The sequence below is a fragment of the Physcomitrium patens genome, chromosome 9, assembly GCF_059467195.1.
Source record: "Physcomitrium patens ecotype Gransden chromosome 9, ASM5946719v1, whole genome shotgun sequence".
NCBI lineage: Eukaryota > Viridiplantae > Streptophyta > Bryopsida > Funariales > Funariaceae > Physcomitrium > Physcomitrium patens.
In genome coordinates, this window is record NC_143418.1 from 10,053,984 (window position 1) to 10,184,493 (window position 130,510).

General features: G+C 36.2%; 9 protein-coding genes and 2 long non-coding RNA genes across 32 annotated transcripts; 4 read left to right on the forward strand and 7 right to left on the reverse strand.

Annotated features, from left to right (window-relative positions):
* The first annotated feature begins 637 nt into the window (after window positions 1-637).
* On the forward strand, window positions 638-7,658 carry LOC112286725 (uncharacterized). The gene is made up of 10 exons (XM_024528900.3): window positions 638-1,671; window positions 2,716-3,417; window positions 3,722-3,883; window positions 3,982-4,515; window positions 4,926-5,039; window positions 5,600-5,680; window positions 6,032-6,096; window positions 6,567-6,707; window positions 6,951-7,087; window positions 7,349-7,658. Exons 1-7 carry the CDS (start codon window positions 951-953, stop codon window positions 6,064-6,066), a joined length of 2,349 nt encoding a protein of 782 aa, XP_024384668.1. The 5' UTR covers window positions 638-950; the 3' UTR covers window positions 6,067-6,096; window positions 6,567-6,707; window positions 6,951-7,087; window positions 7,349-7,658.
* Window positions 7,659-14,411: 6,753 nt separating this feature from the next.
* On the forward strand, window positions 14,412-17,549 carry LOC112286845 (nuclear transcription factor Y subunit B-3). 9 transcript variants are annotated; one of them, XM_090253132.1, is made up of 5 exons: window positions 14,519-14,780; window positions 14,982-15,076; window positions 15,271-15,319; window positions 15,661-16,088; window positions 16,490-17,549. In XM_090253132.1, the coding sequence occupies exons 4-5, from the start codon at window positions 15,851-15,853 to the stop codon at window positions 16,906-16,908; spliced, it is 657 nt and encodes a 218-aa protein (XP_090109258.1). In that variant the 5' UTR covers window positions 14,519-14,780; window positions 14,982-15,076; window positions 15,271-15,319; window positions 15,661-15,850; the 3' UTR covers window positions 16,909-17,549. The 9 variants fall into 9 exon arrangements, with proteins under 9 accessions (XP_090109260.1, XP_024384932.1, XP_090109259.1 ...); XM_090253134.1 differs by lacking the exon at window positions 15,271-15,319 and having other exon boundaries at window positions 14,412-14,780; XM_024529164.3 differs by lacking the exons at window positions 14,519-14,780; window positions 14,982-15,076 and adding an exon at window positions 14,412-14,489.
* Window positions 17,550-35,071: 17,522 nt separating this feature from the next.
* LOC149988366 (uncharacterized) lies at window positions 35,072-37,150 on the reverse strand. Of its 5 annotated transcripts, XR_016504745.1 has the most exons (3): window positions 36,969-37,150; window positions 36,715-36,775; window positions 35,072-35,951 (listed from the first exon to the last, which is right to left on the reverse strand). It is a non-coding gene; the product is annotated as an uncharacterized LOC149988366 (long non-coding RNA). The 5 variants fall into 5 exon arrangements; XR_016504748.1 differs by lacking the exon at window positions 36,715-36,775 and having other exon boundaries at window positions 37,001-37,150; XR_016504747.1 differs by having other exon boundaries at window positions 36,636-37,150.
* An 11,293-nt stretch (window positions 37,151-48,443) lies between these two features.
* LOC112287080 (NADPH:adrenodoxin oxidoreductase, mitochondrial) lies at window positions 48,444-53,823 on the forward strand. Its single transcript, XM_024529723.3, has 14 exons — window positions 48,444-48,742; window positions 49,040-49,178; window positions 49,293-49,397; window positions 49,614-49,727; window positions 50,148-50,201; window positions 50,643-50,759; window positions 50,997-51,106; window positions 51,297-51,370; window positions 51,615-51,676; window positions 51,864-52,062; window positions 52,275-52,335; window positions 52,494-52,561; window positions 52,817-52,959; window positions 53,382-53,823. Exons 1-14 carry the CDS (start codon window positions 48,651-48,653, stop codon window positions 53,631-53,633), a joined length of 1,590 nt encoding a protein of 529 aa, XP_024385491.1. The 5' UTR covers window positions 48,444-48,650; the 3' UTR covers window positions 53,634-53,823.
* A 137-nt stretch (window positions 53,824-53,960) lies between these two features.
* LOC112287081 (thaumatin-like protein 1) lies at window positions 53,961-55,602 on the reverse strand. Its single transcript, XM_024529724.3, has 3 exons — window positions 55,451-55,602; window positions 54,894-55,159; window positions 53,961-54,608 (listed from the first exon to the last, which is right to left on the reverse strand). The coding sequence occupies exons 1-3, from the start codon at window positions 55,521-55,523 to the stop codon at window positions 54,297-54,299; spliced, it is 651 nt and encodes a 216-aa protein (XP_024385492.3). The 5' UTR covers window positions 55,524-55,602; the 3' UTR covers window positions 53,961-54,296.
* Window positions 55,603-57,126: 1,524 nt separating this feature from the next.
* LOC112287142 (uncharacterized) lies at window positions 57,127-64,301 on the reverse strand. Its single transcript, XM_024529890.2, has 17 exons — window positions 63,972-64,301; window positions 63,525-63,605; window positions 63,093-63,180; window positions 62,662-62,731; window positions 62,333-62,375; window positions 61,968-62,081; window positions 61,503-61,561; window positions 61,190-61,297; window positions 60,938-61,009; window positions 60,614-60,756; window positions 60,220-60,313; window positions 59,813-59,862; window positions 59,482-59,586; window positions 59,071-59,146; window positions 58,188-58,300; window positions 58,029-58,088; window positions 57,127-57,798 (listed from the first exon to the last, which is right to left on the reverse strand). Exons 1-17 carry the CDS (start codon window positions 64,057-64,059, stop codon window positions 57,693-57,695), a joined length of 1,470 nt encoding a protein of 489 aa, XP_024385658.1. The 5' UTR covers window positions 64,060-64,301; the 3' UTR covers window positions 57,127-57,692.
* A 9,449-nt stretch (window positions 64,302-73,750) lies between these two features.
* Window positions 73,751-77,362, forward strand: LOC112286522 (uncharacterized). 5 transcript variants are annotated; one of them, XM_024528471.3, is made up of 5 exons: window positions 73,754-74,286; window positions 74,519-74,646; window positions 75,128-75,627; window positions 76,355-76,410; window positions 76,877-77,040. In XM_024528471.3, exons 1-5 carry the CDS (start codon window positions 74,253-74,255, stop codon window positions 76,894-76,896), a joined length of 738 nt encoding a protein of 245 aa, XP_024384239.1. In that variant the 5' UTR covers window positions 73,754-74,252; the 3' UTR covers window positions 76,897-77,040. The 5 variants fall into 5 exon arrangements, with proteins under 5 accessions (XP_090109263.1, XP_024384239.1, XP_024384235.1 ...); XM_024528467.3 differs by having other exon boundaries at window positions 73,755-74,286; window positions 76,355-76,414; window positions 76,877-77,362; XM_024528468.3 differs by having other exon boundaries at window positions 73,756-74,286; window positions 76,282-76,414; window positions 76,877-77,101.
* LOC149988367 (uncharacterized) lies at window positions 75,226-75,994 on the reverse strand. The gene is made up of 2 exons (XR_016504749.1): window positions 75,920-75,994; window positions 75,226-75,699 (listed from the first exon to the last, which is right to left on the reverse strand). It is a non-coding gene; the product is annotated as an uncharacterized LOC149988367 (long non-coding RNA).
* Window positions 77,363-80,813: 3,451 nt separating the features above from the next.
* On the reverse strand, window positions 80,814-83,003 carry LOC112286460 (uncharacterized). 4 transcript variants are annotated; one of them, XR_002971033.2, is made up of 3 exons: window positions 82,326-83,003; window positions 81,453-82,228; window positions 80,814-81,285 (listed from the first exon to the last, which is right to left on the reverse strand). XR_002971033.2 is itself a non-coding variant. In XM_024528365.2 (2 exons), exons 1-2 carry the CDS (start codon window positions 82,380-82,382, stop codon window positions 81,515-81,517), a joined length of 720 nt encoding a protein of 239 aa, XP_024384133.1. In that variant the 5' UTR covers window positions 82,383-83,003; the 3' UTR covers window positions 80,814-81,514. The 4 variants fall into 4 exon arrangements, 2 of the variants coding, with proteins under 2 accessions (XP_024384133.1, XP_024384132.1); XR_002971032.2 differs by having other exon boundaries at window positions 81,413-82,228; XM_024528365.2 differs by having other exon boundaries at window positions 80,814-82,228; window positions 82,377-83,003.
* A 5,031-nt stretch (window positions 83,004-88,034) lies between these two features.
* LOC112286373 (putative starch synthase 4, chloroplastic/amyloplastic) lies at window positions 88,035-93,119 on the reverse strand. Its single transcript, XM_024528220.3, has 14 exons — window positions 92,379-93,119; window positions 91,876-91,946; window positions 91,563-91,726; window positions 91,348-91,399; window positions 90,903-91,025; window positions 90,492-90,752; window positions 90,184-90,375; window positions 89,985-90,056; window positions 89,676-89,891; window positions 89,395-89,520; window positions 89,089-89,238; window positions 88,889-88,950; window positions 88,639-88,714; window positions 88,035-88,513 (listed from the first exon to the last, which is right to left on the reverse strand). The coding sequence occupies exons 1-14, from the start codon at window positions 92,431-92,433 to the stop codon at window positions 88,331-88,333; spliced, it is 1,803 nt and encodes a 600-aa protein (XP_024383988.1). The 5' UTR covers window positions 92,434-93,119; the 3' UTR covers window positions 88,035-88,330.
* A 4,834-nt stretch (window positions 93,120-97,953) lies between these two features.
* On the reverse strand, window positions 97,954-100,861 carry LOC112286252 (uncharacterized). Of its 3 annotated transcripts, XM_024527970.3 has the most exons (8): window positions 100,270-100,861; window positions 100,091-100,155; window positions 99,810-99,845; window positions 99,557-99,694; window positions 99,135-99,221; window positions 98,965-99,012; window positions 98,620-98,696; window positions 97,954-98,475 (listed from the first exon to the last, which is right to left on the reverse strand). In XM_024527970.3, the coding sequence occupies exons 1-8, from the start codon at window positions 100,445-100,447 to the stop codon at window positions 98,325-98,327; spliced, it is 780 nt and encodes a 259-aa protein (XP_024383738.1). In that variant the 5' UTR covers window positions 100,448-100,861; the 3' UTR covers window positions 97,954-98,324. The 3 variants fall into 3 exon arrangements, with proteins under 3 accessions (XP_024383738.1, XP_090109265.1, XP_090109266.1); XM_090253139.1 differs by lacking the exon at window positions 98,965-99,012 and having other exon boundaries at window positions 100,270-100,859; XM_090253140.1 differs by lacking the exon at window positions 100,091-100,155 and having other exon boundaries at window positions 100,270-100,778.
* Window positions 100,862-130,510: the final 29,649 nt, after the last annotated feature.

Here is a 130,510-nt window from a genome sequence, read left to right on the forward strand (position 1 = left end):
CAATATAAATTATATATATATATATATATATATATATAATTTTTATTCGATGGTTCAGAAAAGTGTGTGTGTGAGTGTTTTTTGTGTTCAAGGTAATAATTTAATTGCAACACATAAAGAAGTACACAATTATAAAAACACAACCTAAGTAGTCACATTATCATTATTCTTTTGAATAAAAAATCTGTGAGATACCTCACTTTTGAAGTATTTACAATAATATTATAAATAAAAAAACAAGAATGCACGAGGAACTCACGCCTGGTACAACAAAATGTAGTTGTGGTCCTCGGTCTTAGGCAAGCGTCCAGTGCCCTAGAACCGCGAGCGGGGGCCGTGGTCGTAGGACCCGAGCACATTAGACCGGTTCGAGGCACCACCCAAGACAGAGATGCGGGGGGGGGGGGGAGGTGCTCGGCGCCTCCGAAGTTCAAAAAGAGGGTGGGATATGGCAACGAAGCCACGCACAGTCGGAGGACGAGGGGGGGGGGGCTCACCATTCATTCATCGGTGCGTCAGTCCACGCACTCCGATGATGCCCCAGCAGCACCCTCCTCCTCCTGCTCCTCCTCTTCGTCGCGCACTTCCCAGTACCTTCGGGGCTCGGGTTGCCCTTCTTCTGCCTTTTTCCAGCCGCATATCCGCCTCGGCAATCCGTTGCCGTCTTCTGTCGATGAATTGCGTAGTCCGCTATCTGTCTGTGTACCAGCAGTGGGGCAGGGTGGGGCGGGGCGGAGCGACACACAGACGACCCGGAGATTGATTGGTGGGGATGCTGTGTAATTTGTGCGCAGATTTGCTTTGCATGTTTGTGCTTAGAGTAAGGAGGGAGGGAGAGAGGGAGCAAGGGTGGGGGAGAACGAGAAGGAGAGAGGGAGAGAGAGAGAGTAGTGAGCGTTTGAGCAAGTGCGGGGAGGAGGGAAGCGGATGAGGGACCGGCAGGGGATGTGATGCAGGCGCACAGAGGAGAAGCAGCGGAGGTGCAGCAGAAGTCGAGGCAGAGAGCGGGGCATTATGTTGTAGTGAAGGCAGTGGTGGATCAGGTGTCTCAGAGAGCGGCGCTCTTGTTGGCCGACTCGTCCTGTTTGCTTGTGTCGCTTGCAGGCTCTCAGAGCAAAGTGGTGCCGATTGCGGTGCCGGCGCCTTGTACTGATGCTTGCTTTTTGCGCCTGCAAGCCTACGGGCCTGCAGGCGCTGCACCGTCGGCTTCCGGCCTGGGTAACAAGTTCGGGAACGGTCTGTCTCCTTCTTCCTCCAGAACAGACTTGGGCGACAGCGGGGAGTCAGGAGCGCTGAAGATCGTGCCGGGAGAGTCTCCTACTTTCAGAGCGCAGGAGCTGCGAGAGAGAGAAGCTACTGGCAAGCTTAGTGGCGGGAATGTCAAAGCCAAGGGGCAAGGGTTAGCAGGAGTCAGAAGGGAGTTGTTTGTTGTCACGTCCCGGCCCGCCAAGGGAGGTTCCTGCACTGATCTCAGAGCTTGGTCCTGTGCTGAGTCTGCCTTCGTTGGTGCGGACATCGAGTTGGAGCCAGGGAACAGGAGATTTAGGGCTAGGGAAGGGCCGCATGATTTACTGATTAGCAAAGCATTTGCTCGACTTGATGCTCCCCATGGATTCGCAGTGAAGATGGCAGCATCCATCAACGTGATTATCTTGTATTCAAGCTCTGCAGGTATTCGGCTGCTTTAAACATGCTTTCCCGTGTATGTTACATGCAGAGGAAAACACATTGGAATGCCAAGAATGGAGGCATTCACTAGTCTCATTTCATGTGCATTCTTGGTCGATAGATGAATTTCCTCCCACGCAGCTCAATATTGATTAGGAACGAGGGTGTAAGTTGTTGAAAGTGTGCACAAACACGATAAAGAGATGCAAAGTAGGCTTATTTATTTATTTATTTCGTCGATGAAGCACTAGTCAGCCATTTTTGTTTCTCTTTCCCACTTTCGTGCACCTTAACTGTTCCTTTTCATTCGGGGGGGGGGGGTGGGGTTTGGCGGAAGTTGTGAGGTTTATATTGAATTAGTCGAGTTTAGACATCTTGTTATGCGTTACCCGCTCTAGAATTTACGAGGTGACATTTTTTACAGTGCTTGACTATGGAGAGTGCATTTGCTTTTAGATGTGAAATTCTTGTTTCCTTTACGTTCTTCCTTCTCTGAAGGTTCTAGGTCTAGTGTTGTAGAATAAAAGAGAGGAGATTGTCGCATTTAGGGCTGACGTGTTTGAAGCAACTACCACATTATGTAGAAAGCTGAAAAGCTCTAGAATGAGAGTGTCAGTTCTTCAAGTACAATTAGAAGCTGCTGTGGGATCGATTCAGAGTTTGTTTCTTCGAGGAATACCTGGAACTGTATGTCACGAGTTCTGCGTTTTAGCGATGTTAACTTCTCCATTCCAGTTTACCCTCATTATTTGAATTTTCAGTGTGCTTGCTCTTTACATTTATACTGAAATTAGTTATGTGTTTCCAATTAGTGGGTCGTGTTTAGTAAGACCATCAGGTTTGACTTCATGCCTCAGCCATTTTAAGACTTAGTCTTATATAGTTTAGAGGCACTCATTACGTCTTTCGCACCTGTCTCTTCGTCATTGCTTCGTTTATTATGCAGTAATTTGCAAATGGCTAGTATTGAACGATCCATATTTTGGTGTTCTGATTTGTATTATGGGAAATCAGCTTAGTTATGTGTTACAAATATGTTTTTTGCAGGGAAATTTTGGGTTATGGCAGGCAAATGGTTCGACCAAGCTGGAGGACCTTCCCATATTGCGAGAGCTGAGGATGTCTTTGCAGCAGAGACATATGAAAAGAAGCGTTTGGTTTTAATGAAGTGTGCTGTCGTCCATTGTCACGAACCTGTTTACTCCATTCATGTTTCTCCATTGCATCTGTTTTTGGGCGAGAACAAGGGTGTACGCGTGTGGTCATTGCGGCCCTTGATAAAACCTGGGTCTCACGGAAGGAGCTGTGGTAAATTTAAGTCCATGCCTCAAGGAACTTCTGAACAGGATTCTTATCAGTCCAGTAAAAAGCTTGATTGCGAGACATGCGTGCGTATTGAACGTTGTCAACATGTTACGGAGTCTGGCAATGCGCTAGGAAAAATTGATGTGAAGAAGGGTGCTGGATGTGGGGCTCTGTTGGAGGAGAACATGGACGCGAGGGACAACATGGAGGATATAGCAATGGAGAAACTATTGAGGGGCTTGTATGGTACTCGGGAACTTAATGTTGGTACCAGTGTTTCTGGATTTCGAACTCAACGCAAGTCAAACGTTAGCTCCAGATCATATTTACAAGTTAACAATTTCAGAAGCTTGTCCGAGCTTCAATCAGCTCTCAAAATCGACATAGGTTTGGACAATTCATCTGCTGAGGACGACATTGCTGCGAAAACGACGATGGAGAATGGTGAGTTTTCTTTCAATTTTCTATGAGGATTTTCTTGTAGTCTGCCATACGTTCAATCTGTAGGTTTTCAGATGTTTGCGCATGACTCCTTAAGAACCATGGTTTTCTGACGAAAGTTTCAATTGCTTGTACATATAAGATTCCATTCGTTCCTTTCTCATACTTCTCGAAGTTTTAGTTCCTTAGAGATGTGTACTTACTCTTATGTATCCCAAGTAGTTTTTTTGGGTATTCTTTTTACGTGTTAGGTAGGTGTATCAAGTTGCTTCTTGTTGATGTTAAGAAATAAGTTGACGAGTTTCAGGGGGAGGAGGTTTGATTAAGAATGAGGCTCAAAATGGTGTATTATTAAGCTACCCAGTTGAGCATGGCGATATTTCATTCAAGGAGAAAATAAATGTCAGAAAGTTACATGGAACTCAGGGGAATGTAATTACCTCAAGTGCCGAAGCGGTTCGCTCTGACTGTAAGTTTCTCTTAATTCAGATCCATTTCCATTGTTTTGCTGAGGTAAAGTCGTTAAGAATTGTGGGTGTACTCACTTCTTCCAACATTTATGGACAGATTGTAATGGTGACCATCCCTTAAAGATTGCTCCACGACCAAGGAACGGATTTATATCAGTTTCAGAATCACCGCTAGAGGCTCAGCCTGTGGCCTCTCTTTCGGCGAAGAAAATGATTGTACAGCAGTCTGGTGCAACAGTACATGGGACGGACACCAGAGTGCAAAGTAGGATGAATTTAAAGGAACCGGATTCCGCTGGCGTTTGGTTTGTTGATTTCAGTGGTACAGAGGGAATTGCTACTGCACAAGGCACCTCACATGCTGGCCCTAAATTATCTCCTAAACTCCAAGTAGTTGATATTCAAGCATTTAGTCCGAAGGAGTACATTGCCTTGGATTCAAAAGGGGCACTACACTTGCTTACTTTGAATGAAGTGACAGAAGCACAGAAAACTGAAGATCCGGGGAGATCGTTTGTGACTGTTACGCATCTCCACAGCACAATGCGTGTGTCCTCCTTCGCAGTGCTTCCCTTGCCTCCGACCCTGCCTCAGGTTCATCGAGATTTCTTCTCTCCAGCTGCAGCCACAGGTAGCTTTTATTTTATTTTTGGTTTTTGTATCCTGAGTAGATCCTACACGTGGAGTAATATGCTACGGTTAGTGACAGTCCAATACTGAGCATTTGCATCTTGTTCGATTTGCAATGGTCTGTTCTACTTCTTCATGTTTTAGCTCATTGTTTCTCATGAACCTGATATATTCTTTACTTTTGTATTCCTGTTCTATTTTTTTATGTTTTTTCCCTCCTTCGCTGAACCGAATGCTGAAGAAATGTAGTACTGTTAGCAGATCAATTTCAGCTTTAGGCAATTTCAGGACGGTTTTTCTGTTTTTGAGAATTCATAAGTTTCATGTTCGTTTCTGCTTGTTTAAACGGTTGAACTTGTCGATAGTACAAGCTTCAATGACTTGTTGATATTTTTTCGTGATTCCTGGCAGTAAGAAGGAAGCTGTGGATCTGTGATGGAATGTACTCCGTACATGTTGTCATCTTTCCTGAAGAAAAATCTAAAGCCAGTATTGATTTTGCTGCAACAGAGGCCACTCTTGCAGGTAGGCAAAGTAGATGAGGTAGCATTCTAGAGGTTTGTTTTAGAGTAAAGTAGTTCTGTGTTTTTTTTCACATGGTTCTGGAAATTTTCATAAGGTTAGTTAGCCTTCATAATCAACAAACCCTCTCATAGCTGTGCTGTCTAGGTCCATGAAAATTGCGGTACTCAAATGCCTCAGCCATCTTAAATGTGTATAGTTTTACGTCATGAGGTTACTTTTTTTCTGCACAACCGTATTAGCAACTTCAGGTGAAGACTCTAGTACCTACGTGCGAACATTTTGGAGACAAGATCAGTACCTTCTGAATTTTCATACTTTTGTTAGGATTCCTCCCATCGTCATTAGGCATTGATGTTTACTGGCTTTACGTTCTGTCAATCTACGTGTAGGCTAGGTTTAAGAGGTGACGAAATTGGGGTGGATGTCGCATTTAGTTACCTTTACCTTATGTTAAGTATTCTCTTCGTCATTCGAGTTGTTAAGCATTGCAACCTGAAGTCCATCTGAATGCTATGAAAATTTGGATGAAGTTTTCTTGATGCTCGAGTGTTTCTGTGCAGTGTCACAAGCAGTCTTCATGAGAGATCGGGTTGATGACCTTGTTGTTGGATCTCTAGATACTGTTTTGGTCCTGATGAAAGGTACCCTGTCATTATCAGAGGTTGTGGGTCTATGTTTGTTGCTTCAACTATTCGAACGTAACTGCTTGATATCACCTTTTATGTTGATCCTCTTCATCGTGCGCAATCAAAGAGATGTGATAGACCACACTAAATAGCATGTAGTAGTGTATATTAGGGATACGATTTTGGAAGTATGTGTTCATGCATGGACCTTAATTAAGAAAATACTGAACCAGTCACTAAATTGTTCAAGAACTATCCTGTTACTAGGTGATGCATGCCGTATTATACTGTTCCCTTTTGTTTTAAACTTTTTCCACTATGAGTGTTGGTAATCTCACTATGCTTTTTATCCTGGATGTGATGCAGGAAAGCTCTTCTCATATGTGATGCCAGCAAGTTAACAGATCATGATAGTATTCAAAATCTATCAGGTGAGTAGTGACTTCACAATTATTTGGCTCTTTTCCTCTGTTGGATTCCAAATTGACATGCGACTTTCCTTAGGGATTAAAAAATGTCAGTGTAATGATACAACAGTATGATAATGTTATATCCCAGACAGGGACTTGTACGTAGTTAAATTGAATGTTCGTCGTTCCTTAATCAACTGCGATGTTATCTCTACTTTTGGTAGTATTTTCAAAATTTGGAAAGAGGGATCAGGTTTGTTTCATTAAGTGTTGAATCCATAATGATAGCCGTGACCAAGTGTACGTCTTTCCAGTGAATGTAGGTGTACATAATTGGTTATTTCTTTCAGTTTTTTTCTTGCAACCAGTTTTAGTATGTTTAGTTGACACAAGTGAAAAAGTAAGCAGAAGAGTGTGTCTAGTCCTTGAGTCCTGATTGTTTCATTGACATTGAGACTAAGGCCGGAATGTATTTTTTGACTTTTGTGCAGAGAAACCTGTATCAAAGATGGATGATAACAAGGCGCATTCTATTCCGAGAAGGGCTCAGAGATTGATAAGGCCTTTTGTTGTCCAGTTGTGGATTGCTGAGAGACGTGTTTCTCCACTAGCTGTGGCTTTTTTGGCTTTGGGTGAGTAATGGTGATGGATTGGAATGTTACATTGCTAGGCTATTCTCTACACAGAAGGCCGTAAGCAACAAGATGTACGAGCTACCTCCCATAACATCTCGGAACCTTACTAAGATGACATAAACTTGCTAGGAATGGGAGTAGACGTTTGTGCGAATGTGAACATTTTAGTGGAGATGTACTCATCCCCGAGTCTATCCTTGGAGAGAAGCATGATGGCAGTTGCGGAATTTGTGCATGCAGGTTGACGAGTCCCTGAGTTCACGCAGACATCTTGCCAGGGGACTGTGAAGCTGAGGAGCATGACATTTCCTCTTGTACCTCTTCATCGTTAATCAAATACTTGCTCACCACTTTTCCACGTGTTTGCAAGCTACATGGTAAGAACTGCATCTATTCTCCAGAGTAAATATGGTAGTGTCATGTTTGATCTTTTTGGCTGTGGAATAGCTAAAGGCTGTGCACTAGTTATTTCCAGACACTATGTGCCAGCAATGTTGTTAAATGTTGCGATTCTGAACAGTGACTTGATGACTTCGAACCAGCCCATGTGTTTTAGTATGGATGTCTGATTTCATCTGATTGCATAATATAGTTCATAATGGCTTGCAAGTGATGCAATGGTTGTTGTGCATGAACAGAGGAAAGCCAAGAGGAGATGCATGCCATTCAGGAGCTATAACAATGGAGCTACAACTCGAGTTCAAAAATCTTGAGTGCAACTCTTGACGGATGTTCATTCTGGCTCGAAAAAACATCACAGAACAAATAAAAGTATAGTTGTCAAGTAGGCGTTAGTATAAGGTGTTGTAGTTGTTAGATCGATGACGAGCTATTTTGTCACACCCTGTTCTTTTCGGTAGTAGAGCAGGGTCATGCTGTTAGAACTACCAGGTTGTCATCTCCTTGGCGCTTATTAGTTAAATCTTTGAAAATTGTCTTGGCCTTGCACAGATTGTTATTTTTTTTTGCCGAATGGACTTTTTCGAGTTGTTTGCTTGGTTTGTTCGAGTTTGCAACACTTGAACACACATGCATGGCAGAATGGGCGTGCGGAGGAGTACTGAGTGTTTTCTTGCTTGGAGTCTTGGTTACATTAAGAAAGAGATAGCTTATATTTCTTTTCGGACTCTTTTGTTAGTACCTAAAGACTTCTGTTCGTTGATTTCTGAGATGTGATAAATGTGTACTCAAGGCCGTAGGCACATTCGCCCGTGGAACTCATTCCGACAGGAATTTACCGCAGAATCTGCTGCTCACCCATGCTAGTGCACATGAAATGGTCACTATGTTTAAATTGTTATTGTTGTGGTGACTCGTTAGTTTCGGGTTCTGTAATCCTAATAATCAACCATATTTTTTCTTACAGTTTTTCGTGTAACATTAAATTCATTTCTAGACTTCAACCTCCGTAATCCCGCATCCTCAACATCCATGTATTGGAAATGTAATCATTGCCTCCATTCTTCACAAGTTGCAATCCCCATCCTTGCCACTTGCATCGCGTTTTTTAGGAGTGCATTGTAACCCATGACATGGTGTGCATTTCGCACTTTGAGGATTATGTATTTCATGTAATCTTTTTTCGAAAACCACATTCAGTATTAATTTAAGAATAAAATACATCGAAATCATTTAAAGGTGAACAGCAACAATGTAAGTTATTTACTTATTTCGTATACTAAATGCTTTTTATGATTCAAGATCATCCATTGAGGAATTAATTAACTAAAAAATCAACAGCAACAAAACAAACACAAAATCGATTATTTCAGTACCAAAAAAGTTATTTTATTCTTTGAGGCTAATGTTGATATAGTAAAACTGAAAAATGATGACTGTCCATCATGTATTTACCATCCGTGTGACACGAAGCCAATGCCCCTTCAGGCCATGTCCAAACGAAGTCCCCTTGACTGACTGCTAACCTCTTGCTAACTTCAAATTGGCTCAGCTGTTCACAACTATGAATGTCTCTGCAATGAACAAATGAATATATATATATATATATATATATATATTTAAAAATTTTAATTGACAGAGCCTTCTAAAAAGATACTCCACTAGCTCAATCTGTCTCTTTATACAGGGAAACTGACTGACCCAGTACATTGCCTTTGGACTTTTTCGAATATTCTCCACACACACACACACATATATTCACACACACACACACACACACACATATGTATATGTAAATATATATATATATATATATATATATATAATTCTTATCAGTGCAGTTTCAATAGAACCCACAACAGGACCCAGAGAGCCCTGTGATCATTGGATTCTGCCCCTTTCGACCAAGTGGGGCGGGGTCCAACGCTGAAGGCCGGCCTCCCAGGTCCAGGAGAACGATTCTGCACGGAATCCAGGGCTTCCCGACGAGAGAGGGAGAGATGGAGAGAGAGTGAAGCCCTGGTGGATTCTAGCATTGGTCCAAAGTGGATGAGGCTCCCCTCCTTCACAGGTGTCAGTCACCAGCCGGCCCCATGCATGTCCACCTCCACATACATCCATACATCCTCCATCATTCCTTCAACAACTGCCCCGTTCTGCCCGTTCTGCCCGTTCTGCCCGTTTCGACTCTGGCACGGAAGAAAAAAGGCATCTAAGAAGAGGGCATGGCCTTTGTACTACTATACTATCAATATCTGCTAAAACTGGCTCGCTCCCCGAGGCAACTTGTATTAAAATTATGGGGCAGCCTTTGTGGATGGATGAAAACAACGTTCCCGAGTGGAGTACGACTACGAGGGGCTCCGTGAGGAACAGCCCCGTTCCCAACTGCTCCCGTGGCATCCTCATCCGAAGCCCAGTCAACAGCCAGCTCGTTGGCCATTGGCCGGCGCGGGTATAAGACCCGAATAGATCGTGGGGGAAGTACCGCAACCAATCGCGCGTGAGTCGGTCATAGGAGGTCTAGGCTATAGTGGCTGCTTACGTGTACTCTGCACGGTGGTGGGTCCCGAAGTTTCCTGCCTATAGGCGGGCAAAAGCACTTGCCCAATTGGATTCTATTCATGCAATATATTATATTTATATCTATTTTTGTTTGTATCGTAATTTCTTGCCATAATCAAGTGATGTGAATGGTCTGAAATACTGGAGGATGACGAAAAAAGCCCCACGAAAAGTAGCTCCGGGACTTTCTGTGTGGTTTCAATTTTATTTTTTGAACGTTTTTTTGACTGAAATGAAAACAACATAAATATATATATATATATATATATATATATGTTCGTATTTTATCGACCTTTTGATGGTCAAATAATTGTGCTATTTCTATCTCGGGAATAGGTTATGATTAACGTTTTTATTCATCGCCTTAAGACAGTTTGTAAGTGTTGCAGAAACATTTATGGGTTTTACATTTAAACAGCAAAATGTATGTTTTGGCTTCTAACATCCAATCTTTACATGTCATGAAGAATAGAAAGTTTAAAACATAGAAGTGGATCAATCAAGATTATTTTGTTTGAAACAATTGTATCTTTCTTTTTCTTTTTCTTTTTTTTAAGGTATTATAAACTTATCTTGATTTTACTATTGATTTAAAAATGTATGGATATTGGGTATCTAACGGTTGCTATTTTCTTACGAATTCTTACATTCATTTATTTTTTCTAAAATTATAATGTGTTATAACATTGCAAGATATTCCATAGATTAGATTTAGTCCTGATTTTTTTTTTTTTTTTTTTTTTTTTTTTTCATGGATACTTTTTACTGATATTGAAATTTGAATATTATCCTTTACAATACAGTTTTCAAATATAATTATTAAGTATAATTGATATTTTTAAATACAATTGTTGTAAATACCAAAAAAACAAAGAAGTTAAATTTTATCCTTTATTGATTTCTTTTATTTTTGCATTTGTTCCAGAAGCAATTCATACAAATTTACAACAACAAAATTTAAAATGTACATAGTGCATAAACCTGATCTTTCAAATTTCACAATTGCTACTGTAAATAGATTTAAAGAGATTATTTTAGGATACCGCTAGGCAGACACCCCCATTTTCCTGCATAAACACTCCCCGTGCTACACCAACAATACATTATTGTTACAATTTTTTTAACAAGATAGAAACTAATGAAGTAGAAAGGTACGAAAGCATTAACGAAAATATATTTATATATATATATATATATATATATAAAACAACAACAACAACAACAACCCACAACACACAAACATCAGCAGCATAGAAATTAAACAAAGTGAAAAAAAAATAAAACGAGGTGTCTACCTAAAAAACACCCCTTTTTTTAGGGTTAGGTAGACACCTTCCTTTTTAAAATTTACCTTGTTTAGCTCACATGTTGCTGTTATTTCTATTTTGTAGATTGTTGCTGTTTTTTGTTACTATTTTTATTCTTTTATGCCTCATTACTGCCCAACTTGTTGAAAAACTTGTAGCGTTGGTGTGATACAAGAGATGTCCACGTGCTAAAAGGGGGATGTTCACCTCGTGGTTTCCTTATTGTATTTTGATATTAGTTTCCATTGCCATTATGTATCATATTGTATGAAAATTCTACTTATTTGATACTGGTTTATAGACTTTTATTTCTATGTCATGATGTTTTTTCAAAACAATATTTTTATGCTGCTAAATATTAAAATAATAATAATTAGTGAATTCCTTATTTACTTTTGTCTTCTTTTGTTGTTGTTTACTGCTGTTCATTTTTTTGTGTTGCTTAAGTTTTTTTGGATTTAAGTAATAATAATATTCAAGTTAAATATAATATGAAAATCATATCCTAAAATAATGAATGTTAGTTCTGAATAGTTTTAAAGAGCAAACCAAAAAAAATAAAAATAAAATAAAATAAATGAAAACGAATTTTGTCCATGCTCTATTATTGTTTTTGTTTCAAATGTTTCTTCAACATAATGAATCAGAAAATATGAAAATTTTATACTATTACAGTGTTATGCCTTTCTAGATAATCCTAAGTAGAAAAGCACAGGAAACGATAAAAAAGAAAAATGCAGAATTAAAGTGAAGATAATTGACCGCATTTTAAGCAACCATATAATATAGCTTAAACTACCAAACGTGAATACTAAATTAAAAAGTTAGCAAATCTTACTCTAATTTAGAGGACTATGGCCAAATTTTTTTAAGTGGAAGCTTTTGATGCAGAATATATTTATTTTAAAATTACTGTAATAAAATTTTCATCATTGTGATTCAAAAACTGTAGAAAATATACTATACATCTGTTCTTATGTATAAATATATCATTAAAAACAATTGTAGTGATAGAACATAAACAATGACTTTCCTACAATTTCTACATGTAATAGCCATTGTGTTGAAGGTGATTACTTTAATAATGTGTTCCATTGAAACATAAAGAAAATGTACCTTGGTTCTTGTGAACATACATACATACATACATGTATGAAAGAACTATTGAAAGAATTATTTACATACAATACCATAGATTTGAATGACCTATAATAAAATAAAAGTATTAAAAAAATAAAAAAAGGTTTGGAGTAAATATATACATAGCTATATCCATGTTTCTATAAAAATAGCAAAAAAAAAAATGATCTTGTACAGAAACATCTCAACTAGATAAACAAATCCTATTGGTTCAAGTACATGGCTACACCTCAATAACTAAGACATTTCTTATTGATAAAGCTGTTGAAATAGTAGTGAGTAAATACTGAGTTTAATCCCAGATTATAAGACATTTGTTGTTCATTCTCCCAAAACATCAAATATATGTTAAGTAAATGGAATTTAACAATATTTAAAATCAAGTTCATATTGATCTTTTACATTGACAAAGCTTCTAAGCATACACATGGGCAGAAAGGAAAACCATCACCAAGGTTGACATATGTGTACATAAATAATAATAATAATAATATAAAATTATTATCATTGTTACTCAATTTTTCAGATTTCAAAAACGGAAATGAATCCAAATTAAATTAAATTAAATTAAACTTGGATATAAAATTACTTGTGAGTAATGTTGTATTTGTTTATATATATTGTTAGTTAGTTAGTCAAAAATATCTACAACAAAATCATGGAACATTAATAAATGTAAACCCTTTATATTGAAATTCCACAAAAACACAAATTTGAATTCGGACTCTTTGCTTTCATTGATGAATTTTGTTGTATTATGGACATACATGTATTTTATACACATATTTTATATCATCTGGTAATGCAGTATGTAGTACCAAAATACTTCAATATTGTTAAATTTTTTTAATTTGACAGACAAATGACTTTTTACTTAGGAAATATTATGCAGTAAGTAGCCACTTGAATTCTAACTGATCGATTGAAGATAGATAAGTTTTATTTTATTTTATTTTTATTTAATTTTTCAAACCAAATTCAATACTTATTTTAGAAATATTAATCAACTACAAAAAATGCTTACTAATCCTGATTCATATTTGTTAATGATAAATCACTTCATGTGACAAAATTATTGTAGATTATTTCATATGTATATATGCATAAATACATGTACACACATTTAAAAGTAAATATATAAAATACAAGTATATGTCTCACAGCTGTTTGAATAAAAAGAGACATGCATAGAACCAAAATAACATTCTATTTTCATAACGTGCATTGAAGGTTTAAAAATATATATGGGTTAAACATTAATTTACACATTACTATATATATATACCATTATTAGTCTGTTTTAGCAGATTTTATTAACAACCTAGTCCAAGTTGTTTTTATTGCTCTGATATATTTCGTAAAAGAAATCAACAATTTTTTTACCTTTAAACTAACAAGTACAAATAGTTTCTAGTGAAGTAACATTTATTTCATTCTAATTATCACTGAAGAGAACGTTAATTGTGTTTTCGAGTTAGTGCAAACTAGTAGAAACATGTGTGGGTGAGACTGAAAATAGTTCTAAAAAACCTCAAGTTAATCTCCCAATGTGAAGGCTTCTCCCATGAATGATAATCAGTAATCAATGTCCATGAAATGGAATTTAATAATTTAGTCAAGTGAATAATTGCTTTGTACCCTTTGATATCTTTATCTTTTTCAATGGATGTTTCTCAACATGTAATTTTTCCTCCTTTCTTTCTTCCTTCCCTCCTTAAGGAGGGATTTGCCACAAATAAACGATGGGAACCCATCACCGGGAACAGAAGCTCTCATCAATGGGAACAGAAGTTCCCAAAATAGAGAAAGGGCGAAGAAAAAAGGGGTAGCAGTCCATCTTCCAACGAAAGCTGACTTGATGCGAAGTCATCAATTGGATGAGTATGAAGAAGGAAGGCCCAGCGGGCCGGGTGGAAGAACCCTGCCCGTCCACTTCTGCACACACACACCCAGGCAGGCAGTCAGTCTGCACGCCCTCCTCCTCATCCATCTCGTTCTCCGGGAACACAAGAGCAACTTGGGAACGATGGGGGAACGATGGGGGAGCGATGGGGGAACGATGGGGGAACGATGGGGGAGCGATGGGGGAACGATGGGGGAACGATGGGGGAACGATGGGGGAACGATGACGACCTTTTCGGGAGGGAGAATGATGACTGACACAAGTAAAGAGTCCGTCCCACGACTTGGTGACCGGCTTTAGGTGGTCATTCCCCGGTCACCCTATCCTGTTCCTTCTCTTTCTATTTTTCTCTTCCGTCCCTCGCTTCGCCTTGTTGGCGAATCCGTCTTCGACTTTGCTTCAGCACGCGCGCGTTGTGGTCGATCTCTCGCTGGAGCAACAGGTTGTCTTGTCGCTGCCATTGCTGTACGTCCTATTGGCTATCATGCGCCACTTCTGCTGTTCTTTTTAAGCTTATGTTGAGGTTTTTTAAGCATGTTTTGAGGAAGATAGCATAAGTCGATTAAGTGCGGTGCTCGCCTCGGTTGTTTTTTTCTTTTTTCTGTCGATCTGGTAGCAATTCTTGTGATTAAAGTGGATGGCGTCTTAGGGCTGGGCGTTCGTGAGCTTCAGTTGAGGTTTGATCGCGCATTGTTGGGGAGGTTCGCTAGTCTGCAGCCGTGTGCAGAGTCAGTATCTTGTGCGGAGCAAGTGTAGGTTGTATTTCGCTCTGTTGGTTATATTCATATTTATTTGTTTATTTATTTTTCTTTTTAAAATTTATGTTCTTCGTGTGTGCGTGTGCGTGGTTCCGTCTTCTTCTTCCCCCTCTCTCTTTTTTTTTTTTTTTTTTTTTTTTTTTTTGATTTTCTTTGGTTCTTTGCTCTTCTTGGTTTGATCTTTGGAGAGGTGCTACAGCTATGGAAACAAAATTTTAGGAACGAAAAGAGCGGACAGCAGAGACTGATGTGATGTTGGTATCACTAAGTCTCTTCGCATCCTTAAAGCAAGAGGTGAAAGACCATGTCGCTGCAGTGACTTTATCCTTGGACTTTGGAACGAGACTCTCAGATTTTAGTGCATCATTTACTGTTGGTGAAGAATATTGATTTTCTCAAGAAGAGGGAGGTTCTCAGTGAGGTTGTGCCCGCAGAAAGTTTGCTCACTGTTAGTTTCTTGCTTTGCATATTTTCCTTTACTACCACAGGGATGCGTACAGATCTTATGTTTGCGATCGAAAGGCTCCTATAATCGACGTAACTACACACCTATGACTTATTTTATTCGTCCATCTTCATATCTGCACCGCAGACATGCAGATTGAAGCCATGCTTTGTCCTACAGCATATGATTAGTCGTCCGACTTCATTCAATACATGGACGTTCATAAATTCTCTCTCTCTCTCTCTCTCTCTCTCTCTCTCTATATATATATATATATATATATATACATACATATATGTGGATGCACGCATTCACACCTCATGTACTGTGCTTGTTTCTACGCGAATCTTAGTGAGTTTTCCAACTGCCTGTCATGCTATCTTATGAAGAGTACCTCTGACATGTGCGTTTCTCTTCTGCGTGTGGAAAGCAGAAAGCCATTCTTACTTCTAGCACTTCTCGGAGGTTATTGATTTCTCGCAAATTGCTCTTCCACCTGCCCTCTTTCGTGAGGGAGTTCGAAGCTGAAAAGTAATGAGCTGAAGATTAAGGTCTTTTACGAGTGAACAGCGAGCACACAGCTAGCAACTCTTTCGGAGAATACTCCAGGCGAAATTGGTCGGATGGCCGATAGCTACGGTCACAACGCAGGTTCACCAGAGAGCAGCCCGCATTCTGATAACGAGTCCGGGGGTCATTACCGAGACCAGGATGCTTCTGTACGGGAACAGGATCGGTTCCTGCCCATCGCGAACGTGAGCCGAATCATGAAGAAGGCGTTGCCGTCTAATGCAAAAATTTCGAAGGACGCGAAAGAGACTGTGCAGGAGTGTGTGTCCGAGTTCATCAGCTTCATCACTGGTACATGAGTGAATCGCACTTGACTTTTTTGGAATGTGGAAAATGAATTTAAGAACGAGGTGTCCAATGTCCTACATTACTGACATTGAAGACGATGAGGAACGCCTGCCGTTTCGCGTGCAGGTTAAGATAATGAGATATTTGCTGGGACATTTTCTGCCAGCAGCGTGAGCGATTTTTAGCATGCAATGTTCTCTTAAACATTGAATTTCTTTCAGACTGAAATCGGAAGTGTCCCTCAAGACTAGCCTGTGCGTGCAGAACAGAGCTTAAATTCATTTACACCCGACTAGTAATCCATGCAGCTTTTGCTGGCCTTTCGAATACTGGACGTGCTTAATTTGTTTCGTTTGTATCGGTGGTTTGGTTGAAGTGGAATCTGACTGTTGCTAGCACTACAGGTGAGGCGTCAGATAAGTGCCAGAGGGAGAAGAGAAAGACGATCAACGGTGACGACTTGCTGTGGGCCATGAGTACACTTGGTTTCGAAGATTACGTGGAGCCTCTGAAGGTTTACCTACACAAATACCGGGAGCTAGAGGGAGAGAAGGCTTCCACGGCCAAGGGTGGTGACCAGCAAGGAGGGAAAGAAGGGAGTCAAGGTGTTATGGGGTCCATGGGTATGTCGGGCGGAATGAACGGTATGAACGGTACGATGAACGGGAATATGCATGGACATGGAATCCCGGTGTCGATGCAGATGCTGCAGCAGTCGTACGGACAGCAGGCACCTCCAGGGATGATGTATTCCCCTCATCAGATGATGCCGCAATACCAGATGCCAATGCAGTCTGGTGGAAACCAGCCTCGTGGAGTGTAGGAGGTTCCACGGCGAGGAGAATTTGAAATTGGGGAGATTGTCAACCGCGTGAGGGAGTGTTGTGGAGCATGACGGGCACCTTAATTATGGTGCTGTTGGAAGAGTGACGAGTGGGTCATGTGAAGTGTTGGCGACTGTAGGATGATGGAAGAAAAGAAGAAATGCCGTTGAAGCTCGTGGGGTTTGAGTTGTGAGGAGGAGCACTATTCGTTTGGCAAGGAGCGTACAGGTTTTGGTGGTGTTTGTTCTGATTGATAGTTATTTGCGCTGATTTTTGCTTGGCCTCGGCATCAAGAGGGAAGCGAAAATTTTGCTTTGAATTCGTTGACACTTCAACCTTTTCCGTGTGAAAAGGCTCTGTAGGATGGAAAAAAAGGAAAGACATGTAGAATGAAGGGGATTGATTTGTACCATGTATGTGGAAGTGTGGGCTTTCAAAAAATATATTTAGGTTTTAAACTTGTGGGGAGGGAGTATATGAGACGGCAGGAATAGAGACTGTCCTTTGTTGTTGATGGAGAGGATAGATCTCGCTGGTGGGGATCTTTCGTATTCAGAGGTCAGCACCAAATGTGATTATAATTGAGCTCTGTACAAGACATTGAACAGCTTCCAGTGCAGTTGACATGAATCATCCTTAACTATTTGTCAATTTATGAAGGACCTGAATTTGATCTGTGTCTTGTATTGGTGTCGTGATGGGGTAGTCGCATCTTGTCTTCAAATTGATATTTCACCTCAATGAAAGGCTTAGGTGGTTGTCTAATTTAGTTTTGTAATAAGTTGCTATGCGTTTGATCATTGTCTTTGATCATCAGAATACGGTAGCCTTGAATTGTGTAGCTGTGTGTGCAATGACCTTCAGGTATACGGATCTTTCAGTGTAGAGTGCGTGTATGTACATACAGATAACAGTTTAAACATGGTATAAACTATTTTCATTCTATGTGTATTAAATAGAAAATGTTGAAATAAATAAAGTATTTTGTAAATGATATGGTACTGATAATGGACAATTTTAAAGGTCAAGATCAATTGGATAGAAGTAATGGTGCATCTTATTCTAAATTCTAGTTCTAAGTTTCATTATGTCTATAAAATGCATATTGTTTTATAATTTAAGTTGAAAATGGCTAACAAAGATTTCTGCAATTTATACATCACTGTTTTAAGTTTTATATGCATTTGTAGTGATGTTATAAAAATGTTTTAATAATTCTAGCAGCTCATTTGGTAAAATTTTAGTAATCTAATAACCTATATTAAATTCAAGTTTGGTAATTCAAAGTTCATTTGCAAATGAAAAAGGTTGCAATATAAATAATTAAAATATTCTTAATCTAATATTGTCATTGAGAACACAAAGGGGATGTTTTCAAAATTTTAATTAAAAAATAAATATCTTTTAATTAGTATAAAATGAATAGTTATTTATTATTTCACATAAAGTGAGTGTATATATATATATATATATATATACTCATCTATACATACACAAATATATCTTAATTATTTAATAACTCTTGCCTAATATTCCTTGTTTACTTAATAATATTTGTTGGAACAGAGGTTGTTCTCAAGCCATAAACTTATAACCTTATTATTTGCATAAGTTATTTAAAAAATAAAATTTTACAATTGACGTGAAAATTATATAGCCTTTAATGCTAATGATGCTTGCTATATTTTGCAAAAGTATTGGTTGATAGTCGAGTTCTTTAGTGACTTGTACATTGCACAAATCTAAAGTATTATATGGCAGATTTAGGAGAAACTCCAGAGACATCTTCTTGAAGTTCTCTATGATGTTATTGAATTCTCTACTCTTATTTTACTTAGTTGCAACATTGAGCAGCCCCATATGATTCCAATGATCCAAAGATATTTCATCCCATGTCTAACACATTAATCTTGTACGGAATGTTAGTTCCATTCTTGGATTCATCAAGAAAAAAATACTTTGAATTCACTAATAACATTGTTCAAATGCAACAATAATTTCCATATATCCATATATTTAAAATTATAAATATTCATCGAATCAATTAAAAAATCATATTTACTTTAGATAGTCTATATTTTAAATGTTTATTATTATTTATTATTTATATTTCAAAAAGTATACACAAGAAAAAGACATGCAGCAACTATCCACGCAAGACTAGATATTTAGTCTTATGTGGCTTACAACTCTCTAACTTGATTTAATCTTTAATATAAGAACTTATCCCTATTCCTGTTTGATGTTGCACAAGGCTGCTAATTGCTACATCTTCACCCTCAGGTTCACACAACCCTAACTTCTTACTCACTAGGCTTCCGTGGTTGAGTTGTATTGTTGCTTTTAATGAGCAAGAACATGACCTTCGAATCTATTTGATTACTATGAACTTGAAAGCATGACTTGGAAGGCATATGCACTGCCGCTAAAACAAGTATACCTACTTGGTTCAAATTTTATCATTCACAATTATTGAAGAAAAGAAGTCTAAAAGCTACAAACACTTAGCATCAGCAAGGATTATAGTCTAAGAGAAGTGTGGAGAAAGATAATTCTTACTTCCAACACTCTTTACTTATAGGTGGTGGTTTCTTCACCAACGAGGCAACTTCCATCCTTTTGACATTACATCCATTTCTACCTCATCTAACTAAATCCTTGATGCCACCACAATAACTTACTTTAATTCTTTGCTACTTTTTTACTATTAGCAATATACTATGCTTAACTTCTATGTGGTTGTAACTAAGCAAGTACTTGCTGATCTTCAATACTCCCACTTTGCTAATAATCAAAAGGCTTTTAATCCTAATCTCTTAATCAAGTCATGATGTCTATCCTTCACTAATGCCTTTGTAAGCACATCAACAAGCATGTCATTTGTGGCACAATACTTCAAACCTATTAACCATCTTCAATCTTCTCTCGTATGAAATAATGTTGAACATCAATGTACTTGGTCGTTGAGTGATGTTTTGGATTCTTGGCAATTCCCATATACCATTGTCTATAAGAGATTGATACTCTTCTTCTATAGCCTTCTCCCACTTAAATACATCTTCATACTTCATACCATTACACAAAGATAATGGATCAGCAAGAAGAGCAATATTTGCATGTTCTTTACTTTGATGAAGGATGTGATCCTTCCACCATTCGCCACGTTGCTTTCTTTCTCTCAAAGGATATCTCCTTTCACATGTAGAAGAACATTTGCCTTCTTGCACTCCTTTTTCTTTTCCAACTCTTAAACCTTGTCGTCTTTCACTCAATGGTTGGTATTCTTCATCATTATCATTATCCCAATCTTCAACATCTTCATTTCTTTCATTTCTAGTCTTAGCAATTGTAAGAGCCTTCATCTTTTCAACCTTCTTTGGCTTTTCATCTTCATTGTCTTCATCTTCTTGTTTCTTTGCTGAATTCAAAGATGTGTCCACAAACACACCATTACTTCCACTTGGACACATCTCCAAGTGCTCATAAGCACTCTTGTGCTCCAAAAACTCAACATCACGACTTTTGATGATCTTCTTGGTTTCCAAGCACATTAGCCTATATGCCTTAGTACCTTCATAATAACCAAGAAACATACACTTTGTACCTTTTGTATCAAGTTTGGACCTCATACAATCTGGTGTTTTTGCATATGCAATGTAATCAAAGGTCTTCATATAGGAAATACAAGGTTGTCTCCTACTCCAAGTTTCTTGTGGTGTCATTGATGCAAGTGTACTTGTTCGATACCTATTTCTTGTATACACTACATTCACCACAGCTTCCGCCCAAAATTCATAACTAAGGTTTTGAGCATGAAACATGCTCCTTGCCATCTCTACAATGGTTTGATTTGCCCTTTCAGCAACACCATTTTGTTGTGGAGTGTATGGAATTGTGGTTTGTCTAGCAATTCCTTCATTCTTCAAATAAACATCAAATTGCTTAGACATATACTCACCTCTATTGTCCGTATGTAGCACCTTGAACTTGCATTCACTTTGGTTCTTAACAAATGCTTTAAACTCCTAAAACCTCCAAAACCATTCACTCTTGGCTTTAAGAATGTAGATCCAAATCTTTCTTGAATAATCATCAATGAAAGTAAGAAAATACCTTGATCCTCTAATACTTATATTCTTCATAGGTCCACATACATCAGAATGGACAATCTCCAGCAACTTGGTAGCACATGTTGCTACATTCTTTGGAAATGAGGCCTTTTGTTGTTTGGCTTGTATGCATCCTTCACATGCAAGTTGTTTTGTATTATGGCTTGTATTGCCAAGATCTAAGCTAGTTACCATGGTCTTGAGCTCTCTCACGCTCTTCACATTCAAATGGCCAAGGCGACAATGCCATATATTCAACTTGTCTTGGTTTGATGTAAATTTATTAAATGCGACTACTTCCACTCCATTCACCTTCTTACAAATGAGGTAGTACAAATTTCCTTCTTTTAAGCCTTTGAAGACCTTGTCTCCATTCAATGTTCTTACAAAACATCCATTCTTGTCAAATTAAACTTTAAAATCTTTTATTATAAGTTTACTCACCGAAAATAGATTTTGCTTCATCTTAGGCACATGAAAGTCGTTTTTGAATCTGATCCTATTGGTTTGTCCATTCACAACCACCTTTACTATAATAGAGCTAATTCCAATGGCTTCACATATACCAATATTTGCCAATACCACGTTTGATGCTGGAATAGCCTCATAAGTGTCAAATGAACACTTATAAGGTGTCATATGCTTGGAACAACTTGAATCCACAATCCATCTTGACATGGCAGCCATAGAGGTCCCATTTGTTGTCGTGAATGCATAATCTTATCCTCCTAACTCATCTTGCACATTATTTGCATTCTTCTTCTTCATCTTTTTGCTTTTGTAGCAATTTCGAACAAAATGGCCTACTTTGCCACAAATGAAGTAAGATTTGATATTACCTCATTGATTTGAATAGTTGTCCTTGCCTTAACGTGAGTAGAATGCTGAATCTTAACTTTGAGGCTCTTTTTCTTTCTTCTTGGTTACTTCATGGGCAAGTCTTGCCGTCACATAATCTATTGTAAGCTCTTTTAGCTTGATGGACTCCAATGCCACATTAAGATAGTTGTAGGATTTAGGAAGGCTCATTAGCAAGGTCATCATAATATCACTTTCTTCTAAAGGCTTGTCAACAATTGCTAGTTGGTTTGCAAGAGACTTTACCTTATTGACATGAGTGATGAGGTCTTGTCATGGACACAGAAATATAGACTCGAGATCTAATAAGACGTTCAAGAAGAACTGGCAAGAACTAGATTAATCAGATGAATACAAGAACAAGACTAGAGAGATGAGCTAGAGCTCCAAGAGATGTGTTGTCGAGACTGAAGAACTCTTCAGCCTCGATTCTAATATATACTCCTATTTAGGAAGCTTTTCAAGCAACTTCTACCAACTAGGAAGCTTTTCAAGTGACTTCCACCAACTAGGAAGTTTCTCAAGCAACTTCCACCAACTAGGAAGCTTCTCCAGCAACTTCCACTAACTAAAAAGCTTCTCAAGCAACTTCTACCAATTAGGAAGCTTTTCAAGCAACTTCCACCAAATAAGAAGCTTCTCAAGAACCTTCCACCAATTAGAAAGCTTCTAGAAGGTTCCAGAGACTTGCTTCTAGAAGGTTCTAAGGACTATGTCCCTAACATCACCCCCTCCTTTAGCTTCGAGGTCTCTGAGAAGCAATATTATTGTTAATCAATACCAACATAAGAAAATGAAGATCTGTCGCATAACGTCTGCTATGAATTCCAACTATTGTTCACGAGGCAAGTGGTTCATCGGTCCTTGAAGCCAACGGTAGTGGCCCATGCCTTCGACTTTTGACCAAGCATGAACTTCTGTGTCCTCATTGTAAAATTATCCTGTAAACACGCCTTTTGGTTGACCATCGTAAGTAGGCTCAAACTCGAATACAATCACCAGTGATCGGTTACTCGGTATCCTCCGTCGTCTTCGTGGTATAGGCGATTCTTCATCTCGGGGTTGCCTTCATGAGCTAGTCGGTTGAGATAATCTGACTGGCATAGTATCTATCTCTTGGCTATCCATATCAGAAGGCTATTGAAAAAATTCTACTTTATCAATTACGAGTTTTGGTGGTGCTCTCCTCCTTTCTTATATTCTTGAGTGAGCAAGCTTCAGAAGGAAGCTATCATCGAACCGGCTTAGGTTTATGAGGATGTTGTTGATGAAACTCCTGTACCTTTTATGGCACATTGGCAAGATTTTCAGCTGGTTCCCATGTTCGCTCATTATTGTCATAGCCACACCAATGAACAAGATACTCCAACTTGTCCCACCTTTGCCATGAATCCAACACCTTTTCAACCTCGTATTCCTCGTGGTTCTCGATCTCAATACTAGATAGCGGACATTGCACTCTTCCAAGAAAAGACGACTCTCGATAAGGCTCCAACAGAGAAACATAAAAGACTGGATGTACCTTCATAGAAGCCGATAATTCTAGATAATACGCCACTGGATTGATTTACTTCTGGATGATAAATGGTCCCAATCTTCAATAGTCCAACTTATCACATGGTCGCTTGGTCTTGATATTCTGTCAAAAAAGCCATGCTTTATCTCTAATTTTGAAAGTAGGTACTTGATTCCGAAATCTATCTGTAGACGCCTTGTAGGATTCTTAAGCAGATTATAATTGAAGCTTCAACGTAGTTTGAAGCTCTGATAGTTGCTTCGCAAATCCTTCAACTACTAGATTGTTATTTGTTGACGGACTCAATAAATCAAGCTTTGGATGATACCCATAGTTGGAAAAGAATGGTGTGTATTGAGTCGACGTATGGAGGGTGTTGTTATATGTAAACTCGACTAGCGACAGATATGCGGTCCAATTATCTTGCTCATAGTTGATGCTGCATCGTAAGTATTGTTCGAAGACTTAGTTCATCCGTTCCGTTTGGCCGTCGATTTGAGGATGAAAAGCCAAAGAAAGCTTGATATCCATCTTCAATATCTCAAAAAGAGATCTCCAAAACTTTGATATAAACAGGGTTCTTCGATCTGATACGATATCATCTGGTAGTCCATGATATCGATACGCATTATTGAGAAAGAGCCTTGCTGTGACTTCACTGGACTATGTCTTCTTGTAAGGAACAAAGTGCGTTATCTTTGTAAGCCGATCTACCACGACAAAGATGCTGTCAAATGAGTTCGATGATGGCAGATCCGTGATGAAGTCCATGGAAACTGAAGACCATGGTCGACGTGGAATTAGCAATGGTTGTAGGAGTCCATTAGGACGATGTCGAGGATTCTTGGATCTTGAACAAATATCACAGGAGAGGACAAAATCTTTCACATCCTTCCACATTTGAGGTCACCAAAAATCTCGAGAAATAAGCTCCAAGGTCTTGTTGAATCCAAAATATCCCGTAGTTGGAAAATCGTGGCGAGATTGAAGAACTCAGAGTCGTGCTAGTCCTTTTGGAATATACAACCGCTCCTCAAAGTATAAAAGATCTCCCTCCACCTTGAACTTGTCGTCATTGGTACGCTGCTTGATATCAATGGCTACTGGATCTTCAATGGTTACATCATGTACTTGGTTCAAGAAGTCAGCATCAATTGGCACAATAGTAGCGCAAAGCCAAAATTGCTCTGGCTTCAACAACGCCGTACATTGTTGATCAAATGTTGCTTCTCTCGCCTTTGGTATAAGATATGATCTCCTCGATAAGGCATCGAATAGTCCTTGCTGCTTTCCAGGTCGATAAGTGATAACAAAATCGAATCTAGATAGCAACATACTCCATCGAGCTTGACGTCGATTTAAAACTTGAGCCGACATAAAATACTCCAAATTCTTATGATTACTGTACATGGTCACTGGGTGTGCAGCTCCTTCAAGAAAGTGACGCCATTCTTGGAAAGAATCCACTATAGCAAGAAGTTCCTTATCGTGGATCTCATAATTGATTTCAATAGTAGAGAACTTTCGAGAATAGAATGCAACCGGATGGAGCTTCTTCTCTTCTCCCATTTGTGAAAGTACAACTCCCAAAGCAAAATCCGAAGCATCAGTTTCTAAATAGAAGGTCTTTGTAAAGTCTGGATGTACCAAGATTGGAGCCGTAGTAAATGCGATTTTTAGGTCTTGAAATGCCTTCTCCGCTAGAGGTCTCCATTCCAGCTTATCCTTGCATATCAATCAAGTGAGAGGAGCAGCAACTTGAGAGTAATTCTTGATGAAGATCCGATAGAAGTTGGCAAAGCCAAGAAAGCATTGTACGTCTCTCACCATCTAAAGGAACCTCCCAGGACACGATTGCTTCCACCTTCTTGGAATCCATCTTCAAGCCTTCCGTAGTCGCAACGAACCCCAAAAACTCCATCTCTATTTGGTGAAATAAACACTTCTCCAACTTGGCATATAGTCCTCGCTTGCGTAGTTTCTCCAAGACCAAACGAACGTACTTTTCATGCTCTTCCTCGTTTTTGGAGAATATCAAAATATCATCCAAGTAGATGATAACAAAATCGTCAAGGTGCTCCCGAAAAATATCATTCATCATATGTTGGAAGACTGCTGGAGCATTGGTAAGACCAAAGGGCATGACATTATACTCAAAATGGCCATACCTTGTACGGAATGCTGTCTTCCACTCATCTCCTTCCTTGATTTGTACGAGGTTGTAAGCTCTCCTTAGATCAATTTTTGTAAAGATCCTTGCACGTCCAAGTTGTTCTAAGAGACCAAAAATCAAGGGTAACGGATAACGATTCTTCTTTGTTACCTTGTTGAGGCTTCGATAGTCCATGCACATCCGCTATGAGCCATCTTTCTTCTTCACAAATAAGATGGATGCTCCAGTTGACGATTTTGAATGACGGATGAAGTTCTTGGCTAGATTCTCATCGATATACTTTCGCAACTCCGCCAACTACGTCTGCGATAGATCGTAGATTGGGCCAAAAGGTAGTTGTGCTTCTTCTTGCAAGTCTATGGCGCAATCATATGGTTGGTGTTTCGGTAGCATGTCGGCATTCTTCTTTTGAAACACGTCTTTAAAATCCTTATATTGCTCTAGTATACTTGCTATCGAGTTCTTCTCTCCGATAGTTGGAGTCGCATAAATGACAAATGGTGTGCCTTCCTTAGATGATCTTACAAACGCTCTTGCTCTAATGAATAAGGATTTCCCTATTCGGGGCTTTCTACTAGGCTTGCTCTTGGATGATTTTGTGGGAAAGGTCATCTTTCGCAACCTCCAATCTATGGATGAGTTATGCTTTTTCAACTAGGAAAGACCAAGAATAATAGGATTTGATGGGATTCTAATAATATTGAAACTAATATGACTACTATGGCCCTTAAACATCACTTCTATAGGTTTTGATTCATGGGTGACACTACCAGACAATAAAGGTCGCCCATCTATGACTTCAACGTGAATAGGTTTGGATTTTTGTACTAAAGGGATCTCATGACGCTTTACAAATTCTTCGTCTAAGAAACAAGCAGATGCTCCTGAATCTAATAATGCTAAGGTTCTTAGTTGTTGAGGGCCAGTAAACAAAGGGCAGGTTGAGCGGAAAGAAATGAACTTGATTGTTGTTGCGATATTTCACTGTCCAGCCACACGGTTCCTATTGTGGCTAGGCATCCTCGTTTTCTTGAACAAATGCACCCCTGGTCCTGACAATGCATCGATTTTGCTTCTTGGGATAGTTTCCAACTTTGTGGTCTTCTTCACCACAATATAAGCATAGATCTTCTTCCATACATCACTTTTTTTCTTCTAGAGTAAGAGATTTGACACGTGCCGCATCAATTTGCATGTCTTCTACCTCTGAATGGGAATTCACGCTGCTTGTCGACATAATTGGGACGTGACGAACCATATGTTGTCTTGAGCATTGGTCTTGGCGACGTTGGAATAGGCAGTTATCGCACTTCACAGCTTGGCTAATAGCTTTATTGAGCGTTCGTGGATCAGGAAGAGTTAGCAGCAAATCCTTCACATCGTCCCTTAAACCCCAATAGAATTGACTCATCAATGCTTCTTCGTCCCAATTGATGTCGCATGCTAATTACCTGAAATCTGATGTATAAATTGATGTAGAGCGCATCGCTTGTCGTAGTGACCGAATCTTTGTTGTAGCCCATCGAACCTTGTCATGTTCACCAAATGCTTCCACAAACGCTTCCAAAAAGGTTTCAAAGTTGTTTAGTATGGATGATCATTCCTCAAACAAAGGAACAAACCATGATAGAGCTTGCCCTATAAGTAAGGTTCTAACAAGCCCAACATGTGACTCCTCCGTTGGATAGTATTCAGGCTGTAAAACTATTATCAACCTGATTTGATTGACAAATCCTCGAAACTTGGAACGCGTACCATCAAACTTGTCCGGAAGGCTAACTCGTGGCTCCTTATGTTGTAAAAGTAGCGGTGCTTGTTGAACCTGAGGCAAAGTTGCTTCTCCAAGTGCAGAAGTTTGAGGCTGGTGCAACCTAGATTGTGCCATCCCAGATGCTCTATCATTATGAAGCCTTGCCACGACTCCTTCAATCTCTGCAATTCTTTGCAATAATGTAGCGAGGGCATTCATGATAGCATCCAACTTGGACTCCGAACTTTTCGTCATACTAATGTCTTGGCCTCCAGCCATTCTAAGAGAAGGACAGAAATGACTCTACAAGAAGACAATATTGGTTTAGAAGAGGGTACTCCGCAACCTCTAAAATGCCTTAAGAGCTTCAAAAAAAGGGATAATCCACTCTCTCCAAGAAGAATAAGACTCCAATATTGTAACAAAAAAAGTATCAGTTTAGAGGAGGGTAATCCGCAACCTCGAAAACGCTAGTACACCTTCAAGCAGAGGGGTAATCCACATTCTAACGAGGAAGGAACTAGCTCTGATATCTGAGGTGAGTTCAGTCTCGACAAACTGTCACGGACACAGAAATACAGACTCGAGATCTAACAAGAAGTTCAAGAAGAACTGGCAAGAATTAGATTAATCAAATGAATATAAGAACAACACCAGAGAGATGAGCTAGAGCTCCAAGAGATGTGTTGTCGAGACTGAAGAACTCTTCAGCCTCGATTCCAATATATACTCCTATTTAGGAAGCTTTTCAAGCAACTTCTACCAACTAGGAAGCTTTTCAAGCGACTTCCACCAATTAGGAAGTTTTTCAAGCAACTTCCACCAACTAGGAAGCTGTCACGGACACAAAATACAGACTTGAAATCTAACAAGAAGTTCAAGAAGAAGTGGCAAAACTAGATTAAACAGATGAGTACAAGAACAACACCAGAAAGGTGAGCTAAAACTCCAAGAGATGTGTTGTCGAGACTGAAGAACTCTTCAGCCTCGACTCCTATATATACTACTGGCCTATGGTTCTAAGGAAGCGCATCAAGAAGCTTCCCAAGAACTATGAAGCTTCTCGAGCAACTACCCAAGAGCTAGGAAGCTTCTCAAGTAACTTCTTAGAATCTACTAGAATATTCTAAGAATCTTCTAAAGCCTTCTAAGGGAATCTTTAGGAAATCTTTAAAGAATCTTTAGAGAATCTTTGAAGAATATTCTAAGAGAATATTCAAGGAATCTTTTGGAAGTTTCTAGAGACTTCTTTCTAGAAGGTTCTAGAAACTTGTCTCTAGAAAGGTCTAAGGACTATGTTCCTAACATCACCTCCTCCTTTAGCTTCGAGGTCTCCGAGAAGCAATGTTATCATCAGTCAATACCAACGCAAGAAAATGAAGATCTGTCGCATAACCTCTGCTATGAACTCCAATTGTTGTTCACGAGGCAAGTGATTCAATGGTCCTTGAAGCCAATGGTAGTGGCCCACGCCTTCAACTTCTGACCAAGCATGAACCTCCGTGTCTTCATTGTGAAATTGTCCTGCAAGTACTCCTTCTGGCTGACCATTGTAGGCAGGCTCGACCTCAAATACAATCACCAGCGATCTGTTGCTCGGAATCCTTCGACGTCATCGTGGTGCAGGCGGTTCTTCATCTCGCGGTCGTCTTTGTGAGCTAGTTGCTTGAGATGACATGACAAGTATAGTATCTTGGCTATCCATATTCAAAGGCTAAAACAATAAGAACAAACTTGGGCTACTAACAAAGTTCTACGCTATCTTGGAGAGAATGACTACATCAACTATGGATTTTGGTGGTGCTCTCTCATCTTTTCTGTTTTCTGGATGAGCAAGCTTCAGTAAGAAGCTATCGTCGAACCGGCTTGGGTTTCTCAGGATATCGTCGATGAAACTCCTGTACCTTTTGCGGCGCATTCGCGAGATTTTCGGCCGGCTCCCATGTTCGTTCATTAATATTGTAACCGCTCCTATGCACAAAGTATTCTAATTTACCCCGTCTTTGCCGTAAATCCAGGACCTTTTCCACCTCGTATTCTTCGTGGTTCTCTATTTCTATGCTAGGTGGTGGACATTGTACTCTTCCAGGAAAAGACGATTCTCGATAAGGCTCCAACAAAGAAACATGAAAGACAGGATGTACCTTCATAGTAGCTAGTAACTCCAGACGATACGCTACAGGATTGATCTGCTTCTGGATAACAAATGGTCCCAATCTCCGATAGTCCAATTTGTCACATGGCCGCTTGGTCTTAATATTTCGTCGAAGCAGCCAAACTTTGTCTCCAATCGTGAATTTAGGTGCCTGATTCTGAAATTTGTCCGTGGACGCCTTGTAAGATTCTTGGGCAGTTTGCAATTGAAGCTTCAATGTAGTTTGAAGCTGCGAAAGCTCCTTCACCAATCCTTCAGCTGCCGGATTGTTAATCGTTGACGAACTCCATAAGTCAAGCTTCAGATGGTATCCATAATTGGAAAAGAATGGCGTTTGTTGAGTTGACGCATGAAGGGTGTTGTTATATGTGAACTTGGCTAGCGGTAGATATGCGGCCCAATCATCTTGTTGATAGTTGATGGTGCAACGTAAATATTGCTCTAAAACTTGATTCACCCGTTCTGTTTGGCCGTCCGTTTGAGGATGAAATGCCGAAGAAAGCTTGATATCCACCTTCAATATCTCAAAAAGAGATTTCCAAAACTTTGACACAAACTGGGTTCCTCGATCCGATACGATATCATCTAGTAGACCATGATATCGATACACATTATCAAGAAAGAGTCTTGCTGTGTCTTCGCTTGACGATGTCTTCTTGCAAGGGACAAAATGCGCCATCTTTGTAAGCCGATCTACGACAACAAAAATGCTGTCAAATGAATTCGATGGTGGTAGATCCGTAATAAAGTCCATGGAAACCGAAGACCATGGTCGGCGCAGAATAGGCAATGGCTGTAGAAGTCCATAAGGCCGATGTGGAGGGTTTTTGGATCTTGAACAAATGTCACAAGATACAACAAAATCTTTCACATCCTTCCACATTTGAGGCCACCAAAAATCGCGGGAAATAAGTTCTAAGGTCTTATTGAATCCAAAATGTCCCGCAGCTGGAAAGTCATGACGAGATTGAAGAACTCAGAGTCGTGTTGGCCCTTTTGGGATATACAACTGCTCTTCGAAATATACTAGGTCTCTTTCCATCTTGAATTTATCATTACTAGCATGTTGCTTGATATCAAGGGCTAGAGAATCTTCAATGGTTGCGGCCCGTACCTGGTCGAGGAAGTCAGCATCAATTGGTACAATAGCTGCGTTGAGCCGAAATTTCTCTGGCTTCAACAATGTCGTGCACTATTGATCAAATGCTGCATCTCCAGCCTTTGGCGCGAGATATGATCTCCTTGATAATGCATCAGACAACCCTTGTTGCTTCCCAGGCCGATAAGTAATAACAAAGTCGAACCTGGATAGCGACATACTCCATCGAGCTTGACGCTGATTCAAAACCCGAGCCGACATAAAATACTCCAAATTCTTGTGATCCGTATATACGGTCACTGGATGTGCAGTTCTTTCGAGAAAGTGGCGCCACTCTTGGAAAGAATCTACTATAGCAAGGAGTTCCTTATCGTGGATCTCATAGTTGATCTCAGCAACAGAGAATTTTCGAGAATAGAACGCAACTGGATGGAGCTTCTCATCTACGCCCATCTGTGAAAGTACAGCTCCCAAAGCAAAACCCGAAGCATCTGTCTCCAAATAAAAGGCCTTTGTAAAGTCCGGATGTACCAAGATTGGAGCTGTAGTAAATACCATCTTCAAATCTTGGAATGCTTTTTCTGCGATAGGTCCCCATTCGAGCTTGTCCTTGCACGTTAACCGAGTGAGGGGGGCAGTAACTTGAGAATAATTCTTGATGAAGATCCGATAGTAGTTAGCAAATCCAAGAAAACATTGTACGTCCCTAACCGTCTTCGGAACTTCTCAAGTCATGATTGCTTCTACCTTCTTTGGATCCATCTTCAATCCTTCCGTAGTCGCGATGAATCCCAAAAACTCCATCTCAGTTTGGTGAAATAAGCACTTCTCCAATTTGGCATAGAATCCTCGCTCCCGTAGTTTTTTGAGTACCAGACGAACGTGCTTCTGATGTTCTTCCTCGTTCTTAGAAAATATCAAAATATCATCTAGATAGATGACAAGAAAATCGTCTAGATGCTCTCGAAAGATGTCATTCATCATGTGTTGAAAGACCGCTGGAGCATTAGTAAGACCAAATGGCATGACATTGTATTCAAAATGGCCATACCTTGTTCGAAAAGCTGTCTTCCATTCATCTCCTTCCTTGATTCGCACAAGGTTGTAAGCTCCCCTTAGGTCAATCTTTGTAAAGATCCTTGCACGCCCAAGTTGTTCTAGAAGACCAGAGATCAAAGGCAGTGGATAGTGATTCTTTTTTGTCACCTTGTTGAGACCTCGATATTCCACGCACATCCGTAGTGAGCCATCTTTCTTCTTCACAAATAAGATTGGTGCTCCAGCTGGCAACTTCGAATGACGGATGAAGTTCTTGGCTAGATTCTCGTCAATGTACTTCCGCAACTCAGTCAACTCCGTCTGCGACAAATTGTAGATTGGTCCAAAAGGTGGTTGTGCTCCTTCTTGCAATTCAATGGCACAATCATAGGGTCGATGCTCTGGCAGCATATCAGCATTCTTCTTTTCAAAGACATCTTTGAATTCTTCATACTGCTTTGGAATAACCAAAGTCGAAGTTGCATCTTCTTGAGTCGGAGTTGCGAAGATGACAAGAGGTGTATTTTGCTTGGCTTCCTTCATGAAAGCCCTTGCACCTATAAACAAGGATTTGTTTCTAGACATTGTCTTGGCAGATTCCACCTTCAAGGAGTTTGTTGGAAATGTCACTTTCCGCAACTTCCAATCTATCAATGGATTATATCTATCAAGCCAAGATAGTCCCAAAATGATAGGACATGAAGGGGTCTTGATAACATTAAACACAATATTGCTCTCATGGTTTTCAAGACGTACCTTCAATGGTTTAGTTTCATGGATAACATTTCCCGAAGACAATGGTCGTCCGTCTATGACTTCTACATGGATAGGCTTAAGTTTCTTTACCAGAGAAATATTGTGAAGCTTGACAAACTCTTCATCTATAAAGCAAGCGGATGCACCCTAGTCTAATAAAGCATCGACTTGTAGTTCTTGAATACCCAGATGTAAAGGTACCATAAAACAATCTGAAGGTTGAGCTGAGAGAAAGGGACCTTGATTAATTTTGGATGTTGAGATGTCCAGCCGCACGGTCCCTATTGTGGCTGGGCGTCCTTGTTTACCTGCATGCTTATACTCCTGAGTCTTGTTGTTTGAGGCTTCTGTTTCTTCCGACAATCTACAACTTTATGGCCCGCTTCTCCGCAATATAAACACAAGTTTTGTTCAAACCGTCGCTTCCTTTCCTCAGCTGTGAGGGGTTTGAAACGTACCGCATCAATTTGCATGGGTTCAGGATCTGTGGAGTGATTCTCTAGACCTTTTGAAAATGTAGCAAATGCTCCATCATTTCTCAAGCCTAATCGTCTTTCTTGTCGTAATTCAAAGAGGCGGTTGTCACAAATAATTGCCTGAGATATAAGTTCTTCTAAAGTATCCGCCTTAGGCATGGTGATCAATAAGTTCTTGACATCATCTCTCAGTCCATATCGAAATCGTGTCATGAACGCCTTATCATTCCAATCAAAATCACATGTAAGCTGTTGAAATTCTGGAGCATAGATTGCAGCAGAACGTGATCCTTGTCGCAGATTTTGTATCTTTCTTTCAGCCACTCTTTCTCGATCGCTATCTCCAAACGCAGCAGTAAGTCTCTCTATGAAAGCCTCTAGGTCGTACAATATTGGAGAATCCTTCTCCAATAGTGGAGCAAACCAAGAGCGAGCATTTCCTGATAGAAGAGTACCTATGAAAGCAACCTGAGTAAATCCATTCGGATAACGAGAAGGGTATAGGCGTAGGTAAAGCCGTACTTGTTGCACAAAACCTCGGAAGTTGGCTCTTGTTCCGTCAAACTTGTCTGGCATACTCGCTTTTGGTTCTTTCGTACTAATCCTTGAAGTATCTATAGGGGTCGTATGTGACACATGTCTTGCTTCTCTCAATCGAACAATGTCTTGTTGTAGGCTATGAATTTCGCGTCTAGCTTCTTCGGTCACTAGATCAATTTGAGGTTCTTTACTTGGATTGCGAAGAAATACAATCTCCTTTCGTACACTATTCATAAGAGCTTGAAGATCTGCAAGAGTTGCCACTCTATTGTCTACTTGTGGAGATGCACTGTTTATGACCTAGTCTACTTCCATATTTAGAGAATAGATGGATTAAAATTTTGAGAGAAGAAGAAATTGCTAAGTCTCTTGGAGAAAATTGTAGCACTACCTGTCACTAAAACCTACTCGGAGAAAAGGAAAAAAAACACTAAACGATTTCAGTTTTAGAGGAGGATAATCCGCAACCTCTACAAATGCCTCAATGCTTTCGAAAAGAGGCGTAATCCGCACTCTATCAAGAAGGCAAAGCTCTGAAATCGATGTTAACAGTCTTTTCTACTAGCTATGCTAAACAAAAAGAAGGAATTAATATCAGTCCAAGAAAGGGTAATCCGCAACCCTTAGAACCCTCAAGTATCTCAAAGGAAAAGGGTAGTCCACTCTCTGCCTCAAAGAACTAAGCTCTGATATTGTGATTGAAAAAATATCAACTTAGAGGAAGGTAATCCGCAACCCCTAAAGCGCTAGAATACCTTCAAGAAGAGGGGTAATCCGCTCTCAAACAAGAAGGATTCAGCTCTCATATTAATATAAAGGGAGTCTCGACAAACTGTCACGGACACAAAATACAGACTTGAAATCTAACAAGAAGTTCAAGAAGAAGTGGCAAAACTAGATTAAATAGATGAGTACAAGAACAACACCAGAAAGGTGAGCTAAAACTCCAAGAGATGTGTTGTCGAGACTGAAGAACTCTTCAGCCTCGACTCCTATATATACTACTGGCCTATAGTTCTAAGGAAGCGCATCAAGAAGCTTCCCAAGAACTATGAAGCTTCTCGAGCAACTACCCAAGAGCTAGGAAGCTTCTCAAGTAACTTCCTAGAATCTATTAGAATATTCTAAGAATCTTCTAGAGCCTTCTAATGAAATCTTTAGGGAATCTTTAAAGAATCTTTAGAGAATCTTTGAAGAATATTTTAAGAGAATATTCAAAGAATCTTTTGGAAGTTTCTAGAGACTTCTTTTTAGAAGGTTCTAGAAACTTGTCTCTAGAAAGGTCTAAGGACTATGTTCCTAACAGAAGCTTTATATGCCATAAGAGGCCTTTTAAGCACAATCAACAACTTTGGGACATGAAATCATAAAGTTAGATTACCAAGGATCTATCTCAGCAAAAACACAATGCAAACTTTGTCTATAAGTGAAAAAATGAGACACTAATACCAAAATGCTCTTAACCACAAGTAAGAGCAAACCATGATCTAGATTTAGATCTGAATCTGAAAGTTAGGTTTTTCCAAAGCTTAACATCAACAACAACAACTTGATTTACTCTACACTTACCAAACAACTTCAAAGAACTTCAAAAATTACTCAAGCAAATGTGAGTTGGTCCGTAACCTATTAAAGAAAAGAAGTCTAAAAGCTACAAACACTTAACATCAACAAGGATTATAGTCTAAGAGAAAGATAATTCTTACTTCCAACACTCTTTACTTATAAATAGTGGTTTCTTCACCAACTAGGCAACTTCCATCCTTTTGATATTACATCCATTTCTACCTCATCCAACTAAACCCTTGGTGCCATCACAATAACTTACTTTAATTCTTTGCTGCCTTTCTACTATTAACCACATACTATGTGGTTGTAACTAAGCAAGTACTTGCTGATTTTCAATAACAATTAGGTATCATGGCACAAAATCAACAGGCACAACTACAGAAGAAGTAAGCAATCTAAATCGCCTATTGTGAATCTGTGAAGACTTTCAAAGAGAGGGTGCTGCAAACCTTGAATCTGCTGCATCTTTGATGCTCGACACACGACATCCTCTTCTTGCTGGATCAATCTCCCCTTACCAACATACCTTGCTTAAAAAGGTCATTAAGGCAACGACACATTCTTCACCAGTCCACCAGTAGTCCACCAGTAATGCAATAGTTTTTTCTAAAACTTTCTTTCTCAGTGAAACCAATAGTGAATGATATCATGACCCACAGATTCAATCACTGCAGAGATCAATAACAGAGGAATTGCTGAGGACTCGTGTTCAAAATCATAACGTTGAGATGTGGCAAACCCCACGTATGGTTCATAAGGCACAATGGGTTCTCTGAAACCATAAATAGTCCAACTAAAATTCGTAACAAAGTTAAAATGGAATCGAGACAATCATATAGATCTTGTTGCAGGAACAAATCAGGAACTTGTAGCTTCTGTAACACTTGGTAGTATAGATGCTAACCCAACGCCCTCACTAGACTCTACAGGTTTAACTAGACTAACAGTCTGAGAGGGTTGGGTATTGAAAGACTTTGGGGTCCGCCTCAAGAAATCGAGTGGCCTGCATTTGTCCGCATACGGATTACATGAGAAATTAAGTATGAAACACCACTATATCAGATCTCAGCCAGCATTGTGAGAGTGAGGTTTGAGCCGGGTGCGAAAATTTACCAGTACATCGCATATTGTAAAAGAATTTATGATTCGCGAAGCGCAGTGCAAACTACGGACTTGGTACATCTAGAAGCATCATCAATTAAAATAAGAACGCAATACACGCACCTCGCGAGCACTCACAATTAACACCCCACTAAGGTGTCTCATAAAATCTGACTATGTTAGCTCGAAACAGAAGCAGAAGAATCAAAGAAAGCCTTTGGTAGTGTTCTGAGCCTCATATAGACTGATAACCAATAACACAATCTTGTAACTGAATGGACGTGTGCAATCTCTACAAAGTGCAAACAGAAGCCCAAAACCCTTCTGCAAGGACGAGACACGCAAGGGAGCGTTCCGGATTTTTCAAACAACATTCCAGGAAAATCGAGAAGCAAATGTCAGCTAAAGTTAATGTCATGCTCCACTAGCCTTCTAACAAGAGGAAAAACTCAGAAAGTCAATCGCTACGCTTGCGCGGATTGAAAAAAAGAAAAAAAAGAAAAAAAAAGAAAAAAGGATAAATGGCCTCAATTGAAGGAAGCATGGTAAATAGGTTACACGGAAGGAATCTCGGCATCGAACGCACAATCACAGAACCCTTGACGTTGCTAATGCTTTGGGTTCACGGTACACAATACGAAAACTCTGTTCCGACGCTTGACCACCTTGCAGTACTCGCACAATCGGCGAACCGCCGCCCGCACCTTCATTGCTGCTCTCCTATTCCTGTCACTCCAATCCTGCACCACTGTAGCTCGAATCTACCGCACAATCGGACTACATCGTCGGCTACCTCAAACTACAAACCCCTCTTAAACCGTCCATTTAAAAGCACCACAAGAACTCAAACTGACAATGCCGAAGAGCGGATCCATAAACAATGGTTTGCAACGAGATAGCTAAACATTGGTCCACAAACCTCAACAGATCACGAAGCCCTTTGTTGGGTACCTGAGGAATCCTTCGCACTGGAATTCGCTGCATGAAATGTGTATTAGGGCTACGGAGTCTCCGAGGGATTGCGGAGACGAATTTCCCACTGCGGATTCTCGTAGTTCCAGCCGATGGCGTCCTCGTCTCCGTCGCTCACGACGGAGACGCTGCACATGGACAACAAAAGACCACCGTTTATTACTTTTACTTTTAGCTACAATAGTGGGTGGTAACGCTTGATGGGGATTGATGTGAAAGATTTTTTGTAGAGAATTCATTAATTATAATAAATATTCTTGCAATATTTGGAAAAAATATTAAAAAAAATATTTTTTTCTATGCATGTTGTATTTTTAATAAAGTCTTTAATTAGATTTTTAAATCTTTTAAAGTTTTTTCTCTATATACTTTTTACTTTTCTCTTCTAATATTATCATAGATGTTGATTTTTTTAAATTTCTATTTTTTCATTTATAATTCTTTACAGTTTATAATTAGGATCTAAAATTTTAAAAATAAATGAACAATGATTTTAATTTATGATAAATTTGTAATAGAATTAAATTATATAATATATAAAAATTAGAAATATAAATGTTACATGTTATATTTTTATAGTTTACTGAAACACATTTTTATATGTTTTAAATAATCTTATGTAGAATATATTAACTTTACATTTTATTTATTAAAATTTATTATATGTTTTATTAATATAAACTGAGAGTCAAATTACACTTTCTAATTTTATGTAAAAGTAGATTTCAGTAATAAAATTTAATTTAATAAAATTTAAATAAATATTAAAAAGTTTTAAAATAGTATTAATTACAATAAGATAATTTTCTAGTGGTGAAACACAAAAATATTCAAAAAAATGTAAATAATAATATCTATAAATTTTAAAAATGCCAAATTTTATTCTAACTATTATATTAATTTTTTTTGTAATATTCTTTGTATTGTATATAAAAAGATTATTTTAGGTCTATGAAATGTATAATTGACATATTAATGATATAAAACATTTTATTAAATCAAGAGAAAAAACATTTGATTTTTTCTATAATATCAATAAATAATAAGTTTATAAGATCCTTATTTTGTGAGCAAAATAATAAAATTTATTTGTGCTAAATTAATTTATGTTTTTTTTATCAAAATCTAAAATAATACATTCCTTCATATTGCAACAAGGACTTGTTACATTATGTTTTGAAAATAAAATATACTATTTATTATCAATTGATTATTTTCTTCATTTACTTATTTTTTGCAAGTATGAAACTTGGTGATTGCACTTTAATATATGGCACATCTAAGCCATAATTTGTGCATACTATTTTTTTTTTTGCTAAACCATCACTAACTTTGTATATTCTTGCTTACAATATATATATATATATATATTACAAAAAATATATATATATATATATATATATATACATATATTACAAAATATATTTAATTTTTTATGTTATGATTTAAAGATGTTAACCTAAAGAGTATTAAATTATGGCTAGAATACAAGAAAGGTATTGACAAGAGTAAAGATGGCTTCAATTTTGCCTCCATATATATTAGCTACCAAAAGATCTTATAGAAACTTCTTAATGATTGCAAGGCTTGTGGCCCAATCATCAAGTTATAGGTTACTTCTAATGTAATTTCATAAAACTATCAAAGTTTAAAGACAAGTTTGTCTGGATTGCTGGTGATAGTATCTGAGCGGCATGAAGGGGATTAAGCAGGACAATGACAATGTTCACTTCACATAATTAACTTCACAGTTTCTCATTGTTGTTCTTTGTTCACGGGTTCACTGTTGTCATTATTATTGTTTTGCACATTTTGTTACTAAGTGATTGCACAGGAACAGCTGAAAGCAATTAAAACAGGTTCAGAGTGCTTAGTTGCTGTTTACTCGAGAGAACGTAGGGAGAGGGAGTGCACACTTTTGACCATATCGACAAATACCTTCAAGATCCCTTGAGAGGTTTTTTTTGTATCTACCCCGACGGTAGCTGCTCTTCTCCCCTTCGCTGTACATTCTGAATTGTTGAAAATATATGGATGTTTACTTTTCTTAAGATGGGTGAATTAACGTGCGTTTGTTGTCATTTCTGGAGGGTGCAGTAGAGAATGTTTTATATGTTTGATATGTTTGATATGTTTGATGTTGATGTTTTACGATGTAGACTTTTTTCTGTTAACTGCCGATAGTCATCTTGATGTTTTCATTTTGTTTGTTGCACTTTGTGTGCGCTGTTGTTGATCAGCTTTAAGAACTGCTTTGTGATTGTTGCACAAATTCCTAGAGAGTGGAGTAGAGTATGTTTCGTATGTTTGATATATTTGAAACACAGGGCTCTTGCAGGTGGATCTTCTCTTATTTTAAACGAGGTGAATTTTACAAGTGAACTCCGTCAATGATCTTAGATTTATCATTGTGTTACATTAGTTTGTTTTATCGGTACTGATTTTGTTCGTGCCCTCCATTGTAAATTCTGTCAGTTGATGAGAAGAGGCCATTGTATGATCAGTATGGAGTATGATCAATAGGGATCAACAACTTAATTGTTTGTAAAATGGTTGCAAGAGATACAGATTTTTAGTTTCCTACTCCACGAGGATCCGATCCAGATTGATTCAAAGTCAAAAAGAGGGAGAATCTGCTTCTTCTTAAGCACTCCTGAAATTGACAAATCATCACTAAAACATGCAGTCTTCAAGAAATTGTTAGGATTCAATTGCATGATCGTTCTGGAGCTAATATACATCAAAGAATTTTTCTCCAAGAGTTGAACATTCTCAGAATAGAAGCACTACATCGTCGACAAATCTAGTCTGCAACTGCCAGCGTCGGACATTGTCAAAATATTGTGCAGCCGCTTCACACTAGGAATCGAAAAGGGTCTGAGATTGAGTGGAATTCAAAAATCCACTTTCCCTTTGTTGTAGGAGCTGGAACTGGCCCACTTTCCTGTACACCAACAGTGAAATACAAACAGATCAAAATAACATTTTGATGTACCAATTTGTATATTCTATGCACAAAAGATGAAGTTTTACACAACCTAAAGTTGAGAAGTACATTATTTATATTTTAAAAACCAGCTATTAATCTAAACTAGCCATCAAGCTCCACTGTTTCATGTCTCATGGTTCAAGTTATGCTTCCGATCCCACTCCCGTCCAGTGTGAAGCGGAGCATGTGTAGAAAAGCACGATATTGGAATCAATACCGTCAATCGCAGTCGCAAGTTTCAAGCATCGATACGGAGCATGTGTAGCTGATGTAAGTTTATTGTGTGGGTGTGATAAACTTTGTAGCTGATCCTGTAAATTAATCTTTCAAGGCAAATATTAACATAGATTAACACCAGCATTATCCTCTTAAACGCCGAGCAACTAGACATCCCACCGATGGTACAAGTCGAGACACATTCCACACAAAGAAAATGTCTTCAAATAAAATGTTTTCGTGACAACTACACTGGTTCAGTTAGTATATATAAAGCTACATCTTAATTATGTATTAATAAGACACAAATATAAGTATGAGTTACAAAATTCTTAAGAAGATTGTAAAATATAATTGTTTGTTGAAAAATAATATTTTATAAAAAAATTATAAGTAAATAATTAAAAATATTATATAAAGTGCATGAAATTTGTCCAAATTTATTACTTTTTTTTTTAGAATGTTTAATAAGAAGACTTAATTGATTCTAACATTAGATGTCAATTTTTTTGAGCATAATCTTTGAATATATACATGCATATATATATATATATATATATATATATATATAATTTGAAATCTATAAGTCGTCTCTTAAATTTTGATAATTATTTTTAAATGTCAAGAAAGAATAGGAACTTAAAATTATTTTAATATATTTTTGTATTATTATTTGATAGGTCAAATGATAAGCTCTATCTTATTTGAGTATAAAAGCGTAAACACAGTTGCTGTTTTAGATTGTTTGTGTTGTTAAGGAATAATTTGAATTGTATTACAAATATTTTTGTTTTCTTTTGAAAAAATATGAATTACTGTTGTGCTTTTTTAGTATTTTGATGTAAAATTAATTTATTAATTTAAAATAAAAGTATTGATCCTTTTAACCAATAATAAAATTATAAGACAACTCAATACCAAATATCAAAAGAAAAAAAAATTGGATTGCACAAAAGCTAATATGGTTCAAAATATTTACTTTAGATATGAATTATTTGATAAAAAAAAAATTGTAAGAATTTAAGAAATCATTAATCTATTTTTCATTAATTCTTTTTACACATTAATTACAATGAAGTCTTTAGAATAAAAAATACAAAGCGTGTTATTAAATTGTCAAGGACAAAAACATGATAAAGACAAATAAACAAGTGAGACTTTTCTCAAAGAAAGATGAAAAAATAGAAATAACTTGATATATATATATATATATATATATATATATATATAAAGAAAAGAAATTGGAATGGCTATTGCCAAAAGCTAAGAAAACTAGAGACCCTTGAAACTAGACTAGAAGCAAGAAAAGACTTGACAAGAGTGAAGAAGGCTTCATTCTTGTCTCTATATATATTATCTTACTAGGGGCTATATGGCAACGTTCTATAGGACCTCCAATATGTGTTGACTTTGTAGGACACATGCCTTGACTTATAAAGCAAGTTTTTCTACGTGTGGGCCACATAGTTAGTTTGGTCTTCAAGCTAACAACATGTGTGGCACACGGTTAACTTGTTGACCACGTTTTTAATCCCAAAAACTCAATTAAAGACACCTATAAAGTCAAAGTAGCATCTATAAAGCTTATAAGAAGCTTCTATACCAAATACTATAGAATTAACTTACTTTCACATACTTTTACTTACTTCTACCTATTTCTCTATGTAATTATTGTCTTACATGCATATGTCCGTGACATTACCCCACCTTCTAGGAATGAGTTCCACGAGGAGCGGTAATCATATGTTGAGGAAATCTATGATGCAACAAATTATATTCGCTACATACTCTGATCTTTGTTCTCTTCGAAGATGATTGATAGGGCCTCTCAACCATTGATAGTGTCCCATACTTGGGCGGGAAGATCACCCACTTATTTGATTATTGTTGAGGCCTTCATAACTTCCTTCGAATAAAACATTTGGAACACCATCAGGAGTTGTTCCTACCTCTAGTAAAATCACCAAATATCGGGAGTCTCCTCCAAGGTCGTGATACCAAACGCGTTGTATCTTGCCATCTATTCGAGGAAGAACATGTCGTTCTTGAAGATCTTTATCTCGATTACATCGTCTGGAAGGTTGTGACAATGGTAATGTTTCGTTCGGCAGGTCAACAAACAAAGGCTCTTCAGTCGAATTCGTTGGTTGTTGGTTCTCCATCTCTTGAGCATCACGACTATATAGAAGCTACAAAGAAAGATTGAAAGTAGAATGTTATCTTGTCCAAATCTTGTTTCTTTTATAAAGAAGGTTTTCATCTTGATTTTGATGGATGTTGTTGATGAAAAGCCTCTACCGTCTTTGTTATATTTGGAAGATTCTTTACTGGCTTTGATGTGCGTTCACTAATATCATATCTGCACCAATGGACAAGATATTTCAATTTATTTTGGTGCCGCCTTGAATCTAAGACTTCTTCTACTTCAAACTCTTCATTATTCTCCACTTCTATGGCAGAAGGTGGAGCTTGTCTTCTTCTTGGTATGTCCATTGTCTTGTATGGTTCAAGAAGAGACATATAGAATACAAGACGGATTTTTATTGAATCCTATAGGTGTAAACGATATTCAACTGAATTGATTTGAATAGAAATAGAAAATGGTCCAAGCCTTCGATAGTCCAACTTATTACAAGGATGAGTGGTCTTGATATTATGACAAAGTAATCATACCTTATCAACCATATGGAATGGTGGTTGTTCCTTTCGATAGACATCTGCATTGACCTTTTGTTGTTCTTGAGCTTCTTTTAACTACACTTTCATCATTGCATGTAGCTTTGAGAAATGAATTGCCAAAACTTTCGCAATAGGATTATCAACTTTTGAAAAGTCAAAAGTATCAAGTTGTGGAAGATAACCATAATTGGCAAAGAAAGATGTTTGTTTTGTAGAAGAATATATCGTGTTATTGTAAGAAAACTCTACCAATGGCAAAAGAGTTGTCCAATCATCTTGTTGGTAGTTAATGGTACATCTTAAATACTGCTCCAAAACTTGATTAACATGCTCCATTTGTCCATCAGTTTGAAGATGGAATGCTGAAGATAGTTTTAAATCTACTTTTATAATCTTGAAAAGAGTCCGCAAAAAACTTGATATAAATTGAGTTTCCCTATCTGATATAATATCCTTGGATAATCCATGATAGCGATAGATATTATCAAGAAAGAACTTAGTTATTTCTTCACTTATGATAGATTTTGTACATGGTACAAAATGTTCCATCTTCGTAAAATGATCTACTATTACAAATATAAAGTCATAAGAATCTGAGATTGGAAGATCCGTGATGAAATCCATAGAAATAGAAGACCATGGTTGTTTTAGAATGGGTAATGGCTGAAGAAGTCCTTAAGGTCGATGACAAGGAGTTTTTGATCTCGAATAAACATCACAAGATTGTACAAAATCTTTGATTGCTTTCCACATTTGTGGCCACCAAAAGTCCCTGGATATTAGTTCCAAAGTTTTATTGTACCCAAAATGTCTTGTTGCTGGAAAGTCATTACGAGCTTGAAGAATACATAATCGAGCTTCACCTTCTGAAACATATAGGCGTTCCTCAAAATATAGTAGATTCTTCTTGAATTCATGAGACTTTGAAATATCATGAGACTTTGAAGGATTTTCCTTAATATCAGGAATAAGAAGATCAAAAGACATACTTGACTGAACTTGCTTAATGAAAGTTGAATCAACAGTCAGTGTTGATTTCATTGCTTGAAGATGAAGATGCTCTGGCTTCAAGAGAATTATTCATTGTTGATCAAAAGCAACATCTCCTTCCTTTGGTACAAGGTAAGATCATTTAGAGAGTACATTTGATAAAACTTTGTTGTTTTTCTGGTCGATAAGTGATCTTAAATCCAAATCTTGACAAAGACATACTCCAACGGGCTTGGCGACGATTCAAAATACGTACTGACATAAAATATTCAAGATTCTTGTGATCCGTATATATTGTGATTGGGCTAGAAGCACCTTCTAGATAATGGCGCTATTCTTGAAACAAATCCACGATTGTAAGAAGTTCTTTGTTGTCGATCTCGTAATTGATCTCGGTTGTTGAAATTTTTTTGGAATGAAAAGTTATTTGGTGAAGTTTATTATCTATTCTCATTTGTCATAATACAACATCCAAAGCAAAGTTTGATGCGTCTATTTCCATAAGAAATGGTTTAGAAAAATTGACGTGATACAAGATTGGTACAGAATCTAAGGCTATCTTCAAAGCTTCAAATGCTACTTCTGCTTCTTGATTCCATTGAAGTTTGTCTTTGCAAGTCAAACGTGTAAGTGGAGCTGTAACTTGAGAGAATTCTTTGATGAAGATCCGATAGTAATTGGTAAATCCCAAAAAGCATTGGACATCTCTTACCATTTTTGGGATCTTCTAATCCATAATAGTTTGAACTTTCTTAGGATCCATCAATAGTCTATCATTTCAAATGATATATCCTAAGAAGTTGACTTGAATAGTGTGAAATATACACTTTTCTATCTTGGCATTGAGTCTCGCATCTCTTAGTTTTTGTAATACATGGCGAATATGAAGTTCATATTCTTCTGAGTTCTTAGAATAGATTAAGATGTCGTCTAGGTAACAGACAACAAAATCATCTAAAAACTCTCAAAAAACATCATTCATTAGATGATGGAATACTACTAGTGCATTTGTAAGTCCAAAAGGCATGATGTTGTATTCGAAATGTCCATACCTTGTTCGAAACGCAGTCTTCTATTCATCTCCTTCTTTGATGCATACTAGATTGTATGCTCTTTGTAGATCTATTTTTGTATAGATCTTAGCTTGATTCAACTGATCAAGGAGTCTAGATATCAAAAATAGTGGATACCTATTTTTTATAGTGTTTTTATTGAGTCCTCGATAATCGACACATATCCGCAATGATCCATCTTTTTTCTTCACAAATAAAATTGGAGCTCCTGCTAGAGATTAGGAATGGCGTATGAAGTTCTTGGCCAAATTCTCTTTAATATACTCCTTGAGTTTAGCCAACTCATTTTGAGATAAATTGTAGATTGGTCCAAATGGCAGTTGTGCTCCTTCTTGAAGGTCAATTGAGCAGTCATAGGAAGGATGTTCTGGAAGAGTATCCACATTCTTTTTCTCAAATATATCTTGAAAATCTTGATATCGGCTTGGAATGCCACTTGAAGTCTTTCCATCAATAGAAACAGGTGTGGCATAAATGACACAAGGTGATCTTTCTTTTGCAGCATTCAAGAAAGAACTTGCATCTACAAATATAGGTTTAATTATACTAGACTTATGACTTTCTACTTGATTAACTATATTCTTACTTATACTTATAGAAAAGTGAAGACTATGAGAAGTACAATCTATTTTAGGGTTATATTTTTCTAGCTATGATAAATCTAAAATGACTGGATTAGAAGGAGATCTAATGGTATTAAATATTACAAAGCTACTATGACCATTAGTTGCTATTTCTATAAGAAGGATTTCATGAATAACATCTCCTAAAGACAACGGATGACCATCTATGACTTCTACATGAACTGGTTTAGTTTTCTTTACTAAAAATATGCTATGTCTTTTAGCAAATTTTTCATCTAAGAAACATGTTGAGGCTCTTGAATCTAGCCAGGCAGAGGCTTTGAGATGTTTAGGTCCTAAAATAACATTTATCGTAAAACATGGAGAGGGTTTTAAGGAGAGGATAGGACCTTCACTAGGCGTTGTACAAGGTTCTAACCACACAGTCCCTATTATAGCTGAACAAATTTGTTTTCTGACATACTATCTTCTTTGATCGCCGTACTACTCATTTTATGGTTGCATCACTTCTTTGGGTAATGTTAAGCAATGTGCTTAGATTCTCCACAATATAAGCACAATCCTTTCTAACGAGAATGAGTCTTTTCTTGCTCAATGAGAGGTTTGAAACGTACTACATCAATTTACATATCCTCCACTTTCAAATGTATGTGTTGAAGAGATGTTGGTGTTGCTATTGAATTATAGTAACGTTCAGGTCTACTTGTACAATTCTCAGATCAAAATTTAAAAAGACGATTGTCGCACTTCATAGCAAAGTGAATTGTTTGACTTAAAGTTTGAGGATTAGGTAAGTTGAAAATTAATTTTTTTACCTCATATTATAATCCGTAGAGAAATTAGCTAATAAGTGCAACATCATCTTATTTGATATTAATTGCAAGTTGTCAAAATTGAGAAGTATACAACGTTATTGATCGGTTGCTTTATCATAAAATATGGATCTTATTGGTTGTAACATGAATTGCATCATGTTCTCCATACATGGATCAAAACTCTGCCAAAAAAGCCTCTAATTTATCCAATATTGGATCTCGTCATTCAAGAAAAGATGAAAACCATGATAATGCTAAATGTGAAAGAAGCGTATCAATGAATCTAACTTGCGATCTTGGAATTGGATAGTTTTGGGATTGAAGTTCAATCACAAGTTGTTCTTTATTGATAAATCCTCTAAACTTTGATCTAGTGCCATCAAACTTCTCGAGTAAAATAATTCTTGGTTCTCTAACATTGGAAGGGCATTCTTCCAAAGGAAAAGGGACATGATTTGGTACAGATATTGAAGCAGCTCCAATCATTTCTATATCTTTACTTCTTGCAAATCTTGTTGCTCTTTGTAGTGATAAATTGAATTGATGCATCGCAAGCATTAACTCTCTCAATTGCTCTTGCATTTGTGCCATTGCATTCTTCATTTCAGCAAGTTCTGCCATGATAATACTTAGAAAAGAGAAGATGTATAACATCGCTCAAGACAAATAGAAGAGAAGACTTGAAAATAAAGAAAATACTAAAGAAAATATCAATTTAGAAGAGGGTAATCCGTAACTTTTAATATGCTTATGTCTTATTAAGAAAAAGGGGTAATCCATTCTTAATCAAGATTAGACAAACTTTGATATTATAAGTGTACTCTTGTCAATCTATCAAGGTGAAGAACATGATAAAGAAAAATAAACAAGTGAAACTTCTCTCAAAGAAAGATGACAAAATAGAAATAACTTGATATGTATATTAAGAAAGAAATTGGAATAGCTATTGCCAAAAGCTAAGAAAACTAGAGACCCTTGAAACTAGACCGGAAGCAAGAAAAGACATGACAAGAGTGAAGAAGGCTTCACTCTTGTCTCTATATATACTATCTTACTAGGAGCTATGTGGTTACATTCTATAGGATCTCCAATATGTATTGACTTTGTAGGATACATGCCTTGACTTATAAGGCAATTTTTTCTATGTGTGGGCCACATAGTTAGCTTGGTCTTCAAGCTAACAACATGTGTGGCACATGGCCAACTTGTTGACTATCTTTCTAATCCCAAAAAGTCAATTAAAGACACCTATAAAGTCAAAGCAATGTCTATAAAGCTTCTAGGAAGCTTCCATACCAAATACTATAGAATTAACTTACTTTCACCTATTTTTACTTACTTCTTTCTATTTATATATGTCATTACTGGCTTACATGCATATATCCATGACATAAATTTATTTCAATTTTTTTAAACTATTGAATGAAAAGTTGAAAAAAGTAAAAAAATAATCTAGAATCAGTATTTCATTTTATCATCCACATTTAAAAAGCGATTACATTCTTTTCTTTTTCAACCAATTAAATATAATTATTAACATATTTATAAATTTTATTTAGTGAGTGTTTATTTGTTTCTCAATATTTATAATAATAGTAGTTAAATATATATATATATATATTTTTTTGTCAAAATTTGATTTAAAAAAATTGTCATTGACCACTTGAATATAATTGAATATAATTAAAATACAGCTCCTTTTGTTAAAAAATTATTTAAATATACTTAATTTTTTTCCATGATAAATAGTTATTAATTTTAATTTCCATCATCACAAACATTTACAATGAATCACTACAATCACATTTTTATGTATTATTTAATACAACTTACTAAAAAAATAAGAGCTAACAATAACTCAATGGATATCACAAAATCATAAGGGCAACATTATAATGTGGGTGCAAGGACACATCCTACGTGTCATGTTTGCACCCCACTGAATTTGGAGTCTTTTATGTATCAATACATATTCACGGTCTTAGATACGATACGGTCTTACGTATGTGCGGTCTTAGGTGAGTTGGTCTTAAGGTCGTCTTCTTCAGATTGGCTTGCGACCGATAGAGAGCTTGTTGCCTCGAGGTAGCCCGGCATCGTGCTCACATTTCGCACTAGAATGCGTGATTGCATGGATTCCGGTGACAATGTTGTGAGGCAGGCTTTTGCTGCAATTGTAAGTAGGAAGGAAGGAGTGTGTGTGTGTGTGTGTGCAGAGTTCCGATTTGTCCACTGGATTAGGGTTTCGAACCTTGAGTTGGAGCAGGAGCTGGAGTTGGTGAAATGGCGAGGACATGGCGAGCGCGGGCGATGCAGGTGCAGATGGCCAGGGCGCTCACTACTTGCCTCTTTGGAGCTCGCGTATTCGCGCCTCGGTACGGTCATCTCTCATTGGATCGAAACTTGAAACGTTATTTTTTTCGTGTAATTAATTTTCGTCGTGATTGGTACTTGTCATCGATTCGGATCAAAGTTGAATGCGGGTGTTACAGTGGTCGATTTTACTCGAATTGGGATGTAGAAGCTGGTATTTGGAATCCGGTTTCGTGCCATGTTGATGTGAATTATGTGATGGGGATTTTGACGTGTCGTATTTTTACAGGCGTACCCGTTGCCAAGGATGAGGGGTTCAGGGTTTATTTCTGACTTTGGTCTTTGTTTTGAACATTCAGAAATTCCTTCACTGCAACAGGCGGTGAAGTTCTGAGCTGGAATTGGAGAAGCTTAAGTACATCTGCATTGCAGCATACAGGTGGTCTCCAGGTCTGCGTTGTTGGGAGTGGCCCTGCCGGGTTTTACACTGCTGAGAAGGTATGTGAATTGTGCCTTTGTTCCCCTTTACTGACTAATACGGTGTTGGAAGATATCTCCCTGTTCTTCTATTAATATTGGATTGCATTGATTTTGAGAATGATACTGGTGCAGGTGCTGAAACGTTTTGAAAGAGCGAAGGTGGACATTTTGGATAGGTTGCCCACTCCCTTTGGGTTGGTTCGCTCTGGAGTGGCTCCCGATCATCCAGAGACCAAGGTTTAATTTAATTTGTGTTTTAGAACCTGAAAAAGCTACAATACCCTTGTGTTTTCACCATCGGTCAGTCACTTACGTCGCTATTTGTTAGGATTTCCACTGCTCTTCATTGGTTGTCAAAGAAGATGCATTACCCCTTTCGGATGGTTCATAAATGTAGATTATTTTAAAGATGTAAAACTTTGTGAGGGTAGGTTCTCACGATGCCGCTGACAGGTCGTCACCAACCAATTTTCTCGAGTGGCAGTGAGCGATCGGTGTTCCTATTTCGGGAATGTCACACTTGGTACCGATGTTTCTCTTGAGGAGCTGCGTATGTTGTATGACGTGGTTCGTTTTCTTCAACCTGGGGTCTATCCCTCTTACAAATTCTAGTTGGGTCCGTGGCAACTCGAGTTCTTTTATGTCTGACTCTATCGTGTAGTTTGTCAGTATCTCATGTTTTCGTGCTTACCTGACCATAAATTGAGCAGCGAGAATGTGCGCATGTACCCAGTTAAATTCATTCTGGCCATTTATGCTCTCGGACGAGCTAGTCTCAATTTTGGCGAAGTGAAGGAGCAAGTGCTGGTCCTCATTTATCGTCCAATATGTGGTCTCTAAGAATAATTATAGAGTAAAACAAATGCGACATTTCAAACTAGACTTCACTATTAGTGATAATTTGTCTTTTATTATAAATGTTGTTGGACGTTTGTTTGTGATGGGGGCGTGTGCTTTAAACCCAGATTTCCTCCTTGTACATATCAGGTCGTTCTTGCGTATGGAGCAGAGAGTGACCGTAAATTAGGAGTCCCTGGAGAGGTTCGTATTCTTTGCCACTCCTTTAATTACTGTTTGGTTGTGGGGATAATCAGCAGGATACAACATACACGCATCGTTTAGGACCGTGCACACCCATTTATCAAGCTGGAATATTGTTAGGAATATTATGATTGTGTTAAAACATAGGAGGAGCTACTCTAAGGATTTTGAAAATTGTGCGTTCATTTTATTAATTTTGAATTTTTGAGTGAGTGCTGCCTGCGGGTATTACAGAAAGTTTTTATAGAGATAGTTTTAGATCCTCAAGAATCGTTTTAGCCAGAGCAGTTCATGTTTCCCAAATCAGTTTTTCGATTTGTTTTTAAGGAATTGAGTGCGTGATACTTTATCCTTGTGAGCATTTGTTTAGCTCTTGGAATATTCGCATCATTAGTGCCTGTAGCACAACTTGTGCTGATATTTTCCGCGTTGAGTCTGCAGGAGCTGGTAGGCGTACATGCAGCAAGAGAGTTTGTCTGGTGGTATAATGGTCATCCTGATCAAGTCAACTTGCAACCAGATCTTCAATCTTCAGATACTGCGGTTGTACTCGGTCAGGTGAACTTTTTGTGTCTTGTTTACATATTGAGAGCCGAGTGGGGACAAAATCGGCCTCAAGCACTGGAGATTGTCAATACGGGGAGCTGCATGAGCTTATATATACTCACTAAGCAATGGAGTTATTTGAAAATGTTCGTCTTTGACAACTAAGTTCTCAATGGGTTGTGCACCGAAGATATATCCACAATATTAAAAGCTTGTTGTTGGTTCTAAGTCTTTCTTCTGTGGTGGCAGGGAAATGTAGCTCTGGATTGTGCCCGAATACTGCTGCGCTCCACAGAAGAGCTGGCTACCACAGATATTGCCGAACATGCTCTTGTCCAACTACGGGAGAGTCGGATCAGGTACTGTTTGCTACTTGTAATTCCTTGGAGCTTCTACTAAAAGTGAATGTTTACCAATATTTACCCATGTTTATCAATGATTTTCAATGATTATCAAAAAGCACGTTGGCTTCTTATATCTTTGATACGATAGCGATTTATTTGGGCTTTTGATTGCTCTAGCAGTGGTTTCGGGTTGGTTTGAATGCAGGCGTGTCGTGTTAGTGGGTCGTCGTGGACCTGTACAGGCTGCTTGCACTGCGAAGGAGTTGCGCGAGATTATGGGTAAGTTGTATTAGGGGGTTGTTTATATGTGGATTGTTGATCTTTTTGTTGTGTGTTCTATTTTCTGTCTCTACCTTTATTAATGATTCTATTTTATTTTTCTTGTAAGAAATATTAGGAGTTCTCCATTATTATTTAGCTATGGACATTGATCTCTGTTTTCCCATGGACTCTTTGTATTGTTCCTTAATGACGGCGATTTGAAGGTCATCCAGAATATGATAGTTTGGTGGGTCAAGTGCAGGTATTAAAGGGCTGTCTGTGAAAGTGCGTGCTTGTGATCTTGCCCTTTCACCTGCTGACCTGGTGGGTTTTCACGTCGACGCTTGTTTTAGTATGATCACTGCATTGCGACATTTATGTGCGACTCTTCCTGCATATAATTTCATTTAAAATTGTGGATTCAAACTTTTGGTTAGTTCTGGTAACCGCATTCTCTCTGTGGAGGTAACAATACTTGGCTGCATGCTGCAGCCATTATGGAATCTTCCAGGAGGAGATGAAGGCCAGTCGGAGTCACAAACGTGTCTATGAGCTCCTAGTAAAAGCCGCTGGATCGAAGTTGCCTGTCCACAATGGCAGCGGAGGCCGGGAGCTTCTCTTTGTGTTTTACAGAAATCCTGCGGAAATACTATCATCGGATGATGGCGCTCGAGTTGCAGGCGTCAAATTGGAGAAGACCGTACTGCAAGGTGACTCTCGTGCATATCCCTGCATTTGGCATTTTGGATGTACACAGAGACATGGATTGAAGCTCCTTACATATTTGGGAACAATGATTGGTATGCTTCGAGCATTGGTAGATTTTTCTGCTCAATATTGTAACCCGAGTTCCCGAATTGCTGAAGAGATTGTGAGTATGGCTGGCTTTTACTGATGGGGTAAAATGATATTCAATTTTTAGGGGAGAAGGATAAACCTCAACGAGCAGTTGGTACTGGGGAATTTGAGGAAGTATCGTGCGGGTGATTTACTTTATCCTAAGCATTGCTACAGTATGGTTACCTTCTCTGTATATAACTGATAATGTCTTGGAGACGAAGATGATGATTTATATTCTATGCAGTAATCTGTTTTGATTCTGGAGCCCATACCTGAACAATTATCCTAAACCTTTTCCCAGATTGGTTTTGAAGAGCATTGGTTACAAGTCAATTCCTATTCCTGGTCTGACTTTTGATCACCGTCAAGGTATGGTTTACACAATCTAAGTAACGTTGGGTGCAAGGACCTCCCCCTACTTTCCTAAAAATGCCATAATTCATATTCACTTGTAGGAAAGTGCATCTCAAGTTAGCTGTTAGTTTTTGGATGCTGTTTTTACAGTAATTGAAGGAAAGTAAAGAAGAGTACTGCCAACTTTCCTGGTTATTGCACTAGTTGCGTAGATTAGTTTGTAGATTTGTACGCGTGTAATTGGAATATGATGATCGTTGGGCTTTGCAGGTTTAGTTCCCAACTCAAAAGGTCGTGTGCTGAGAAGCGTAGAGGAAGGGTCTAGCTTTGTGGCAGGGCTGTTTGTTGTGGGTTGGCTGAAAAGGGGGCCCACTGGGATCATTGGGACCAATCTCATTGACGCTGATGAAACGGTACTGCCATCTTTCCTGGCAGATTTTGCGTCTTCACGTATTCAATTACTGAGTGCTTTTAAAGCGTCCATGAACATGACTTACATTGTTTAAATTTTTTTGTCACCTCAGAATTTTGTTCCATCCGTAACATCTTTTTCAACATCATCGTATATATACCCATTATCGTCGCAATGGAACATCAAGTGAATTTTTTGAATGTAATGCCCAACGTCCTTTGCTAGGTTTCTAGTTAATGAAGATCATCTACAGCTGTCCTTGCGGGCTTGCTTGACGAACGCTCTTTAAGTCTCCTCTCTTTTTGATCCTTTGAATGGCTGATAATGTTAGTTCCCCGTAAGCTCTGTTCTTTCATGATAAGCTTCATTATAAGTGAGTTCATTATTTTTGACGTTACTCACTAGGATATTTTCCACGATCAGGTTGAAAGCATAGTCGAAGATTGGACGTCTGGAGGCTTAGGTTCTCAGTCCAGCTCGTGCCCTCCAGGAAGCCGAGGGCTTCAGGAGTTGTTGGAGGAAAGATGCATTTCTATCGTTACGTTTGATGATTGGTTGAAGATTCATTCAGCTGAGGTAGCGCTTGGTTCAGAAAAGGGAAAACCCCAAGAGAAAATAATTTGTAGAGAAGAAATGCTTAGCATTGCTAAACAGGTCTCTTCTCAAACCCCGTGATAATATTTTCATGATATAATTCCCGACCATCTGATACAGTTTGTCATTCAGGCACGAATAAATTCTGAAGCTTTAGTATACTACCTGAAGTTGGTAACCTTGGTATGATCTGTGTTAGTGGACAATAACATGTTTAACTTGTTCATACCGCCGTTTGTGGCACAATCAGAAACTTACTTTCACTTTAAAACTTGTGTTGACCCGCTCGATGGCCTTTCAAAGCTACAAATGTGCTCGCTCTTCTGGTTTCGAGGCATTTGTCTGTGCCAAGCTGGACACCTTGAGATATAAAAACAGGACTATTTTAGCTGTATCTCAGTTGTAAGGACAGTTGAAATTGGATACAGAAATTGAATTTATAATCTGGCACATTTTTTATTATGCCTGGCAACACTAGATTCAAGCATCCTTGCAATCCAGGTTGTGTGACGAGTACCGAAGACCATCTCCAAGTTATTCTGGGTACAGGAGTTGAGTCAGTTCAGTGATATCAGAGACTGTCGCGTCTCAAGATACCAAAAAGAGCTCTATGTACAATCACCATATTAATGCCATATTACTTGCTTAGAACAGTATCTGGTCAAACAGGATCCGCTCGAAGACCTTGAACTAGAAACCCAAATCCATGGCAACTACCTGCTTAATCACATCTGCACTGGATGTTTAGGGACAGTAGGTAACTTGGTAGTTGCTGCTAGTTCCGCAAGTCCATGTGGAAGAGGAGTCGTCTGTAGAGTACGAATAAGCATCAGAGCAGGCAGTTTTAAATTCTTGAGTTCCGGCGGTTGATGCCGTTCCCGGACCGTCAGTGTTGTAGCAACCATCACCTGGGTCTCCTGTGAGCGTGTTTGGCGATTGGCAAAAGGAGTTCAGGTCGGCGATGGAGCAAGTGACATCTGTGCAATGTTGAGTGCCCGCTGAATCCCCACTAACAATAGATGTCATACTGATAGTTTGTGCAAGGTTGTAAGCGTTCTGCATGTGTCAAGCTGTTAGTACTGTTTGTGCAAGATGGATCTATAGATTCGACGAAGCTGATTTCGGAATAAATGGTGGGATTTTCACATGTCTCATTATGCTCTATCACTTGAACGTCGATGATCAGAACGATGTGATACGAGATTAGAAACACCGCAGCGTCCAGGAATGCAATGTAAGGCAAGTGCTAACGACCGGGAGGTCGTGACTGATTGAAGTATGGATACCTTCACAGATTGCAGGATAGAGATGATTGAGAGGGGGCTGACGTTCAAGACTTACCACGTTGCTTAAGTCATAGTAGTCCTTTCCACCAGAACCTCCAATAGTGAATTCAGCTAGATTCGCCTGGGGCTTTGCTGTGTTCGCGACGGAAGTATCTGTTCCAGGGTATGCCCAGATGACTCCGGCCTGCCAGCTGCTGGCAACGTCCAAAGTCTGTGACCCTCCGCCGGCGGCAAGCGGATAACAGTTTATGGTCCCCGATCCAGCTTGTGCACATGATACGATGGCTTCGGTGCACTGGTTGACGAGATTGATTGTGGCGCCTGCACGCATTGAACCACTGTGTCAAGCACCTGTTGCAACTTTCACATCACGTCCTCGAAATCATCTTTCCTTCTATATCATGCCTCGTTCAATCCATCACCAGTAGGACGACCAGATAGTTTCGGCATCTGGGGCACTGGCAACTTGGTACATAACCCTGAAGAAAGATCTACTGCACTCGTTGTCAATCAAAATGATGCATCAATTGCAGAATTCATGCAACACCAAAGTTGAATGGATATCTTAGGAAGGTCTAGATGAAACAGAAGAACTTGAGTGTTCTTTCAGACCATCTGAGATCTTCGCCAGAAGGCTGACACCGATCAGCATCAGCAGCAACGAGGCCGTCCACCCAGTTGCCATGATCGCAGGCTATACACGTAAGGGAAACGTTCAAAAACTCGAGTAGCTTCAGGCACTTCTCCACAGCAGTTGGAGTGCAGCAGGATGATTTGAACAGATAGAAAGCTCATGGTTATTTACAGTAGCCCGAGTGAAAGTTTCCTAAACATACCCGTCGCTGCACAAAAAGCACCACGTGCCGCCCATTTTACGATCGAGCTATTTCTATTCTGGTTTTCACACAAGAGTTCCGTCTTTTCTCTCATAATGAGAGGCGATGTTGCATCAATCCAGGTGAGTTTTTCACATAAGAAAAACTTCATGTCCTGCGCCCGATGCAGTCCATAAGAAAAATATTGATTTACTTTCTATATATCAATCTATAGATAATAGAACATTCTCTGTCTGTGACGGCAAAGCTAATTTATATACGTGATAGATTATATCATAACGTGTCATCTTAGATACTGAAACAGTATCTAAGATAACAAAAAAAAAGAAAGAAAAAAAAAGAAAAAGCAAATATAATCAAACGATCATTTTTACCATAAAATTAGAACAAAGTAACATGTCTGTTTCCCTTACACCGTATATTGAACAAAAGATCAGTTTGATAGATTCAAAACTACCAACATAATGTAAATTTTTGTTGATTTTAAATAGAACCAAAAAAACAGAATTTTCTGTGAGGAAAGCTGGGTGTACCGGTTGTACACGGGCCATACTAATATTAATATATATAGAGAAAAACATTGAGTTATTTTCTATTTATATATATATTCACACATATACATTTACATTTTTCCTTCTAAAAAAGCTAGCTGTGTATTCAGGTCATTGATAAGACGTAAGAATTAAAAGGCAGTAAATTTCTCAAGGGCTGGTGATGAGTGGCCAAAAGTCACAGTGCTCGATGCTACGGCGGGACTGAGACTGATGATCTTGTTGGGACCACAACAAGGTTGTGGTGTATTCGACAACGAGACTATCGCACTCTTGAAACCCATTTTATCCACTCCATTTACTTATCTTTTTAAAATATATTAAAATAAAATTTCAATAAAAAGACAAGCTAATAAAATTGACAGTTCAATCATTATCATTATCTTATCTTCCTTGGAAAATCACATTTCAGGAAAAATTGAGTGAAAAAATTGAGTTTTGATTTTAAATTCTCCATCAAGATTTTGATTCTGTACAATGAAACTGACTGATGAAGTTCGTGAATCTGAGCATACGAAATGAAATCTATACCTCAATGTGTACAAATTTTGGTTAAGCATCAATGTTTAGTTACTGTGGTACCATGTATTTAAGGCTGCATCTTCAATAGTACACATTTACAAAATTTCATTTTGTTTAGTATATTTAAGTCACGAAGGGGTTATGTGAATTCCTCATTTATTGCTTCCTTTAGAAGTTGAAAATTTGGTGCAGTACTAAAAGCTACACGGTCATGACATTTGGCACTGGATATCTTTGGAGCAAGTTTCAGGTCAATGCACATTAGAAAAATATAATAGAAAAAGGTGATTTGAAGTGATTTGATCCGGTTACCAGCATCGTATATATACGTGGGGCAAGAAATTCAAAAACTCAAAAAATGCATGATATAAGAGAAAAATGGAAAGAAATCAATGCTCGGTTTCTCTGGTTTGTATTCATCATTTCAAGAATGTTGGAAACGTCTGGAAACTCCTCTTACTCGTCTAAAAACTCTAGTCTGGAAAGTATCACATCCTGTGAGTCATTTGGGACCACTTTCACTCAGGAGTCAAGTCACAACTGATTCTAAAGTCCAATGTAGTAGAAGCGTTCTAAGACCTCAATTGAAACAGTCTAACGATAGTGCCACATTTATAGAGTTGGTAGCTGATATAACAGTCCAAGGAAAAAAGCAGACAAAGCAATCCTCTAAGGATTGGATGGAAATTTAAGGCCAACTTAAACAAAGATGGTTACAACTACTGTTCTATCTCAGAGGAGCTTAAAGTAGCACTTAATGGATTTACTTGTCGATTGACACGTTAGCTGGAGAGGATATCCACCCACATAGAGAACAGGCCTGTCCACAGCATCTAGAGGACGCTCTTCTCTGGCATACTGTCATGTGCTTGAGTCTACTTTAGACCTATGGGTCATCCTAGATCGAGATACCGAAATGTTAAAATGGCTGAATCTTCCTCCATCTCAGAAGAGAAATTCATTAAACTGGCTTCCGTGCAAATCGGATCCGTCTTTTCTAAGAAGAGACGCACTATCTTCTACATCTACATTTCCACAATTCATCCGATGCCTGCATGCAAGGTGTACATAGAAAATGTCATGGGATACAAAGAACATCACCGAGCCGTCTTTCTGGAAACAGAAAAATAGTGCAGTCCAATGCAAGTTTGTAATCAAGCATAAGATATAAACTCAACATTTACGAGACTCGTATACATTACGCCGTTCAACAAATCACAAGAGTCTAACAAAGACACAGGTTACAGGAACGTTCAGTCACGACTGGTCCCGGAAATTTACCAGTTAAAATGAGCATCACAACAAATAGCATTCACGATCAGCTTCAAGCCAGCTCCTTTCCTGTAAAGAAGTCATAGAACATTGAGCCAGGAACAATAAACTTTATGGGTGAAACAATTTGCAAAGAAGTTAATGGTCAATCCGTAAAAATACCCTCACCAAGTGGCATTATACATGCTGTAGTACTTGTCAAATGCCTCGGACAGACATGAGTTGCACGCAAGTAATTCTCGCATGTCAACCACTGGACATGGACCCTTACAGCATTTAACCTGTTTCCAAAGTAACACAGCGAAATTTTTTTTAGTCAGATGACAATCTGCAGGGTTCGATCTTGTTCCAGTTAAATTCTGGAGAACTGAGTATGCTCAGAATTCAATTTTAATTTTAATTCTATTTATTTTTCTTTCCTGGTTTTTAGTTTTTGATATTCAAAGACAAAAGAAGTCATGGGCTAACCAGAAAAATGTCAAAATACAATAAATATACTAAAAGCTAAACGGACTGCAGAAAAGTGGCTGCGGAAATCAATGCTTTCACATGGCTCAGCGTAATTTACTACTATATTGAGAATGAAAATCCTTTAAAAGTATCCTCTAAGAGCTGAAACGAGTGATAGTTCATGCTCTATGAATCAACTCACAGGGAGAACCGTCAGCTAGTTACATGCTATCTAGTTCAAATTGCTATTTAATCAATTTCAAATTGTAACTCCAAGAAAAAAAGCCAAGATAAAATTCAGAAAATTTTGCATCCTATTAAAAAAATGAAGGCAGGAACCAAGACAAAGCAGAAGGCGATCGATATCTAATGGAAGAGAAGGGATCTAGCCTGCTTGTCCCCAAATTTTCTTCGCGAATGCTGCGCTACCTTCCTAATTAGGCTTCATAATTTAGAGGGGTTAAGATTAACAATCTGGATGCTTTTCTATACATTAATAACACAAGTCACCAACTTGACGTTCCTGATAAAATTTAGGACCGTGCGAAGAGATTGTTAAAAACTCTCTGATAGAACAAAGCTAGAGTTGTTATTAGAGTACCAAACGATGAAGCTTGCGTGAATACATTCGGCGGTGAGATGGATTTTCCTGCATATGAGAACTCAAGTGGCCCTGACTGCAATATAATAAAGGCATTAGCACCAAGTGTAGAGAGGATAAAGTTTGACCAATGACTTATGAATGATTTCAATCATTTTCATCTCGTTTCAAGATATTTGAATATATCTCCGCTCCATCATGAGACGTGCACATTCTACCAAGTGTAAATCATACATTATGATAATGTCTGTTTAAAATTACTTGAACAGAAAACATATCTTGAAGACTACACTGCAGCATTTTATGTATGTTATTACTTTCGACAATTTAAACTGTGTGTTAAGAGCAGCCTGAACTCTTGACATTAAATACACGCATAAATTTAATATCCTCGATAAGGTGGCAGCAAACCTGTCACAAAATGTCTTGCCACAGTCAAGACAGTAGGCTAGGTTGAAGTTAATGCCGCACTTGTCACACTTTGATGCTTTGGCTTGGCCTTCGATTTCTTTGCACCTGTAAAGATACGGAACTCTCAAATTTCCACCCTGACTTTCAAACTGCTAAAACTTCCTAAAATAATAAAGGCCACCCACAAAAAGGTGAAACACAAGGTCATTGTGCTTTCATTTCAGTTGGTCATTTGAAGAATCAAGAAAGTCTTCTGTAAAGCACACATGAATGTGACAGTAACTCTATTTGCGACTGATCAAGAGAATGAAATACATCGTCAAGAACAAACCTTCGGTAAAGGTCCTGCAGCATTGGTCCAGCACTAAATGTTGGCGGAACCTGTGATGGGACAAATGATATCCAATATTCAATTATTGCATGCTAAACTGACCCAGTGTAAATTGACGCTAACATAGAATATTTAGGCATACTGTTAGCGACATTGGAATTATTTAAAGAATTTTAGCTTCTCAAGATTCAGAATGCAGCCCCAAGATTTTCAAACTGAATGGTTGCATTTCCTGGCATTTAGTCCGATGGTGTACAGACACTACCATAATAACCTTGAGAATTTGGATTCTGAGGGCACACATTTTAACCCGAAAAGATCACGGCTAAAGGAGGACGGTCGAAATTCCAGGAATCGAAATGTTACTTTTAATTCATTACTCTTATAGAAAACAAAAGCATTCTTACGTTATATTGTCTGGAATCAGAAGATGACTGAGCAGGAATGCCCATACTAACAACACAGTCTTCAGGAAGGTGACCAGGCCTCTTGCACTTCCAACTGTAAAAACAATAGTGAAGCAAGACGAGCAATGATTAACAAATGCGGCAATTAGGCTTCAAAAATCACATTCAATAGTTGATTTCTTAGCACGATTTCTTAACTACTGCAATACACAACGCACAGACTTCACCCTGAAACTCGTCTCACAAGATTCAGATATGGTCACTACAATTTTATTAGCCCAATACGTTTTCAGCCCTACAGCGTAAACAAAAAGCATTTCAAACTTTGAATGAAAACTTAAACCAATGATCGATAACTTGAGAGAAATTCATCGATGGTGGAAAATTTGCAAACCAGCGGAAGGTAGACAGGCTAGTATGTCGATAATTATAACGATTTTTCTTGTAATCCCACTTGTCAGGTTCTTCCTCAGGTAGTTGTAATGCACCTTGAGGAGTTGAAGGCGCCCTAAATGAGACATCTGACTCAGATGTCAACTGCCAAGAACTCAAAATGCTCAGATGCACGCACATATTGCCCTACGTTATAAACAGAATGAAAAAACTTCGTAGGTTCCACATTTTACGAGTTTCAATAAGAAATAAGAAGACGAAACAAAGATGTGATCATCAAACAATTGTGCGTGCAGACGTGCAAGCAGTAGCTCCTGGCACTTACCTTGACACGATTGGCAGTTCGCAGTTGCAACACCTCCTGCTTGCACTCAAGGCTACACACATCGTCTTCTGTCTTTAAGGCACATGTCATGTACTTTCATGAGCTAAAAAGACTAAAAACAGATGCAACGCTGGTGTGTCTTAGCAACATCCTTATGAAAGGTTAACAATTATCATACACTGAATGAATGATCTAGGAACAAAAACTGATAATTAAGAAGAACACAAAAACAAGGACAGAGAATGTGGACACCTCATCACAGATGTAAGCTCCAAACCGTCCACAAACCACGCATTCAGGTTCACCAGGTGCTGCGAACTTCTGGTCTACTCGTTTTGCAATAATTTGGTCACTGCAATTCTACATTAAATAAAATAAGCATTAATTCTTGTGCGATGGTTTATGCCAATGAATCACAATATAAGCAACACTTTTCATAGTTGATGCACCATTAAATGGCTACTTGAACTGTAATAATTAATAGAAGAACGCTTACACAACACAAAGAGCAGTCTAAAAGCACTTCCAGAAGCAGCGAGATACAAAATGGAAGTCCTGTACAAACCTGTTGCTCTAATACTGTGCTGCTTCCATTTACAGTTGAGCTTACACCTACATCTGTATCTGCACAAGACGAACACGGAAGGAAACGAGACTAATGGTTAATCTTGTTATTCCAACAAATGTTGGCAATGAGAAGAACGAAATGATCCTACAAGTGTAGCGAGTCCGGAGAAGGTTGAAGGATGCAGGAACTCTACAACCATATTATTCAAATGAGGGATCAACACTGCCATGTTTTGTTATGAAGCAGCACAGTAAAAAGTTGAATAAAAATATGAAAGTGTCAACAAACTACTAATGACGAAGTGAGTTTTGTTAAAGTCTGGTTTCTAAATTTTAGGAAACCAGATTACATTGTATCGTATATAAAAGGTTCATCAGTCAAACGAACTGTAGCTTGCTACCGAACACACAAATTGAAATTTGAAATGATAGAATAAATAGGCAGATGTAAGGCCTGATGTACCAGTGTCCTCATCGTCAGATGAATTGTCTCCTATGGAATTAAATCCAAGTAGAGAAGACAGTGCATTTCTGTCAGGAGCATTAACCCGGCCAGCTTGAGACCCTCTCTTGGAATCTGGGAAGAGACATCACAATGCTTTTGACCACGTTGTGCTAAAGCATGAAGCTCCAAATAGTAACTTCTAGAAACTAAAACACACCATTAAATCTTTAGAAGCACAAGGCCAAAATTTTGACAAATCTTCAAAAGGCTATAACGGGGTGCAATTGACAAGTAAATTGCTACACAAACCACAGACTTGCAGTCGGTATAAACCTACACGTATAATGATCAAGGTAGAGCAATCATCTGTCCATAATACATACCAGAGCTCCTTTCATACGCATCAAATCCTAGAACAGAGGAGGCCTGTCATGCACCAAAATGAATTGTTTAGGGACATTTCTCCTATAATGAAATGACCCACTGGCTGCGTGATTTACAATGCCTCGAGAGGATATAAGCATTTAGTGTTAAGTCATCACATGCTATCGGATAATATGTCATGCCATCCAAACCAGAACTTTGTGTACACTGCGAGCATTACGTTTTGATAATACACACAAAACCTAATTATCTAGTTCTAATGCAAGAAGACGAATTTGCAGACTTTGCAATAAGAGGATCGGGTGGTATAAAGCAGATAAAAGCATACGTTTCCGCGTGGTCCTGCGTCAGCAAAAGGATTGTAACCTAAACTTTCGAGATTAAATTTCGCCACATCACTGCAAGCAACAAGAAAATTTGCATGAGAGGAAACAAAGTTCATTAAGAAGTATTGAAACATAGCACCAAAACCCTACATGTGTGAATTAGCGTTGACGATACGAGCACAAGTACAAAACATTAATACGTTACACAAGTATGAAGTGCTCATTTCACACAGTAGCTGCTGCAAACTTAAATGTCTTTAAGTTGAAACTGATCACAAATCAAATTACCAGATCTTTTCCCACCAGCCTAACAAAAGTTTCAAACTAAAGGACTTCAAAAAGTGTTTCGGACAAGGCAACAGGGACTACAATAAATTACACGGTCCTATCAAGAGCATACGCCACGGTATAAAAACTCGTGCGTGCCATTTACCTAGCTTGAATAATGCTTGACCTCTTCTCTTCCGTCTTCTTAGATTTAACTCTTGAATAAGGGTGGTGTTTTTCCTTGTCTCGCCTCCCTGATGCAAACATAACTCACACATTGCATGTGCGTCTGATCCTTCAGACGAGTACCAACTATAGAACAGGACATAGATACATGTCTTAATATTTCTCAGCGATCCAAACTTTCAGCAATTCAGAGGTGGCAATGACATCCATCATGAATTGAGAGATTGCTCTCCTAATACCTCACAGCAATCATACGAACCTACCGCGAATCCCAAGATTTACAACAAAATTGTTAACGATGCCATGCACATCAACATAAGATACAACGACGATCTAAGAGGCTAGTGAGTCAGAGGAATAGAACACATGCCCGGTTTAAAGGGAGGAGACACTCAGTGCATAGGACACTGACCCTCTGTTTTCCCATGCTGCAATTCTTGTCCAGGGTTTGTATCCAAAGGTCCTGGATCGCTGCCCGTTGCGACTCTATAAGCTGTATCAGCAGAGCATTTGAAAGCTTAGTGAGAGCTGACTCCTTTATCTACTAAATTGTAAAGTTACATACAAGCAAAAGCGAGTTAATTCTTATATTCATCACTGCTTTGAAGATACATTTCTATTTCTCTTCTGTTTCTGAGAACATATTACGATAATCTAATTCGTTACCCCAAGGACCTGTAGATGACTACGAGTGTTCAAGGATCAGATGAAACCTGGACAATGAATCTTCCAATCTTTAACTCTTTTCCTTCCCCTCAAGATTTTTTCAAACCTAAAAGAATCAAGACAGAGAGCCAAAAGACAGCCCTCAGCACATTTCAGCGACACAAGTATATAAAACGAAGCCGCAGATACGTACCACGCAAATTGTCCAGGACAGATGAAAGGTCGAAATCTCGAGCATATTTGTACGCCGAGTTCTTGTAGAAATTGGAAGGCGTAGACATGATGCTGCTCCAAAAACAATACGAATAAAAGAAGGAGGGCAAAACACTCCAATCGTTGCTTCGCTCTGCACACTCATCAGTTCAGCTTGCGCAGACAACAGAGTATCTCCTCGGAAACATCACACCACCACAATTCATGGAAACCGGATGCAAATCCTCATGCATGTTAAGTCCCGCATACAGGAGACCATACAATTGAGTCCTCTTGCAATTCCGAACCCGCCGCAGCAATTCTTCCCAATCGAGCATCGTTGCTTCGTCGAGGAGGCAAATCATCGTCACTGCTCACTCCCACTCACGGTGAAAGGTCTAATAAGTGGGTATATGACCATGGGGGTTCTGTGACCGTGCTTGAACTCAGAGGTTTGGTTTGCCTTCGAAGCTTATAAGTCCGTGTCAACATCTCCCCATGTTTTTGAAAAGTGTACCATTTGGTTTCCCATTGAGTTTTTACGCCGTTTTTAGAAATTTAATGAATTTTTAGATTTGAGCTCAAGCCTCATGGTGATTTCTTTATTTATTTTTTGTTATGATAAGAATCTAATTTTAGCATTTAAAATGTTTGATTTTTTTATTTATACATTTTACTAAAGAACTATTTTGGAGATTGAGATTGTATTTTAATGCTATCCAAAAAATTTCATCATACAAAATATAAAACAAACATGAGATTTTAAATACATAATTTAACGTATTCAAATCGAAAATATTAATTTTATGTTATGTTTGAAATACCTACTAATATTTTTTTAGTGTTTTAGATTCCTTTAAATTTTTATCTGTAAAATTTATTTGCTATATGTTATTTAAAAATCATGTATGTACTTTATACAAAAAAAATCATGTTAATCTTTGTAATTCTCTAATTGGTTGAATTCCAATTCTTCAAAGAATGACTATTAAGTTTAATCAATTTTGACTAACATGTGATTAGTTGAATTTTTAAAAATACTCTTATTTATAATTTTTTGAAATTTTTTTAATCCAGTTTTGAAAGTTTTAAAAAATTAGGCAATATCATTTTACAATATCTACAATGATATTGTGATAAAACTTTCTTAACAAAATTCTCCTACACATCAATAATCATTTATCTTACTGAAGAAGTATCACAAAATTCTTTTAGGTATGAATAGAGATTTAGCTTATTATATGAATCACTTTTTAAGTGTTTATATTATATTATATATATATATATATATATATATATATATATACACATACACACATACACACACACACACACACACACATATATATATATATATATATATATATACATGTTATAACATTAACTTTTATTATCCATTGTTACAAAATCATTTCTACATAATTTTTCATTAAATATATGTTTTTTAATTAAAATTATTTTTTTAAATACATACAATATAATACATATAATTAAAAAAACTATAATAAAAAAATATTTTTTTATTATTTGATTTTAAATTTTAAATTTTAATATATATATATATATATATATATATATATACACATATAAAATGTTAAAGTAACCCATCTATTTACTAAATAGATACACTCTATTATAACTATCATTAGAAAAATGAATCATGTTACAATCATGACCTTCATTCCAACCTTCCATTCTCCTTTCTTAACCACTCCAAGCTACAAATGTGAGTTGTTGGAGGATTATGGAACTGAGTCACATCTTGGTGCTTCAAGAGGCTATGTTGAGAGTCTAATTTAGGTTGCATTGGGGTAGTTTTCAACTTTGGAGAAGCAGAGAATCAAATCACTTGAACCATAGATGTTGAATTTGGCACAATAAGGCATTGTCTCAATAGATTCATTAGCTTAAAGGTTGGTCCAATCAATCACATGTTTGCAAGATTGAGTCAAAGATGTAGGATGTTGCGGAGATGATGATAGTCTTTGGATAATCCAATAAGCAATCTTCATACATTACCTCAAGTTTTGTGACAATTTTAACAAAAGGCAGTTGCCTTAGAGGTATACAGTGACCTGCAATCCTATTAGAGACATAGTCCTTAGAACCTTCTAAAGACAACTTTCTAGAACCTTCTAGAGACAAGTTTCTAGAACCTTCTAGAAGCAAGTCTCTGGAACCTTCTAGAAGCTTCTTAGTTGGTAGAAGATGTTAGGGACATAGTCCTTAGAACCTTCTAGAGATAAGTTTCTAGAACCTTCTAGAAGCAAGTCTCTGGAACCTTCTAGAGGCTTCTTAGTTGGTAGAAGTTGCTTGAGAAGCTTCCTAAATAGGAGTATATATTGGAATCGAGGCTGAAGAGTTCTTCAATCTCGATAACACATCTCTTGGAGCTCTAGCTCACCTCTCTGGTGTTGTTCTTGTATTCATCTGATTAATCTAGTTCTTGCCAATACTTCTTGAACTTCTTGTTAGATCTCGAGCCTATATTTCTGTGTCCGTGACAGTTTGTCGAGACTTCACTCACCTCAGATATCAGAGCTAGTTTCTTCTTCGTTAGTGTGTGGATTACCTCTCTGCTTGGAAGTGTACTAGCATTTTAGAGGTTACAGATTACCCTCCTCTAAACTGATACTTCTTTTGTTACAATATTGGAGTCTTAATTTTTTTGGAGAGAGTGGATTACCCCTTTTCTTGAAGCTCTTAAGGCATTTTAGAGGTTGCGGAGTATCTTCCTCTAAACCAATATTGTCTTCTTGTAGAGTCATTTCTGTCCTTCTTTTAGAATGGCTGGAGGCCAAGACATTAGTATGACGGAAAGTTTGGAGTCTAAGTTGGATGCTATCATGAATGCCCTCGCTACATTATCGCAAAGAACTGCAGAGATTGAAGGAGTCTTGGCAAGGCTTCATAATGATGGAGCATCTGGGATGGCACAATCTAGGTTGCACCAGCCTCAAACTTCTGCACTTGGAGAAACAATTTTACCTCAGGTTCGACAAGCATCGATGGTTCTACAACATAAGGAGCCCCGAGTTAGCCTTCCGGACAAGTTCGATGGTACGTGTTCCAAGTTTTGAGGATTCGTCAATCAAATCAGGTTGATAACAGTTTTATAGCCGGAACGCTATCCAACGGAGGAGTCATGTGTTGGGCTTGTTGGAACCTTACTTACAGGGCAAGCTCTATCATGGTTTGCTCCTTTGTTTGAGAAACGATCATCCATACTAAACAACTTTGAAACCTTTTTGAAGGCGTTTGCAGAAGCATTTGATGAATACGACAAGGTTCGATGGGCTACAACAAAGATCCGATCACTATGACAAGGCATACGTTCTATATCAGTCTATGCATCGGACTCCAGGTAACTAGCATGCGACATCAATTGGGACGAAGAAGCGTTGATGAGTCAATTCTATTGGGATTTAAGGGATGATATGAAAGATTTATTGTTAACTCTTCCTGATCTACAAACGCTCAACGAAGCTATTAGCCAAGTTGTGAAGTGTAATAATCGCCTATTCCAACGCCACTAAGATCAACGTTCAAGACAACATACGATTCGCTATGCCCCAACTATGTCGGCAAGCAGCGTAAATTTGTATTCAGAGGTAGAAGACATGCAAATTGATGCGGTACGTATCAAATCTCTTACCCTAGAAGAAAAAAAGTGACGTATGGAGGAAGGTCTATGCTTGTATTGCGGTGAAGAAGGCCACAAAGTTGGAAACTACCTCAAGAAGCAAAATCGACGTATTGTTAAGACTAGGGGTGCGTTTGTTCAGGAAAACGAGGATGCCCAGCTTTAATAGGAACCGTGCGACTAGAAAGTGAAATATTGCAATAACAACCAAGTTCCTTTCTTTTCGCTCAACCTGCCCTTTGCTTTACAATCCCTTTGCTTATTGGCCCTCAGAAATTGAGAACCTTAGCATTATTAGATTCAGGAGCATCTGCTTGTTTCTTAGACGAAGAATTTGCAAAGTGTCATAAGATCCCTTTAGTACAAAAATCCAAACAAGTTCACGTTGAGGTCATATATGAGCGACCTTTATTGGCTGGTAGTGTCACCCATGAATCAAAACCTATAGAAGTGACGTTTAAGGGCCATAGTAGTCATATTATTTTTAATATTATTAGAATCCCATCAAATCCTGTTATTCTTGGTCTTTTCTGGTTGAAAAAGCATAACCCATCCATAGATTAGAGGTTGCGAAAGATGACCTTTCCCACAAAACCACCCAAGAGCAAGCCTAGTAGAAAATCTCGAATAAAGAAGTCTTTATTCATTAGAACAAGAGGGTTTATAAGATCGTCCAAGGAAGGCACATTGTTTGTCATTTATGCGGCTCCAACTATCGGAGAGAAGATCTCGACAACAAGTATACCTAAGCAATATAAGGATTTTAAAGACGTGTTTCAAAAGAAAAATGCTGACATACTATCGGAACAAAGACCATATGATTGCGCCATAGACTTGCAAGAAGGAGTACAACCACCTTTTGGCCCAATCTACAATCTATTGTAGATGGAGTTGGCGGAGTTGCGAAAGTACATCGACGAGAATCTAGCCAAGAACTTCATCCGTCATTCAAAATCGTCAGCTGGAGCACCCATCTTATTTGTGAAGAAGAAAGATGGCTCGTTGCGAATGTACGTGGACTATCGAGGCCTCAACAAGGTAACAAAGAAGAATTGTTATCCATTACTCTTAATTTTTGGTCTCTTAGAACAACTTGGACGTGCAAGGAACTTTATAAAAATTGATCTAAAGGGAGCTTACAACCTCGTACAAATCAAGGAAGGAGATGAGTGGAAGACAGCGTTCCGTACAAGGTATGGCCATTTTGAGTATAATGTCATGCCCTTTGGTCTTACCAATGCTCCAATGGTCTTTCAACATATGATGAATGACATTTTTTGAGAGCACCTTGACGATTTTTTGTCATCTATTTGGATGATATTTTGATATTCTCCAAAAACAAGGAAGAGCATGAAAAGCACGTTCGTTTGGTCTTGGAGAAACTACGCGAGCGAGGACTATATGCCAAGTTGGAGAAGTGTTTATTTCACCAAATAGAGATGGAGTTTCTGGGATTCGATGCGACTATAGAAGGCTTGAAGATGGATCCCAAGAAGGTAGAAGCAATCGTGTCTTGGGAGGTTCCGAAGACGGTTAGAGACGTATAATGCTTTCTTGGTTTTGCCAACTTCTATCGGATCTTCATCAAGAATTACTCTCAAGTTGCTGCTCCTCTCACTCGGTTGACATGCAAGGATAAGCTAGAATGGGGACCTCTAGCGAAGAAGGCATTTCAAGACTTGAAGACCGCATTTACTACGGCTCCAATCTTGGTACATCCAGACTTTACAAAGGCCTTTTATTTGGAAACTGATGCTTTGGATTTTGCTTTGGAAGTTGTACTTTCACAAATGAGAGAAGACAAGAAGCTCCATCTGGTTGCATTCTATTCTCGAAAGTTCTCTACTGCTGAAATCAATTATGAGATCCACGATAAGGAACTTCTTGCTATAGTGGATTCTTTCCAAGAATGGCATCACTTTCTTGAAAGAGCTGCACACCTAGTGACAGTATACATAGAGCATAAGAATTTGGAGTATTTCATGTCGGCTTGAGTTCTAAATCGACGTCAAGCTCGATGGAATATGTTGCTATCTAAGTTCGATTTTGTTATCACTTATCGACCTGAAAAGTAGCAAGGACTATCTGATGCCTTATCAAGGAGATCGTATCTTGTACCAAAGGCTGGAGAAGTAGCGTTTGATGAATAATGTACGACATTGTTGAAGCCAGAGTAATTTCAACTTTCTGCTACTATTGTGCCAATTGATGCTGACTTCCTGAATCAAGTACGTGTCGTGACCATTGAAGATTCAGTAGCCATTGATATTAAGCAGCATGCCAATGACGACAAGTTCAAGGTGGAGGGAGATCTTTTATACTTTGAGGAGCAGTTGTATATCCCAAAAGGACCAACACGACACCAAGTTCTTCAATCTCGCCATGATTTTCCAGTTGCGGGACATTTTGGATTCAACAAGACCTTGGAGCTTATTTCTCGAGATTTTTGGTGGCCCCAAATGTGGAAGGATGTGAAATATTTTGTCGTCTCCTGCAACATTTATTCAAGATCCAAGAATCCTCGGCATCGCCCTTATGGACTCCTACAACCATTGCCAATTCCAGGTTGACCATGGTCTTCAGTTTCCATGGACTTCATCACGGACTTGTCATCATCGAATTCATTTGACAGCATCTTTGTCGTGGTAGATCGGCTTATAAAGATGGCACACTTTGTCCCTTGCAAGAACACATCATCCAGTGAAGTCACAGTAAGGCTCTTTCTTGATAATGTGTATCGATATCATGGACTACCAGATGATATCATATCAGATCGAGGAACCCAATTCATATCAAAGTTTTGGAGATCTCTTCTTGAGATACTAAAGGTGGATATCAAGCTTTCTTCGGCTTTTCATCCTCAAACTGACGGCCAAATGGAACGTGTGAACCAAGTCTTGGAACAATACTTACGATGCAGCATCAACTATCAGCAAGACGATTGGACCATATATTTGCCACTAGTCGAGTTTGCATATAACAACACCCTCCATGCGTCAACTCAATACACACCATTCTTTTCCAACTATGTGTATCATCCGAAGCTTGATTTATTGAGTCTATCAACAAATAACAATCCAACAGTTGAAGGATTTGCGAAACAACTATCAGAGCTTCAAAATATGTTGAAGCTTCAATTACAATCCGCTCAAGAATCCTACAAGGCGTCTATAGATAGATTTCAGAATCAAGCACCTACTTTCAAAATTGGAGATAAAGCATGGCTTCTTTGACGGAATATCAAGACCAAGCGACCATGTGATAAGTTGGACTATCGAAGATTGGGACCATTTATCATCCAGAAGCAAATCAATCCAGTGGCGTACCATCTGGAATTATCGGCTTTTATGAAGGTACATCCAGTCTTTTATGTTTCTCTGTTGGAGCCTTATCGAGAGCCGTCTTTTCTTGGAAGAGTGCAATGTCCGCCACCTAGTATTGAGATCGAGAACCACGAGGAATACAAGGTTGAAAAGGTGTTGGATTCATGGTGAAGGTGGGGCAAGTTGGAGTATCTTGTTCATTGGTGCGGCTACGACATTAATGAGCGAACGTGAGAGCCAGGTGAAAATCTTGCCAATGCGCCACAAAAGGTACAGGAGTTTCATCAACAACATCTTCATAAACCTAAGCCAGTTCGACAATAGCTTCCTTCTAAAGCTTGCTCATCCAAGAATATAAGAAAGGGGGAGAGCACCACCAAAATTTGTAGTTGATGTAGTTATTTTCTCCAAGATAAAATAGAATTTTTTCAGTAGCCATAGTTTGGTCTTCTCATATTGATAGCCAAAAGATAGATACTATGCCAGTCAGATTATCTCAACCGACTAGCTCACGAAGGCGAGCCTGAGATGAAGAACCGCCTACACCACGATGACAACGGAGGATACCGAGTAACCGATCACTGGTGATTGTATTCGAGTTCGAGCCTGCTTATGATGGTCAACCAAAAGGCGTATTTACAGGACAATTTCATAATGAAGACATGGAAGTTCATGCTTGGTCAGAAGTTGAAGGAGTGGGCCACTATCGTTGGCTTCAAGGGCCGATGAATCACTTGCCTCGTGAACAACAGTTGGAGTTCATAGCAGACATTATGCGACAGATCTTTATTTTCTTGCGTTGGTAGTGATTAACAACAACATTGCTTCTCAGAGACCTCGAAGCTAAAGGAGGGGGTGATGTTAGGGACATAGTCCTTAGAACCTTCTAGAGACAAGTTTCTAGAACCTTCTAGAAGCAAGTCTTTGGAACCTTCTAGAAGCTTCTTAGTTGATAGAAGATGTTAGGGACATAGTCCTTAGAACCTTCTAGAGACAAGTTTCTAGAACCTTCTAGAAGCAAGTCTCTGGAACCTTCTAGAAGCTTCCTAGTTGGTAGAAGTTACTTGAAAAGCTTCCTAAATATGAGTATATATTGGAATCGAGGTTGAAGAGTTCTTCAGTCTCGACAACACAACTCTTGGAGCTCTAGCTCACCTCTCTGGTATTGTTCTTCTATTCATTTCATTAATCTAGTTCTTGCTAGTTCTTCTTGAACTTCTTGTTAGATCTCGAGCCTGTATTTCTGTGTCCATGATAAATCCTTAATCAATGCCTTCATCTATAGAAGATACATTGTGGCTCTCATCTCTAGCTGCTTATTGTCTCTAGCAACTAGTGAGGTAACTTTGTATGCATTCTTATCTTTAAACTTACAACACCTTCAAACATCTTATATACTATCATTTCAAAGGAAAACACGTCGACTAATTTGTCATAGGATTGAAGTTCGAAGACTTCTAATGCCATGTATCTATAACTCCTAATCTTTCCTATCATCTTGTCTACATCATGCATAAACTTTATGTCAATCAAATTGTTCAATCTGAAGTCATCAACCTTCAACTCATATTCGTTGTGTACTACAATGTAGTTTGAGGTTGCAGTAGATAATGGACTTGCTCTAATTGTGAAGGTAAGACATGGTGCAAGCTATGTCAAGGGCTTACTTCATAATACAATCAGGAGCCAAATTAGAATTGCTTTTGAGCAATTGATGCAAATTGCTCCTTACCTAAAACTTAGTAACTAACATGAGAGGTCTTTAATGGGTGACAACCCTAAGTAAATACACAATGTTTGAATACCAAACCTTTATGAGCAATTGTACCTTGTATTGGAAGTCCTTAATGACCATTTTGTCATTTAACAAAGAAGGTTTGATTGGCTTCAAAACAACATGTGTACTGCATCAAAGCGCCTTTCAAATCTCTCTTAATGAGCCTTTGCCAATGAGATTGCTAGTATCAAATTCAATCTCCAACAGAGCAATCTCCCAATTGTGGTTAGAAGACAATGGAGGGGCAACCTAAATTAGACTCTCAACATGGCACTCGCATATATGTGACTCAGCTTCAAAATCCTTCAACAACTCACCTTTGTAGCTCTAAGGGGGTTAGGAATTAAGAACAAGGTTGGGTATAAATAACTTATTAAGGAAATGGAACTAGAAACAAGAGAGGTTGGAATAAAGATCATGATTGTAATAATGGATTCTAGAGATAATACATTTAATGATAGTTACAATAGGGTAGGTCTATTTAATAAATGGATAGGTCACTTTAGCAATTCTCTCTCTATATATATAATACATATAATTGAATATATTATACTTAAGAAAAAATAGATAAAAAATCAAGAAATATATATATATATATATATATATATATAACTATTCACTATCCAAGATTAAAGAATAAAAAATAAAAAACTGCAAAAAATTTGTAAAAAGTTCTACCTAACTATAAATTGAAACTTTTGAAATCATATGGACGTTTTTCCAATGCAGTATTAATAATAGGAAAATGCCTTCTTCCTCAACGTTCAACACTTTGCTATTCTTGGTTAGGCTTGTATCAAGCACACACAACAACCAGACACTTAAAACGTGACCATGCGGTTCAGCCTACAATACAGTGAGAGAGAGATCATGTTACAAACGGTCTTCTCTGCCACACCCCAGTGTGTGCATGACATGCAGTTGAGCAGCTTGACATGCAGCGATTGTAAAAGAGCTCGAATCTTCAAGAGAAAAGCTCGATTTTTTGGCACCCAACTCATCGAAGACAGAAGGTGGGAGGATTTCTTTGGATGCAGAGAATAGTTTGGAAGGATGTTGCATTGAGTTTAGTTAGTATACGTGAGTGCTGGAAACCAAAGGTGATTTTGTGTGTTTTCATCGTGGGAGTTATCTCGACAGTTTCATGGCTGAAGAGGGTGGATTAGGTGATTCATGCAGAATTGACTGCAGAAGGGCTATTTGATTCAACTGGTTCACTACTGTTCGTTGGTATCTACAGTGGATTTACCCTTAGTCACTATTCAGATTACGCAGCTTGTGATTGCGAAACGGTTTCACTGCTTCGTTGATAAAAATGGAAAAAAAATGGAAATAACCCTAAGATGCATAGAATGCATTTCATGACTTTGTGGCAGACCAAACATCGTGAAAGCCCCGAACTTCACTCTTCAGATAAGTAACTTCAGTCCCATTTGAGTTTTGTGGGTGAAAGTTCATTTCTGGTAGTTCGATTGTGCAGCTGGATGTTATTACGAGCGAAAAGGTCAGAAAGGACTGAGGCTAGTACAATCGCTGAACATGAGTGATGAAACACAGCCACCAGGGCATTCAGGTGCTTCGTGTATGCACGCTTTATTTATACAGGATTAGCCTCTCAAGTCCCGATTCCCTTGTCAACGAAACTGATTAGTTCGTCTTATTAGTTGTGTCATGGTCACCGAGGTGCTGCACACTGAGTTATCAGATTCCACAATGAAAGATATCGCAAGCCACAACTCTTGCAATTTAAACGTCATCCCTCAGCGTGTTAAGTGATTCTGATCGGAACCATGAGATGCTGACAGGTGAAACCTTGGTGGAGTCACAGAAAGGAATCTCGAATGGTGCAGCAAGTGCGAAGCAAACCCTCGATGAAGCTAATGTGATCAGGGATGAAAGAGGTGCAGGCGAGCAGTCCTCTCACTCTTCTGCGGTAAGATTTTGCTGGTGAAGACGATTAGTTTTTGGGATCGCAATCAGAATTGGGTCAAATTGTTTATATCCTTTTATGGACTTTACGTTAAGACAGCGCCAAACAATACCTGATCATGTCAAACCCAGTTTGTCCCTCATTATTCAAGTTGCTTATGACTTTCCTCATGAAAGAACAGGGTAGTGGGTAAGTGTTCTCTTAAAATGGCTGAAGTATACCTGCACTGTGAAAAATTTAGCATTTGAATTTAAGAAACTCAGAATTTTAATAACCTTGAGTTTCTATTGATAATAATTGTCTGACACGAAGAGTGAAGTGTTGGTACATGTGTCCATGAACTATCTGTCTCCCGCTGATATACTTTAATGATAGACACGGAATCTCTTCCTTCTGAAATCGCAACATATATGGGATAGCTTGGAAATTGTTCATTTTTGTCTGGACGTTTGCTTTATCACATGCTGTACACAATGAACTGTAGGTTGATTGTATGGCATGGAGCTGTTTTCAAACACCAATTCCTATCGCATTGCTTGGGAGTGAGGGTGGCATAGCTGACTTAAGCGGCCATTTTAAGCCTTGTAATTCACAATTTATGATCCCAGGATTCCAGCAAATGAATCAAATGCTTCTCGTTTTCCAAGTACCCCTTCCCCAGGCAGATCTTCCAGAGCAACAGAACATGGGCCTAATTCACAATGGTCTTGTCGCCATTCCACTCATCCCTGTGTTTGGATACAGTAGCGTGCCAGGCTCGTCCAGTGTGTCCCCTGTTCTCTTGCCAATGCCCATCGGTGTATCCATAGCCATGGAGACCCTTGCACCACCAACAGGGGTTTCTGGGGATCTTACGCACGGAACTCTGAATCGAGTGACAGAACGAGAAGCGGAAGATGCCCAACGTCCACAGGTGCCTCAACGGGGTGGAGCTGGAGCAGGTGCACAGAATCCTGAGGAGCCTCATCGCCAAGGAAATCGCAGGTGAGCTCATTCAATTTTACCTGTTTTGTACTCGCAAAGCATAATCCGCACTTTTTGACCCTGTTATTCTCTCTGTTTGAAAATAAGTTCAACATATACATTAAGAATTATGACAAAGCTTGATGCCCTTTTCCGAGTTTTCGCGGTAGTTTTGTATTCAGAATGGATTTCGAGACTTCATTGTTTTACCAAAGAGTTGATAAATACTTCAGAGGACGAAAACGGTTAATGCACAAAGGAAACGTAGAGTTGCATTGACAGAGCGCTGTGGGAAATGGAATTAAGATCTCACCAAACTTTGCTTTTGCACATCCTTTCTGCTTGGCGCAATTCACATTTTGCTTATGAGCATACCCCCTCCTCCAAGTTCCACTTCGGTATTTCCTATCATACAAATTTGTGGAAATCAAATGACAGCGGCCATATGGCGTTGATATACTAAACTAAAGCATGTGCAGATGCTTGAAAACATTACAATGTCTACTGAGCTAATCTTGCGCACACTCCAGTCAAGAATCATGCAAAATTAAAATGGATTTCTGCTTTTAGAACCGACTCTGATGATGATTTTAGTTTTAAACTCTCAAAAAAATTTGCAATAACAATAGAAAGTGTGGAGGTTCATTTCATGAGATTGGTGTGTGACTGCGCCAGGTTCCAAGTAGGGTTTCAGCTGGACTTGTTGCTGCTGCTGAAGCTGGCTGTTGTGGTGTTTGTTTTCAACCAGGATGGATCTAAGAATCGCCTTGTTGTTCTCCTCCTCTTGGCTGCCATTGCCTACATGCAAGTATCACCTGACAATCATTCTTTGAAGAAATGAGTTCTTTCCATCATATATATATATATATATATATATTCTTTTAAGCAAATGGCTGTGGTTTTTAAAATTTTAAATAGTATGCAAAAATGAAATGCTTAGAATTGCATATTTAACCATTGGATGTTAAAAATGTAATTCATAGTATATTTATATATCAGATTTAATTCATAAATACCAAATTTAAAACTTGTTGGAAATGTTTTATTTTTTTATTTTTATTTTTCCCATGTAAATTATTTATTCATAGATATGTTGCACCTTATTAATATTTATATGCCAAACATCAGATTTTTTTACTCTAGTCTAATTAAATATACATACATTTATTAATAAATAATAATAAAATTTTGTATTAATTAGATTTAAAAGGTTGTCTAAAACATGAAAAGAAAGAAGTTTAAATGCTTAATAATGTTGTATGATATTCAGGCATCAAACTGGTGTATTAGCACCACTATTGCATTGGTTCTCACAATATGCACACAAGGCTATGATGCCTCCACAACCATTGATTAACAACATTGATGGTGGCCATAATGTCCAATTGCTTGCACATGGTGTTGGTGATGGTGTCATTGACGGCCATGATCCAAGTATGCAACATGAAGATGTCAATAGGCAACAAAATCTAGAAGATGGCAATTGGTGGGGATTACTTAAAGAGCTACAAATGCTTATTGTGGGTTTTTTTACTTCTTTGCTTCCTGGTTATCAACATGTTGATTAATTTTATAGAATATAATAAATTATAATATTTTATTCTTTTCCTACCAAACATATAATAATAGAGTTTTTTTAGACAAAGTCTACAACAATTTTGAATATACAATTAAATCAAGTTAAACTTTTATGTATAAGTTGGAATGTAAATATTTTTGATATTCTTTGAAATTAAATCAAAATAATTTGGACTAATTTTACTATAATAATAATTATTTATATTATAGTAGGTAATTAAAAATATGATTTTACCAAAGTAAAATAGACATCATATTATATACAAAATATCAAATTTTTTAATTTTTTTGTATATAAAATGAGAAGTTAGTTTAAAAAATTATTCAAAATATTAATAGGTAGATAAAGTTAATAAATAAAAGAATCTATTGTGATTGTAAATAAAAAGAAGTAAAGATATAAAATAGCTCAATTTATGCTTAAACTTGATATTATCACAAAACAAATTAGGGAGTATTGCATCTTTCATTACTTAAGAATAATTGTGGAATAAATATTTTTATGTTTTTATTTTTTAAGTAATATTTTAAATAAATATTTATATTTTTTATTTAATAAGATTGTTTTATATTTTATAATTGATTATTTTTTACATAATATTAAATTTTCTATTTCATATTATTAATAAAATTTTAATAAAAATATTTTATTATATACTTATGACATTCTTCTACAGGTAATTGAATATATTATTTTAAATTTTTTAAGTAAAAAATGTATTTTTTATATTATTATCTATTTATGTTCAAGAATGATATCAAAATATGGTTTTTATTTATTTTAAAAAATCATCATACCTAAACTTTATATCATATTTTTAAAAATATACTTTTTTTTGAGACAATTCTTTATTATTATCTTTTAGTAATATTACTATTTATTCTTAGCATTTATTATTATTATTATTATTATTATATATATATATATATATATGTATAATTTTATTTTGCAACAAACAAAGAATCTAAAAATTCTAATAAAATCTTTAAAAAATCCTAATTAAATTATTATAATTCTAATCAAATCTTAAAGAAATTATAAAAATAATAAAGAAATTATTTTAAAAATTCCTAGAAAATCTCTAAGTTATTTCTAAAATTATAAATCCTAAAAATATCCTAATCAAATCTTAAATATATTCTAAAATTTTCCAATAAAATCTTAATTAATATTTTTAAAAACTTCATTGAAATCCTAAAGAAATTCTACAAAATCCAAATTAAATCTTAACTAATCATATCCAATCCTAACCAATCTCTATAGCAATTTTTAAACCTCAATAATAATTAATCAAACTATTGATCTTGCTTAAAATTTTACTCACATTTTAATTTATAAGTCAATAACAAGTACACAAATTTAAAAAAAAAAAAAAAAAAAAAAAAAAAATACCAATGAGAATAAAAATCTCCCAACTTGATCAAATGTCAATCATCATCTTTCTCCACCCTTGATGTCAATCTACCAGCAACAATACCTCCTTTATTGAATTGTTTACTTGTCTTTAAAATTGGCAAAAATGCTAAAAACTAAGTTTATTATCTAATGTATAAAAAAAAAAAATTCAATCTATTTGGCAGATTGCTCAAGATTAAAAAAACAGTCATGGATCCTTGAAATCCAAAATTTGAGATTCTATTCCAATTGATTTTTAATAACCTTTTATTTAATTGTTAGAATAAATTTAAATTTACAAAATATATTTATAATAAGTAGATTTGAAACTTTTCTAATTTTTACTTATCAATCTTGTACAATTCTTACAAAATTCTCAAATATGTATCTCTTTTTTATTTCTCAAAATTCCAAATTACAAAAAATAACTCTAAGTTTGCAAAACCCTTGCAAGGTCAATATCAATCCAAATCACTTTAAATCAAATTTCAAAAGCAACGTTAGTACTAAATATTTTTTCTACCTTCCTAGCTTTTAATTATATTTTATTCCTATTTTTATTTTATTTTTTTATAATATAATCCAATTTTTTTTCCTTACATCTAATAGTTATGTTACAACATAACATTGCTACTTGCAGATATGGTGTTGAACTTAGTGATAGATGGGGAGCACTAAGTGCTTTATTTCCTACAAAAAAAACATTATTATTCACTACAACCTAACTGCCAACTGCTAATACCTTTTAAGATGATGTATGTTTTGCCTTAGTACTTGTCTTATTATTGCTTTGATAAGGTGAGTATACAATTACTTCCTTCATCCCTCAAAGATACATAAGTCACTTTGTACTCTGTCAAGTGTGACTAAAAAATGTGAGGTCAATTAATGAAGAAAGAAAGATTCACATTATTGGTTTTCCGTAAGTACTATACTATGTATCTACAAAACTCACACTATATAAGTCAAGAATATTAGTATTAATATTATTTATCTTTTGCATAAATTACAAAACTCTATGTTGTTGGTAGTAGAAATCATTAAAGACTATAAATTCTTAACTTAATACCATCATTAATATAAATATTAATTATATTAATTTTTAAATAAAATAATTGAATTATTCTCTAAATTACTCCTTATCTACTATTTTGCACATGTTGAATGTTTTTGTCATCTAGCCTTCTTTGACTTCCACACTAATTCTACAAAGCTTGGATGATGTGTTGTTGACAATCGTACTTTGTGGTCTTATAATCTTTAAAGCTGGAAGTCTTTGGCTTCATCTTTAGTATGCTGTTAAGTCAATTCTTTTATGTTAGTACCATTGTAAGTATTGTCAGATCTTTCTTCAAAGATAGAGAGGAATCTTGTATTTCTTTCTTTTTTCATTATGTCCAATACTATCCTCTTTTGTTTTTTCATATATTAATTTTCTTTTGTATTGAGGCTATCTTCTTCTAACAATAATATTTGGTATTAGTAAAACAAGAAATTAAAGAGAGAATTTTCATTGCTTTTCCTAATAACTACTTCAAAATTTCTTACATTCTTATCATTTGGTTTACAAAATTGCCCACCATTTTAATCATACAATTAACCAAAGCAAGCTCTTACTGATTCATTGTTGGATCCTAGAATTGTGCCTTGGTAAGTAGCTTGAGGTTGATAATATAGATGCCTCTATCTCTTTGACTTGATTGCATGGACAACTTGCATTAAACTATTTATTGTGATATTTATACTCCTTTTATTTGAGTAACTCTAACAAGATCTACTACCTCAACTCCATCTCTATGCATCCAAAAATATATCAATGTCTTTATTATAAAAATACAAGTCAAATTTCAGAAATAATGAAAGTCTAGAAAGTAGTAACTTTGTGCTTGCATTAAATTACTTGCAAATGCTGTACATAATTGTAGCATTAAATTACTTGCAAATGACATATGTAATTGTGCATATGATATATGTAATTGTGCATATGATTGTCATATTCAAACACATCATGTGCACTATGACCATACTCTTGCACATGTGATGATATTCTGTGCAAAGTAAGCATGATTGGTAGTGTGAAAATCCACCATTTTGGACATATTTCAATCCATGGATACTCACAACCCCTGCACACAAAGCGTCATAAGAAAGCATCTGAGAACTACATCTAAGACATACAAAGAACAGGCCTTGCAACTGAAAGGACTTGTACTTCTGCACAAACCACACAACGTTGCAAAACTGTGCACAATAGATGTCCACCAATAAATAATATATCTCAGAATACACCATCATTGGTTATTACTGTACAAATAATATGGTTATGCTACGGCCTGATCTGTATCACAGAGAAGCAGTGCACCTATTTCGGAACTCTTTTGTTATTTTTCAACTCCTGTAGCTTCCATGCTCCGCTGCGTCTAGTCCACAAGCCGGAAGTGCAACACGTGGTCAGCCACGACGAGAAGCAAATGCATGCCGATGCAGGCCGGCACTCCGAAATTGCACTTGACCGAATTTGAGCTAAAGAGATGGGAGCAGGAGAATTCCCATCTTCGACAGTGTGCTCATACAGCTTGAGATACCGACCGATTGGATCGGCGCCCAACTCATATCTATGCGCATCACTTCTGCACAAAGCTTCCCCCCTATAGTGGCTGTCCTTTGAAATACCAAAATGCCCAATCCAACGTACTCGCCAATGCCTGCAACGAGCAACCGTTGGACGTGTTCAGCAAGGAAAGGTGCAAGTTGGCGTGTGAAGTTGAGTGACATCCAACGAACCCAAAAGAACGTTTCCAACTGGCTTTGACAGGAACACAAATCGCTCACTTCCTCAGTTGGTTCACTTCGCATCTCCTCAGACACATACCACGGGTGCCTTCGCCATCTTCACAGCGTATGTCACCTCTGGCATTCCCAAGTGGAGGGGGCTTAATCAATTGTCTTGCATCTTTGACTCAGCAATCTGCCTGCCCCCGAGCCCTTCTGCGGCGTCGTAGCCACCACCTGGCACCCGAAGCGCTTCCACTTGGACCTCCTGTCCGCGATCAAGTACCGGGTGTCGAAGTAAAACTCCACGACGATTTGGCCTGCGTCGCTCCGCAGCTCTGCCTCCAACACCGGCCCCAGCTGTTGCCGCAGCGAGGCTTGCTCGCCCTTCACCGCCACCGTCAGTTCCCTGTTCTCCCTCGGCCTCAAGGAGAACCGCAGATTCACCTCTTGTCTCAGAATCAGATCGCCCCTGTACCTCACGGCCACAACCATTTCTCGAAACGTGGTGAAGCACTTTGCCACCGTGTTCGGGCTCCGTGTCGAGAGCGAGAGGTTGAAGTCGCTGCTCACCAGCCACGGCGAGTCGGGGGCAGCCGCGGTGGTGTTCTGGTAGACGGCCATGTCACGAATGCTCACAGTCTGGAGCAAAATACCAGGCGGTCTGTGGCAGCTACCTATTATAGATGGTATCCACCCGTACAAGTAGGTACAGAATGAAACCAACAGCACCAAAAACAAGATTGAGCATCCCCTTCTGGCAAACCTTTTGAAGCAGTCGCAGCATCGTATTCGGAGCGGCGGCCGGATATCGACCCTAATCGTGTAAGTTCTGTCCCCTGCGCAAGTCTGCGTTGTTGCAACTGCCCCCGGAGACTGCATAGTGCAAAGAATGGTCAGAACTCTAGAGAGTATGTGCAAAAAATGGTTGCAAAATCATCGTAGCGCAGGACTAATATTGTAAGCTATTCACCATGGAGAGCAATTCAGAGGCACAGTAATCTTCAATTTGTACTCGACTCACAATCATGTAATCTAAAATTGTGAACCGACTTTGCACGAGAAAACCACCATTGGCACGGTGCAAAGTCGGCTGGTGGGATACAGTCGGTGCAGACTGTTGTTGCGAACGCAAGGAGAAGCATCACGGGTGACAGCTGGAATCTAAGCAGCTAAAGTCAAAGTTTACTGTTCCCGGACTGGAGGAATGAAATGTGCTTGGTTTAGTCGGCATCGTTTATCTGTCGACAGCCTGATGATGGTTTTTGTGGTTACTTTGGCTACATGAAAGACCAGCTAATTTAAGTGTAATCACTTTGGGAAGCTCATTATTTCGGCAAATCCTGCAAATTTCTTGCAAGTTTGGCAGATTAAGTCAGCTATGGCAGTATCCTTCATGTGTTTCCAATACATGATTGTAATCTGCAAATGTTGGAACTCAACTGCTTGATCATGTCCACACCATCAGTACATTAGCATGTAGAATTGGAGGCTATTCTTAAATCCTTCACTATCTGTCATATAAAATAGCTTGGGAAGGGAGAAATACATCAGATAAGTGAGAGGAGACAAAACTCTGTCAGATGTGCTGCATGCCTCATTGTTTTCATTAAAAAATTTGATCAAAAGTGAAGCAAAATTGGAGTTTTTAGGGCCCTAACGATCTCCCCTTTCTTCTCTAAGTGTTTACAAAGGTATAGAAATCCCTCCCATCTAGCACGTTGATGTAGCATGCATTCCCAATTTGTAGGCTATGGGATTGTTTTTGTTTGTGTAGATACAAAATTTGTGCCAATAGATCTAGAAAAAATGTTTTTATTTCTGTAGATAGGAGTGCTTTGAAGATCAGAAGAGAATATTTCATGTATCTGCTATGCTGATACACGTGAGAGGAGTTTTAAAATTGTTTATCTTTCTTAAAAGTATTTAGTTGCATGTATAGGTTTTAGTTTTTGCCATTCTTCTTAGTAATGGGGTGTGATTTGATTAGCATCTTTTATTGCACTACTTTTCAGGTGGTCAATGATGCCGTTATAAGTCTGCTTTTGTTTTTATGGGCTGCTCTAAAAGTACCAAGCTCTTTTCTTTTGATATTACCAAATGTAAAAGCTAATAGGTGGAAATCCTCAAAGTCTTTATTTTTTCTAATAAAAGAATGTGATGATTTGAGATTTGATATTTGCTTATGAGTATTATAAATTTAATTTGTTACTAGAGAATGAACAATAACATGTTTGGATAGGTATTTTAGAGCACATATTCTTTTGTGAAGTTCATATTGAGCTTAGTAAATATGATACTTTTGTTTAGTCATGTATTCAATGATTCTTTGGCTAATCTTTACAAAAAACTGCCTTTGCAGGGTAACAATGTTCATTGCAAACCTGAACTTCATGACATTTAATCATAGAGAGAAATTATTTGAATCCAAAGTAAGAGAAGCTAAAATTTTAAAAGCATTATGGTCTTCTTAGCAAGAAAGTATGTTGCGCTTTGATTATGAGTATAGAAAATCTATTTGGTGACAGAAATATTGTTTAGATTTTTGCTAATTCTTTATGGAGTGTTATTTGTGTGAGAACTTTTGCATTGTGAATTAAGACTCTAGTGGCTTAGATTCAAGTTTTCAAATAAGATCTAAAGATTTTCATTACTCTATAAGATCATTGACCACAAACATTTACAAAGCTAATAAGAATATCATTCTCAAGAATTTGCCTAGATTAGAATCAATATAGCAACAACTATGGCTACTTTATTATAGTTTCACAGAGGAATTTTGAGTCCGTCTAAGGAAGCTCAAAGCAGTTGCTCTTGTTGCTGCAAAAGTCTTGAATATGAAGAAAGTTGCTGAGCAGCATAAATTTAAAAGATTAGGAGGTCAATGGCTCAGGTTTAGCTAGTTACATACATTTTAAATTAGTTGACACCTACACAAACCAAAGTTATGAGAAATAAATCTATTTAGGTTGAAACAATATTGGGAGTTGTATTTCATTAGGAAGATATCATCCACAACTTAATCTATTTCTACATGCTTTTATTTACTTCTACTTAACTACATGAGGTGCACAAAATATTATTGTTATTTTTAGATATGAATTTTATAAGAAACAATTAAATTTTAAGTTGCTTCATAAATTGATGAAGTCTTAGGTTTGTCAAATGATGTTTGCTATTAATTTTAATCCATATTAAGCATGAAGATGGTTGAATAATTGTTTGAATTATTGACACTACAAATTCTAACTAAAATATTCAACTTATTCATATCAAATCAATTAGTTAAGTTGAAGTGGACCAGTATTAGCAACAAATAGGATTTGAAACTACAAATTCTAACTAAAATATTCAACTTATTCATATCAAATCAATTAATTAAGTTGAAGTGGACCAGTATTAGCAACAAATAGGATTTGAAACAAATGTACATAGATTTAAGTATCTTTCTTGATTTAAGATAATTCTTATAAGAAAAAGAAGTGATTGTAGTGCCCACATAGAAGCTAGGAAATTTTGTATGTAAAAGTCTCATTAAATGTATTCTTGATTCAATAGCATGTTCAAGACAAAAATTCAGTACTATTTTTTTTTAATTTTAGGTGTGAGATAAGTTTTCAATACAACAAGTTATTTAGTATTTTAGAAGTTAAACAAATAAGCTTTGGACTAGTCACTTATGTTGTTTGTAAAAATTATTGGAAGTTTTTTCTTAATAAGAATCATGTAAATTATAAGACCTTCTTAATCCTAATAAATATACTAAGATAATTAAATAAATCTCTAATGTTAATACTTTTATATTCAAACAACTTAATTTTTTTTAAAATACTAATTTGCCAATTAAGATGCATTAGTAAGATGTACAAATAGAAAAAGAAAAGTTCTATTTGATGAAGGTTTTTGTAGAACTTATTTTTTAATATAATATTAAAGAAAAACATATATTATAAAGAATTAAAATTAAATTTTGATTTTTTTAATAATATGTATGTGTAAAAAACGTGATTAAGTATTTGTAATGTAGATGTGAAAAAATCAATAATGCAATAGTATAACTCAAGAAGAATTTAGTATCATGAATTTTTAGTTTTTGGTATAATGTTGCTATATCTTCTAATAAATATTTTTTATATTACAAGTTATTATAATTTTTAAGTTTTTAGGTTTTATTTATTTCCTAAAATTACCAAAGTTAAAATAAAGAATTTTATAATTAATGAGGATTTTTTAAATTAATTATTTAAGATGAATAAATACAAATATACTACTTAAACATTGTTGTCAGTATTATATATCAATCTTTAGAAATAATCTCAATCTTCATTTAGATTAATTTGTAATTTATTATTCTTTAAAAAATTAAAAAATTAAACCAATAAAGTATTCTCAAATAATTTTATTTAATATTCAAAGATTTTTATAAGTACACCAATTCTCTTTATGAATAAAAAAATATTTATGTATCCCTATAAATCCGTGTATGTTATTTTAAAAACATAAAAATTAACCATCAAAAATTATTATTTTTTTATTTTGGTGTTTAGGATTTTTAGTAAATTTAATAAATTTAAGATTTAAACTCAAATAAATCTTTAAAGAGCATATTATTTAATATGTATTTAAATATATGATAAAAAAGATTAAATTTTAAGCTCAATATAGATACTTCAAATTTTTAAAAATATATTTTTATTTTACTAATACTTTACTTCTTTTTCTTTAGAATTTGAAAAATAAAGCTTTCTTTTAGATTATATTATATTATATTATATTAATAATATTTTCCATGAATACATAAAAATACAAGTGAACTTTTTCAATCATACTATAAAAAATCAAAGGTTCAAAATTAAATGACAAGAAAAAAGAATTATATTTTATACACTTAAAAAAATAATAAAATACACCATATCAAATAATGATTCAAAGATCAACATAAGAAAGTTTAAACCATCATATATTGTATAATTGTAAATAAAATTGAATGCATTTAATTATTTTCAGTATTTATTAAATAATATCAAACATTTGTTAAAAAGAATTGTCAAATTCTTTTTTCACTGATAAAATTTACTTAAAAAAAAAAAAACACGTAAATTAAAATATAATTATTTCAAATTTTAACTATTTTATGTACAATATATCTTATATTATGTTATTCAAATTTTTAGTTATTTTTTTATAAAAATAAATAAATAAATTAGATATAACTTAGGTATAGCTTTTTAAAAAGAACCTAAGAAAATAGATTTTATTCTTTAAACATTTAATTTTAAAATTCACAAAAAAAAAAATTAAACTTGTTTTAATTTCTATAACAATTGACCATTAATATTTTTAAAATCATTTTAAGAATTTTTTTCATTATTAAAAAAAATCTTATAATCTAATCATAATCTAACTTATCACATGATCCTTAAGTATCTTATGTTAATAATTATTTAAAATTAATATCAAAAAATTTAAACATCTGATTATTGAAATTTGTATTTAGTATCATATTTTATTTTTAAATAAGTTTTTTTATTAGATGCCTTGTTTGGACACTATTATTTTGAACCAAAAAATGTAATGATATATATGATTAATACAAAATTCTTTTGAAACTAAAGAACTTATGTTTTTGAGCTATGATATTAAAATATTTAATTGACTACACATTTCTAAAAAAATTAATTAAGAAATATCAAAATAATTTCTTTTGTCCATTTTTAAACAAAATTATGAAATGATTTGGTAATATATTTCTCTTTCAAATATTATTTTAAAAAATCTTAACATTATCTAAAAATTTAGAAATGATTTATTGTCTATCAATTATAGTATGGCTTTCCAGCAATTAGACATCTTGGACATAGTAAAATATTAATGATTATTTTTAATTTAGTGGTTTTAAATACTAAAAACTATCAAAAAAAATTAAAATCTTATAATATACATATTATAAGTAACATAGTTCAATAGCTATATTAGTTATTTTTTTTGTAAAGCATAGATTAAAACTTGTGTAATCATCATTTGGCAAATTTAGGACTTTGTGATTTTTTTAAATTACTTAGGAACTTACCACTCCTTGTAGAATTTGTTTCAAGAACAAAGACTAGAATTGTGGTTATCTAATCTACTTTAAAACGTAGAAGTTAACAGAAGAATTTAGGAATAACTTAGTATGTAATAACTAATTATATAAATTTTGAAAAAAAAAATCTAAATACAAAATAGATCTACATATGCACCATGTTTTTAATAATAAAACTTCATGTTTTTAATAATAAAAATTCATGTTTTTAATAATAAAAAATAATACTAATTCAAACATGTAATAATTCACACAATAAGCATATTATTTTGAGTGTACATCAAATTACGTTACAAATTATTTACATAGTTATGTCTATGATTATTATATGCAAAGAATTTATGAGCAATATGTCAATACTCATTTACAAGTAAATAATAACATTGCATACAAAGAATGCATGATTGGTAGCATGAAAATCCATAAATTTGGACATATTTCAATGCATGAGTGCTCACAACCTCTGCTCACAAGTGTCACGTGGAAGCTTCTAACAGCCACAAATACTTCATGCAAAGAATAGGCCTTGCAATTGAAAGGACAAGTCCTGTACACATCACACAACATTGCAAATCATATGCAGAGACTGTGCACAATAGATCGCCACAATAAACAGTATATTTCAGAATGCACCAGAATTGGTTAGTACTGTACAAATAATATAGTTGTGATATTAAATGATCTATTTTACAAAGAAGCAGTGCGCTTATTTCGATATTCTTTTCTAATTTTTCAACATATTCTGTAGGGACTAGCACCTGTGATTAACAATAAGCTACTCTGCTCTGCTGCGTACAGTCCAAACCGAAAGTTCAACACGTGGTCAGCCACGACGAGAAAAAATTGCATGTAGATGCAGACCAACACTCCGAAATTGCACTTGACCGAATGTGATCTCAAGAGATGGAAGCAGGAGGATGCCCATCTTCGACAGTATGCTCATACAGCTTGAGATACTGATCGATTGGAGCGGCATCCCAACTCAAATCTATGCGCATCACCTTCTGGATAAGGCTTTTCCACCACTGTGGCTGTTCTTTGAAGTACCAAAATGCCCGATCCAAAGTACTCGCCAACGCCTGCAACGAGCAACCGATGAAAGTGTTTAGCACGAAAAGGAGCAAGTTGGAGTGTGGAGTTGAGACATTCAACGCATTCAAAAGAACATTTCCAACTGGTTTTGACAGGAACACAAATCACTCACTTCCTCCGTTGGTTCATTGAATGTAAAACCGTTGCGCTTCTCCTCAGCCACATACTTTTGGTCCACGTCGAACACACTGTTTTAAATGCCACAAAGCACGCCGATTGGCGCATTTCAGCAAGGTCAATACAGGACCTACGGTCGAACCGCGGTCAGCACAAACAAGATTTCAGAGATAAATGGCATAGTGAACAACGACCAAAAATGCAAATATGTAAAAACAAAGAGAGAGCGAAGCAACTCATCAAACCTGTCAGCTAGCCCTCCAGTCTTTCGAACAACAGGAATGGTTCCGTATCTCATGGAGTACATCTGGATGCAAATCGTCGAGTATCAGAAAATCATGTTATAACGGAAGAATAATCCGACGATCACTAGTTTTCTAAAAGCAGGAAGACCGGGAGAGAAGCAATATTTGTGATCCGACGCGTCTGTGGGTGCCACACTAACCTGAGTCAGACCACAGGGCTCAAACATGGATGGTATCACAAAGATGTCGGCTGCAGCGAAAATGTTGTGCGTAAGTGTCTCATCACATCTCAATATAAGTCGGACGTGAGGATGATCCTCAAACTGCTGAGCGAGCTCGTCAAACTCTTTCTGCAAGTCAAAACATTATCCATTGCATAAATCAGCAATAACCCTGACACATGTACCAGATACAATGAAAAAGAACACTTTCAATTTTGCGACAGGCAATACTATGCGATTCATCTTGAAACAGAACATATCCACAAAATGTGAGGTTTGTCACACCTTGATCTCAGGAATCTGACTGGTCCCTTGCAAAATAAATTGACCACCACGGTTAAGGGTGTGAAAGATCGCCGAACGAAGCAGAAAGACACCCTTCTGGGGTACTAATCTCGACACACAGCACACCTGCAGGGAAGCAGAGTGGATGCTAGTTCAAAAATAACCCTTTTGATATTACATTTCTGATAGCTCTTCGTGATTTTCAACAAACGTAATAATATGCTCATACAATCCCCGGATCTGTCAAAAATTTACTAAATACAAAGGCATCGTGAGCTCACAAGAGGCCTCCTCGCATCAATTCCTTGAATTGCCATGCCCAGACGAAGCCGGAGCTTGTTCTTCAGCAACTCTTTTCCCTTCAAATCGTCTGCAGTGAAATGATGCTCCAGATGGGAATCAGTCGCAGGATCCCACACCTTATCGTCGATTCCGTTGACGATGCCATAAAATTTCTTGGTCAAAGACCTGAGAGTTGTGTGCAAGCCTTCACCTCCCTGAATGTCAAATCACGTTTAGTCTCTCTTATAATAGGGAAGATTTGAGTGTATCCAGTATCACCCAACTGCGAAAATCGCAACACTGCTCACCTCCGGGGTGAGGACCTCTCTAGCATGAGTAGGTGATACTGTTGTGATGAAGTCCGAATGCAGAAGTCCACTCTGCACCCACAGTAAACCTTATCATCAGAAACATGCTTTCAGCTATATCTCGCACTGTCATTCCTCCATACGAGCCCTCAAACCCAGCTGCAAACTTCTTACTATCATTGAAACTGGTCTATCTCACCTTGAGAACGTTGATCTTATCAGCCAAAATGTTGTCTTGGAAATGATCCTTGTGTAAAGGGGCTTTGAACTGAATACCACAGGACATCAGCGCCTCCATCGACTCCTTACCTTGTGGCTCAAAATTGTGGCAAGTCAACGCAATTTTAGCCCTAAGACCAGCGTTAGCATAAATGAACTTGTACATAGGCGCCTGCAAGGAGAAGTAGACACAAGGTCTAAGATAATGAGCCGATTATCATCTTAGATAGCAACCTGCAACTTGACCATGCTTACGCAAAGTTGCGAATGAACGCAGCAGTTACATACCACTACGGCCACTGGCCAGTCATGACAATGGATGAGATGGGGGCGCTTCCCGAATTGCAACAAAAACTCGAGAGATGCCCGAGAGAAGTATGTGAAGCGCTTGAAGTCGTCCGGCTCACAGTAGATTCTGCCGCGGTTGAAGAATCCCGCTGGATGCAGTGGGTCGATGAAGTACACCCTCAGACCTTCCACAAAACCCGTCCACACCACATTCTCGTGCTCCGCTCCGTCAAAGTAAGAGAAGAAATGCTTCTCCAATTTCTGCACAACGCCCAATCAAAAGCCTGCTTCAAACACCGACTTTCCATAAACTTTGATTACTACACTTCTGAAATCCTGAAATTGCGCCAACTCCGATAAACGGCAGCAACTAAAGATTTGCCAGAGACAATACATGATGATATAACGAACCTTAAAATTCTTGATAAGAGACGTATCCAGGGTCTTGTATTTTGGGATAATAATCTCCACCCGGTGGTGCTTCTCCTGAAGCGCCTTGCCAAGTCCAGTCACCACATCTGCTAAACCTCCCACCTGTCACACATGAACATCGTCTCATGAGATTACAACTGTTGTGCGGCATTAAATCCACACGTGACTAGATGGGGTAAGCAAAGAACCTGGGATTTCACCATATGGCACCACAGGAGGAAGCGACACCCCGCCCCAAAATATGACAAGCCCAACAGGAGATGGTTCCATCCCCATTTATTTCACTGGGTTTATCCATTTTTCCAGTATGGGCGAGTTTACCCATTCTCCTCTAGCAAGAGTTTCGCAAATCTTTCACTAGGACTTTATTTATTTACATGTAACTATATATAGAAAATGGTTTTATTAGCCTCTGTTTTCTTACCTTCGCTACGGGGGCTATTTCGGTGGCGAGATGCACAACATGGTATAGAGGCCTGCAATCGTCCCACAGAACAACTTTAGTAAAACCTTCGACACAAGCACTTGCAGTGGCCTAGATTGTAATGACTCACGACACGCTAAAATTGTACATGACCACTCAGTAGATCATCAACCATAGCTCTTGAAAGGCAGCAAGGGAGTTTGAAATGGCAGTACCGTTTTTCGGGTAGAGGACGTTCAAGGGAGCCAAGAAAGGATGCAACGATATTCTCAACCTGCCTCTCCCGGACGGAAGGTGGCGCAGGCGGAATGCGCCTTAAAGAGGCACTCACGCCATCTCTATAGCGGGAAGGGAGCAAAACATTGTTGCCCAACACAAGCTGCAACCAGAAACATCTTTTATTACATGTCGGCGGCTCTGAGCTTGTTTCATCTGAAACTTCCCTAAACGACTTCACTACAAATTTAGAACCACAGGAACTCCATCAAGAAGCAGTCTCAAGCTAGGAATATTGCAGTAGTATTCTACCTGATCGCTTGCGACTGTCCGCTGCTGTCTCTGGGGCAGGACCGCGTCGAGTCGATTTGCCGAAGCAACCTCTGCGAAACGACGTCAAACATGCACTCAAAATGAGACACTTTGTGTTCTACGTAGAGCAAAAAAAAATAAAAAAAAAATAAACAAAAACAAAAAATCAAAAACAAAAACAAACAAACAAAAACAAAAAAAAAAAACACTTCTGTGAAGGTGTCTTGCAATGCATTACACATAAACCGTTAAATGAATCGCGACAAACTCATGACATTAAACAGTGAACACTGTTCTTCGTAGAGCACGCTGCGGTAAATTAAAATTCACAAATGCCCGACCCTCCTGTGGGGGAATCATGCTAACTCTGCAGCGCAAATGCTGTTTAACTCATATAATTTTCCCCACTTAAGGCTAACAGATTCCCAGGAGGTGGAAACATGAGATCAATTCAACAGTCATTAATTACGTCTTTGTGTCATGCAGGGTGGTGTGGTACTCACTGACTGGCACTTCTTCAGACCGAGTGTGGCGTAAGCGATTGGAGTCTAATGACATGATTCGGATCCCTTTTCTGTTGGTCAACCACTTCGCAACAGCAACGAGTGTCACTCGATCACTCGGTATTCACACCCGAGAATAGTATAGCACGAGCTGAGTGGTCGAATTCGGACCTTTGGCGAAATGGAATGACGATCTACCTACAGGTGTTGGGCCGAAGAAATGGAAACTAACTCCGCTATGGAAAAAAGAAGTTTCACTTCAATCGGCCGAAATGCACAAGCAAGTCCCTCTATGCAACTCAAGCAACTGTATTCCTGCCTCGATTCTCAAGGAATATTGTTGTGAATTCAAAGGTTTTACGTATCAGTGCAAAAGTCAACTGAAACAGGACTTTCTTATCCCCTTCACCGCGCGAGCTAAGCTGCTGCAAGACCTATGACCTCACCGAACACTCAGAGAGACGCCGAATGAATGCACAAAGATGTGAAATAACTGTAAATCTGAAGTGAGCACGGAAAGTTCGAGAAGATCAATCTCGCAGTGGATATGCAATGAATCCAACGTCGAACGGCTGCGCAACTGGGAGCCCCGCGAGGAGTGTGGTCGCTCAGAACCAACAGATGAAAAGTCTGAAAGCCTTGGAAGCTTCGAGAGGATGTTAGGAAGGCGACGAGACTGGGAAATATTCAACCGAGAAACAAACGACAGCAAGTTCAGCTCAGATGGCGATCTCATGTCCAGTTCTTCATTATATAGACCTCAGGCTCAGGGTCACTCACACAACCCCAGAAATCCGAATTTTTTCCAGAATCCCAACGAAGAAAAATATATATATATATATATATATTCGCATAGGGACACTGTAAGCACAGGTCGCACTGTTGAAGCGCGACGCTCCCACTTGACACCGCAACGTGGCTGTCTTGCAGCATCCCCAGCTCCTAAATTTAGTGAGGTACCAACGAACTTGCACAACAGGACGCTGCTTCTGCGATGAGACGAAATTCGAGCGATGGAGTTGGTGCCAGACGTGACCATGTTGTAAATTTGCAGCTGAAATGGTCGCATCCCTGTGTGCTTGCCTTACATTTGCCTGTTGTGCTGGAGCACCAACGCCATGCCTACTCCTCCAGTGGGTTTTGTTCCCTACGGGTCAATGAGAGCTTGTTTGTCATTAGAAACATGCGTTTGTTAGCTAACTCTTAAACCCAACTACTAGGGACCTGACATTGTTCTCAGATGATACAAGAGTCGCTCTTGTGGAACTGTAGATCAATTAACAAAGTATAGTTAGTTGTAGTTTGTTAGGCTGACCTGCTGCAATGGTTCGTTTAGATGAACTGGATCCTATTCTTGGTTGTAATCGAAGAAAATTTGCACTGTTTGCGATTTGTGCATTTGAATTGGCATATTTTGGCCCAAACACACACATCAACCCTTTAAATGCTGCATATTCTCATCCATGTATTCTTGGACATATCACCTTCAGTTGTGAGAAGATAGAATGTTAACCTATCACACATAATTTTGAATAAGTTATATGTATACATACATACATATGTATGTATGTATGTATGTATATGTGTATACATATATATATGTGTGTGTGTGTGTGTGTGTAATTTCTTTATTTCTTTATTTCTTTCTGTTCATGGTCCATTGTAAGCTAATATTGGTATAAAATTTCGAATATATCATAGACTGAAAAAGCACTTGGCTTGTGATTGGACTAATTTGACTGTGGTAAAGTCTTTAACAAGATCATAAAACCAGGATAATAGTTTATTTCTTTTGATCCTTTAGAATTTTACGTGTGTCATGTCAATTTTTCAAGCATGGGATGTAATTTACAGAAGAATTTGTCATATTAATTAAACTTATGTTAAATAAAATAGTAAATGAATCTTAAGGAATAAAATAATTTGAACAATCATTTCCAGCACTTGTGAAAAATTTAAGATAATATTGGTTGTAAAGCATTGTATACCTTAACTACATTTATTTGCAGTGTCAATCAGTGGCTTGACTTTTTATGAGGTATTTTCATAAAAAGTTATTCTAAGAACTGACTACTTACTGTTCATTAAAATGCCATGATTGATGCAAAAAGAAGAAGAAAAAAAACATATATATATATATATATATATATATATATATATATAATTTATTTAATGTCAAAGTTAACATAAATTACACCAGGAATATAAAATCAAAAAATTGAAACTCATGGTAATACTTTGTTACTTTGGGAAATTGAACAGTGGAAAATCTGATGTCTCCTCTTTACATAAACTCATGGTTTCATATTATTAGGCAGATGCTCATGATTAATTTTGATACTTGGACACAAGTATCTAAATCAAGCCATTGGACATTCATTTGTAAGAAGTATATTAATTTTTAAATCAAATAACACTCCTCATAACACATCTGTCTTTCTTTTTTGACACATACAAGGAGGACCAATTTCATTGATTGATGGGAGGTGAGTTTTCCATTTTACAATCTAATACTCTTTGTTATAGGGTAGCCTTGAGAGGTAGAAAAATTGGTGTATTGATACAACTTACCTATGGATCCAATCCACAGCTGGTGTGTGAAGTATAACTCATCTTTTTGCATGCAAACTATATATATATATATATATATATATTCACACACACACAAACCTATTCAATCCCATCAACTTTAAATGGTTGATACTCTCAGTCAATTGAGATCATTACACAGTTTTCTTTTCTCACCCTACGATCTCCACAATTTCTTCAAACAGATATTTTATCATGATGGAAAGTACACAATAAAAATCTATAATGGCAAGGGGCTTTAACGGACACTGAATAATATCTCTCCCTCGTTGAATATAATTAGCCCACAGATTTCAAGGCAAAGCCCCAGATTGAGTGTCTATCAGCTAAAATCTGCAAATAATTGGTACCTACTCTAAAATATGGGTGTGATTTATTTTTATATCAAAATACAATGGTAAAATGTAGCTGTCAATACAAAAAACATACACCTATCAAAGATCTTCCTTTGCATGCTAGTGACAGCATGTTTCCTATACAGTGTTTGCCAAGGAACACCTGGAAGCATGTAGAATCTGTACTTCGACTCCCCGCAGATTTTGGAAATGAACATACAGCTGCCTTTGTGCATGGAAGAGTTTCGGTGGTAATAGATGAGAGTTTTGCTCACCTTCCATTCGCACTCCAGAAACTTCTTGCGAGCAAGTGGAACTTGGGAGCCGCATCGTTCCTGGAGCTCATGCTATTTCATGCACGTCTAGTTCACTAAATCGGTCTATTCAAGACTGATTTATTGGAAGACTTGAATTGGTGAATAGCTGAGAAATCGTGCTATGAAGAGATCTGCTACTTGTTACATTCCAATTGGTTCACATTGTCGTTGTACCCACTTGCATACTGTACTCAGAAACTGAAAGCTTGAGAATAATCAAATCACTAAATGTAAACAAAAACTATTGAATCAAAATAATATTGCAAGTAAACGATTTCCTCCTATGATGTATATTTCAGGTTTTTAAAGTAATATATGAAAGGTGGTTTTACATGAACATGAGAACTTATGTGATGCGGGACTAATCGTAGGTGTGCAGAAAGTTTGAACACTCACCCGAAGCAAACACAGAGGAGTCTGCCGAGCCCTGAAGGCACATGGAAAAAGCCACTAAAAAACTAATTTCATCCATTTGAAAGTCATTGAATAGTCTTTATCGTTATGGTGCTGAACACTTGGCTTATTTCAACGTAACAGGTGTTGCGCAACCAAGGCTATGGATCTCCTAAAAGCATGGTACTACATAATGGAAGTGGGGCCAGGCAGAATCCATCTCTTGGTCAGCATTGGTTGCAGGAAAATGCATTGTTTTAAACCTCAGATCTGGCCGAATGGCGTCGATCGTTGCTTTGAGTTTTATTGGTTGTTCTGCTAGGTGCCTTGCTTGTGACTGAACCCAGTCTAGTGCAGTTTCCTCCTTGACTGTGGATTGCTTTGATGTTCCTAAGCATAACTCGGCACCGTCCACTTAAATAGAAGCTGGCTATTTCTGATTGGCTCTGACCCCACCACGGTTGAATTTGTTTTCATTTTAATTTTAAAAAAATAAATTTTGTTGTCTACAATTGTATTTGTGAAAACCCAATGTTTTAAAAAACAGGTATATGATGTCATGAGGTGAAACAACAATCTTATGCTGCTTCGTGCACGTCTTGGATTAGAATATGTGAATATCATAGTAATGTTTAAGAAAGGAAGATTAAAAGGAAAATTTTGCAAAAGAAGTGTACACGTCGCCAAGTATGAAGATTGGAAAAAGATCGCCCAACGTTGACAAAAACTGGAATAGTATTTGCATTTAAGAAAAAAGGAGGCTAGTTATTACTGGGGTTACGGCTAGTCACTTTAATACGTTTCTGATAAAAAAAAATAAAAATAAGTGGGGAACAAGAGAAAGTCGCTGCCATGTCAGCATCTCAAAAAGTGAAAGGACGAACTTCTTCAATTGAATTTATTGGAGGTTGATGACGTGGATGCGTGGAACTTCACACGTGGCAGAGTTGCCACACTTTGTGTTTCAATGGCGAGTGTCAGTGGTGGACTAATGTTGGTAAAAGATATTTGCTTCTCTTGTTTCTTTTCATGGAAGTTGGAACCACCTTTCGAGGGGGAAGTGGAAGGAATCCTGACTGTTGTTCTTCACAGGTTCTGTGAGGTAGGTCTTGGAATCCACTTGTCATACACAGATGGAAATAGGAATGGACACTCATGTCGATCAGTGTCGATGAGAAGAGCTGCATGGAATTACGGCTGAAGGCTGCATGGAATAACTTCATGCATGGGCGGTGGTTCCACAGTACACACACCGTAAAAACACTAACAATAATAATGATAATACTATTCCAATTTATCAACATTCTGCATTTCGAACTTCGAGACCAAATATTGTCAATGCTCGGACCAAATACTGGGGGGCGAGAGAGAGAGAGCAAGGATTCCATAGCTTAGAGTTTGGATTGAGCATATGCAGTGGGGACCTCTTTTGGCATTTCCTCATCTGAAACCAGACATGTGCTTTTGCTATCCTAGCATGGATAGATTCTCTAGTTTAATGCATTTCTGGATGCATTTTGCATAGGACGATCAAGCATTTCCAACTACATTCTGACCACACACTCAGATAGGACATACTCTTCAGGTTGGGTCAAGTCTTCCACATTATTGTTTCCCATATTCAAAAGCAAAACTATAACATAACCCAGAGGTGGACTCATAAAAGGCGGCTCACACGATTTACGGAACTTCTCATTAATCAGCAAGGACGATCACCTCTTTCTGTTTCAAAAAAGATTGAAAAGATAAAAATAAATAAAAATACATTGGCAGATTAGCAAATCTAGTTTGAGGAACAGTTAATGGCATGAAAACCAAGCCGAAAACACCCTATGCAGGACGGGCCTCATGCACGTTGCCTTGCAGTCAACATTGTTTGGAACAGTAGGGACAAAAATTAAATAGAATCATCCAGACTCCTTGACAGGTGCAAGATTCACATCAACCAAAGAGTATGAATCAAATATTGGCTGTATAAACACAAGATAGGCGGTAAACCCAGACTGAGCAGTTCTCGTCGCACACACTGTCTAGATGCACGCAAGCAAGACCGCCCTCTCGTTCTTTTGATTGACATAAAGACTAGGGGTCCAGCGAAACAACTACCGACAGATTCTCTGTAAGAAGACACTTTTCGACAAGACGTATACGACAGATGGGCAACTTGTGTTGCATTGGGAATAGTTGCGGTGCTTGCAAGGAGGGATAGGCCGTCTTGCAAACAGATCATAAAAGAGCCAACCGATGCACAAGAACGTGGAGAACCTCGGTCAGCACCCGCGCTGGAGAGAACACCAGTATTTTTGAGCCCGTTATTCATTTGCAGAGCCAAATAGACTCCAGTCGTGTACATTGAAGGTGAAAAGAACTTGTTTAAATACGTCGGCAGCTGGCATAAGTCCTGCCTGAAGGGCTGGCACGGTCGCACCTGCTCCCACTGCTTGAGCGCTTTCGCTGTGTTCACTGAAACCAGCATGACGTTAATGTGAATTTACTTGTGAAATATCAATCATGATATCAGCATCAAACGTTGAATGAAAATATAAGGTCAATGAGAAGGCCTTTCAAACTATTCAAAGCACATAAAAACTTCTAAAGCATCGTTACCTGATAACAAGAGGCTCGTAAACAATAACAAGAATATCTGTTCCCACTACACGCAATCGGATATTCGCCAAGTATACCTACAGACACGAAATGACGTGAAATCTGTCAGCCTGCCAAATTTACATAACATATGAATATTTGTAGCAGATCCCCATTGACATTGAAAGCATGTGAAAAAATCATGTTTGAAAAGATATTGCATTTGTGACTACAAAAAACTTTCAAGAATGTTCCAAGCCTTGTGGTGGAGAAATAGGACATTCTAGCTCTCCATAACTCGCCTTTCTGGAAGCTTTCCACACATACAATAGTTACAGCATATTGAACAATCCTGACTAAACGTACCCGCACAACATTGGAAGCTTCGGGACCTTGGCGACCCTTGGCAACAGCCTGCATGTGTAAAACAAACGACGCTCCGGAAATTCACTGATGATCGAGATTTTCAGGTCGATCCAACACAAGCCACATAGATTGAGTTATTATTGGAAAAGAACTTGACAAGGGTGGCTTACCATAGTGCCAATCACAGCATTGACCGTGGTGTTTGCATCCAAATTGGGAACGTTGGCTGCAGGTACACTATTCTCCTCTTCCACAACCTGTTTCCAGCTCCTCCCCAAAAAAATTAAATCGAGGAAACAACTGCCGACAACAAATGCCCACCCGTTTTGCAACCACTGCTAACACTGTCTATGGACCTATTCCAGAGGGTCTTCAATAGCAGGGTAAATCTCTATTGCTCTATTGGTTTTAGATCGTCAGAATTCATTAGAAAAGTTTCTTAATCACGAAGGTATGCGTACAACCCTTGTATGATGATCATTCTTACCAAAAACATGTTAGACATGTATAAAAGCAGAAGTTCAAAGGTGATGTGGGATTTCTGGAGATTAATTAATTCTAGAGCAATGTTACGAGGAAATATGAGGCACACCAGACTGTTCTCAGATGCTTGCTCCACGGTTAGATCTTCCAAGAACCAGCGGGCGCTACCTGCATCAGTGACGTTCTCCTTAAGCTCTAAAAGCTCAACAATGAAGCTTTCATCCCGATTGGCATCCACGAAGGCTTCCTACATTTGTCAAGCAATTTTCTGTGAGGATCCAGCAAGAGCGACACACCAGCGTACAAAAATTGTTGAATTGACAATGAGTGATAACAAAGTACTAAGTGGACAGAAACCACACCTGATTGTTGGGTACTTCCCGAACGTCACTCACATCCTGCGAGAGATTGCGATAGATCATCAAACCACTATTTGATGAAAACATGTCCTGGGTAAAAGCAGAAACAGGACCAACACTTTGATATACATAGGTCGTACGTTGAACTCTACCAGGTTCGTGCAAGGTGCAGTAGGTGCATTTACGAATACAGAACCCAAATTCTACGTCACAAAAACAAAAAAATCAGATACGAATGAATCGCAGAACATGAATCCCAAAAAGTAAAGAGTGGAGGACTTCACTGTGTATCTGCGAGGGAAGCTGCAGGTGATAGCCCCACCAAACAAAATCATATTTTCAGGTCTCTCTGTAGAAAAAACCTAGATCAATATCTAAATCGAAATAAGCGCACCTCTTCCAACTCACGAACACCAATCGAATTACTGGAAAATGCACATAAAACCTAAAATCGAGTCATCACCAGTGGGAATCGCGGTGATAGGCATCGGCGCATTCGCAGTGTCGCACTCGCAAACGTCGGAGCCATTGGAAGATGGATCTAGAGCAATGCCCGCGAACTCTTCCTGTAACTTTTGTACCAAGTCCGTTTGTGGAGCATGTGCAGAGTCGCAAGGAGTTGTCACCTCGTCCTTCATCATCACGTTCTCCTCGACAACAACAAAGAAAAACACGATTAAGCCTTCCCCGTTCTACCTGTCTACGTTACTCTTGCGTGCTCTCGGGTTTTCCCTTGCTGGTGATTCAATCTGTTGCAAATCCTGTGTGGCTCTTACACAACAAACAGCTAGGCTGGGATCTCAACATCAATTCCAGGACATCTCCTTGACACTATTACGACTTCTACGGCATCTTCTGCACCTTCCCTACAAATCCTTCTCCTCTCAAGCATCTGGACAAGGTTCCAAACACGATTTTCTAGGTTTGGAATGCTGTACTCAAATTTTTCTTGTTGCAAGCTCCACGCCTGCGACATTCGATTGCATCTGGGAAGTTCCAAAAATCTAGTTCCTCTTGTTTGTGCCACTCTGACTGATGCCCTTGTGAAGTCGTGAAAGAATAAAACAGCTATCAGATGAGAGCTACTAGATTGACTTAAACTACAAGTTAGTTTTTGATTTGGTGGAAAGATAAGGAATTGAAAAAATAAAGTATTAAAAAAAATTAGAAGAATTAGAGATTCAACTGGAAACAAAATCAGACACAAGATTAGAGACAAAGTAACATTTAGATAGTTTTTGAGTTTGTATTGGTGTTTGTTTTGTTTTTTTTTGTTTTTTGTTTTGTTTTGTTTTGTTTTGTTTTTTGTTTTTGTTTTTGTTTTTGTTTTTTTTTTTTTTTTTTTTTTTTTTCTATTCTAGGAAATTCTAAAGATTTTTAGAGATTTTAAAAAAAATGATTTTAGAATATTTTTTTAATGATTTATAAGTTAATGCATGTTTATAATATCAGATTCTTTATTAACAACAAATTCTTGCGAAGTGTTTTAACAACTTTGTGTTTTTAAAAATTGACAAAAAATTTGGTAAATCTTTGAACTATATGTTATTATTATTTTTAATTCAATGGATTTATAAGTCTATCAACCAATATTATTAGAAAAATATTATTTTAATAACTTAATTTGAGTTAAGACATTTACAAAAGCCTTTTTATATGACATGGCATATTTAAATAATATAAAGACATGCATGTCTTTGAGATGCTCACGATAATATCTTAAAGTATATTAATTTATTTTTAAATTCAAAATTATTAACCATATTAGCATTACAATATTTTTGTGATTGTTTTAAAGAACTTTATATCAATAAATTTCTTCACATATCTTTTTTATTTATTAGTGTACCATTATATTTTTATGCTTGATGATTGCTTCGATAGAAAAAAGACAATAAATATATTGTTCAATTTTTTTTATTGAAAAGACTAAAAATGAATTAAATTCACCCAATTAAATGTCTTAAAATTCTCACATACAAATTAATATAAATTAGTTAGTTTAAATTGATTACTATATATTAGTCTAATTTAAATGATTAATATATTAATAATTATATAGTATAATTAAAAATTAGGTTTTTGTAGCATAATTGAGAATTAATTCCAAATACCAAGCAAGGTAATCCAAGATTTGTTCTACATCATGAATGGTTGCATGTTAGCAATCACTATTTTTTTAGATCAGATTCTCTTCCCTCTTTCGACACAATATAGTCCAACAAAACACCCTTTTGTACTACCAAATATATTTTTGTTAAGATTTAGAGCAATTTTAGTTTTTCTGTAATATTCAAAAATCTCTTTTATATGATCTAGATGGTCCTTAGTATTTGATTGCAAACTAAAGAAATTAATAAAGACCGTGATAGACTTGTGCAATAAGTCCAAAAAGGCAAATGTCACAGAAGAATAAGTTTCTTACCAAAGGATGAATTTCACAAATTTAGCCACCTTGTAACAAGTTGCTTTGATGGTCTCATAGATAATCTGTTCTAAGACTAAAAAACATGGTAGGTTGTCTAAAATATTATCTTCTTCATCTTGATGGATGGATATAGTTGTAGCTTTAGATCAAGTCATTAAGGTAACAGTTGGTAATATAAATGTTCCATGTTCCTTTCTTTGACTCTTTTCAAACATAATCAAATTTAATTCATGGAAAATGAGTTGATTAGCTATTGTAGACATGGAATTTTAATTCTTCTCTAATTCTTGAATATGTTGAAATACAAATATCATATCTTGAAATTTTTGACCATGTTGTGGTTGATTATGTGGAGCCTAGTCTTGATTTTAGCCTTAATTAAGATTGTATGGAACATATTAAGAAGTTGTTTAAAATCCAGTAGATGTATTATGGTTTTGTTTATTATTGTCATAATCATAACATAGATTTTATGGCCTCAACTAACTCTCTATTGGATTTTGTCTACCTCCTCTATAATTATTATAAGATTGTTATACATAATTTTTAAGTGGACATTACAAGAGAATAACTCAATCTATTTTCTTACTTAATTATTTGAAATTTTTACCACCACAATTATCATATTTTACTTGATTTTCTATCCAACATTGATTAGATGGATGTCTCTTATTGCAAAAAGCATAGAAGTCAGGTCTTTGTCTTGATTGACCTCAAAGGCCTAAGTTATTTGAGAAATAATCTTGATTATTTTAAAATTAAGACCTTAGAAGATTTGATTTTTATGTAGGAGTATATACAATTGAATATATTATTTTGGCAATGGCATAGTATTGCAAAATAGAGTTGCACACTATGATTGACCACAACAAATGCACTATAGGTCCATGGCATATTTTTTTAGCTCAATAGAAAGAGAGGAGAAATAGAATTTGAGTTCTTAGCTAATCTTACTAGTTGTTCTATCATCAATTTTATTTGATGAATTATTTGATTCTAGAATTCTTTTTGAAAAGTTTATTTTTTTTATTTTTTATTTTTATTTTTTTTATATATCTTTTGACTACATATTGTCATAATATATATATATATATATATATATATATATATATATTAAAGCCAACAGAGAAGTAGTATCAAAGATATGAGTCTCAAAGAAGAAAATCTCAATATATTCTTGTGTTACTAAAAAAGATTAGAAAATCACTTGAAGATGGTATAATATTAAATTAAAATGGCTATTGTCAAAGACAAGAAGATTATAAAGACTTGAAACAAGACTAAGGACTAAAAAGACATAGACAAAAATGTAGAAGGCTTCATTCTTGTCTCTATACATACTCTTAACTAGGAGCTATATAGCAATGTCCTAGAAGACCTCCAAAATGTGTTGACTTTATAAGATATGTATCTTAACTTATAAGGCAAGTTTTTTATATGTATGCCACATAGTTAACTTGTTCCACAAGCTATCAATATGTAGTTAACTTGTTGACGAAGTTTCTAACCTACCAATAAGCTATAAATACATATAAAGTCAAAACAATGTCTCGAAAGTTTGTAAGAAGTTTTTTTAGAAGGTATTATGAAATTAATCTACTTTTATCTACTTCTATATATTTATATCATCTAAGTAATAATCACAATAGATATATATTCATGACATCTTGCTCGCTTCCAGGGACAAGTTGCATGAAGAACAGTAATCATATGTTGAGGAAGTTTAAGATGCGACAAAATGTATTTGCCATATATTTTGATCTTTATTTTCATTTGAAGGTAGTTGATAGGTTCTCTCAATAATTCATAATGTCTCATTTTAGAGAGGGAAGACCACCCTATGATTTGATCATTGTTGAAACCTTCGTAACTTCCTTCAAACAAAACATTCATAATACCATCAAGAGTCATGCCTAGCTCCAATAAAATCAACAAACCTTTGAAAGTCTTTTTCCAAGTCATGATATCAAACACGCTATATCTTGCCATCTATTTGAGTAAAAACATGTTATTCTTGAAGGTCTTCATTCCAATTGTATCGTGTTGAAGGTTAATATAATCACAATGTCTCATTTGATAAATCAGAAAATGATTGCTTTTAAGTTGAATTTTTCGATTGATGATTTTTTATCTTCTTAATGCCACAATTATACAATAATTACAAACAAGAATAGAAGGTAGAATGTAATCTTTTTAAAATTATATTTCTTTTATAGCAAAGATTTGCTATCCTTCATTTTGGTTTTTATAGATGTTGTTGATTAAAAGTTTTGATCTTCTTTACTACATTTGTAAGGTTTTTTACTGACTCCCATGTACATTCATTAATATCATATCCATGCTAATGGACAAGATATTTCAACTTATTTTGGGATCACCTTGAGTGTAGTACTTCTTCTATTTTAAACTCTTCATTATTATCCGCTTCTACAGAAGGAAGTGAAACTTGTCTTCTTCTTGATATGTTCACAGCCTTATATAGTTCAAGAAGAAACATGTGAAATATAGGATGGATCTTCATTGACTCTAATAGATATAATTAATAAGAAATTAGATTGATTTGGCCACAATTAGAAAAAGGTCTAAGCTTGTAGTGTCATGTTGTAACATGATTATATGGTGAAAGATGATAATATGGATCTTATTATAGAAGAGCCAAGTTAAAAGATAAAGTAAAAAAATATGGATAAAAGATAAGAAGATAATAAAACTTTTAGTAGTAATGCTATCTTTTTAGAAAAAGTGACTTCTACTTACTTTGTAGGGCCATAAATAAGGCAAAACAAAGTAGATTGGAATAATAAATGATATAGGCATCTTTAAGAAAAGTTAAGAATAAATTCTAGCAAAAATTACCTAGAAAAACTAGATATAAAGACTCAGAGAGGGCCGGTTATGAACCAAGATTTAAATCAGACCCCGAGACAAAAAACCAAGCCTCGATGACGATTCTGGGATTCTTTGGAAGATTGGAGAGTGGAATTAGAAAGCGAACTTGATAGGATTTCAATGAGCATTGAATTTAGATGATTTGGATTTGCATTGACTTTGTAAGAGCTTTACAAAGTTAAGGTTTGTTTAGGATTTGGTTAGGATATGTATAGGATTTGATTAGGATTTGTTTAGGGCTTGGTTAGAATTTGGTTAGGATTTTGTTAGGATTTGATTAAGATTTGTTTAAGATTTGATTAAAATTTGGTTAGTATTTGTTTAGGATTTGTTTAGGGCTTGGTTAGAATTTGATTAGGATTTGGTTAGGATTTGATTAAGATTTGTTTAAGATTTGATTAAAATTTGGTTAGTATTTGTTTAAGATTCAACTAGAATTTATTTAGAATTTGATTAGAATATGTTTAGGATTTCATTAGGATTTGATTAATTTTGATTAGGATTTATTTAGGATTTGACTAAAGTTTGATTAAGATTTATTTAGAATTTGATTAGAATTTTATTAGGATTTATTTAGAATTTAGTTAGGATTTGACTAGAATTTGACTAGAATTTGATTAAGTTTTAACTAGAATTTAATTAAAGTTTTTATTTTAATATTTTATTAAGTTTTATATTTTAGTATATTTTTAAATTTCTATATTATTTTTTTACAATTCTTTAAAAGGTCTCTAGGAATTCTTTGTGTTTCTTATATAATTCCTTTGAAATTTTGATTGAATTTGATCGATATTTGATTGTATTTGCTAATCTTTAATTATAATTTGTTTAAGAATCTATTAGAATTTTTAGGACTTGTTGTTGCAATTTTCTTTTTATCTTCCATAGCCAGGTGCCCAATGCATTTTCAAGCCAAACTCCACATAATACAACAACGGTAGTCCAATTTATTACAATGATAAGTAGTCTTGATATTATGATGAAGTAATCATATCTTATCACCTACATTGAATTATGGTTGTTCTTTTTGATAGGTATATAGATAAATCTTTTGTTATTATTGAACTTCATTTAATTGTACCTTTATTGTTGCATATAGCTCTGACAAACAATTTACCAAATCTTTTGCCGTAAGATTATCAACTTTTGAAAAGTGAAAAGTAACAAGTCATGGATGATATGCATAATTGACAAAAAAAGATGTTTGTTGTGTAAAATAATTTATTGTATTATTATTTTTAAAATTTATTAATAATAAGAAGGTTGTCTAATTGACTTATTAATAATTGATGGTACATATTAAGTATTGCTCCAAAACTTGGTTTCCGCATTTTGTTTGTCATTAATTTGAAGATGAAAGGCCAAAGAAAGCTTTATATCTACCTTTAGAATCTTAAAAAGGATTTTCTAAAATCTTGATGTATATTAAATTACCATATTTAATATAATATCTTTCAATAATCTATGTTATTGATAGATATTGTGAAGAAAAAGCTTGACAGTTTCTTCACCTGTAATAGATTTTGTATATAGTACAAAATGTGTTATTTTAGTAAAATGATCTATTATCACAAATATAGAATCACATAAACTTGAGATTGAAAGATCTGTAATAAAATCCATAGAAACAAAAGACCACAGTTGTTTTAAAATATATAATAGCTAAAGAAGTCCATAAGATTGATGATGAGGAATTTTTGACCTTCAACAAATGTCACATGATTAAATAAAGTCTTTTATAGCCTTCCACATTTATAGCCACCAAAAATCTTTAGATATTAGTTCTAAAGTCTAATTGTATTCATAATGTTTTGTTGCTGTAAAGTCATAATGTACTTGAAGAACATATAAACATGCTTCTCTTTCTAAAATATTTAAGCGTCCTTTGAAATTAAATAGCTTGTTCTTGAACTTGGACTTAGAAATATTATAAGACTTAAAAGAAGTATTTTTGATATCCTAAACAAGAGAATTAGAAGACATATCAGATTGAATTTGTTTGAAAAAAATTAAATCAAAAGTTAATGTTCATTTCACTTCTTGAAGATGAAATTCTTTTGGCTTCAATAAAATTGTACTTTGTTGATCAAAAGTTACATTTCTTTCTTTTGGTGCAAGATTAAAATGTCTAAAAAGAGCGTAAGATAAATCTTATTATTTTTCTGGCTACTAAGTCATATTGAATTCAAATCTTTACAAAGACATGTTAAAGTAAAAGTAGAATAAGATACTTTATAGAGGATATTAACTTAGGTAAGTTGCTAGTGGTCAAAGGTTTGACTCTTGGTATATAGTAACGGCATCCAATGGATATAAGACGAAGTCATGGACCAAGAGTCAAAGTCAAAAGGATAAAGTATTAACAAGGGAATATCCAAAGACTAAGTATGAGTCATTAGTATGTGTCATAGGATACCCTTGAGGCTCATGAGATACCAAAAGGATCCTAGGGCCATGTGTATAAAAATCAAAGAGTGGAAGTTGTCTTTTAAGACAACAACCACTACCTATAAGTAATGGGTATAAGAAGTGAGAGACATCTTATTCCATACTCTCTTTGAATGTAACCTTGCTGATGCTAAGTGTTGTATCTTCAAAGTGCTTGTTCTTCAATAAGACATGCTCCAACAAGCCTGGTCACAATTCAAAACACGTATTGACATAAAATACTCAAGGTTCTTGTGATTCGTATATATGGTGACTTGATTAGAAGTGCCTTCTAGATAATGACACCATTCTTGAAAAAAATGGTGCAATGGAGGCAATATGGTTGAGAGAACTTTTGGAAGACATTGGAGATGTGCAAATGGAAGCAACTCCAATAGAGTGTGATAATCAAGGATGTCTTGCATTTGTAAAGAATCCAAAGCATCATTCAAGAACCAAGCACATTGACATTCAACATCACTTTATAAGAGAGAAGATTGAAATGGGAGAGTGTCATGGACATACTCATGTAAGCCAGTAATTACATATATAAATAGGTAGAAGTAAGTAAAAGTAGATAAAAGTAAGTAAATTGTATAGTATTTGGTATGGAAGCTTCCTAAAAACTTCATAGATGCTACTTTGATTTTATAGGTGTCTTTAATTGACTTTTTGGATTCTACACGTGGTCAATAAGTTGGCCATGTACTACACATATTGTTAGCTTGAAGATCAAGCTAACAATGTGGCCTACACGTAGAAAAACGTGCCTTATAAGTCAAGACATGTGTCCTACAAAGTCAATACTTATTAGAGGTCTTATAGAACATCACCACGTAGCCCCTAGTTAGATAGTATATATAGAGACAATAGTGAAGCCTTCTTCACTCTTGTCAATTCCTTTCTTGCTTCTAGTCTAGTTCCAAGGGTCTCTAGTTTTTTTGTCTTTTGGCAATAGCGATTCTAATTCTCTTTCAATATACATACTTGTTTATTTATATTTTGTTACCTTTCTTTGAGTGAAGGCTCACTTGATTGAATTGCTTTTTCATTGAGTTCTTGTCCTTGACAGATTGACAAGAGTACATCTACAATATCAGAGCTTTGTCTAATCTTGATTAAGAGTGGATTACCCCTTTTTCTTGATTAGACATAAGCATATTAGAAGTTACAAATTACCCTCTTCTAAACTGATATTGTCCTTAGTATTTTCTTTGTTCTTAAGTCCTCTTTTCTATTTGTCTTGAGCAATATTAAATATCTTCTCTTTTTTAAGTGTTATCATGGCAGAACTTGCTGAAATAAAGAGTGCAATGGCACAAATGCAAGAGCAATTGAGGGAGTTAATACTTAGGATGCACAAATTCAATTTACTATGACAAGGCGCAATAAGATTGGCAAGAAGTGAAGATATAGAAATGGTTGGAGCTGCTTCAACATCTGCATCAAATCATATCATTTTTCTTATGGTGGAACGTCCTTCCACTGTTAGAGAATCAAGAATTGTCCTACCCGAGAAGTTTGATGGCACCAGATCCAAGTTTTGAGGATTTATCAATGAAGTACAACTTGTGATTGAACTTCAATTCCAAAGCTATCCAACTCCAAGATCACAAGTTAGCTTCATTGGTACTCTTCTTTCAGATTCAGCACTATCGTGGTTTTCATCTTTTTTTGAACAACGAGATCCAATATTGGATTATCTAGAGGCTTTTCTCTCGAAGTTTTGATCTATGTATGGAGAACATGATGCAATTTGTGTTACAACCAATAAGATCCGTATTTTACGACAAGGCAATCGATCAATAACGTTGTATGCTTCACAATTTTGACAACTTGTAACTGATATCAAGTGAGATGATGCTGCACTTATTAGCTAACTTTTCTACGAATTATAATATGATGTAAAAAAATTAATGCTCAACTTACCTGATCCTCAAACATAGAGTCAAGCAATTGATTTTGCTATAAAGTGCGACAATCACCTTTTTAAATTTTGATCTGAGAATCGCACAATTGGACCTCAACGTAACTATAATTCAATGTCAACACCAACACCTCTTCAATACATACATTCAAAAGTAAATGATATGCACATTGATGTGATACATTTGAAACCTCTTACTGAGCAAAAAAAGACTCGTTATCGTCAAGAAGAATTATGTTTATATTATAGAGAATCAAAACACACTGCTCAACATTATCCAAAGAAATGACACAACTACAAAATGAAGAATATGGCTGTCAAAAAAAATAATATGTTGAAAAACGAGTTTGTCCAGCTACAATGGGGACAGTGCGGCTGGAACCTTGCACAACATCTAATAAATGTCCTATTCTCTCCTCAGAGCCTTCTCCTTATTTTACATTAAATGTTATTTTAGGATCTAAACATTATAAAGCCTCTATCTTGTTAAATTCAGGAGCCTCAGCGTATTTCTTAGATGAAGAATTTATTAAAAGACATAGCATATCTTTACTAAAGAAAATTAAACCAGTTCATGTAAAAGTCATAAATGGTCGTCCATTGTCTTCTGGAGATATTACTCACAAAATCCTTCCTATAGAAGTAATAATCAATGGTCATAATAGCTTTGTAGTATTTAATATCATTAGATCTCCCTCTAATCCAATCATTTTAGGTTTATCGTGATTAAAAAAATACAACCTTCAAATACATTGAATTTCTCAAACTCTTACTTTTTCTAAAAATATAATTAACAGTATAATTAATCAAGTAGAGAGTCATAAGTCCAATTCAATTAAATCCGTGTTTATAGGTGCAAAAGCTTTCTTGCGTGCTACTATGAAAGAATCACCATATATTATTTATGCTACACCCGTTTCTAAGGGTGCAAAGACTTCACGTGGCATTCCAAGCCAATATCAAGAATTTTAAGATGTATTTGAAAAAAAGAATGTGGATACACTCTTGGAACATGGTTTCAATGATTGCTCAATTGACCTTCAAGAAGGAGCACAACTGCCATTCGAACTAATCTACAGTTTATTACAAAATGAGTTGACTAAACTCAAGGAATATATTGAAGGAAATCTAGCTAAGAATTTCATACGCCATTCTAAATCTCTGGCAGGAGCTCCAATTCTATTTGTGAAGAAAATAGATGGATTATTGTAGATGTGCATTGATTATCGAGGACTCAACAAGATTACCATCAAGAACAGATATCCACTACCTTTAAAATCTGGACTTCTTGATCAACTAAATCAAGCTAAGATCTATACAAAAATAGATCTCCGGAGAGCATACAATCTAGTACTCATCAAAGAAATAGATGAATGGAAGACTGCGTTTCGAACAAGGGATGGATATTTTGAATACAATGTCATGCCTTTTGGACTTACAAATGTACCAGCAGCTTTTCAAAATCTAATGAATGATGTTTTTTGAGAATTTTGGACGATTTTGTGGTCTATTATCTAAACAACATCTTGATCTATTCTAAGAATCTAGAAGAATATAAACTTCATGTTTGTCATGCATTACAAAAATTAAGAGATGCGAGACTCTATGCCAAGATAGAAAAGTGTGTATTCCACACTATTCAAGTCGATTTCTTAGGTTACATCATTTCAAATGATAGACTTATGATGGATCTTAAGAAAGTTCAAACTATTATAGATTGAAAGATCTCAAAAATGGTAAGAGATGTCCAATGCTTTTTAGGATTTGCAAACTACTATCGGATCTTCATCAAAGACTTCTCTTGAGTTGCAGCTCCACTTATACGTTTGACTTGTAAAGAAAAACTCCAATGGAATCAAGAAGTGGAAGATGCTTTTGAATCTTTGAAGACAATGTTTGTTTCTGCACCAATCTTATATCGTGTTGATTTTTCCAAAGCGTTCTTTATGGAAACAGATGCATCAGACTTTGCTCTAGGTGCGATTTTGTCACAAATGGGAATAAATGACAAACTTCATGCAGTAGCCTTTTATTCAAGAAAATTCTCAATAGCAGAAATCAATTATGAGATCCATGACAAAGAACTTCTTACAATTGTGGATTCTTTTCAAGAATGGCATCATTATCTAGAAGGCACTTCCTGTCTAATCATCGTGTATATGGATCACAAGAACCTCAAGTATTTCATATCAACACATATATTAAATTATCGTCAAGCTCGTTGGAGTATGTCTTTATCAAGATTCGAGTTCATCATCACTTATCGGCCAAAAAAACAACAAGGTTTATTTGATGCCTTGTCTAGACGTTTTTATCTTGCACCAAAAGAAGGAGATGCAGCTTTTGAGCAATAAAGAATGGTTCTCTTGAAGCCGGAGCAATTTCATCTTCGAGCAATAAAATCAACATTGACTGTTGATTTAACTTTTCTCAAGCAAGTCCAATTAAGTATGTCTTCAGACCCTCTTCTTCATGATATCAAGAATAATTCTTCTAAATCTCATAATCCCTCTAAATTCGAGTTCAAGAACAACCTACTCTATTTCGAAGGATGCCTATATGTTCCAGAAGGAGAAGCACATTTACGTATTCTTCAAGCTTATCACGACTTCCTAGCAGCAAGACATTTTGGATAAAATAAGACTTTAGAGCTAATATCTAGGGATTTTTTGTGGCTTCAAATGTGGAAGGCACTCAAAGATTTTTTACAATCATGTGATATTTGCTCAAGATCAAAAATTCCTCGTCATCGATTTTTTGGACTTCTTCAACCATTACCCATTCTAGAACAACCATGGTCTTCTGTTTCTATGGACTTCATCATGGATCTTCCAATCTCAAATTCTCATAACTCTATATTTGTGATAGTAAATTGTTTTATCAAAATGACACATTTTGTACTCTGTACAAAATCTATCACAGGTGAAGAAATAGCTAAGCTCTTTCTTGACAATATCTATCGCTATCATGGATTTTCTAAGGATATTATATCAAATAAAGGAATTCAATTTGTATCAAGATTTTGGCAGACTCTCTTCAAGATTCTAAAAGTGGATATAAAACTATCTTCAGTATTCCATCCTCAAACTGTTGGACAAACAGAGCGTGTTAATCAAGTTTTGGAGCAATATTTAAGATGTATCATTAACTACCAACAAGGTGATTGGACAACTCTTTTGCCATTGGCAGAGTTTGCTTACAATGACACAGTACATTCTTCTATAAAATAAACACCTTTTTTTGCTAATTATGGTTATCATCTACGACTTGATACTTTGGACTTTTCAAAAGTTGATAATCCTGCTGGAAAAGATTTGGCAATTCATTTGTCAAAGCTACATGCAACAATAAAGGCGTAGTTAAAAGAAACTCAAGAACAACAAAAGATTAATGCGGATGTCTATCGAAAGAAACAACCACCATTCTACTTAGGTAATAAGTTATGGCTACTTCGTCGCAATATCAAGACCACTCATCTTTGTGACAAGTTGGACTATCGAAGGCTGGGACTATTTTCTATTTCTGCACAAATCAATCTAGTCGCATATTGTTTACATCTATTGGAGTTAATGAAAATCCATCCAATATTCCATGAGTCTCTTTTTGAACCATACAAGACAGTAGACATACCAAGAAGATGAAAAGCTCCACCTCCTCCTATAGAAGTAGATAATAATAAAGAGTTTGAAATAAAAGAAGTCTTAGATTCAAGGCGGCACCAAAATAAATTAGAATATCTTCTCCATTGGCACGGATATGATATTAGTGAATGCACATGGGAGCCAATAAAGAATCTTGCAAATCTAGCAAAGGCGGTGCAGGCTTTTCATTCACGACATCCATCAAAATCAAGATGAAAACCTTCTTTATAAAAGAGACAACATCTAAGTAAGATAACATTCTACTTTCAATCATTGTTTATAGCTTCTTTATAGTTGTGATGCTCAAGAGATGGAGAACCAACAACCAGTGGATTTGACTCAAGAGCCTTCATTTACTAACTTGGTGGATGAGATATTATGATTGTCACAACCTTCAAGATGATGCAATCGAGATGAAGATCTTCAAAAACGACATATTCTTCCTTGAATAGATGGTGAGATACAATGCTTTTGGTATCACGACTTGGGAAGGAACTCCCGAAGTTTGGTGATTTTATTAGAGATAGGAACAACTCCACATGGTGTTCCAAATGTTCTATTTGAAGGAAGTTATGAAGGCCTCAACAATGATCAAATAACTCGGTGGTCTTCCCGCCCTAGTATAAGACACTACTGATGGTTGAGAGGCCCTATCAATCATCTTCGAAGAGAACAAAGATCAGAGTATGTGGCAAATACAATTCGTCACATCATAGATTTCCTCAACCTATGATGACTGCTGCTCGTGGAACTCGTCTCTATGAAGGGGGGTAATGTCACGGACATACTCATATAAGTCAGTAATTACATATATAAATAGATAGAAGTAAGTTAAGGTAGATAAAAGTAAGTTAATTCTATAGTATTTGATATAGTAGCTTCTTAGAAGCTTCATAGATGTTGTTTTGACTTCATAGGTTTCTTTAATTAATTTTTTGGATTATAAACGTAGTCAAGAAGTTGGCCATGTGCCACACATGTTGTTAGCTTGAAGACCAAGCTAATGATGTGGCCTACACGTAGAAAAACTTACCTTGTAAGTCAAGGCATGTGTCCTACAAAGTCAACACTTATTGGAGGTCCTATAGAACATTGCCACATAGCCCCTAGTTAGATAGTATATATAGAAACAAGAATGAAGCCTTCTTCACTATTGTCAACTCCTTTCTTGCTTCCAATCTAGTTTCAAGGATCTTTAGTTTTCTTGTCTTTTGACAATAGCCATTCCCATTTCTCTTTCAATATACATACTTGTTTATTTATATTTTGTTACCTTTCTTTGAATGAAGGCTCACTTGTCTGAATTGCTTTTTCATCGAGTTCTTGTCCTTGACAGAGTGATTGATATGAAGTATTGTGGAACGGAGGAAATGCTTGTTGATTTGTTGACAAAGACATTAGTAAAAGTTAGACACCACATGTTGACAAAGGCATTAGGATTAAAAGACATTTAACTAATAGCAAAGTGGGAGTATTAAAATAAAAGTAGAATAAGTTACTTTATAGACGATATTAACTTAGGTAAGTTATTAGTGGTCAAAGGTTTGACTCTTGGTATATGGTAACAGCATCCAATAGATATTGGACGAAATCATGGACCAAGGGTCAAAGTCAAAAGGATAAAGTATTAATAAGAGAATATTCAAAGACTAAGTATGAGTCATTAGTATGTGTCATAGGATACCCTCAAGGCTCATGAGATGCGAAAAGGATCATAGGGCCATGTGTGTAAAAGTCAAAGAGTAGAAGTTGTCTTTTAGGACAGCAACCACTACCTATAAATAATGGATATAAGAAGTGAGAGACATCTTATTTCATACTCTCTTTGTGTAGAACCTTATTGATGCTAAGTGTTGTGTCTTCAAAGTTCTTGTTCTTCAATAGGTTATGGGCCCACTCCCCTTTACTTGTGAGTTTTGAAGTACTTTGAAGTCTTTCTTATTGTGAGGAATAGATCTTATGGTTGTTGCTGAAGTTTGAGTTTGCTATCTTTTAACCCTTCTTATGCATCTAATTGTTGATGTAGTTTTTACTCTTACTTGTTGTTAAGTGTATTGATAGTCTTGATTGTTGTTAGACTCCATTTAATGATGTTTTAGAACTTGAGTATTGTATTTTTTTGCTGAGTTTTATCATTGGTGCTCTAACTTTGTGCTTTCATATACTTAATTTTATAAGAAATTCTCCTATTATTATAAGAAGTATTTTGTGTGATTAGAGGGGTGATTGAAGAATGGCAAAGCTTATGCAAGAGGTTTAGATAAAGTATAAAACTTGTGAGAAGACTTATATGTGAAGTTGAGAGTGATACAAGAGTAGAATCACTTGTATAATTACAAAGAGGGCATTCTAGGTTTCTAAGGCAGCAACACCTTCTTGTTGATTTTGAAAGTTCTATCTTCTCTTTTCTTGATTTTCTTTTACACATCCCTTCTTTAGACATGGCTTCAAGTGAAGATGAGAGCTTGAGAGTGATTGAATAGTTTAGAAGTGACAACTTTTACCATTGGAAGAAGAAAATAGAGCTTTTGTTGGCTTCATTGGACCTTTGGTACATTGTTAATGAAAGTGAAGACCCTCCAAGTGACAATGCTAATATCAAGGTGAAGAAAGAGTACAAATGTCATGAAAGAAAGGCTTTTGGGATGATTGCAACAAACCTTGATGATGCCAACTTTTCACATGTTATAGCTTGCAATGGACTAACGGAAGCATAAAAGACTCTTTACAACATCTAGGAGAGTAGAAACCTTGCCAACATCTTTTGGATAAGGACAAAGTTCTCGACAGTAAAGATGGAAGAAGGAGATGACTTCATGGCTCATGTTAACAAGGTAAAAGTACTTGCTAATCAACTAGCAGTTATTGACAAACCAGTTGATGATAAAGACATTGTGTTGACATTGCTCATGAGCCTTCTCGAATCCTACAACTACCTCATTGTGGCATTGGAGTCCATCAAAATAAAAGAGCTTACCATGAACTATGTCACATCAAGACTTGCCCATGAAGTGACCAAGATGAAAGAAAAGGAGCTTGCAAGTGATGATTCGGCTCTATTTTTAAGACAAGGTAAAGGTAGCTATTCTCACCAATGTAATAATTTAAAAAGAAATATGAGGAACTACTATATTTGTAGAAAATTAGGTCATTTTACTAGAAATTGCTATAAGACCAAGAAAAGAGATAGAGAGAATGCAAGCAATGCTAGTGATAGTTTTGGTGGAAATGAGTATGCTTTCATGGCAAGGAAAGGAGCCTCCATGGTTGCTATTTCAAAGTGGATTATAGATTTAGGTGCTACTAAATACATGACACCATACAAGTATTCATTTAACACTTATGAAGAAATTCCACCAACAAAAGTGTGGTTGAGAGACAATGGCATGGTGCAAGCCATTGGAATTGGCTCCATTGTGGTGGAGATTGTTGTAAGAACCAAATCAAGAGGATCACATTGAAGGAAGTTTTACATGTTCCAAAAATGAAGAAGAACCTCTTTTTGGTGAGCAAACTTGTATCACATGGTTTTAAGCTTCAATTTTATATGAATGGATGTTTTGTCAAGACATTGGATTGCCAACATATTGCCAAAGGCTTTAGAGATAGAAATCTCTACTTCATCAATTGCAAGAAGGTGATAGAGTTAAAGTGGTGGCATTTGCTGATTTTCCACAAGATCAAGACAAGTTCAAAATTCGGCATCAACGACTTGGTCATTTGAATGCCAAATGCATGAAGGAGCTCCAATCCATGGTAAGTGGCTTGGATCTTGGTCAATTTAGGTACAATGCCATAACACTTGCTTGTGAAGGATGTATACAAGGCAAACAATAAAAGGCTTTATTTCCAAGTGGAGTTGCAACACGTGCAGCTAAATTATAGGAGATTGTGCTCTTTGATGTTTGTGGACCAATAAAGATACCATCAATTGGAGGAGCAAGGTACTTTGTCACATTCATAGATGATTTTTCCAGAAAGGTATGGATTTACATCATTAAAGTTAAAAGTGAATGTTTTTCAAGGTTTAAGGAGTTTAAGGCTTTTGTAGAGAAACAATGTGAGTGCAAGATCAAAGTGTTGAGAACGGACAAGGAAAGTGAATATATTTCAACGTATTTTGATGATTTCATAAAGATTCAAGGTATTGCAAGACAAACCTCTACTCCTTACACTCCACAACAAAATGGAATTGCTGAAAGAATAAATCGGACCATTGTAAAGATGGTAAGGAGTATGCTTCATAAACAAAACCTTGGGCATGAATATTGGGCGGAAGCTATGATAAATGCAGTATACACAAGGAATAGGTGCCCTACAAGTGCACTTACATCAATGACTCCATAAGAAACTTGGAGTGGGAAGAAACCTTGTGTTTCACACATGAAGATTTTTGGATGCATTGCTTATGCAAAGGTACTAGATTGTATGAGGTCCAAACTTGATGGAAAAGGTACAAAATGTGTATTTGTTGGATATTGTGAAGGTACCAAAGCATATAGGCTAATGTGTTTAGAAATCAAGAAGATCATCAAAAGTCGTGATGTAGAGTTTTTGGAGCATAAGAATACTTTTGAGCACTTGGAAGAGTGTCCAAGTGAAAGTGAAGGTATGTTTGTGGACACATCTTCAAGTTCAGCAAAAAAAGGAGAAGAAGAAGATGATGATGACAATGAGGATGGTAGAAATAGAAGTTAAGATCAAGTATCAAAGAAGGTAAATCATAGTATGCCTTCAATTGTTAGAACCAACAATGAAGACAATGAAGATATTGAAGGTGATGATGATGATGAAGAATATCAACCTTTGAGTGAGAAAAGACAAGCATTAAAGAAGAAGAAAGATGGAATGCAAGAAGAAGGGTCTTCTTCAAATGAAAGGAGATATCTGTTGAGAGAAAAAAAACCATGTGGTGAATGGTGGAAGGATCACATCTTTCCTCGAGTAAGTAAAAAAACATGCCAATGTTGCACTTCTTATTGATCCATTGAGTTTATGTAATGCAATGAAGTCCACGGATGTGTTGAAGTGGGAGAATGCTATGGAAGAAGAGTACAAATCACTTATACACAATGGAACATGGGAATTGACTCAACTTCTACCAAATCGATCTTCAATTGGTTGTAAGTGGGTGTTTAGAACCAAAAGGGATGTAATGGGCAATATTGTGAGATATAAGTCTACATTGGTTGCTAAAGGCTACTCACAAGTTGCTGGTGTAGATTTCAATGAGACATTTACTTCCGTGGCCAAATTCACCACCATTAAAATCATTGTGGCAATTGGAACAGTATTGGACTTGGAGATGCATCAAATGGATGTGAAGACGGCTTTCTTGAATGGAAGTTTGGAAGAAGACATCTACATGGAGCAACCTCAAGGATTTATTGAAGAAGGCAAATAACACCTTATTTGTAAGTTGAAGAAATCTTTGTGTGGGCTAAAGCAATCTCCAAGGACATGGTACCAACACATTGATACATTCTTTGTGAGTGAAGAATTTGTAAGGAGTGAGGCTGATTATTCTTTATATGTGATGAAATCAAATAGGTTCATATTAATTGTCATCCTCTATATTGATGATTTGATCACCTTAACCAATACACTGAAGATGATGGATTGGTTGAAGGTAAAGTTAGAAAAGGAGTATGAAATGAGTGGTTTGGAAGAGCTTCACTATTATTTAGTAGTAGAGTTTGTAAAAAATCATGCTAAGAAGACCATTACAATGGGCCAAAACAAATAAATGGAAGAAGTGTTAAAATGATTCAACATAGAGGAGTATAAGCCTATTGGAACACCATTGGAGGCAAACTTGAAGTTGATGAAGCTCACGGATGAAGAGTTTTTTGAAGTTGAAGATCAAATGTAAGGTGTTCCATACAAGGCAGTAGTGGGCTCACTTATATATGCAACGATTGGCACAAGGGTGGATCTTGCATATGCGGTGAGTGTTGTGAGTCAACACATATTAAAGGCTGGACCAATCCATTGGGCAACCATCAAAAGGATCATGAGGAACTTAAAAGGCACTTTGAACTTCAAATTGTGCCTTGGAAGTGATAACATTAGTTTGCATGGTTATTGTGGTGCGGATTGGGCTAGAGATGCAAATGATAGAAGGTCAACAATGGGGTATGTATGCTTTATTAGAGTGGAAGCAATTCCATGGAATTGCAAGAGACAACCAACAATTGCAAGGTCAAAAATGGAGGCGGAGTACATGGCAGCAAGCCATGGTGTAATGGAGGCAATATGGTTGAGACATCTTTTGGAGGACATTGGAGATGTGCAAATGGAAGCAACTCCAATAGAATGTGACAATCAAAGTTGTCTTGTATTTACAAAGAATCCAAAGTATCATTCAAGGACCAAGCACATTGATATTCAACATCACTTTATAAGAGAGAAGATTGAAATGTGAGTGATTGATATGAAGTATTGTGCAACAGAGGAAATGCTTGCTGATTTGTTGACAAAGGCATTAGTAAAAGTTAGACACCACATGTTGGCAAAGGCATTAGGATTAAAAGCCATTTGACCAATAGTAAAGTGGGAATATTAAATTAAAAGTAGAATAAGTTACCTTATAGAGGATATTAACTTAGGTAAGTTGCTAGTGGTCAAAGGTTTGACTCTTGGTATATAATAATGGCATTCAATGGATATAAGACGAAATCATGGATCAAGAATCAAAGTCAAAAAGATAAAGTATTAACAAGGGAATATCCAAAGACTAAGTATGAGTCATTAGTATGTGTTATAGGATACCCTCGAGGCTCGTGAGATGCAAAAAGGATCATAGGACCATGTGTGTAAAAGTCAAAGAGTGGAAGTTGTCTTTTAAGACAGCAACCACTACCTATAAGTAATAGGTATAGGAAGTGAGAGACATCTTATTCCATACTCTCTTTATATGCAACCTTGCTGATGCTAAGTGTTGTATCTTCAAAGTGCTTGTTCTTCAATAAGACATGCTCTAATAAACCTGGTCACAATTCAAAATACATATTGACATAAAATACTCAAGATTCTTGTGATCCGTATATATGGTGACTTGATTAGAAGCGCCTTCTAGATAATGACACCATTCTTGAAAAAAATCCATGATTGCAATAAGTTCTTTGTCGTAGATCTCATACTTAATCTCGACTACTAAGAATTTCTCAGAATGAAAAGCAACTAGATGGAGCTTATTGTCTTCTCCTATTTGTGACAAAACACCACATGAAGGAAAATCTGATATATCTATTTCTATAAAAAATGCCTTAAAAAAGTTGATGCAATATAAAATTGGTGTACAATTAAATACTGACTTTAAGGCTTCAAAAGATGCTTTAGCTTCTTTGTTCCAATTAAGTTTGTCTTTACATATAAGATGTGTAAGAGGAGTTGCAACTTGAGAAAAATTCTTGATAAAGATTCAATAGTAATTGGTAAAGTCTAAAAAATATTGTACATTTTTTACTATTTTTAGAATTTTTCAATCTAAAATAATTTGAATCTTCTTCGGATCCATAATAAATCCTTTGTTGGAAATGATATATCCTAAGAAATCTTGAGTAGTGTAGAATATGCATTTTTTCAACTTAGCATACAATCCCACATCTCTAAATTTTCGTAATATATAACAAATATGAACTTCATGCTCTTCTATGTTCTTAGAATAGATTAAAATGTTGTCTAAGTAATAGATAATAAAATCATCTATAAACTCATAAAAAATATCATTTGTAAAATATTGAAAAGCAACTGGTGCATTCATCAGTCCAAAAGACATGACATTATATTTAAAGTATCCATATTTTGTTTGAAATGTAGTCTTTCATTCATCTCCTTCTTTTATATAGACCAAGTTATATGCTCATCGTAGATCTATTTTTGTATAGATTTTAATTTGATTTAATTGATCAAAAAGTCTAGATATCAAGGATAAAAGATATCTATTCTTGATGATAATCTTGTTGAGTCCTCAATAATCTAAACACATTCACAGTGATCAATTTTTTTTCTTCACAAATAAGATAGGAGATCCTACAAGAGATTATGAATGGCGTATAAAATTCTTGATCAAGTTCTCATCAATATACTTCTTTAGTTTAGCCAACTCATTTTGTGATAAGCTCTAGATTGGACCAAATGATAGCTAACTTCTCTCTTTAAGGTCAATTAAACAATCATATAGATGATGCTTTAGAAAAATATTTACATTCTTTTTCTCAAAAAATATCTTGTAAATCTTAATATTGACTTGGAATGCCACTTGAAGTCTTTCCATCATTAAAAATGGATGTGGCATAAATAACAAAAGAAGATCTTTCTTTTCCAACATGCAAGAAACTTTTTGCGCTTACAAGTATAGATTTGACTATACTAGATTCATAGTTTTTCACAAAACTCTTAATAATGCTTTAAAGAAAATCAAGTTTATAAGAAATCCAATCTATCAAAGAATTATACTTTTCTAACCACGATAAACCTATAATGTCTAAATTAGAGAGAGACCTAATTATATTAAAAATTACGCAACTATTATGACCATTTATTGCTACATTTATAAGAAGTGTTTCATAAATAATATCTTCAAAAGATAATGGACGGCCATCTATGATATATATATATATATATATATATATATGGATTTAGTTTTTTATATTAATAATATTCTATGGCTTTTAACAAATTCTTCATTTAAAAAACAAGCTAAGGCTCTTAAATCCACAAGGTAGAGACTTTGTAATTATTAGGTCCTAAATGTACATCTATTGTATAACAAGGAGAAGGTTTTGAGGAGAGGATAGGACCTTTATTTCTATAAGATTTCAGCCATACAGTCCCTATTATAGTTGAATAAATTTATTTTCTGACATTTTTTCATCTTTGATAATTGTACTCTTAAATTGATAGTTGCATCATTTCTTTGAATAATATTGAGAAATATGCTTAGATTTTGGAAAATATAAACACAAACTTATTTGACAACAATAAGTTTTTTTTTTTTTAGTAAAAAGTTTAAAATGTATTGCATTAATTTGCATGTCTTTTATTTCCAAACATTTAGATTGAAAGGTTGTCGATATTCTCATTGAATTATAATAATATAAAGGTTTTCTTGTATGATTCTTAAATTGAAAGTCAAAAAGCTAATTATCACACTTCAAAGCAAAATCAAATACTTGATTCAATGTTTGAGGATCAGATAAGTTGAGCATCAATTTCTCTACCTCATATTGTAATCTATAGAAAAATTGGCTAATAAAGACAACATCATCTCACTTGATATCAATTGCTAGTTATCAAAATTGGCTAATAAAGACAACATCATCTCACTTGATATCAATTTGATAAGCATATGATATTATTAATCGATTTTTTTGTCACAAGATACAAATCTTATTAGTTGCAACACAAATTACTTCATATTTTTCATACATAGATCAAAACTTTGCCAAAAATGCCTCGAAATTATCGAATATTGGATCTCGTCATTCAAAAAAATATTTAAATTATCATAATGCCAAACCTAAAAGAAATGTATCAATGAATCTAACTTATGCTTTTAACGTTGAATAGCTTTAGGATTGAAGTTCAATTACAAGTTGTACTTAATTGATAAATCCTTGAAATTTGAATCTTGTACCATCAAACTTCTTAAATAATATAACTCTAGATTCTCTAACACTAAAAGGGTGTTTTACTATAGGAGAAGGAATGTGATTTGCTATAGATGTTGAAGTAGCTCTAATCATATTTATATCTTCACTTATTATCATTTTTATTGCTCTTGATGGTAATAACTTAAGTTGATGCATTGCAAGCATGAACTTCTTCAATTGCTCTTACATTTGTATCATTTTACTCTTCATTTCAAGAAGTTCTATCATGATAACACTTAGAAAAGAAAATGTCTAATATCGCTAAAGACAAGCAAAAGAGATGACTTGAGAACAAAGAAATTATTATCTAGGATCTATATGGCAACATTCTATAAGACCTTCAAAAATGTATTGACTTTGTATGACACGTATCTTAACTTGCAAGGCAAGTTTTTTATATAGACACTACATAGTTAACTTGTTTTGTAAGCTACCAACATATGTGGCACGTGGTTACCTTGTTGACATCTACTAAGATATTCTATTTGAGTTTCCATTTGGAATTGCTCTACTATATCTTCCATGCTATAATTTCTTTGTTAATTTTTTTTTATTGTAACACCTTCTTTCTTTCTAATTGACTTCTTAAATTAGCTAGTTTTAGTCCTAAAATAATATCCAATGTGATTATAACAATTGACTTCTAACTAAATGGTGGCTATCAATACACTATCAAATAATAAACTAACTCTTGCTCTAAATCCAATGAAACAAGATTAGACTCTCTAAAGTCTAAAATCTTATCAATTTCATAATAACAAAGATCTCAACACAATTTAAGAGCAAGCACACCAGAATAAAATTAAAAATAATCAAACAAAATGGAATATGAAAGATAAGAATGACCAAAAAAAAATAGAATCAAACAGAACCAAATAAAATAAAATAAGAAAAAACAACCAAACTTTATTGAAAAAAAGAGTTTGAAGCCATATCTAACCGAATGCCCAAATGTCCTTACTTAATCATATTTATACTGTGTTCAACTATCCTTGAAACTTTCTAAAATATTTCTAATGATAGGCTCCACCAAGATAACTGTGTCAAGGATAAGAACATGATAAAAACAAATAAATAAGTGAGACTTCTCTCAAAGAAAGATGGCAAAATAGAAATAACTTGATATGTATATTAAGAAAGAAACTAGAATGGCTATTGCTAAAAGCCAAAAAAACTACAGACCTTTGAAACTAGACTAGAAGCAAGAAAGAAGTTGACAAGAGTGAAGAAGGCTTCACTCTTGTCTCTATATATACTATCTAACTAGGAATTATGTAGCAATGTTCTATAGGACCTCTAATATGTGTTGACTTTGTAGAATACATGCCTTGACTTACAAGACAAGTTTTTATATGTCTGGGCTACATTGTTAGCTTAGTCTTCAAGCTAACAACATGTGTGGTACATGGCCAACTTTTTGACCACGTTTCTAATCCAAAAAGTCAATTAAAGACACCTATAAAGTCAAAGCACTATCTATGAAGCTTCTAGAAAGCTTTCATAGCAAATATTATAGAATTAACTCTTGAAACAAATCCACGATTGTAAGAAGTTCTTTGTCATGGATCTTGTAGTTGGTCTTGGCTATTGAAAATTTTCTGGAATGAAAAGCTATTAGATGAAGTTTATCATCTGTTCCCATTTATGACAATACAACACCTAAAGCAAAGTCTAATACGTCTGTTTCCATAAAAAATGGTTTAGAAAAATTGACATGATACAAGATTGGTGCAAAAACAAAGGGTGTCTTCAAAGCTTCAAATTCTACTTCAGCTTCTTGATTCCATTAAAATTTGTCTTTACAAGTCAAATGTGTAAGTGAAGCTGCAACTCGAGAGAAGTCTTTCATGAAGATCCGATAGTAGTTGACAAATTTCAAAAAGCATTGGACATCTCTTATCGTTTTTGGGATCTTTCTAATCTATAATAGTTTGAACTTTCTTATGATCCATCATAAGTCCATCATTTGAAATGATGTATCCTAAGAAGTTGACTTGAGTAGTGTGAAATACACACTTTCCTATCTTGACATAGAGTCCAGCCTCTCTTAGTTTTTGTAATACATGACGAATATGAAGTTCATGTTCTTCTATGTTCTTAGTATAGATTAAGATGTCGTCTAGGTAACCAACAACAAAGACATCTAAAAACTCTCAAAAAACATCATTTATTAGATGTTGGAATGCTGCTAGTGCATTTGTAAGTCCAAAAGGCATGACATTGTATTCAAAATATCCATACCTTGTTCAAAATATAGTCTTTCATTCATCTCCTTTTTGATGCATACCAGATTATATGCTCCTTATAGATCTATTTTTATATAGATCGAAGCTTGATTCAACTGATCAAGGAGTCTAGATATTAAAGATAGAGGGTACGTGTTTTTGATAGTGATTTTGTTGAGTCCTCGATAATCAACACACATCCGCAATAATCCATCTTTTTTCTTCACAAATAAAATTGGAACTCCTACTGGAAATTTGAAATGGCGTGTGAAGTTCTTCACCAAATTCTCTTCAATATACTCTTTGAGTTCAGCCAACTCATTTTGCGATAAATTATAGATTAATCTAAATGGCAGTTGTGCTCTTTCTTCAAGGTCAATTGAGCAGTCATAGGAACGATGTTCTAGAAGAGTATCCACATTCTTTTTCTCAAATACATCTTCAAAATCTTGATATTGGCTTAGAATGCCACTAGAAGTCTTTCCACCAATAGAAATAGGTGTGGCATAAATGAGACAAGGTGATCCTTCTTTTGCAGCATGCAAGAAAGCACTTGCACCTACAAATATAGGTTTAATTATACTAGACTTATGATTTTCTATTTAATTAACTATACTCTTAGTTATACTTTTAGAAAAGTCAAGACTACAAGAAGTCCAATCTATTTTAGGGTTATATTTTTTTAGCCATGATAAACCTAAAATGACTGGATTAAAAGGAGATCTAATGATATTAAATATTACAAAGCTGTTATGACCATTACTTGTTATTTCTTTAGGAAGGATTTCACGAATAACATCTCTTGAAGACAACGGACGACCATTTATGACTTCTACATGAACAAGTTTAGTTTTCTTTACTAAAAGTATGCTATGTCTTTTAGCAAATTCTTCATCTAAGAAACATGTTGAGGCTCCTGAATCTAGCAAGGCAGAGGCTTTGTGATGTTTAGGTTCTAGAATAATATTAATCGTAAAACATGGAGAGGTATTTGAGGAGAGAATAAGACCTTCACTAGGAGTTGTACAAGGTTCCAGCCGCACGGTCCCTATTGTAGTTGGACAAATTTATTTTCCGACATGCTATGTTCTTTAATCGCCATACTCTTCATTTTATAGTTGCATTACTTCTTTGGGAATGTTGAACAATGTGCTTAGGTTCTCCATAATATAAGCACAATCCTTCTTGGCGATGACGAGTCTTTTCTTGCTCAATAAGTGGTTTGAAATGTACCACATCAATTTTTATATCATCTACTTTCAAACGTATGTGTTGAAGAGATGTTGGTATTACTATTGAATTATAGTAACGTTCACGTCCACTTATACAATTCTCAGATCGAAATTTAAAAAGATGATTGTTGCACTTTATAGCAAAGCGAATTGCTTGACTCAAAGTTTGAGGATTAGATAAGTTGAGCATTAATTTTTTTACCTCATATTATAATCCATAGAAAAATTGGTTAATAAGTATAGTATCATCCTATTTGATATCAGTTGTAAGTTGTCAAAATTGAGAAGCATACTACATTACTAATCGATTATCTTGTCGTAAAATACGGATCTTATTGGTTGCAACATGAATTGCATCAAATTCTCCATACATGGATCAAAACTCTACCAAAAAAGCCTCTAGATTATCCAGTATTGGATCTCGTCTTTCAAGAAAAGATGAAAACCATGATAATACTAAATTTGAAAGAAGAGTACCAATGAATCTAACTTGTAATCCTTAAGATGGATAGCTTTGAGGTTGAAGTTCAATCAAAAGTTATACTTAATTGATAAATCCTCAAAACTTGGATTTGGTGCCATCAAACTTCTCGAGTACGGTAATTTTTGGTTCTTTAACACTGGAAGGGCATTCCACCATAAGAAAAGGGATATGATTTGGTGTAGATGTTGAAGAAGCTCCAACCATTTCTATATCTTCACTTCTTGCCAATCTTGTTGCTCTTTGTTGTGGTAAATTGAGTTGATGCATCCCAAGTATTAACTCCCTCAATTGCTCTTGCATTTGTGCCATTGCATTCTTCATTTCAACAAGTTCTGCCATGATAATACTTAGAAAAGAAAAGATATCTAATATCGCTCAAGACAAATAGAAGAAAGGACTTGAAAACAAAGAAAATACTAAGGACAATATCAATTTAGAAGAAGGTAATCCGTAACTTCTAATATGCTTATGTTTGATCAAGAGAAAGGAGTAATCAACTATTAATCAAGATTAGACAAAGCTTTGATATTGTAAGTATATTCTTGTCAATCTGTCAAGGACATGAACATGATAAAGATAAGTAAACAAGTGAGACTTCTCTCAAAGAAAGATGAAAAATAGAAATAACTTGATATGTATATTAAGAAAGAAACTGGAATAGCTATTGCTAAAAGCCAAGAAAACTAGAGACCTTTGAAACTAGACTGGAAGCAAGTAAGAAGTTCACAAGAGTGAAGAAGGCTTCACTCTTGTCTCTATATATATTATCTAACTAAGAGCTACGTGGCGATGTTCTATAGGACCTCTAATATATATTGGCTTTGTAGGACACATGCCTTAACTTACAAGGCAAATTTTTCTACGTGTGGGCCACATAGTTAGCTTGGTCTTCAAGCTAACAACATGTGTGGCACATGGCCAACTTGTTGACCAAATTTCTAATCCAAAAAGTAAATTTGAGACACCTATAAAGTCAAAGGAGCATCTATACAGTTTCTAGGAAGCTTCCATAATAAATATTATAGAATTAACTTACTTTTACCTATTTTTACTTACTTTTTTCTATTTACATATGTAACTACTGGCTTACATGCATATCTCTATGACAAACCGCTCTTCTAAAAGATTCTAGAAGTGGATCTTATCATGATAATTGCCCTAAGCCTTTCTAGAAGATTCTATGGTGGATCCCACATGAACCACCATCTTAACTTCAATTCTATAAACTTCCCAAAAATGACTCCTACTACATATCTCTATGTACAAATAATACAAATATTCTATCCATGCCTTGTTACAATTGACAAGAGTGAAAAAGACTTTATTCTTACCTCCATATATATTATCTAACTAAAAGCTATGTAGCGACGTTTTGTAGAAGCTTCAATATATATTGAATTTGCAAGACATGTATCTTAACTTATAAGACAAGTTTTCTATATGTGCAAAATATGATTAGCTTATAATACAAGCTACTAACATGTGTAATATGTGGCTAACTTAATAGCCAAGTATTCAACCTATCAATCATTTATAAATACATATAAAGGTGAAACCATGTCTATGAAGTTTTTAAGAAGCTTTTTAAGAAGATATTATCAAATTAGTCTATTTTTTATTTTTATATATTTATACTATTTAGATAATTATTAGAATAAATATGTATGTCTGTAACATCAATCTTATAATTTAATTCAAAAATCTAGCTATTACAAATATAAGAAAGATAAAGATTAATATACCAAAGAAATTTAATTGAACAAAAAAAAAATATCTTAAAGATTTTTACAACTATTCAAGTTTTTTTAAAGGTTACATCTTTCTTAATATCATGATGGATTTACTTAAGTTGGATTTATAGCCACATTTTTATCTAAAGTGTTTTTTTTTTTTTTTTTTTTTTTTTTTACTTTTGATAAAAAAAGATTCATAACTTTTAAATAATTTAAATTTATTTTTAGAAGTTATAATAGCTAAATTTAGAAAAATAATTTAAAAATATAATTAATTTTTTTATATATTTTTATAATAAACATCACATTTAACTACCATGTATGCAATTGAATTCCAAAAACTTTCATGTTATATAGATTGGAATAAAAAAAAGATTTTCTTAATTAATTTTAATATGAATTCAATAATAATATCAAAGATTTATTATTCCAAAAAGAAGATTTATTAAAGAAATTTATTATTAAACAATTGGATGCAAGAATTGAATTTTTAAAAGACACCAAGAATAGAGATTTGGTTGAAGAGAAATAAATCAAGTTATAGCAATAATTTATAAGTTTTTTTTAACCTTATTTATGGAGGTCATAATCTATGCAAATTAATATGGTATGTTTTAAATTTTTCTTTGAGCAAAAAAAACTTAATATTGTTAAGATAGATTATGCTTATATTGTGGAGAACCTAAGTATACTACTCAACATTATCCAAAGAAGCAACACAACTACAATATAAGGAGTATGGTTGTTAAACAAGATAATGTATTGAAAAAAAAAGTTTGTCTAATTACAATAGATATAATGTACTTCAAATCTTATGCAACACCTAATAAAGGTTGTATTCTCTTCTCAGATCTCTCTCCTTGTTTCATAATGATTACTTGGTTTAAAATCCATAAATCATAAAGTCTCTATCTTTTTAGATTCATGAGTCTTAGTTTTTTGTTAGATTATGACCTTGTTAATATATATATATCCTTAATATAAAAAACTAAGCATGTGCATATAGAAGTTGTAGATGGTTGTCATTTGACTTTTGAAGATATTAGCTATGAAATCATTTCTGCAAAGGTAGAAAAAAATGATCATAATAGTTTAGTAATATTTAATGTTATTAGATCTCTTTCCAACTCAGTCATTTTTGGTTTACTGTGGCTAGAAAAATATCTCTTGAATAGATTAGATTCCTTGTAATCTTCACTTTTTCCATTGCATGACCATTGTAATCTGCACTTTTTCCATTCCAAACTTCTGAAATATATAACCTTAAGAAGTGTATATCAAGGCAATTTACAATCTTTCCTGATCAACGATTTTTTAAGTCCATTGCAGAAGCGAGAGCTGTGACAACAGACGAACGACAAAAGGGGACGCAGTCGAAAACCAAACGAAGTCGGGCAAAAGAGGGGTCGGCGGGGAACCTGAGCAACGAGCAGAGGACGACCGTTCTTCCATTGTTCTCAGTCCCACTGCTCGTCCACCATTCGTCAACGAAGCCCGCAGCAGAGTGGATAAGCCAGCAGGGATATGGAGGGGACGGGAAAGCGCACCAGCGGGGTGAGGCCCACCCGCTGCGCTTGTTTGCAGCTGCTGCGTGTGTTAATGGCAGCCCAGCCTGTTTTGTGCGCATCGCTTGCAATACCACTGCCTCGTTTGTATCGCCATGCCTCCCTCGTCATGCATTGCTCGCACTCGTCTGGGTCTCCGAATTCGTGGCTCTGGTTCAGGGAGGAATGGCGGAGTTCGTTGTGAGATTTATGGCTTTTGTGGGTTGCTACTCTACACGCTTAGTTGCGCGCGTGGTGGTGTTTTGTGGTGGAGATGAGCGGGAGATGAGCGCCTGCGGATCGACGCTGCGTGCCTCTCCTATGCTCGTATCGGTCTAATTCCCTGCGGATTGTCTCTCAGCATCTTGCAATTAGAATTTTTGTAGATGGGAGCCTCCTATGCTTTGCAATTCGCCTTTGGGTCAGCTTGTAGTGGTGACTGTGACCTATCTCTTTTGGTGATTACTTCCTCCTGCGCTGATGTTGTGTATGAATTACTCGCATGGATGGTACATAAT

What these genes read in the sequence shown, in the direction of transcription:
- LOC112286725 (XM_024528900.3), top strand. Translation starts at nt 951, where the DNA reads ATGCAGGCGCACAGAGGAGAAGCAGCGGAGGTGCAGCAGAAGTCGAGG. An exon ending in CTTGTATTCAAGCTCTGCAG is followed by an intron (nt 1,672 to 2,715) that starts GTATTCGGCTGC and finishes TGTTTTTTGCAG; the next exon opens with GGAAATTTTGGGTTATGGCA. An exon ending in AACAGAGGCCACTCTTGCAG is followed by an intron (nt 5,040 to 5,599) that starts GTAGGCAAAGTA and finishes GTTTCTGTGCAG; the next exon opens with TGTCACAAGCAGTCTTCATG.
- LOC112286845 (XM_090253134.1), top strand. Translation starts at nt 15,851, where the DNA reads ATGGCCGATAGCTACGGTCACAACGCAGGTTCACCAGAGAGCAGCCCG. An exon ending in GTTCATCAGCTTCATCACTG is followed by an intron (nt 16,089 to 16,489) that starts GTACATGAGTGA and finishes CTAGCACTACAG; the next exon opens with GTGAGGCGTCAGATAAGTGC.
- LOC112287080 (XM_024529723.3), top strand. Translation starts at nt 48,651, where the DNA reads ATGGCGAGGACATGGCGAGCGCGGGCGATGCAGGTGCAGATGGCCAGG. An exon ending in GGTTTTACACTGCTGAGAAG is followed by an intron (nt 49,179 to 49,292) that starts GTATGTGAATTG and finishes ATACTGGTGCAG; the next exon opens with GTGCTGAAACGTTTTGAAAG. An exon ending in TCATTGACGCTGATGAAACG is followed by an intron (nt 52,960 to 53,381) that starts GTACTGCCATCT and finishes TTCCACGATCAG; the next exon opens with GTTGAAAGCATAGTCGAAGA.
- LOC112287081 (XM_024529724.3), bottom strand. Translation starts at nt 55,523, where the DNA reads ATGGCAACTGGGTGGACGGCCTCGTTGCTGCTGATGCTGATCGGTGTC. An exon ending in TCTGGCGAAGATCTCAGATG is followed by an intron (nt 55,160 to 55,450) that starts GTCTGAAAGAAC and finishes CAATGCGTGCAG; the next exon opens with GCGCCACAATCAATCTCGTC. An exon ending in ACTATGACTTAAGCAACGTG is followed by an intron (nt 54,609 to 54,893) that starts GTAAGTCTTGAA and finishes TGACACATGCAG; the next exon opens with AACGCTTACAACCTTGCACA.
- LOC112287142 (XM_024529890.2), bottom strand. Translation starts at nt 64,059, where the DNA reads ATGTCTACGCCTTCCAATTTCTACAAGAACTCGGCGTACAAATATGCT. An exon ending in ACGCAGGACCACGCGGAAAC is followed by an intron (nt 62,376 to 62,661) that starts GTATGCTTTTAT and finishes GGTGCATGACAG; the next exon opens with GCCTCCTCTGTTCTAGGATT. An exon ending in AGCCTGTCTACCTTCCGCTG is followed by an intron (nt 60,314 to 60,613) that starts GTTTGCAAATTT and finishes TTGTTTTTACAG; the next exon opens with TTGGAAGTGCAAGAGGCCTG.
- LOC112286522 (XM_024528466.3), top strand. Translation starts at nt 74,253, where the DNA reads ATGAGTGATGAAACACAGCCACCAGGGCATTCAG. An exon ending in AGTCCTCTCACTCTTCTGCG is followed by an intron (nt 74,647 to 75,127) that starts GTAAGATTTTGC and finishes AATGAACTGTAG; the next exon opens with GTTGATTGTATGGCATGGAG. An exon ending in CATCGCCAAGGAAATCGCAG is followed by an intron (nt 75,628 to 76,281) that starts GTGAGCTCATTC and finishes TGACTGCGCCAG; the next exon opens with GTTCCAAGTAGGGTTTCAGC.
- LOC112286460 (XM_024528364.2), bottom strand. Translation starts at nt 82,382, where the DNA reads ATGATTGTGAGTCGAGTACAAATTGAAGATTACTGTGCCTCTGAATTG. An exon ending in CCTCTGAATTGCTCTCCATG is followed by an intron (nt 82,229 to 82,325) that starts GTGAATAGCTTA and finishes TGCACTATGCAG; the next exon opens with TCTCCGGGGGCAGTTGCAAC.
- LOC112286373 (XM_024528220.3), bottom strand. Translation starts at nt 92,433, where the DNA reads ATGTCATTAGACTCCAATCGCTTACGCCACACTCGGTCTGAAGAAGTG. An exon ending in AAATAGCCCCCGTAGCGAAG is followed by an intron (nt 91,026 to 91,347) that starts GTAAGAAAACAG and finishes CATGTGTGACAG; the next exon opens with GTGGGAGGTTTAGCAGATGT. An exon ending in GAGAGGTCCTCACCCCGGAG is followed by an intron (nt 89,892 to 89,984) that starts GTGAGCAGTGTT and finishes TTTGACATTCAG; the next exon opens with GGAGGTGAAGGCTTGCACAC.
- LOC112286252 (XM_024527970.3), bottom strand. Translation starts at nt 100,447, where the DNA reads ATGATGAAGGACGAGGTGACAACTCCTTGCGACTCTGCACATGCTCCA. An exon ending in GGGAAGTACCCAACAATCAG is followed by an intron (nt 99,695 to 99,809) that starts GTGTGGTTTCTG and finishes TGACAAATGTAG; the next exon opens with GAAGCCTTCGTGGATGCCAA. An exon ending in TACGAGCCTCTTGTTATCAG is followed by an intron (nt 98,476 to 98,619) that starts GTAACGATGCTT and finishes TGCTGGTTTCAG; the next exon opens with TGAACACAGCGAAAGCGCTC.